The sequence below is a fragment of the Oryzias latipes genome, chromosome 20 (assembly GCF_002234675.1).
Source record: "Oryzias latipes chromosome 20, ASM223467v1".
Lineage (NCBI taxonomy): Eukaryota > Metazoa > Chordata > Actinopteri > Beloniformes > Adrianichthyidae > Oryzias > Oryzias latipes.
Window position 1 is genome coordinate 16520336 of NC_019878.2, and position 124455 is coordinate 16644790.

A 124455-nucleotide genomic window follows, 5' to 3' on the forward strand; every position below is an offset into this window, starting at 1 on the left:
TCCAAAGGGGTTGGCAGAGGGAACAACTGGTCTTCTCTCTCAGCCAGAACAAGGGGAGGAGATGTGGACTCCTGCATGCTCTGGATGGGACTTTGTTAGAAGTGGAAGGGCTTTACTGGCTGCTACCTCAACAAGATGCAAACCAGATTGGAAGCAAACAAATCATAGCGTGTGCCTCCAAATAAAACCTGTCAAGCCATAAAGACACTGGGCATGTGACGCGCGTTCAAGAACATGCTAAACACGTGTTTTTGAGCGCGAGTCTAGCCCATGGTCACAGTGCACAAGTAGAAAGGGCTTCTTCTTGTTTTCCTTTGCTACTGTTTACTAATGCATATCCACCACCTACAGTTAGAAGAGGCTTGGTACGGAACGTCAAAGCGGTGCAAACCCAGGCTCTTTCTTTCACTACTCTATTCCAGTATTTGATAGACTTGAGCCAAATCCTAATTCCTTTGCCATCCCTTCGGCTTCTCCCTACCCCTACATTTATCCCCCCAATCGGAGAGATATGGAAAAAAATGGTGTCTTCAAATTCGGACGTTTCTACCACCATGATGTCATCAATAGTCGCCGGTCTTCGTTAGTGCATAGCTGCCAGCACTCGGAAAATAAATAACATCTGTTTTATAACTTTAAAAACTCATGCAAAAACAAAAAACGTAATACTTACATTTAAGAGTATTGCTTCAGAGCACATCCACGGGAAAATACATGTTTCTCCTCAGCGGCAAAAGTGTGATGTGGATCACCCTACCAGCAGAGTGATAGCCAGCCCTAAGCTACCGTGGCTCCTCCTAAAAATAACTTTCGGGTGCCCTACCGCTGCACCACGGCCGCCCCGTGGTGCAGCGGTAAGGAGGTCAACCCATGATCGTAAGATTGCAGGTTTGATTCCTGCCTTGCACACCCATGAGTCGAAGTGTCCTTGGGCAAGACACTGAACCCCACCTTCCCTCTGGGGGGAGGTTGGCGCCAGTGTTCGGCAGCGGAGCCGCCACCAGTGTGTGTATGTGTGTGTGACTGGGTGAATGGGTCTGTGACTGTAAAGCACTTTGGGCCTTGTAGGTAGTAAAGCGCTATATAAGTATACGCCATTTACAATTGGAGCAATAGGGAGGAGCCAGAGGGGTAGGGAAGCAATTTGCCCTTGGTTTTAAATGATTCTGTACAGGCAAACATTCAAATTATTAAATTCTCCTCCAAGATCAGTATTCAGATGGGGACAATCCCCGTTCATTACAATCAAATCCGGGTCCCTGACTGGTCAAACTTCAAACTGGTTTTTCTGTGCTCAATGAACAGAGAAGTCAGAAACGCTAGTTTGTGCATAGACTTTTCATGGGAATTGGTGGTGTGAACACAGCTTAACCTCTCAACCTTAATTCTAATAGCTGCCAAAAACACGCTGCACCAGAATGCACATGAAGAAGCAGTTTTTATTTTGCCTCTGTGTCTAAACAAGATAAAGCAGGCACTGCTGCTAAAAATGATGTTTAAAAAGAAGATATGCCCAGGATTTCAAAAATTAGCTCTACTTTTTCAAAGTGTTGACATTACATTAAAATTGTCAGCTGAAAGGTAACTTTAAAAAACCCAAACAAAAGAAGATTATCCAAGAACTGCAGTTCTAGAAATAAACTCTACCGCCAAAAGCAGGTCAGTTGTAAAAGTTATGTTATGATGTTGATCTTTACAGTAAAAAAAGAGTGCATATGCTCTCTGCAGCCACCATGGCAACTGTACGGAGGTTCAATTTTATACAAGCCACTAAAGTTGTGTTATAGGGTTGAGAGCAGAAATCTGGGGTAGGAAAGTAAGTGTCAGAAGTGTGCTGTGGGCCCGACCCAGTTACATGTCCCATCTGCATCCGGATAGTCAAGACTGTGGGTGTAAAGTTCAATCTCAAAGCATCAGCACAGTAAACTTTACTCTTTAGAGCAATATCCAACATTAGCCCCGCCTTCTCTCCTTTCCACCCTCTCCACAATGGGCGAGCAGCTCCAGGGCGTGTTCAACAAGCAGGAGGATGATTCTGGAGTAAATCACTTGTGGAAAGGTGAAATGTGGCCAGCACAACTCGGCCTAATCCATGCCAGACATGTGCAGAACACTAGAGGAGCAGGTGCAAACAATTGGAGCAGCTGTCAGTGAGCTACCGTGATCTCTTTTGATATCTTAATTGTTAGTCAATCCAAGAGCAATTTTGGCAACATTGCTGTCAGCCCCGGGACTTGCCCCTCTCAGCTCCCATCTGTCAGGGGGTTCGCAGGCCCCTGGTGCTGCTCTTGCTCCGTGACTGAGGGCCCGTGTCTCTTGGATACATGTCCAGCCCGTCGAGCATCTCCAAGGGAAATCGGGCCTGATTGCTGCCATTTCCGCTCACTTTGGAGGTTTGGGTCTGGGGTGCAGGCTAATGCTGATAATTGCCACATTTCAAAACTACTGGAATTCGTCGGGCCTCCCGCTTAACTCCGTCCAGCCCCGTCCTAATCCCCCCCCCCCCCACACACACACACTCAGACTTGTCCGTTCAATACTCCCAAACATTATGATTAGCATAAATGCAGAGTGTGTGTCAGTACAGATTTTGCTCCTGGATGTGAAACTCTGCAGACACAGCAGCCATGGAGTCATTAGGACAGGGGTGAACGGGAACAACAAGGCTCCCACCGCACACGTGTGAAGTCATACAACCTGGCAGTACGCAGCTAACACAGCAGCTAAAAATATGAGCCAAATTTCAGAAGGAAAACTCCCCAAAATAAGGCGTCACAAATGAAGACCACATTCACAGACGTCCAGGAGGCGTCATTATGAAGAGATAACTCACAGCGCAGTGGCAGTGAGTGACCCGCCCCAGCTCAGTCAAAGCGCGGTGAGGTCTGACTCCCGGCTCGGCCTGACCCTCGCTGTGATTTATGTGGCCCCAGTAAGCCGGGTCTATTTGAGGGCCCTGCGAAGAATGAAAGTGCTAACAGTGGGTGTTGAGGAAGGTGCGTGTGGAGGAAAGAGTTATGAGTTTTCTCAGCTGAGCGGCCAGCTCTGGGTTTCTGACATTGTTTTGGAGCGGGGGGGGGGCAGTAAAAGGTAGGAGGGTAGGGGCTCAGGGGAGGGAGGGTGTCTGTGGAGCCCGCAGGCTTGAACTCCACAGCTGAACCACTGACCCCAACCATCCATCAGTGCTGGTGTGTGACAAGGCAGGGGTAGGGGCACGTGACAGGAGGGGGCATGAAGGAAGACTTGAGGGGGCTATAATGGGCTTACATGGTAGGGTCTGGTCACTGGAAAAGGAAGGGGGAGCAAAGAGGGGGGAGTCCAATGTAATGTAAAAGGATGGAGGAGTTTAAAAAATGTCAGATGAATGACTGAAACCTAAAAACTCATTACTTTGGAAATTTTGTGCATGCTTTGAGATTTGAATACGCATTTTGCCACATTATCTTGCTACACGATATTAGCAGAGATGTTCTGTCAAATGCAAAGTTTACTAACAACTAGACTGCAGCTAAGCTACATTTTTTCTGCACCTTTTTTTTTTTTTTTTGAGTTTTCAGCTGAGCTCAGAGTCAGACTGAACTCTCCCCCCACCCATTCGGACTCAAACCGCCTGCGTCTTTCAGCTGTTGCCCAGGACTCACTGTCACTTTGCTACACAAAAAATGCACAGCCTGGAGGATAGACCGGACCCTGCATCCATTCTCAAAGAGTTTTAGTCCAAAGCCTGAATACAGAGGGCCAGGGGGAGGCTTGCGGCAATGACAGACTAAAGAAACACTAATGGTTAACTTTGATTAAGCTGTCGGGAGTCTTAAAGACCCACTCCAATGAAAATTGGTATTTTTATATATTCTTGTAGCGTTTTTCTCAGGATGGAGGACAACAAAAGAAAATTAGGAATTAAAATTGAATATTTCTGTATTGAAATCGTGAATCAGGAGCAGACAAAAAATGCCGTTAGAAAAAGAGCTTATTTGTGACATAGAAAATACGCTGGACAAAGAACATGTTCCTGATGCATCCGCTTGTAGACAACTAGATGCGTGTATCTCTTCATCTTCCTCGCCATCTGGTTCGAAACTGTGTGGTTCGTCATTGTGGTTGCAACGGTAATGTTAGGTTGCGGGTGTGAGGGAATGTAAGCCAGCAGGACAGCGTGTAAACAGAGAGCTCTCAGCAACAGGGACATTGGGGCAAGGATACTCCGCCAATGGTCCCGCCTACAACTGAGAGGTGAGTTTCTAACAAACTACTGCCGCTCTGCAGAAACTATGTCCTAGAAAATGACACAAACTTTCTTTTTATTTTGGCTAAAAACAGCATGATTGGAGTGGGACTTTATGTTGGTTCCATTTTGGAGTTTAAAAACTTTTCTTTAGAGGGGGACCACATGCTGGTGGTAAAACGGGCATCAAGGTGTTTGTTTGCCTATAAAGTGTGTAAAAAACACAAAAAAGGCCCAGAAGATGAAACCAATAAGGGGAGGCAAGGGGGTCCGCCCATGGTTAGGGTTAGGGTGTGGCACTGCAGCGTGGATAAATCCATGAGCAAGCAAAACCAATGTTTTAAATAGTAGGTATCTGGTGTCAGCCTGTCCTGAAAGAGGCCCTCTCTCCATCAATATGTTCCTTTGCCCTTGCCTGCTCCTGATATCTTTATCTTGTCAGGAACTGTCCTGTATGTTCCACCTCGATGGCTTCCGTCTGTGCAGATGCATCCCTGCTGGTCGTGGGGCCCTAAAGCTGTGCGGGCGTGGGCGGGGGTTAGAGAGAGCCGTTTGGCTGAGCTGGAGGCAGCCTCACATCAACCTGTTGTCTGCAGGGGCCTCATTAAGCAGACGCCAATGGAGAAGCTTTTAGAGGGTAATTAGACCATTACAGATAGCCAGGGGGAATACACCAGCACTCACATCCTCTGAGTAAATGACTTGTTAAAATGTGCAGCTATTTTATTTAATTTGTGCATTTGGGGATATCACTGTCTTGTTAGGTTTTGTGTTTAAGAAAAACTTTCTTTTTTGTCCCAAATCCAACGTGTTAAAACCGACAGGAAGAAGCCTCGGCTGTTCCTTCCTGTAATTTCCAGCTTAGCCTGAGATGAAAATGGGAGTGGGATTCTGGGAAATGACAGATGCGGCTCGGGAGGGCCATTGAGGAGGTCATGTGTCATCACAGAGTCGCACATGCCCTTTAAGGATGCGGGGGGGGGGGGGGGGGGGGCTTCCCCACACTATACCTGGCAGGATGAAGGCCTGGGAATGCCGCTAACCTCATACCCCTGCATCATCCGCCACCTTTACGTTTGTCCAGACCCATCTTGGGGTCTCACGACATTTGGTTATCAGGTAATAGATCTGTGAATCATGTGTGTCCTCTGTTTGTGATGGATGAACTTTTATAAGTTTGCAGCAGTAACTTGCCGGACATGTGCGTTTGTGTGAGTGTGAGAAGACCTGTGTGATTTTTTTTTAATAGCCAACCGTTACCTGCTCACACACGATCCTCCTGAAGCCTGCACGGGCAGATGGCTATTAACTTTCCAGTTGTGAAAATCAAGCTTATATAAACACAGGCAAGACTGAGATGCACTGGACCAAGGGCAGTGTCGCTCTGATAGATGCTGCTGATGGTGTGTGTGTCTGATTCTCTGGCGTCTGTCATGCACTGCCTGTCCTGGGGAAATCATTAAGTAGGAGCATTAGGCCGTCACTTCCTGGCAAAGCATGCAAGCCAGATGAGCTTTATCACTTTCCAGGACAGGTGGGAACTTTATTGATGGCAGAACAGCATTAGTGTCAGGTTATAATTAAAAATTAGGCTTTTCATTTGAAAGTTTCCAACTGTTTTTAAACCAAATTTTATCATTTTATCATGTTCTAATTTACAGCCATTGTAACAAAAACATTTTTTCTCTTTAAAAAATAACAAATAAAAGGACTTTGAACAATAGAAGCAAACTAAAATGTAAAACGGATGGGAATTTTCCAGATTTTTTTTTTTAATTAATTGTTAGGTTTGAAACCTGACCTGTTCCAGAGTCCTGAAACTCTATATTCCTTTTAGTGTCGAGGTTGGTTCTTTCGTGTTTCTCTCTCATGGAATCCGCCATCATGCGACCTGAACCGCCGAGATTATTGATCACGCCTGGGACATTCGCCCGCACGCGCACGGGCCGCGCGGGGTTATCAGATCTTTTTTGTAGGCCGCAGCCAATCGATCAGACTGTGTTAAATAATTCACAACGTAATGCTCAATATTAATAATTATAGTAAATGCAACATTTTTAAAATTAAATGTTCATATTTATTGCACTTCATTTAAAAGATACTCAGTTCGTTCCAGATTAAACGAATTATTATTATGAACATCAATAAATAAATAAATAAATAAATAAATAAATAGTCTAAAAACTAAACCTTTCGTTTTTTTATTTCTGGTTTTATTTCAATCTCTTAACTAGTTTTTAGCGGAAGTGAAATTATATTTTCAGAATAAGTGCATTGATTGACAGATTATTGCTTGAAATTCTATTTTATTTATTTTTTATGTATTTATTGTATTGTATTATAAAAAAGTTACAGGAACGAGTGATAATTGCTTTTATGGGCTGATTTGTTTTTTAAAAAAATCCGAATTTAATAGGACATTCTTCTTAAAAAAATTAAAAAAAAGAATTAAGCATTAAAACCACATGACACCACATGTTTTCGTTTTTGATACCTTATTTGTTTGCTAGTTCTTAAATGTAAAAATATGTTCACGGAGAGTGTTTTGTGGGAGAAAAAAGTCTTCCGTTCTCTGCAGAGCTTTCATTTGTCTTTTACTTTTAAACAGGTCTTTGGGTGAAGAGCCGCTGGCTTCTCAGCGGAGATGCGGACACCGAGGCCCGTCAGGTGTCTCGCTTCCTTGTCGCCTCTGCACAGACGGGGACACGGCGGCTGAGAGCCGCGCGACACCGTGGGCCTCCACCTCAACACATTTGGGTGCGCGTGTACTGCCATCTAGTGGACAAAAGTTGTTTCACTGGTTTACAATTGAAGCGCCTGTGCTGTGAATTTGAGACTACAAAACTAGATTCCTATTGAGATCATAATAAAAAGCAAAATCCGACTAGTTTATCCAATAGAGTTTTTCTTATGGATGTGAAATTCATTGTTACTTCTCCCACAAACAGCTTTTACATAGACTTTTACATATGTGATCTGCACTGGAAGGCCTCCTTCACCCTCAGGGTCATGACAGCAGCAAAGGGACTTGGAGGCCAAACATATACATAAGCCAAGAATCCAAGGGAGGCCTTTATAAATATGCAGAAACTGTGAGCAGTTGTATGTTTGCAGGAAGAAGTCCCACATGTGCCTGCCTGAAGCTCAGAGCGCTATCTGAGCAGGAATTCAGTCTGGCCTATTGGACCCTTGGGTGGCATAAACCATCCTTTTCCTCCATAAAATGATCAAAAATAATTATGTCAAAAAATTAGAGCCCCAATGCTGAGATGCTGCTCCATTGCTCTGTGAAGAATAAGACGCTTAGTTCCCTTTTACACCAGCCGTTCACACTTTTCCACTCAAATTTAACCAATTTAATCCACACACTGATCTTCAGAAGCTCAAACAAAGTAACTGCTCAAACCTCAGTGGCAAACATGCTTGCATTCGCTTTTGCACGGGCAGGATGCAGAACAAACCACATGTCGTTGCAATACTTTGACTGTCTAACCCTCAGATTGTTATTTAGCTGGACCACTGCCTGGGGCATTGTGGTCGGAACCCAGTCAGTGTGAAGGAGACGGCACATTATCATTTCACTGCCCGCTACATTACACATGCTAATAAGAGAAGACCGCCGGGATGTTTTTTAGAAGAGACGGTGAAGTCATCAGCAAGCTTTATCTCGGTTAGGATCGGGGGGGGGTTCCTCAGGGGGCTCCAAAACTTTTGCCAGGGAGTCTCTCTGAGCACATGACTCAGTCACCACACCTTTGTTGCATTATGGGTCAGACCAAAAGACCCTGCGCTCTTGACACCATAGTGAGATGCTGTACTGATAGCTTTAAGAACATAAATGAAAACATTCACCATTTCTTCTTTTTTCTTTTTTTTTACCATCTCTTGGCTCAGTTCTGTCCTTTTGGCCTTAATCTTAAATTTATTTAACTAACGGTATGAAGAGCATGCATGGTAGGAGTTACTGTTATTAAGCATTCCAACACAAATTATGGGTCAGATACATTTTAAAAATGTCACTTTTTTTATTTTGTTGCTGAAAACAGTAAATAATTGTGTTATTTTACACAAAAAATACTCCCAGAATTCACAGTTTAGATGTAAACTTTTTTTCATATTGGCTGTCAGGAATATAAAGACACAAATCCATGAGGATGGAGGAACATCCCGAGTCTCTTCCCTTCTGATTTTATTGCTCAGTTAAATGTCCTCCAGGGTAACAACAGGCTCCCCTTTTCATGCTCACACTACAATGCCACTAAAAGAAACCAGATCACACATAGCAGTGTTTTTTTTTTGCTCCAGACCCAAAATGTGTTATATGGTCATTTCTCCCCTTCTGTGCGCTGCAGATGGGTTAAATATTACATCAAAGCGTCTTTAATGTTTCACCTCTCACATTTCTGCTCCATATCAAGTTCAAAACTAATGCAGGCTGCCTTTTTACAGTAGATTTAATGGATCTTTGTCCATAATCACATTAGCACTGGCTCAACGTATAACAAATTTCACCGTACCAGCATCAAAGACCTTACTTCTTGTCATAATCATGCGTAGCATCCTTCCCTGCTGTCGAGATCAATGGGCTTTCTGATTCTCTGTGGAATAGAATTTGTCATGAGCTGATAAGCTGTGTTGCGCACAGGTCAAGGATGGTTCCTCATGGCTTTGAGCGCCAAAATCTTTAATGTTTCTTAAATGGATGAACTTACAATCACCTATGAATCCCCAAAAAATGTGTATTTTTGAATCCAAAACCGCTTTGATTTGAAACAAAGAGTTGAAGGTTTGACATTTCTAACAAATCATGAGTTAAAAATACCACAGCAGTCATTAGACAGCGTTTCCTGTTCCGAGTTATCAATAGATGATCCTGATTAGGGAAGGATTCAAGCAGACAGACTGCAGACAAACTAAAATTAATGACTTCCACTGAGATCTCCTAGAACTGATCTGCAGAAGGAAATATGTTGATTATCAAGCTTACCACACAGAAAGACTTGCAAACTCATATGTATGTGAACGCTCTTTTGCACAAAGCAATCTTTTTTCATAGCTGATTGTATTTGCCGTATTTGGGTTGTATGCATGAGGTCTTTGCCCCAGTTCCTTCACCCTGTGCAGCATAAATAAACAGGAACACTTGATAATCCATCATCCTGTGGGCTGTGGGAGTGTGCCCAACGCTAACATGGCTTCTGTTTTCCATCTGTGTGTATGTGTGAGAGGCTCTGTGAGAGAACCAAGATAGGTAGCACCTTTATGTTAATGCTCCCTGATTGTCCATGACTGTGAGACGTAAACCTCCTGCACTAAATGAGGATTATACAAATGAGCTTCCGCTTTTCTCATTGTGGGTTCTGCTCGACTGGAAAAGATGCAGAGTATGGAGATTTTTTTTCTCCTCTGTGCTTGAAACTGCTCTGCTCCATGAGGTTCTTTACAGATGACTCACATCTGTTGCTTTCTGAGCTGAGAAGAACTTAATATATTATCCTGCTTAAAGTTGATAAACACAAACCTGTTTAAAAAATGATTGAAAGTATTCTACTATTCCCAGCTGGAAGTGATGAAACTTTTACAGTAGGTTTACTTGTTAATATTCACATGATGTTTTGACCATGAATGTGTTTAAAGACCCACTCTAAAAAAAAATTGTGTTTTGGTGAGTTTTTTTTAACATTTGTCTTGTGGCACTTTTCGAATAAATTTAAAGAAAATTTGGCTCAAAATTGGCTTTTTCAGTATTTCTTTATTCAAATCATTGCGAATCAGAAGTAGCAGAAATTCTATTTGAAAAAGATTGTATCGGTCACATGAAAAATAAGCTTCCTGCTTCGCTCCTTTCTGATACATCCACTTGCAGACGACTAGATCCGTGAACGTCTTTATTTGCCTCATCTGAGCTGGAATCTGGCTCAAAAGTGTGCGGCTGGATAGCTCCAATGTTGCTCGCTGTTTTTGTTGCACCGTAATGTTGGGTTGGGGATTGTTAGGGACTGTAAGCTATCGGGAGAGAGTGTAAACAGAAAGCTCTCAGTAAAGAGGAGGGGGTGGGGTGGCTTCATAGCCAATGGGCAGGCCCACAACTCAAGAGGTGAATTTCTAATGAACTCCTGGTGCTCTCCAGAAATTATTTCCTAGAAAACGACGCTTGATTTTGGCTAAAAACGGTAAAATCACAAATAAAAAAAACACTGGGAATGCTTTCGCAAAAGATCAAAAGATGATCGGAGTGGGACTTTTAGAAAAAGGTACAGAAAGATTATCATAAAATAAGGGGCTTATCTCCAAAAAGACTTTATTGGTTTGAAATCGAGGTGTATTCACCATTTAAACTCTTGTTTTCGGTTAAACACAGTGGTGGTGGTATTATTGTGTGATCCTGCTTTGGTAGCTATGAGTAACAACATTTATTTTATTAATTGCACTAAATACCAAGTTTCCTTGTGAAAAGCTTCAAGGACCAGACTACAGTTATGTGGAGTTTCTAGAACGAAATGGATCAAATTCATAGATCAGTTTGAGACCAAATTAAGCTCAGTGTATCTAAAACTCAAGTTAATTTTTTGATGCATTCCATCCACTGATCTCATTCGTTGTACTTTCTGTTGAAACTCAGACTGACTTCCTTGGTGCAGCTTTAGTTATGCAGCCACACCGGAGCCAAAAATCCAAATAATAACAATAGCTGGGGCATTTTAGCCAGCAAAACTCAATAATGTCCCTGTTCACGCCATGAGGACTTTATTTACAAAACCCTGTGGGTAACGCAATGCCACGCTCTGATCACACAGCAGCCTACTGCATGCAATTACCCTGAGCCCGCTCTCCAATCTGTCACTGCCCAAACTCATTTGTAAATGTGCATGTACAGTGATTAAAGAAATGTTGGTGCCACTGCTCAAAAGAAGCCAAAAAAGAATGAACTAAGGGTGGGGTTGGGGGCTGCGGTTGTGTATCATTCCTCATCTACTTTCTTCCATGGAGCAAAGCTGCCATGTCAGAAGGAGCCAAGAGAGCAATGATCAGATCACCAGCACTGCTAATGCATGTGAGGCGGTGGTGCAGCAGTCCAGCTATAATAATTAAAGACATACAGCATCTCGGGGCTTCATTAATCATGGTTTATATGGACTTTGAAGCTTTAATGGAAAACAGCCTGCCTGTGTGGGTTCATTGTGTCTATACAAATTGTGGGGACGGCGTGCGCCAGGAATGTCCCCCACCCCGGTTTCAGGATGTGGAGATGCAAAACAAAAAGATAAGATTTAGTGCAAAGCTGAGAGGCGGTTCGATTTTTGATCGAACTGCAGTCTAGTCGGATTAAACGTAGTCAGGTTTGCATTATTTTTGTGTTTTGTTGAACACAGGTCCCACTTTTACATATCAGGATCTTTGATTGGCGTTTCACTTCTCAAATTCTCACTGGGTTCTCCATACTTTTCTGCTGGAGGTTTTTTTCATTTATTTTTTTAGTGAGATCTGACTGAGAGATTACTGGGTATTACGCTCTCAGTGCCAAAAGTGGAAATTACAGCAAGGCTGTCAACGCCAGGGTTCTTTCTGCTTGTTTTCTCCCAAAGAGAGAGGAAGGTAATGTTTTACTCAACACATTTCATCCCAATGGCTTGTGACTGCTCCCTGGCAGAGCAACAAGTTGTGAGTCGCAGCCAAAAATGATGTGTGGTTCAACAAAAGCCAAGGACACCAAAAAAGGAAAGAAACTGACATTCTTGCAGTAAAAGGCCTTTTGGCAGATTTGTATTGCATTAGTTCTGTCAGTGTGAGCAAATATATGGATTAGGGAGGAGAAGGGATCTTCTTTTAATGCAAAAGGAGATTTGATTTTGTGTTTTTTTGTTTTCAACAGGAGGAACTGAGTCAGGCGGTCTATATTAGCTTCACATTAAAACAGGATTTTATGTGGTTACTGCCTGATGGTGATTTAGAGGTCCTCCGTTGAATTAGTCACTTTATGGAGTGTTTCTGACGGAGCACTACTGACAAGTGAAAGCTGAAGAAGTGACCTTCACGGGTAAACATGTCAGATAGCACTAAGCCTCTTAGAATTAAACTAAAAAAATTTAACTTTTCATCATTGCTTTGTAAATAAAGGAAGATCTTTGTGTGCAATGATTATTTGCCGCAGATTTTTTTCAGATAGACCAAAAAGTCCGCTTTGACAACAGTGCCATCCTGTGTTGAGAATATGCAGAGCAGAAAAAGCTCTAAAATCCTTTGACTTTGTCAGAAAATGTTAGTAAAATTTAAAAAAGAAAAGCAGTAGTCCCCATGCAATCTTGCTATAAAGATATATAATGTTGTTTATCAAACAATTAAAAAAAGCTAAATAGTAGTTTTCTTTGATTGCACCAAAAACTTTTCTTTCCGCCTGCATTTGAGTCTTGTTCCCCATCTTCAAGAAATATCAGAAGATGAAATCAGCTTTAATTTTGATATGAATAACCATCCATTTAGTTTTTAATCCTGCTTCCTGTCCTATATTTCTAACACCTCTGTTGAACACTGGAGCCTGTCCCAGCTACTTCAGGGCAAAAGCAAGTAAATCGCAGTGGCCACTCACATAATTGTGCTATCCTAGGCACTTTAACGTTGAGAGTTGGGTCATCTAGACCCACCAGACAGTGCTCTGAACCTTTTTTCTTCAATGATTTTTGATCTTCACTGGTGTCCATGGATTACATGATATCTTTCCACCTTTATCCACCTTTGTCATGGTAGGGAGAACACGTCAATGCAAGGGTGGGGTCATCTAAGATAGCACAAGGGGTAAGCCATCAAACCTATAATAATAATAATAATACATTTTATTTTTAAAATGCTTTAAATGGCACACAGAGACGCACTACAACACGTGAGTAAGAAACAGTCACTTAAAACAAGAGCTAATACAATAAAAATAAAATAAATAAAAATGACAGATTAAAGATTGAAAGCCATTTGAAAAAGATGAGTTTTTAGCGATTTTTTTCAACATTGGGAGCTCAGTGCAGTCTCTGAGGTGTTGGGGCAGGGTGTTCCGTAGGGTCAGGGCAGCAATGGAGAAGGCTCTGTCTCCCCTATGAAATGTGTTTTTGGGCTGTAAGAGCAAGCTAAAGAGAAAAACCCTGCATGCATGGGGACAACATGCACCAAACAGATTTAACAAAGAAAAACCCAGCCAGGATTTGAACCAAGGCCTTCTTGATGTGACAGGACAGTGCTTACCACCAGACCATGCACACAGCCCCAATAGACCAACATAAACTAATAATTATGTAGCGAAATTTTGAAAAAGGCTTTTTTTATTAACAAAGCATTTAAAAAAATATTTATTTTGTCATGTTTTGTACATTAATTTAAATGGTAACATAGTTAACCTCTTTACAACACTATCATATAGGTACAAAAAAATGTTACTTTCAGATACTAAAACAACGAGAACTTGTTTTGGAGTCTAGACTTCATTCTTCACTCAACTCTTCTCACTAAACTAAACTAAATATGATTTAAAAATGACTTTAATCAAGGTTGAAGAAAGCGCCTCATTCTCCTTGTTGCTTTTGCTTTTGTGTCCAAGCCATCAACCTCATCTGGCTCCCGTTGCATCCCTCTGGGATGCAGGTAGTAATAATACAAAATGAGGCACATGAACCCAAGGATTGTAGTTCCACCGATCACACATGTTATGCACAAAAACACGCGTGTCTGCAGTTCTGGCACTAAAAACATTGATAATATTGGAGCTATAATATTGATGATGGCATACAACATGTAATAGACAGTCATGGCTAATCCGGTGTCCTGCCCTTTCACGTTAAAAAATGTGAAAACGAGGATGAATCCCACTATTAAACGGTAAAAGAATTCAAGGCCTTTGGAAGTGCAAAAGTCGGTTTTGAGAAAGTGGACCCAAACTGTCATCAGCAGCCAGAGGACAGTTAAGGCTACCATGCTGTAGACGCTGAGAGTGAGGAGGAGGCTGTAGCTGAGGATGTGGCTGGTGATGGTGAAGAGCTTGTAGAAAAGGTAAACCAGTCTGGAAGGGATTGAGGGCTTTTGTCTGGCATGGGGGAGAGACCTGCGCAGGCAAACGCGGAAATCCATCAAAGTATAAGCCACATTGCTGACAGAAAAGGCAACGGACAACCCTGAAAGAGAAGGAGAAGTGGTCTGAATAAAGTCTGAAGAGGCATTCATCGAAATCAAATGTTTGCATGTTCTTACATTGATGGAAAAAGCCCTCATTCTGGTCATGGATTATGTAAAGCTGCAAGAGAATCTGAGGAACACTCTCAAGGAAAGCTTCAAACATTTTGAGCATGCACAGGTCTGTTGCCATGCCAAAGAGAAGATTGTGCTCCGTCCCTGTACGTTCTGCTGTGGGTGAATTGGCTGTGGTCCTATGTACTCTGCAGCTTTCTTTCAGCAGGTGATAGTACCTAGCAGCAGACAAAGCAGAAACACGTTGTCACCATTCCACACATTACATTCACAGCTGGAGACACAATGATGGATTTACAGGCGTTTCCCTTTTGTCACACAATTTAAACTACCTCATTCCAGTCTGCACTCAACATGAAACCAGTCTTGTGTACAATCTTGAGTCAGAGCTCACAGGGCGCTCCTCCTTAATAATTTGCAGGTACATTACATAAAATTCTACTTAAGATGTAATCATTTTATACAGTGTGTATGTTACCTGAAAATGGTGCCCAAGCCAAACAAGTGCACAGCAAGCCCAGCTTTAAGTGTCTTTGGCTCCTCATCATCATCCCTGTACCAGACATAGCTGAAGGGTTGGGTGGACAGCGTTCCAGTGACGACAAACATCATCGTCATTCCACCCCACAAGTACTGGCCGTTTTTGATGTAGTTCACAAACAGAGAGATGTCTGTCACTATGTCCATAATATATAAACAGAATCCAAAAAAATATAATACTGTGGACCACGGAATATTCATCTTCTGTAGGACGTTCTCTCTCGAAAAGGCACACATTTTCTTCTAGATCTGGGGTGGAATCTTGCGATTACACTTTTTAAAATGTATTTATTTTTTTGTTAATTCTTTCCAATAGGGTCCATCTGAAAAAACAAAACAGGAGAGAAAACTACTTTTTAAAAACAAGAGTAGATTTTTTTAGTGAACTTTCAACAGCTTTGAAGACACATTAAGCAGAAAAAAAACAACCTTTGCCTACGTCTGAAAAAACAGATAAGGCTTATTTGTTCTTTAGGACTTGTCACAATGAGTTAATCAATCTCTCATAAATGATAAAACTAACTTATATAATAAGAAATAGTCAGACAACATTGTAAACATGGAAAACACTAGGAAACCATGGGTATCACATAAGATGCACAATATTATTTCTTGCCACAAGGATGAAATAATATGATGTAATTTGTTCCCCTAAGTCAAAACGTCTAATTTATTTTCATTTCTAACTGTATTTATTATCAAGAACTTAATTTAAATAACCCCAAATAAAGAGCAATCTCCTTTCAAGAATATTTCTATATTTAAAAAATATGAAGTTGTCAATTAATAATTACAAAGTCCCATTTTTTCCACTCAAAAGTCTATAACAATAGTTCAAAAAAGGGTTCTTGACTTACTGGTGTGTCTTGTCCGATGCAGAAGAGATGTATGAAACAGTACCATTCTGCTTTTACACTTTTATTTCTCTGAAAGGATGTGATAAGTCCCACCTCTGTCAGGCTCTGAAGTCCACACAAATTGTGCAACACATCTTGTGACTGGCTTCATGTAGGTGTGTGAGCCTCGGTCATACATCTATGCCACTCCTGAGAACTTGGAGAACATGTGATTACCTCAGATTCCAGCAGTTCATTGATGCAATGCTATGGTTTTTGCTGACAGGTTATGTGAGTGAAACAGGAAACTCCTACCTTCTGATTGCCCTGTTGGTCAGAATAGTCCCACTTCCTTGAATTGCTTTACTTTAAATCAAGTGATTACAAGAAATGTCATTTTCTATGCCACAAAGTTTAAAAAAATGTGCAAAAAATTTGATCCAACTTTAAAATTAATGCTAAACTAAAACTTTACGGGTGAGTTGACATTTTTTATGATATGGTAGTGTCATATATTAAGAAATACGTTACAAGTAAAACTTATTATAGTAACTTAGTGTGAAGTTCCTCATTTTACAACTACAAAGGGATTGCATTTCCTATATTTTCAAATGCATTTGTTCTCAAACTTCTTTCAAGATGAATTTTTTACACTTGATACTTAAACATGTTATGGCAGCTGAATGGCACAGTTGGCTGCGGGCAGGACTGGGAAACCAGAGTTTTTTTTCCCAGGGGGTACCACAAGCTGAATGAATCTAGTGTGGGTCCTTAGGCAAGATCCTTCACACTGCAGTCTATGTAGCCACAAGGAGGCCTTGGTCTAGGTCTCCGTTTGTCAGACCCCAAACTTGATAAAAATACAGGGTTGGATCAGGAAGGCCATCCTGTGTAAAACTGTCTGCCTAACCATATGTGCGGATCACTGAAAGCTGTGGCGACCCCTGAGGGGATATGCCGAAAGGTGAACGACATACTAAAACATGTTATCTTATAAAATGAGATGGCTAAAATCAAGCACACTGCCACAAATAGGGATCTGATCATTTAGTCATCGGCTCATTTAAAAGAATGAAATGGTAAACATTTAATTTGTTTATGTTGTATCCCGCCTTTTCACAAATCAAACCTTTAGTAGGGCTCCAAGATGAAGTGAAACAGAAAGTACTGGGGTAAATTACAAAGTGCTTTTGCAGGAGGCGTGCTTGTCCTGACCCTCCTGGCCTCTAGGGGGCAGCAGAGAGCCCCAACTGTTTTGTCTGGAGAAAGTCGTAGAGCCTCCCACTAACAGAAGAGTGACACGCCATTCAATCGCCGCCTTTCCCTGCGACTAAAGGAAGCAGACGAAGCTTGGAGGTTTCTTCCAGAGAAGGTTTACCATCCTGTCTACTAGAAGAGAAAACTCGTGTGCACCTCGTACAATAAGAGTTTCGCGAACTGCGTCGACATGGGAATCCGAAAAAAGACGGCAAGCAAAAACCCTCCAGTGCTAAGCCACGAGTTTGTCATCCAGAACCATGCAGATATTGTTTCTTGCGTTGCTATGGTGTTCCTCCTCGGGCTGATGTTTGAGGTGAGTCTTCTACACGGTAAACGACTTTGTTTTTAATCCGCACGCGGAGAGTGCCGAATATTATTTCCCCATCTCTGTCTGTCTAATCTGACATGGCTGTCTGCCTGATCTAGTCTTTCACTACTTCCTCCCGTTAGCGAAACTTTTCTGTTCGGGTTGGCCTCGTGTTGTTTGCGTTTGTGCTAATATGCCTCTTTTTTTAGGATATTCTTATAGTTTTAGGCAATAAAGCAACGTAGAAAACCAGCGCCCGATTTCCATCTGGCTGCCTGCTTCAAATGTAAATATTTATATCCGTTAATCAAGTCCCGCCGTATGGTATTTTTAAAAAATACTTATTATTATTGTTTGCAAATGTATTATGACAATACTCGAGCAGCATTTCTGAAATACTTTGCTAATCCCAAAGGGTTGGAGTATTCTGCAATACTCTTCTTCATGCTTAGTTTGTGCGTAGAGATGTCTTACGTGGCAATCATACAACGGTTAGTTGGGCTGTCAATGAAGAAATCCGCTATCACAAATCCCTAAAGTTGTCTTTGTATCTAAATGGCGCTAAAAGTGCTGCGGGTTTACTACAGACAATAAACGTGCTTTGGTATTGGTTTTCCTAATACATCTGTAAGTACACGTATTCAATCTAACGCATTGTTGATCTACGGCGGAAGGCAACGCAGCCGGAGTCCAGTTTGCTACATTTAGAACTACTTCCTGTTTGTGGTTTTCAAATAAAATTATTCGTGAATTAAAGTCGGCCTTAAATTTTCTTTCTATGCCACCAAAGTAGTATAATAATTTCATATAAGTGTTAGATTTGTAGCAATTTAATGTTAATCGATACACCTATCGTCCAAAATGTATACGTTGCATGCAAAATAGTTTTGTTGTGAAAGTCTAATTCAGCAGTTCCGGTTTAACTGCGTAGACGCTATTACTTTTTTCTGATTTACCCATTAACTTGCCTCCAATTTTTTCACATCGTAATGTTGCGCCTCCCTCTTTTAAAATGCGTCTCAGGTTTAATCCTTAAAACCAATTTGCCGTTTTGCAAGCGCGTGTTCATAAGTGTTTCCCCATATTTAACTAAACAGTTGACAAACACACAAAGGTATTGCAGTATTTTCTTTTGCGTAATTCGCAAGTAGACTTTTGGCTGCAATTAAATAAAGACCATAAAAATGTTTTCTTCTCAATAGTGTGTTTTTACACCTTTTTATATTCTTCCTCTCTAGGGTATTTTCAAATATTACACTATTCTATCCTAGTTTAAAGCTTGCTTTTTAAATCTACTCTAAGCACATTTTCTAGTCTTGACTCTCAAGTTAAGTTAAAGATGTGAGTAAGATGTTTTTTTTAGTGATATTTATGATCCTATAAGTCTAAAACTATATTCCAGATCTTGTGTGAACAATTCTATCAAGATGTATAGATGTAGAATAAAATAATGTTGCACGGTCATGCCGTCAATCATTAACTTTTAAATGTATTTTCTTCACAGATCACTTCAAAGTTTGCAGTTATATTCATAACTGTCCAGTACAATGTTACCATATCAACAAATGGTAAGTGATTTTCATTTGAGAAAGAGCTTTTTTAAAGTTTTTAGGTGAAGTGATAAACCTATTTTTATTTCTCCAATCTGAAAGATTCTCATTTACATTCTGGAGCGGCGTTCCTATGACCTTACTAAAACTCATTTGAGTGCTCTTCTTCTTTCCTCCTTTGAAACTAAATATAGGCTGTCTGATTTATAAAATTCTCCTTTAGCAAGGTTGCACTGGGGATATTTCAATCCAAGTGAAATATAGGCCACACCATTCACAATCCTGCTCATTTAATGTTCGTTTGCCTCTTTGTCAGGCTCAAACACAGTGAAAAGCCTGTGTTGTGCAAGCTGTTAGCTAGTCATCTGTAAAATCTAACCATGCAACATATGCCCCACCTGAACCTAAGAAAACAAATAGTTGTGGCACTTAAATCTTGCCAGATAACTTTTTTTTGCTGAATCCCTAATTATCTCCTCTCTGTTTCTGTATACTCTCCAGAATTTAAAGACCCATTCTGATTGTTGGTGTTTTTATTAACATGCTCTTGTGGCATTTTTCTGATGATGGAGGACATGTACAAATAAAATTAAACTCAAAATGGCAGTTCTAAGTATTTCTTTAATCAAATTGTTGTGAGTCGAGAGCTTATTTGCAATTTCGAAAATAAGCTGGGTGGACCACAAACTCTGCTTTAACAGAGAGCTCTCACCAATGGTCTGGTAAAGGGGGGTGGGAATGCTCCACTCCAACTCAGAGGAGAATTTCTAATGAAATCCTGCCGCTTTGCAGAAACTATGTCCCATCAGATTTTTGGATTTTGTCTTAAAACGGCATAACCATTATCAAGATTACTGGGAACACTTGTAAACTTAAAACTTCTTTGGTCCTAAAAACTGTAATTACATGAGAAGAACCATGAATAAAAATCCTTTTTGTTGTTTTATTCCTTTGTGTAAATGCATTTCTGCATTATGGGGGAGTTTGAGTGTGCATGTCCTGTTTGTGCCACAGAAGGGTCAGAAGAGACCGCAGTGAACCACTTCCACCATGGCATCAAGGACCTAGCCACCATCTTCTTCTACATGCTGGTGGCCATCATCATGCACGCCATCATCCAGGAGTATGTGCTGGATGTAAGTCAGAACCTCTCTCACCTGGACATTATTGGAGTCTTAAAATATCAGACTTAACTAAACTCATTTGGTTTCTTTTTATTTTTTCAGAAACTAAACAGGAAAAAGCACTTCTCCAAAACCAAACACAGTAAATTCAACGAGTCAGGCCAGCTGAGCGCCTTCTACCTATTCTCTTTTTGTTGGGGCACGAGCATCCTGCTTTCTGTAAGCAAACTGTAAGCTAAGTTTCTCAGTTCATGTATGACAATGTATCTAAAAGCTTGCATGTTCTCAGGAAAACTTCCTGTCCAATCCTGTGTCTTTGTGGGAGGGCTACCCACATACCCTAATGCCGTGAGTTGTCTTTTTCTTTACAAAAATATATACAATTTAAACATTTACTTTATTTTTAAAAACAGACAGTAGTGTGCGGTTTTGTACCTTTTTAAAAATACGTTTTCTTCTAGATTCCAGATGAAATTCTACTACATCTGTCAGCTGGGATACTGGTTGCATGCCCTTCCAGAGCTGTATTTCCAAAAGACCAAGAAAGTATGTCAAACTTTTTTCCGTTTGACTTCTCTGCTGTGCATTTTGAAGACTTGTACTCGTGCTGCACGTACTTTGATCCCACTATTCAGCCTTTGGTTTGATTTTGCAGGAGGATATTCCACGGCAGCTTGTGTACATCTTCCTGTACCTGGTCCACATTGCTGGTGCCTATGTTCTAAAGTAAGCTGCCATTTTAGATGCCCATACATCAGAATTTTATCTGTAAACTCTTTTTGTTTGTTTGTCTTTCTTCATATAAAATTATTGGGTATTTTTGTATCTTCTAGTCTGAACCGTCTGGGTCTGGTCCTGCTTGTCCTGCACTACTTTGTTGAGTTCCTCTTTCACGTGTCCCGCCTGGTTTACTTCAGCAACGAAAACAGACAAATGGGGTGAGTCTCTATGCATTATACGGTCGGATTAAAAAAAGAACACTGGAATTCTACAGAACGTCTTTATTTCGTGTGTGTCTGACAGCTTCACCGTATGGGCCGTCTTGTTTGTTGTCGGACGGCTGCTCACCCTGTCCCTGTCCGTCCTCACTGTGGGCTTCGGCCTTGCCACGTCGGAGAGTCAAGGCTTTAACTGGGCTGCTGGGAACTTTAACATCCTGTTTGTTCGGTAAGTTAATCACACCTCTGGTTTGACTACTCTAAAGGTAAACTTGGTTGAAATGACTATAGAGGTCAAAACGTCTTCTCCTGGAATAGCACAAGAATTAAAACAGTTTTTTTTTTAGGCAGTGTGGTCCATGTTGCACAAATGTTCACCACTTCTACAGAAAGAATTCAAGCAGAGGAGGAAATGAACTCTGGTTTTGGTCAATTGGTTCAAAATGGAACCGACAGAGCATGTTTTTCTAACCACTGACCAAAGTCAGTGTGTGCACTGGATGGACTTCCTCGTGAGCTGCTTGAGCAAATCTTCTGTAAACCCTGTGATATTGCCGCACGCGAGGTGCATTCCAAATTAACCTCGTCCTTCTCCTCCTGTCTGCTAGGATAACCGTCCTTGCAGCCATCTGTCTCACCCAGGCCTTTATGATGTGGAAGTTTATCAATTTCCAGCTCCGCCGATGGAGAGAGCACAGCCAAGCTCAGACTTTGAAAAAGAAACCGGTTTCTACTAAGAGCAAATCAAAGAAAGACAAAGGTGAGAGGACACTTTTCTAGAAGCATCTTCGTTCCTCCAGCAAGCAAAAAGTGTCTAACTTTGACGGGTTTTTTGTTTTGTAGCCAATGGAGTAAATGGAGTGAATTCTCACGGAGCCGATTCACCAAAAGCAAGAAAAGAAAAGTCCTCATAAATGAAAGAAAAAGTCCCCCGTCGTCCGCTTTAGCAGCTGGAGTCGTCTTGCCAGCAGATTTTCCAGATCTTCAGCCCAGACGTTTTTTCCCGATCTCCACACCGGACAGAGGGCCCTTCAGCTTGGCCTGTCACCTGTCGTCCAGCACAGCTTCTGTTTCAGATATTTGCCCTTTTTTGTGCCATTTTGAATGAGAACGAATCCCTCAGAAATAAACAGAAAAACATGCTTTATTTAAAAAGTGCCTATTCATACAGGTTGTTTTGTACAGAGTGTTTAATTGTAAATGTTCAGGAAAAAAAAACGTCATTGCTTCATTCCCCCCCCCCCTCATTTTTCAGTTTTTTTTTAATCAAAAACTGCACATTCCTTTTACTTCTCTTTGTTCCTTGTATTTATAATTGCCTGTTCTTCTCTGTAGCAAACTTTTGTCCTTCTCTTTATGGAATTTTCCCAAATTTGTTCTTTTGTGTGTTTGTTGTAGCCTCAAACACTCACTTTTACAGATTCAGACATCCACTGAGAAAAAGTATGGTACTGTTCCAGCTTTTGAGTACATTTTAAGATGACTAAAAAGTAGAAGGCATCCTTTTAAGCTTTAGGGTCACCCATAATACAGGTGTGTGCAGAACTGCCTGCAAAGATGTGCCAACCTGATGTAGCATTTAGATTTTAAAGTCAACTCAATGTGTTGCCATTTATTGTAGTTGAAACCACATTATTTTTTTCCCCTCAAAACTTTATTTAACATGCGGTTCTACAGAGCAGTCACTTTAGGAAACAAAACAGTACGGCTTCTTTTAATTTGTAGGAGAAATGGTGTCACTGTCCCATTTTTAAGGTGATGTTAGATTTAAAAAATGTCTCTCCGAAGGTTTGATGAGAAAAGCATCGACTACAAATGAAACTACATCTGGTTTTACTGAACGCCCCTCCCACCCGACCATAGACGGTGCCAAACCATGTGGGTTGATTTGTCGACCCCTTTCACCTCCATGAAATGAAGCTATGGAGTACAGTAAGAGTTTTAAGAATTTGTCACTTATGACTGTACCGCCAAACGGTTCTAAAGAAATAAACAAATTAATTCATATTATGTGTTTTTCTTGTTTTAGACTACAGGTTTAAACTGTACAGAGATCTCAATTGTAAAAATGAAACTCTACAGGTCACTGCACCTTTCAAACTTAAACTGAAAAGATACTTAATGTATGTGAGATTTTTTTAAACTGTATGAAAGATGCTGACATCTTTTAAAATATATATATTTTTTTCTTAATAAAATGTCACTATGAAATGTCAAAGTAGCTTTCACCACAGGCAAAGACTTTCTCATATAATGGCCATAGCAACACCCTGTTGATTCAAATTTGCCTCAAACCAGTTCAAAGTCATGAGTGAGTTTTTTCATAGCTGGAAATAAAATATTGGTTCATTTTGAATGATCCGATCCACTGACCTAAAATCAATCCAGCTCATCTTTAACCAAAAATTCAACCAGTGTGACTCAGAGATAAATATCTGGGTACTGAACAGTGCATCTGAAGTTTTCCAGATTCCTTGTATTTATTGCAAGATATTCAAGTGTAAATTCTCTATGTGTACAAACAAACAAGAATGAATGGCAAATCCATTCACATTTTAGTTTAACCTTTGTGCTATCCTATGACCCCACCCTTACATTGATGTGTTCTTCCTACCATGACAAAGGAAAGATTTCATGTAATCCATGGACAGCAGTGAAGATCACAAATCATTGAAGAAAAATGGTTCAGCGGACTGTCTGGTGGGTCTAGATGACCCAACTCCCAATGTTAATGTGCCTAGGATAGCACAAGTGTTACTAACGTTCAGCCCATTGTTGTTTTCTACATAAAAAAATATACAAATATATTAGAACAGTCTACCACACTGTATGGTCACATGTCTTTTCTAAATTCGGTGTTTCCAAACATTGGACTGTAATTGGCTTGATAATCTTCTCCTGTCATCACTCATGTGTGTTGTCTACTGTGATGCACTTGGTCGTTTTTACATTAAAGTAAAATAAACCTATCATGTCGTAACCCTTGCGCTATCTTAGGCACTATACCATTGGAAGTTGGGTCATCTAGACCCACTAAACAGTGCGCTGAATCTTTTTTCTTCAATGATTTGTGATCTTCACTGGTGTCCATGGATTAAATTAAATCTTTCCACCTTAATCCACCTTTGTCATGGTAGGGAGAACACGTCAAGGCAAGGGTGGGGTCATCTAAGATAGCACAAGGGTTTTAATCCAAATGGTATTTTTCTAATACTATTTTTGTTTAATTTATGTCATTTTATTTTCATTTTATAATGGTCTTAAGAACTTGCCTCAGACAGATCGATCTGGTCAGATCGAAGGGTAAATAAACCGATTAATATATTAATCGTTTAATCTTTAATATATTGTATTTATTGGGTTTTATTTATTTTAGTATATAGGGAATGATTGTAAATACATAACAATCTTGCAAGTCTCATGTAAGCCCCTAGGTGTCACTGTTGCACATCTTAATCAGTCAGAAAACACCCGCTTGATTCACGGACAGTTGACCAGACTGTAAATGTTAAATAACTACAATAAATATGACTTTTTACATAAATACATTTTATAGGCTTGCAAAAAAATTCAGCGTTAGTTTGAATTTTTTTTAATTTTTTTTATAAAATTTGTTAATTAGTTATAAAGGAGCCATGACTACGATTAAAGAATAAGAAGTAAAGAGGTATTTAAGCTTTTAATATCAGCAACAACTACTTACCTTTAGGGGTCTAATAATCGTGAACAGATATAAACTTCAACATCTTTTTTGTGTTCAATCATCAAGTACATGTTTGTAACTAGGAATAGATCAAATAAATGTTTTTAATTTTAAATTTGAATATATTTTAGCCAACCTTGACCCCCCCTAAAAATGGTACATTTGAGGCATATATAAGCACTTACTGTTCTTGACAATAGCAAGAAATAGGGGGGGTTTATTTAACCTAATTTTATACTAGGGAGTTTACTTTAAAAAGGAAAATCTGATTAATTTGACCGGATGTCAGACTGAATGCTGACATTGGAACAAATGAATCAAATTCAAAGTGCGTTTTCCTAACAGGTAAACCACGGCAGGATTGCATTCAACCCCCCTCCGGCTGTAAGTGAGTTGATGCTGCCGGAGCCCCGTGATGTGGTTGGTGTGGGGGAGGATAGCGGCTACCAGCCAGATAAACACACAGCATTGGTTTGCAGAGCAGGAGTTAACATGGCGGCACAGTTAGCCAGCAGAAATGTTGTTTTACTACTGCGAAGGTCAGAGCTACTCGGGATAAACGGAATTTAACCAGCAGGACTCAGCCAGAACTATCAAACAGTAAGTATTTAGAGACGTTTGTGTTGAATTCAGAGAAGAGACTTTGTGTTTTGGCTGAAAAATATATATCTAGGATTCAGTGCAAAGAGGTGCTCAATCTCGGCTGAGAGTGTGTGTGTCTGGCAGGCAGAGGCGTTAGCTTATTTAGCAAGTGCTAGCTTTTTGGCTGAGTTTACTGCTTGTGACAACAGTGTTTTCTGCAGCAAACTCATCAAAGACAGCAGAATTGCAAATGACTTAATGCATAGCTCACGCGCCGTTTCTGAGGACGGCACGGACACGTGTATTTTAGGTAATAAGTCAAACGTGGCGTGCATAACACTTTAACGTGTCACTATTATTATTATTATTACTGCTATTATCACGTTGTGCTGAGTTGGCGAGTGACCGTACCCGCGACACCGGACGAAGTTCGACAGTTTAGCAGCAACGTAGTTAGCAAGCTAAGTGCTAACGCTGAAATGCTAGTGTCACTGACAGAAAAGGAGTCGAGACTGCTCATCATCATGAGTCTGAGCGGGCTGCTAATGTTGTTCGTCGTGGTCGATTCCCTTTTAATGTTGGCCGCGTTGCGTAGAATGAGGATGTTTTCCCACAGATTATTATTTATATGTTTTCTCCTCTCTCTTCTGCTGCCGAACTAAAGATTCTCCCGTGTTTGCTCGGCGTCACGATGCGCTGACGACGTGCCTAACCAAACATGGCAACTTGCACGGACTCTTTAATTCCAGCGCAGGGTCCACAATAGTTGGTTTAACTGATGTTTAGATCTAGAGGGGCATTTTGGGTGGGTTTTGATTTATTTATATTTTAAATATGACAGCAGGCACTTTCGTTAAAGTCGAACCTTGATTAAAAACAAACAGCAGACATGCTGGAGAGCTTCAATTTAAACATTTTCTAGATTAATGCACCTTAATCTGAACTGCTTAATCAATAAACCTCCGTTTAGACCACCAGATATTAAAGATGTTAAAAGGTCAACACAACATTAAGACAGTAGATATCTATTGTTTACTTTATTGACACACCTCCATATTTTTTGCAGTAGAAATGAACTCTTGTGGTAAATTGTAACAGAGAATTGTGTTCCAGTGCTTTTGCAATCATGCATGATCAATAGATGTTAGGGTATGACTGTAGAATATGTGTGGACTTTATCTCATATTACTTTTATATGTTATAATTAGTCATAGCAAAAAACAAAAGTTCCATGTACAAAGTTTGACATGTTCATGCTAATTTAGAATTGAACACTTTTCTGTTGCACATGCCGAGTGCTATCTGTGATATATATCACTGACCCTTTGTTCATGGTCAGCCAAAAGCAAAGGTGTCTAAAGATTTTGGCTCGTGTGATGATCCTCCTTTTGAGGTTTCCCCCCCTGTGTTACGTCTCCCCGTGTCTCAAGTGCAGTTCTCCCTTTCTTGAAGCATTCTTCTGCTTCGCTGCTTCAGTACAATGCAGGCAGACAGTTTGTGTCATTTCAATGAGTGAGCAATGCCAGAGGAACCTATCTTGTGGAACCAGTTGTGCAGCACTGTTGCATCACTCTGCCCACCTGATGGTGCACAGTACTTGTCTCATCCCTGATGCAGGATCCAACATGATGTTTTTTTGTGAATTTCATTGCTTGGGAGGAAATTTAATGCAACTCATTTTAGTGACCTAGGCCAGTTGCCAAGTGGAAGTGACTGCAAAGAAGTCTACGAGATGTAAAAATGTTTTGCCTCTTAACAAAAACATGCATCAGTGACTCTCAATTTATATGTTGTAGAAGATATAAGGGCGGCAGTTTAGCTTAGGCGGTGGAGCAGGTCGCCCAACAACGGATCAATCCCCGCTCTCCCCAGCCAGCTGTTGCCCCCCTAGCGCGGCCAGTCCGCAGCTCACCGCTCCCCCCAGGGGATATGTCAAAATGTGGAATAGAATTTCCCCATTGTGGGATAAATAAAGTATCAATTATTATTATTATTATTAGAAGGCAAAGGGAAGCTGGTTATATCTTTTGTAATTTTAGGTTCTGTTTCAATCTCAGGATCATGAATTTTGATTTTTGACAAAATCTGCACCTATACGAAAGCCCATTGAGACGACTGTTGTTGTGAATTTGGGCTATACAAATAAAATTGAATTGAATTGAAAATTGAATTGAATCTGTACATTTTTGTTCTAGATACTTTTAAGCCACAACTAGGGCTGCATGACATGAGGAAAACATGGGATTTGCGATATTAGTGATCAATATTGCGATGATGATATAACTTGCGATACATGAACAAAAATAGCAAGGCAAATAAATACATAATTACACTGCAACAGTTTCATTCAAATAGGAGTCAATATACCTTAAATTATACTCCAAATGACCCTTGTCTACATAGGAGGCGAGCATCTAACATAAAAGTGGTCATTCTGATTGGTCAATGATGTAAAGGGGTCCATCTGATTGGTCCAATGCATAAAGAGATTTATTAAATTCATTAAATATTTCAAGCTGCCACTTTTCACTTAAAGATTGTTTTAACACATTTAAACACATTTTTCCCAATTTTTGCAGTCTTTTGCGATATGCATATTGCGCAGCTTGATATCGCGATAACTATAAATTTTACAATTTACTGTGCAGGCCTAGCTACAACATACAATTCCTTTTTTGAACATCAAGATGTTTAATGATTTCAAGAAATCAATCTTTCCTCTCCCATCAAAAAACAATGAAAAACCTTTTCATTTTTGCACATTTATGTATTTTTGCTCTTAATTCAGCTTTGTCTAAAGCTCGCTAACCAGACTTGACTGTTTTTTCCACCTGCTCAAAGTTATTGACTTTAGTTTACAAAGAAACAAAACGTATTTACAAGTATTTCCTTTTGACAGTCATTCCCTTTGACTGAGTGGGTTTATATTTTATTATGTGGATTTATATCCACGGATAGGTTGCTGGACATTTTTCTCACACTGAGGTGGGACAGTTTGTGAAATGGGTGTTTCCTTCAAGTAATCCTGTGGCTCAGCAACTTCAGTTTTAGAACAGATGTGGAAGAAAATATTGTGTCATTGTTTGTGTACTGTCACTCTATTGCTTTGTAGTGACAGCTGGAAATGACTTCTTGAAACTGCCTTGGTTATCCATGACTTTTTTTAGCCGTTTAATAACTTCTCCGACACAACAAGTGAAGATTTTTGCCTTATTAACTAAAGCAATATCCTTCCACACACACTCAGCAGCAAAGTGGTCATCCTGTGTGCGCTGACTTCTGTCTTGTGATATTCTGGTTCGTTGTGTCAGTAGAGTGTCACGATAATCGTTTGACCCTTGTTCTGTTGGAGATTTTCAAGCTTGTGTTGTGCTACGGCATAAATATAAAATGAATCTTACATTTTTAAGCATAATTGTAGTTTAAAGATTTATTTTTTCCATGTAAACTCAAGGGGAAGGCACTTTGAGTGGAATAAATATTCAGTCTTTACTATTTAGTATTGGACAAAGCACAAAAATATGATGCTATCAAATGATCACGTTTTGCTGTGTTATAACATAATTCTGTATACTAAAAAATGTTTTTTAGCCACCAATTTCCCAAATTTGTAATATGAGTGTAAGAAAAGCTTTTTATGAAGAAAATGAAATAACCTTTGGCTTATTAAGTGAAGAATAATGACTTCCTAAATTTCCAGCTGTTGGTTTTCCTGCCGCTTGAATTTACTACTTTCAAGTTATTGCTGTCTTACCACTAAAGGTGTGCCATCTTCACACCCTTCACCTACAAAACAGGTCATTTTCTAGGAGATTGAATAAAGCTGCCAATCTATCTCTTCATGTCTTAAAATATTTTAGCTATTCTACCGAATTTAGAAACCACAGTAAAGCAGAGCCATAATTGGTTATTAGCCTTGTGAATGTCTCTGCACATGTAGGATTTATTGGTGCATCCTTTGCTTTCTCCATCAACATTAAACATTTAAATAAAGTTTGCACTTTAAAATGGACAAGAGCAGCACTGCCGCTAAGGCCAGTCATCTTACAAAAACTATCCTGTGGCTGTGTTAAAAGTTTGTGGGCTCAAAACTTCCATAATGTTAGAAAAGTACTAAAACTATCTATACAAATAAAATGAAAAAACACAACAATTTCATATTGTGGCTTTAGATTTAGCTGCTGTCGGACATAAATGCAAAGCTAAAATCTACATGAGTGAAGTTGTTAAAAATTAATGATGAAACACACTTATCGGTTGTTGTTGTTTTAAATCATGGCTAACAGTCACCTTTAATACAGACTTTACTTTTAAACTACTCTGTTGCATGTCTTAACAGTTTTTATATTCCCTCAGCATCAAGTTTAGGGCGGCTGGGTAGCTCGGTTGGTAAGGTGAGAGGCTACCATGCAGGAATCCAGGGTTCAATTCCCAGAGGGGGATAAACAATGGTACTGGGTCAATTACCGTCCCAATGGTGAGCAATAAACATCACCCAGTGAGGGTCCTTAGGCAAGACCCTTAACACTGCTGCCTCCCAAGCACAGTTAGGCTGCAGCTCACCGCTCCCCCAGGGGATGGGCCAAGTGCAGAGAAGAATTTCCCCATTGTGGGATGAATAAAGTACCTATTATTATTAAGTTGGCTTAATTTTAAATAATGTCAAAAGTGGCGCTTCATGTTTGTTTTTTAGTTGACTTGTGAATGGAAGCTTTTGCCGCTGTCTTTAACAAGCACATTCTTGTTATATTCATGCTTATAGAAAAAAAATTCTATGATCTTACGTAAAAAGACTTCCATCCATGGAAGAATGAGCCCACAAAACATTTGCCTCTGTCCATCTTATCTGTCCATCAAATGTGATAGAAGATCTACAGTGGATTGTTGACATGATGCACCCTTCCCCCACTTTTTTCTGTTTAGCTTGTCTCGCTGGGCATCTCACCCAACTTCTTTGCGTTTGTGTTGTCATGGAAACAGCAGTGTGACAGGTCTTGGGTGGGCGTAAGGGATGAGCTGTGGGGTAATGGCCAGGCTTTTACTGCTCAGGGAGAGGGAGAGGAGGGTGAATCAGTAGAAGAGAAATGTATTAAGCGAGGAAGAGATGGTTGATGGAAAGCCCAGAGAGCTTTGACACGGAAAAGGAGAAGTGGCTATGATTAACTTAGTCTCTGCTCCAAGACTTGTTATCTTTCTGTGTTATTAGCAGACCTCAAATCAGCCGCCCCATCTGTCTTTGCCTGAATAGGTCCTCTCCCTTGAACTGCAAAGTGAGGTTGTTTGATTCTAAAACAATTCAAGTTTGCTGTCTAATAGGTAGATTGCTGAACTTGTCTGCTGTGTTATTACTCTTTTCTCATAATACAATTGCTATATAAACTGTATCAAACCTAAACATGTGCTATAAAATATGTGCTGAGTCTAAACATATGCTATAAAAATTGTACCTTTAACTTATCCTGGCTTTGTTCAGTCGCTTATTGAACTGATACGGTAATCTGTTGAAAGAAAATCTGTCTGAAAATGAATGAATTGATTTATGTTAGTGCTTCTGGAAACTAAGATTGGTGTTTACTTGGTAACTGAAACGGTTCTCTTACAAATGTTTTGAAAATGTTTTGTTTTATATTGATAATTTACTGATTTTTAAAATTACGATATTGGTAAAATGCTGCTTTTTTGGGGATCGATTTTTTTACTAGATCCAAATTACTTTTTTGTTTTAACAACATCCCTTTAAGTAGAACCAAATATTCTTAGGAAACTGTTCTTGTTTTGTGTTTGAGGAATATGTTTTATAATTGAGAAATTACTTATTTTATTTTTTTTATCAGTTGTCTCTCTCGCTACGCCTCTCTCACATTACCGGTAGTTGGCAAAGTGACCATTGTAGCTTAACTGTAATGTAAAGCTGGGTATCAGTACCAAAATAGTATAGCAATTCTAACTTAATTACTTGGGAAAAATTGCTTTTTATAATAATATTAAATAATAATATAATTAGTGATACAATCTAAACAAATAGGAAAATTCAATTATTATACTCATAAATTCTTACACTATAAACCCACTTAAAGCATTTTTCCTGTACAATAATTCAAGGAACATCCATTCATAGATTTGGTGACTATTCATTGATCTGATATTGATTATTCATTTACTTTATCAGTTGTTTGAAAAAAAAAACAGTTAGAGCTTCCACACATACCATACCTCCATAGAGGCTCACGTGGGCTCTGAAGATCTTAAGGCATCCAAGAAATTTAATGTCGTCAATGCAGCCTACTTATGTAGGTCAGGCACAGAAAAAACGTATTGATGACTGAAACTAGAACGTAATGTGGGGTGTGTGTTCGTTTGCTACAGAAAGATGCCTGTAACCACATTGTTCTGAACATGGGAGACCTTAGCAATCATTTTACTTTGAGTCTGAAATGGACCTTTTAGTTGAATTACGGTAATGCCTAGTTAGTATTTTTATAATTGAGGAACATCTTTGTTTTTTTTAGAAAAAACTGAAGTTTTCCCCCCATAACACAAGTAAAATATAGTATTTAAAAGGTTTGTATATTTTAACAAATTGCTTAAGTTTAATATGAAATAGAAACTCAAAAAAACGAAGAATAAAGCAACAAAGCTGTGACGTATGTATGAGAATATGGTTCTTGTTAAACATTGGGGGAACGGTATCTTAATTTGTGTGTGGGTGAAATGCCTTTCCCTCTGCCTTAGTTTATAGCACAGGATTGCCAGCGTGTATCTGGCACTATCCCAAACGCTCAGGGTGGAATCCTTGGCGGAGAAGGAGGGAGCACAAACTTTGATTGAGCAAGCTGTCTGCTTCAGTGGGATGGGCAGTGCAGGAATCTACCCTGAGAAAAAACATAAGTGCCATCTTGTTTTGGGAAAAGGGTTTATGTACACATTCATAAACAAGCTGGACAGTTGCATGACATTACTCACACAGAGAAGCTTCCTTTTTCACCTTCATATCACATTTCAGGTTTTACTTTGGGCTCTTCCTATTTGTTTCGGCCTTTCTGCTGACTGAGTAGTTTCCCTTCATGGCCTCAAGTGTAGTTTTCCATACGTCACCCTCACAGAAATTGGAAGGGATTCCGGTTTCCTTTTTTCTATTTATGCTACATGTTGAAAGTTATAAATGGTAATTTTTAGTCAGTAGTCAGCATTTTTAGAAATAAACAGTTTAAATAATAAATTAGGTACAATTATTATTTAAAAAAAAATGGTGTTGCGACTGCAAATGTTTCCTCACAACACATAAAGTAGTTTTGGAAGTTTTGTAGTAACTTATTACTCATAGTAAAGTATTGAGTTACAAACCTTTTAAAGAGGTGACTTTCATGTAGTGGAGCAGCATGCAGGGCTCTGATTCAGCCTTTTGGCATTCTTGATCAGTTAACATTTATGTAGGAGAGGATAAATAAAGTATCCGAAAAAAAAAAATTCTAAATATTTTTTAAAAATTTCAATGAATAATATATACTTTATTTTTGAAAAATATTTCACTTTCTATTTCGCACCAGGGTTTGTTTATTTATTTATTTATTTATACAGTCGATTTTTAATTCTAGAAGACAACCACAAACGCAGTGATACTTTAGCTTAAAATATATTGTTCAAGTCAATTCAACTCAGTTTTGTTTATACAGCCCAATATTTATCTCAATGGGCTTCACTATTACAGATTCAACTTGGAATTGACCATTGAAAAATTGTTGGATGTCTAGCACATACACGCTACATAAATACGTTTTTATTATTTTGACGTGACCAAAGTAGTTTTGCACTGCTTGTGCCAGAATATTTCAACTGGAGCTGTCAACTTTATCACAGTGTAATGTGGAAACTCAAATGGCTCCTATCTCCAACATTTCTTTTTGCAAACAACACTTTTAAAATGCAAAAATCCATTTTTTTTGTATTTTGTCTGGATTTTAAAGTAAACAATGCTTACGATTGCCTTGTAAAATCACATTTTTATCCGTGGAATTTTGATTTTGTTCATATATCTGCGTAAAAGAATATGTTGACACGAGTGAACATAACAAGAATAAAGTTTTCCCATGTTGCAGAATACAAAGTCAGTTTGATTAAGTTGAGTCTCCATTTTTTTCTTCAAAACAAGCTCAAGTTTTGTTTCCACTCTCAAGGTGGCTCACCTGTAGCTTCCTCATCTCTTCTCATCTTCTAAATAATCCTGACAGATCTCAATTACGCAAAGTAATGCATCATCACAGAACAGGTGAATTGCCTTTTTCCCCCCTATAATAGCCTAGTTGTCTGCTATTTATGCATCAAAGAACCCCCTCCCATTGGTTAGTGCACTAGGAATGGGCCACGTGGGCGGGGCATTTACGCCTGAGCAGCCACTATGAATTGCCTATAAAGAGTTTGTGCCTACTTTCCACACCAGTACTATTGCAAGGATCTTAAAGACAGACCCTAGCGTAGTCACTACTCCTTTCTGTATCTTGTACTTTAAATATTCGATTTTATTTTATTACTTAAATAAAAGTTAATGGGGGCCGGTTTAGCTCGTGCTGGTTTGCAGCGCCTTCCGTCCGTGAAACCAGGGTTCAAATCCGGGCTGCTCCCTATTCCCTTCTCTGCTTCTGTGCCAGTCCCAAGCCCGGTTGGATTGAGAGGGTTGCGTCAGAAAAGGCATCCGGCGTAAAATCATTGCCAAATTAACCATGCAACTCATCCTCAAGGGAAGGTTGTTTCGCTGTGGCGACCCCTGATGGGAGAAGCCGAAAGTGAAAGAAGAAGACTTAAAAAAAAAGTTAATTTGAATATAATTTTATTTGAAATATCTGTGGTGCATTTAGACTGGCTGCCGTATACGAGAATGAGTAATTTACATAGATATGTGCACACAAAAACTAAAAATTTAAAATCGAAAGCAAGCGACACTTCTTGGCCAGTTGCTGTGTTGTGCCAACTACTTGGAAAATCTGATTCTTAGCTAATTAACTGGTGTACAGTGGTCCCACGATAGACAAAAGCTGCAAAGAAGTCATCTCTGTAGTAGACAACTACAATTAATATTAATGTTTTAATGCTGTAAAAACCTTTGCAACACACTTTATACACTTTTCTCAGACAGACATGAACATTTTCACTCTTTTTTTCAAAGGTCAAGCCTTCATGGAAAAATAAGTCCAGTGTTAGAGAATTAGACCAGAGATCTGGTCACAATCTAAGATTTATGTAAATTTGGCAAACTGAAGGCATTCTGTACTGCACAGAAGATACGGCGTGGAGGAGATTGACAGTGATCTACTGCCAATCTGGGTGGAGAACACAATGCGTTGTTTAAAAAGAAGGGGGCAAAATTGTATCTGTGAAACAGCAAGACTGTAAAAGGTGGACCGCATTCTAGCGAGGGACCTTTGCATTGCTTATTTGAAGTGTTGAATAAATGCTGTTTTGTCTAACTACACCATGGGGTGATAATCTCAGATGCCACCCAAAAATGAGAAAAATAGGAAATTGCTCAAGCCTTCAGTGGAGATTTACAGAACTGGGGCATTTGGTATTTCCGGGTTGAATCTGGAAATGGAACCTCTGCTGCTTTACAAGCACTGCAAGAATCAAGTTTGCTGTCTAAGATTTCCAAATATCTTCACAAAATCATGATTTTATGCTGATCCTTTTACTATGGAGTGACAGCTTTTACTGACATGAGCTGTTACTGTTGATTGCTAAACCGCCCCTGCTTCTTTAATGTGATTCACGGAGATCAAAGAGAAATATTACAGCACTAAATCACTGTAGTTTCACACTTGAAGCTGGGATCGCTGACTCAGTTGACTGACAGCAGCCCCATTGTGAAGAACGGGGTTTCTCCATTCCTGCTCGTGCATTCCCATGGTGCTTATTTTGCTCTTGTTACAACCCAGCAAGATGGTACAGAGGGCTAACAGAGGTGGGAATAAATACACTACTGCACTTCACACAGCACAGCAGAGGGAAAAAGAATTGCAGTGATGCTAAGAACAGGCCTTTTTTAGATGGGGATTTTAATGACAGATTTAAATTCAGGTGTCTTCATGCAGTTTTACCATTACAACATGCTGAATATGACGGTTAATATAACAATCAATAATTTGCATGCTGTGACAGCAGCTTACATGCTCTTTTGTCATATCTTAATAATAATGATGGATCACGAACATTGGCCCAGTTATAGCCTTTTTCAAAGATTACTTGCAAAACCAAGTTTTCCTTTGTATATTCCAATTTTCAACAAAGTTTAAATTGATTAAGAATGTTACAGAAGTGAACATGTCTTTTTAAGTCAAATCTGTTGTGCAGGAACACTTTTCCAGGCTAGACTACCAATTGCAATTTGAATAATTGTATATATAACAATGAATTGATATCTATTCCTATGATTCAACCAAATCGATTCATCTGATCGATTCTTACTAATTAAGTCACCTATAGCATTTATTAAATTGTTTCAAAATGAAATAAATTGAATACCATATATTGACATTGGAAAAAGATGCTTGGATTGAGGCTCATTCATTTGATTTTCGTAACATGTAGGAATGCACTGTGTTTTGAAGTTCAGCTAATTTAAGAAATCAGCTGAACTTCAAAAAACGGTTCATTTACAAGGAAATGTGCTTATCAATTTGTGGTGTGAATTTATAGAACAAATTGGACGAAGGTATAAAACAAAGCAAAAGTTTACATGCATTCAAAAAAACCTACAAGATCTCACTGATGGACCTATACAAGGCAAGAAATGATCAATAAAATCAAAAATGTGACTTCTGCATAGGTGCCATTCAGAATGTAATGTGAGTGTTTTGAAAAAAACTGACCAAGTGCAACATAGCAGACAATACACATGTGATTGCAGCAAAAAATGATCCTGCACGCATGACTACAGTCCAATGTGTGGAAACACTTTGAATTTTGAAAAACATGTAACCGTACAGTTTGCTGGAATGTTCTTCCGTTTGTATTATTGTGATGTGTAAAAGGCATTTATCTCCTAGTCACATTGGTTGAACCTTTGGCTAAAAATGCCCTGGATCAATTTTTAGGTCAGTGAATCGGATTGAATATTTACAAGCAGACAAATTAAAAAATCAAATCAGTCTGACTTGCATGCAGGATTTCTGTGTCTTGCATCCTGACTGACAGGTGACTCCAGAGAACAGAAGAATGCTAACGAGTTCTTGAAAAGCTAGGAAACAATGGTATTACATCCCATCATATGTGTCAGAAAGAAACACCACAGGTGTGCTTCAAATGTAGCTGTAACTTTTCACCAAATCTTGGTTATGCAGTGAGATAAAAAAAAAAAAAAGACGGTGCTTAAGTTGGCCCTTTGCTATGTCTTGTCCAATAACCTGTTCTCCTGTCTGAGCAGTAATAGTCTTAATCAGGTAAGGCTGGGGTTTAAGGTTAATACCATAAATGAACTCCAAACATTACAATGCTTGCACTTTAGTTTCAGTTTAGAAAAAAAAAGTGTTTTGCCCCTCCAATTTAATTAAATTAAAATTTTACTTGCATCGTGTGGGGTTTCGCAGATTTGTCCTATATGTGTATTTGCTATAAAACTAGTTTTTGTATGATGACACAGCTTTTGGGCTATCCCTCGTGAACCTTTTCTCTTTTTATAATTGTTCAGCCTTCTTGGCCTACTGCACTGCCTGGTGTCCAAAGGAAGCAACTTTTTTGATGAAATATGACGTCCAATAGAAAATCATGAATTAAAAAAACATTGTCAAGCACTGTAAATATACACTTGTAAAATGAGCTGCAAATCCTCTTTAAACATTTAATGTTCGACTGTACAAATTAAAGATTGTTCACATACTCGGTCTAATGCAACTTTTCATCTCTTGTTTGTGTTTCTGATTATGTAAATTTGGTTTTACTTGCTTTTGACTCATCTTTTACAACACAACTTACCAGTCTTGCAACTGCACTTACAATTGCATATTTGTGGACCGTTGAGATCAGATTAAAGAGCTGTCTGTTGTTACTTGGGCAATGCATTTTAAGTCACTTGGCAAGCCCAGCAATTACCTTTTCCACACACAAGTGTTTGTTGCACCAAAGTAGCATAAATCAAAGGTTGTCAAAGTTTCATCAAAGGAGGGCACACGTTAAAGGTATTACGGTAACATTAAAAAAAAGACAGCGGACAGAGGACTCAGACTGAACTGCTGTTGTTGTTTTGTGTTCTGGCTTTATGACATTCAAAAGTCCACCCAGTATTTTACATCTTTATTTAAACCCAAGTATAAGTAGAAGCCCCTCGGTGCAATGTGGAGACCGGGGCGTGCCTCAACGTGGGCTGAGTTAAACGAGTTGAGGCACACCCACTGTATGTGATTTTTCGTCACAGTAAAGGTTGGCATTCAGAAATACTAAGTGTCTCAGCTTTGTAAAGCTGATCTAGTTTCTTCGGTCAGTGATGATCCGCTCTGTTTAGGAGAAGATTCTCTCAGTTCTCAGGTGGAGGTTGATTGATGAGCCGGTTCTAGATAGAATTGTTTTCTTGCAGATTCTAAATTCTCTTTTCGCATTATCATTTAAAGAGAAGTGGTTGCGGATTTTGCTGCTTTTTCCAGTGTCACTCTTTCTGTACATTTTTGTGTAGATGTTGTCTCTTCTAGTCTTTTGTTGCACCTGGCGCTCTGTTCTGCTCTGCCCAGCACAAACATGTATTGACCAATTATGAGCAGCTTGAAGAGTAAAAGGCTCTTGTCGTTCGCTTTAAAGAGCCAAGCGATCGGTCATCGAACCAGTCGCATCCACAATCACGCAGTCTAGTTCGTATTAATATTAGGAATTACCTGGGATTGTCTGTGATTTACTTACTTCTGAGCACCGTTTATACTTTTCGAACAACATGATCGTCTCGAGAGTTAATATATCATGAATGACATCTGGATCATTGACTTGTGCGCGTCTGGGAATGCGCTGAAGAAAAGGAGGGTGGTGTGTTCGTCCACTGAGCAGAAGCAGGAAATGGAGAGGCGGAAAAAAATAAGTGAATTGCATTCTGTAGTCTAGTGCAAAATATGACATATATTTATAATAAGAGACGTTTCAATCACGACCAATACAGTTTTGTAAAGGCTGCCTTTCTTGTTCCTGTAGGCATAAATAAAAAGGGCTGTGTTTTTCTATCTAAAAAAAAAATCTTAAAGCAGGAGTGTAGTGTACATATCCTAAAGTCAAAATAAACAATCTTTTCCTGAATTAAAAAATAAATGGTCATGGCAAGCCTTAATTTAATCATCTCAGGATACACTCCTGAATCCTATTGGTGGCATTATTGCTCATGGAAACTTATAAAATGCAAAGAAAAATACTGCAATTGCGGTGACGAAGAAGAATCACATACAGTGGGAGGAGCGCAAGGTGTTTATCCCCTCCCACAATGAGCCACGCCTCGGTTTGCACACTGCAGCCAGGGGTAGTTGGGTAAAAGTGGGACAACAGTCTCAGCTGAGAGCTTCAAACCTCACTCTCCACAGCAACCATCCACAGTGCTTTTATGGGGCACCACTGCCTTTTTTATGGGGGTAGTTGAAGGCTCTTATGTGGCTCAGAAATTGTTTTCTGGATTTTACATGTTACACACAATTTTGTGTCCTTTAACAAACATAAAAGTGTTAAAGCCTATAGTTTTCAGACAATTAAACAACTGAATTTTTAAAATATTATAAAGCCAAGAGCATTATAATACACACTTCAATGTGTTTTAAGAACACATCCAGACTCCTCTGCACAAGTATACAAATTCTTGCCAATGCCCCCTGGCCTGTGTGTTGTGGGTATCACAATTGAGAAAGGAAAAAATGCTCCTCGTTGTTTGTAGTAACAGGCCAAGCATTTGATGTTAGTTAAAGACTGTAAACAAGCAAAAAAGCACTAGTTACAGAACTTAACGACCATGATTAGCATGATTGCATTCAGGCAAAGCCAAACAAATCTCTGTTTTAAGAGAAAAGGGTGCATTTACATCATATTTGTGGCATAGTGGGCTTTTATCAGCAAATAATCAGGAGTCTGATGCATCATCTTTCACAGAGGAGGATCTAGCTGTGGTTGTGCACATATAAAGTGAAGGGATAAATCGGTGCTTATCATGATTTAATCACTACTACTTAAGATTACATTTAACTGATTAGCATAATTGCATTTTTTTAAATCACAAATGAAGTAAATATAAAGTACAGACAGAATTGATGTCCACTCTGACAGATGGATAAAATTGATTTAAAAATGGTTCCATTTATCATGTACAGATGGTAAAGTTTGATAAAAATAATGAATATAAATAAAAAAAACTTTTCAACTTTTCTCTGTTTTTTGAAAATTTAAAGCAGAAAGTGGTAATACTAGTTTTTGTTGTCACATACACGGGGGAACACATTTGGGTACTAGTTAGCACAAAGTGATGCTTACTATCTTGTGTTGGGAAATTACCACATACAGAAATATAAACACATTGATTGAAGTTAAAGCTACCCTTTAAGCTATCATGCAACATGAGGATTTCAAAAGTATCCTATTTCAGATGTCCTGTTGAGGTAAATTACCCCTTGCTGTTTTGTGGACTGAAAAGGGCCATTTCCAGTAAGACGAAAATGCTAATTCAGGTCAAAGACATGAGTACTACAAGCAGAGGGAAATCCTAGAAAGCCAATTTGCTTTTGTTTACCTAAAACTTCAAGCACAAGAAGGGAATAAATAGTTAGAGCCGGTTCGATCACGGCCAACACATGACAGTTTTGTAAAGTCTGCCTTTCTCATTCCTAAAGCCATAAAAAGAAAAGGCTGTATATTTTTTCCTAAGAAAAATGTTAAACCAGGAGTGTACATATCCTAAAATCAAAATAACTAATCTTTTCCTGAATTAAAAAAATAAATGTTTATGGCGAGTCTTAATTTAATCATCTCAGGATGCATTCCTGGATCTGGTAGGTGGCATTTTTGCATGTGGAAACTTATAAGCTATCAGGCAATATGAGTATTTCATGAGTATCTTATTTTAGATGTCCTGTTGAGGTAAATTACCCCTTGCTGTTTTGTGGACTGAAAAGGGCCATTTTCAGGATGACGAAAATGATAATTCAGGTCAAAGACATGACTACTGTAAGCAGAGGGAAATCCTAGAAAGCCAATTGCTTTGGTTTACTTAAAACTTCAAGTACAAGAAGGGAATAAATAGTAAGACCCGTTTCGATTGCGGCTGACACATCACAGTTTTTTGTTCCTGTAGCTATAAATAAAAATGACTGTGCTTTGTTTAGTTAAATATATAAAGAAATGAACAATAATGTGGTTTGTTACGGTCATACATAGAATTATGTGGTTCTCACTTTGTTTTTTAAACTGTTTACAAGACCAATGCAGGAGAGAAATTGCCATAGTTTTAAAAATAACATTCAAGGTCTAAAGTGAAAGTATTGCTTGTAAAATAATGGAAATCCAATAAATCCATTATTATTTACAAAACTTTAAATTCAAAATTTTGAAATGTTTTCATTATTTTGGTTTGTATTGTTGTGTGCATGGAATTTCAGAAAAACCATGTTTTATCTATGATTGTATAAATCTTTACTTTTTGGAAATTTCCACACTTAAAAATCACAGTAACCTGTGAAAAACTTTTTACATCAATTCTAACTTTTGTTTTAGACTTTCTTTTTCTTTGAACAGACGGCATATGCAAAAGTTGTTAGAAAGCACAAGAAGATGTACCGCTTAACATCTTTTCTAAACGCACACAGACATACCTGTAGAACAAGCACAACAAAAACAGGGGCACTGATTCAGAAATGAAGGAAAGAGACCAGGATTGTTGATGGAACTGTGCGTTTTGTTTTTTTCTGTTTTAACATGCTTGCGCCAAAATGTAACTTCTTCAGTCTGTTACTTGTTATAAAAAGACTTTAGTCTTTCAAACAATACAAATTCTGCAATATTTGTACTTAAACAATACCAGTTGTCGTACATATATACTTTTAAACATAGTCTATATCATTTAGAGTATGCCAAAATGTTAAGCCGTTTTGTGCTTGTTTGTGGCATTTTTTCAAATGAATTTTCCAAATGCCACAAATGTTCACCAGTTGCACCTTTTTTTAACCTCCTCAGAATCTTGAGTAAATCTCAGTGGAAGTGGACCCTAAAAAGACTGGGTCTTTTCATTAGTGTCAACATCCGTCTAGATTCTTATTCAATTGACAACCATTAGTGGGCCATTTTAAAGGCACACAGTGAGGGGTCCATTGGTGCTTAGCCCCTTTGTGACCTCGTCAATATGGTCAATTTTTAGCACATGAACCATGTACCCCTTGTCCTTTTTCATGTGAACCTGATTAGCTAGCTCATTAGTATTGTTATTTCAACCTTGGTGTCAAAGTTCTTACACCCAGATGGAGCCCATACCGGTGGTAATTGTTTTAATTCTAATTACTCCCAAAGTTGAGCTTCAGGCTCAACAAATTGAGCCTGTATCTCATGATTACTCTGCTTGTATCTACAGAACTACTAATTGCCTGAATGTTCCACTCTCAACCTCATGTTTGATCTTCTTTGTTAACTTAAAAGAAATGTCTGATGTTATTAAGCATTCAGTTCAAAGTTTGAACATGTTTTTACATTTTATTTGAATTACTTTATTCAATCACAAAAAAATCTTGTTTTTAATTGGGACCTAATCTGAAATATAAATCTAGACCTACTAACCCATGGCTTGATCATCAACAGATGTTTAAACAATGTGTACTGGGGAAATCTGAGACTCTACGCTCAGGTGAAATGACTTGGTGAATATCTGTTCTGAACTGTTTTGTAAATACTGTCTGTATGTATAGATTAATGTATGTCTCAAAGAAAAAAAACTATTTAGTGCCAAATATTTATAAGAATATTTTTGCTATAAAATCTTTATTTTCATAGTTTTGAAGTAATCTTTTGCATTTAGTTTTTTTCTTTAGTAACACTATTTGAATGCATTCAGATTGTTTTCCTTTTCATCTAGTCCAAAGATCAGGGTTTGGACTAAGACTGAGCATGTGATGGTTTAAGCTCTGCTAAGAAAATCCTGCAGATGAATAAAGTTTTGAGCTTTGAGGCAGAAAGAAAATATAATACAATTGGATTTCCTTTTAGAAAGGGTAACGCAGTATGTTTTTTACATACACTTTCTAGTTTTTTCTAAACATTATTTTTTTAATCATGGGATTCTAAGTGTTCACAAAGGTCAAAAGCTCTGATATTTCTTGTATTTAGCTGAAGCTGAATGTCTTTTTTTTCGACCATTATAAATATTTAAAGCTACCAGTTTGCAGAAAAGACTGAAACCTTCATAAAATTCTGACAGTCCTAGATTGCCAGAAAGAAAAATCTGCCATTTACTGCATCAGCTAGGCTCAATTTATTGGTCCTTTTAACCCAGTCCAATGTCTTTCACAACGAAATGACATGTTTGCTAATTGGGGATCTTTGATGTGTAAGAAATGTTTTCAACCTCTGAATATATTAGGAGAATCACGTGCCTTTATTAATATCTTAAAACGGTTTTAAACAAAAAGGAGAGTATAGATCTTTTCTTATCTTGTAAGGATTTTAGGATTACCTATACTTTGTTGTGGCAATCCTTTTTTATTCTTCTCTGTGTCCTTGTTGAAGAGAGAGTCATAACCTTCAATATTTTTGGACGAAATAATTGTCCACCAGTGTAGCACATCTGTTGATTAACAAAACCGTCTCTAAATCCCAAATGCTAATTTTGTTTATTCTAGCAGAGAGAAGAGGAGGATGTCTGAAAGTTTCCCATCATTGTCATCTTGCAACAATGGCCTGAGGGCCTCTCTGGACTAAAGCCAAGGTGAGATCCATAACCACGCTAAACTCTATTCGCACAACTCCATCACACAATGTGACAGAACTTGAAATCATGAATAGTCTTGATCGTTTGTGCATCTAACAAAAATGTATCTATATAATATATTGTAGTTTAATAAAAACTTCCTCAGAGCAACTATCTCATCTTTTTAAGTTATAGATTTATGTTTTAATTATATTTGTTTCTGAAATTTCATCATATGTTCCCATCAAAATGGACATCTCTATTGATTCACATTTTTACTGATTTACATCATTGACTAAAGATCATCACAAATCCTTTGTCCTCCTGTTGCTCCTTTAGCAATACCTGTACGTCTGGTATTTATGCATTATTTTTGCCACAAAGTGTTTCCCAGTCCATCAGAGCATATTTGATTGATAATCTGAAAAACAAAAAAAGGACACTTGGTTTTTGCTGTTTAAGACCAGACAGCAACTGCTTTGCTTCTATGTTCTCTTGTGTTTGAACATCTCTGCTTCTTGTTTGATGACTGTAGTAACGTATTTGCCAAGAAAACCTTTTTTTTTGGTCATCATTAAAGACCCACTCAAATAAAAAATTGTTTTTTTTAGTGTTTTTAACATTCTTGTAGCATTCTTCTTGTGGGTGAGCTTGTGAACAAAGGGAATGATGGGAAGGCTTACTCCTCGCCAACTGTCCAGCCCACAACTCTGTAGTGGATTTCTAAAGAACTCCAGCTGCTCTGTAGAAACTATATCCTAGAAAACTATGTAGTTTTTCCCCCCTTAAAAATGGCATAATCAAAATTAAAAGATCTCTGGGAATGCTTTTAAAATGGATCAAAAGATGATCTGAGTGGGACTCTAAGGCCAATCTCTTAAGATTAAGTGGTTTAACTATTTCTGTACAGAAAAAAAAATTAAGTCATATGTTGCCTAATAAAGACAAAATCCATGCTTCAGTTTAAGATGTTCATATTTGTCCAAATCAACCTGCACAAATTTCATGGTTTGACAGAGTTGAAGCTAAAACTCTATAATACAGTGGTGGACAAAATTGTTGGTACCCCTCAGTTAAAGAAACAAAGTCCAAAATACTCACTGAAATGACTTGAAACGTTCAAAAGTAACAATAAATTAAAATTTCTTGAAAATTAAAAATCAAAATCAGCCATTACTTTTGGGTTGCTGATCAACAGAATTATTTTGGTTATTATTATTGGTTTGGAATATATACATAATAGCCAACAAATGTTTTTAGAGGTTACCAATTGCTAATGCTTATAAATTGTCCCCAAAAAGGCTGGTTTTTGGGCACAAACACACACTGCAACACGTCAGTAGCCGCGGTTACATGCGCTAAATATCTTGATCGGATCAATGGTGGGATTATAATCCAACTGTGTACATGGGATCAGAAAAACTTTTCCCGATTAGAACAAACGTTCACATGGTCACACTTTCAGTCGGAATTAATCATTTGGGCATGCGCAGTAGTGTTGAAAATACCGGAAGAGGAAATGAGTCCCGTTGTAAACAAACTGAGTTGCCATATACATTTAGGCAGCAGCTCGGTAATATAGGAAATGATCTTCTAAACATGCTTTTATTAATGTTATAAATATTATGAAGCACCTCTTCGCTCATCATTTTAATTTTAATCCGTTTGGTCAGTGCTTTTTTTGTGGAAGAATGGAGCTGGAAGAAGCCAGTGTTAGGAGAGGCTAACACGCGCTAACAACATTAGCCTTGTTTGATGAACACAAAATCCATGCGGGAAATGCCGCAATCTGCATCTTGGCTGCATGTAAATATATGGGTATAACATCAGCCTTTATTTTGTAGGGACACGACTGGAAACACAAATCCAAGTGATTGTTTGAACGGTTTCTAAAGACTGAGCGGCATTTCTGCTTTGAAAAGCTCATACACCGCCCCAAAGCCGCTGTGTGAACTGGAGGCCCGAGCTCTGGTCGGACACACAGTTCTCCTGAGTCTGGCAGCCACTAACCCAGAGCGGCGGGACGGATCGCAGTCCGCAGTCTCACACGCATAACAAACGCGCACGTAACAAAGCATCCTCCCCTCCCCTCAAACACAAAGTTTGAAATCCGGCTGCTCTGCCCAGAGACACAGTTCGCTCGGTCCACCGGCACCCGAGCCCGGACCGCGCTGGGTCCAGACGTCACGGGGCACGAAGCGCTCCTCCCCCGCACCCTCCTTGTGAGGGGTGTAAGAAAGGGGAGAGGCGAAGAGCCAGCAGGGCGAGGGCGGCGCTTCCGCAGAGCAGCCGGTCGGTCTTGTTTGAGCTCCAAAGCTTTCTCTGGAGCGAAACACCGTCTATGCATGACGTTAAACCAGAGCAGTAGTGACACACAATCGGAATGAACCGTTTTACATGAACAACGATCAGATAAACAATCGGCATACGGCTTACATCTCCTGTAAGTTTTCTCGATCGGAAAGAAATTTTGATCCGAAGGAGTCTGATCGGGGCAGAGTATTATAGTATATTATAGTATAGTATACGGCGTGTTTACATGGCACATTTTTCTTCCAATCAGGCGTTCTTTCCGATTACTTTTGTCCATGTAGACGCAGCTATTGTCTTCATGTTGGTGCAGGGATGAGCAGGCACCTGTTCTGAGATGGGTGTGTATGTGTTGACTAAAATGCTCAATGACAATGGTCAATGGGCCTGGAGGGTTCCCCACTGGAGCCCATAGAAGGGGAGGGCCCAGAAGTATGTAGAGTGCAAGCCCTAGCTTAGACTCTGCCCCCACTACAAGGTCTAGTACAAGGCCCCACTTATCCAAAAGCCCCACTACCCCAAAATGAGGACCCTACCACTGCTGAGGAGTCTTCAGCATTCCCCCCTCATTATTGGACAAACCGCTGCCCTCCAGTAGGTGCCTACATGATACACCAGACAGATCACCAGCAGGCCCCTCAGGAAGTCCAGTGCAAAGTAGTGGCAATGACAAGCTTACTCTGAAGTCGGGCACAATCGAGAGGCAAAGGTCTCCAAAAGGGAACAAAAAAAAAAAAATCACAAAAACAATCATTAGCCAGTCGTGACCATGGTTTAGTCCCCCCTCTAGGGGCCCTCTTTTTCATTTTTTCAAGCGAGGGCAACCAAGCCCAGGGAGGCAAAACCCAAGGAGCACCTTTTACAAGATGTGTGTGTGTGTGAGGGTGTATCATGTATTGGCATAAGGGTTAATGTTCTAAAAGGTATAATTAAAATTTAGTAACAATTGACAACCAGCAGTCTGTGTATTCTGCCAAAGGCCCCCTGGCCTCTGCCTTTCCGCCTGCAACATTCAGAAATAACAGCCTGTGTTAAAGATTGATGAGTGTGATCAGCTTTCAGTAAATGGGGAGCCTGTTACTGGGTTGCACTCTGACACTTAAGAGCCATAACCTTGTAGTGATTCTAAAGTGGACAAACTTGAGTGGAACTTGTTTACATACTTATCAGTTTACCCAATCAAAAGAAAATCTGGTTTTATTTGGATTTTCATAAACGAATCCAAATAAAACTTGTTCAGATGGCACACTGGGCTAAAACTTAAATGTGAATTTATGATGAACTTTTATTTTAAGAATCACCAATGTCTAGATACTTAAATTGACAGTTACAAAGTTGAACCATTGATTTGAACACCAAAATAAATGTCCTCACCAAAGTTGACTTTTACTTTTCGCTGTCTATGTCTTGTCCTTTGCTCAGTTAAATTTCATTTTCAGCAAATATCACCGTTCACAGTTGAAGTGTTGTTAAACACTCTCAAGGTTCAGATTTCCAGTGCCATAAACTGTTTGCGTCCATCACAACGTTCTCCCATCTCCTTCTGCCTCCCCTTTTGACCCTCAAACCTGATATCACTTCTGGTTCAAGATGACAGCAGCTGTCAGCAAGGCCAGATTTCACTTCTGAACCTACCTACATAATATTTGGACGAAGCTCATTTCCTTAATATTCAGTGGTGTAATACTTGGCTCAACAAACCATTTTTTGGGGCTCCTGTCAATCAGGCAAATACTTGCAATAACTCCTCTGGACCCTTCTGTCATGTTTTTGCTTTTTAGATTATGGGAAATAAGTGGCCTGTGTCATAGCTTTCCAGAAGCTGTTTTTATTCAGACATTCTTGTTTATTGGTCTCTTAGGTCCATTTGTACTGAGATGCCATGCGAGGACAGAATACACTCCTCTAACTCATTGTTTCGTGCCTATTTTTAGTTTCTAGAGCTTTGTTATTATAGTCCTGGATGCTTCAAACAGGTCTCCTGTAAGTTTGGATGTTCTTTAATAGTAGTCATGGTAAGCACTGTCTAACCTCCTGAAACCACTGGGTGTGTCTCTATAATCAGAGCCCAGTTAACCCACATGATAACAGGAATGGTACACTGGCACATGCCCTCAGCTTTTAGAAGTTTGACCTCCCCACCTATCTCATTGTATATTTTCTCCTCATTATAGCGTGACTCAAATAGATGTGTCTGTGATTCTCTTTCTTTAAACCTTCCCTCTTTTGTTCTCAACCTTTTAACAGACATTTGTCAAGTGAATCCTTTTGTAATAGTGATGGGGTTTTTACAAATATATGGATTATTGCCAGCAGTGCAGTGTGGGTAAACATTTATCCAGCTGATCTAATTTTCCAGGAAAGGCTTACCTGCACTAAATTACCGTATAACTGGTCAATACCTATATACATTTTTTGAAGTCGGATAATGGAACCAGTTGGTAATAGTGTTCCACCAACTTTTTCTCTGCCTGCTCCTTGCATCCCTCTATTATTTGTGGGACTCTGGGATGTCTTTGGACAGCCTGCACCTGGGGTTTTGTCCTCTGATTGCCTTTGTTCTGCAGTAAGTCACTGCCTCTGTGTTGCTTATATGTCAGACAACCTCATTTTAGGAACTTGTTGGACCCCTTAGTATCCTCTACAAGTTAAGTTTGATGGCTTTGCACTTTAAAGGGAAGCTTGTGTTTTGTTCAACAATCGTTAGTCTTAGAGAAAAAAACAAATGCAAAATGGTTAAGTTTACCATGAAAATACAAGTTGTATGAGAAATGTAAAATACAATAAAAACATTTCTCTGTTCGATTTGCAGATTAGACATAAACAGTGGGATGCATTTTTAGTTTAGCCCAAATTTAAGAACACATTGCAACCAAATGTCTTTTGTTTTCTGCTGGTTGTAATATGTTTTGCATTATATGCAGTTATGTGTTAAGAGTATTCGGATAATACACATCAGCTGCAGGTTCCACCAGCTAAGGTTAACAGAAGGAAGCATGTTTTCCTGCAGCTCCTCAGGCGTCGACGGCCTTTTGTTGTCTCTGCATTTTTTTACCTTGCTAGACTGGTTGGCTCCAGTTAAGTCCTAGAGAGTCTGCTTTTGTGACACCTAATATATAAGCAATGACACAAACACCCACACCTATAATCGCCTTTGCTGAAGTCCGCTTTGCACTGTCAAAGTTGAATTTTCTCAATTTTTAGTAAATTATTTTTGCTTTTCTTCAGATTATGTGAATTGTTTTGGCATTTTTGAAACCCAGTGTTGTTCGACACTGTTTGTATTTTATAAGATTAAAACAATCAATTTGTGATCAGACCAACTAATTGTTTAATCTTATTATTCATTATAGTACAGATTTAATGGGGTTTATGTAAAAAGTAAATGGGAAGTAACCATTAAGGTTATAGCAGAGGTCTCAATTAATTTATTTTACAACAATTTTAATATTGTGCATGTTCTTGTTTTCAAAATAATCCTTGCGTTTTGAAAAAAATTAGATTGAAGTTGCCCCACCATGTAAACATTTGTTTATTTTAAAGCACCAGTGCAGATATCTTGAGAAAAATGTTTTGGATTTTTTGGCTGAGACTAGCTAAAAAAAACATTCCAGATAAAGTTTTATGTTTAAAATTATGTCTTGTTCTCTTGCTAAAAAAAGAAGAAGAAAAAAACTAGACAGCTGAAAAAACATTTGTTTGCTCTGATATTTCAGAGAAGTTTTGGATTTGGAATCCCCTCTTTTCATTTGAATCAACAATCTCCCTACCATCAGCCTTGCACTGATTTCCCACTCCCCATGATTAAGGTCCCAGGTCATGACTGAAGACCAAATGTCTGTTCTTACTGCACTAATGAGTTAGATGAGATGGCAGCTTGACTAGCTGTCAATTTAATATACTTGGTCTAAAATATGCCAATCATTCATGTACATATTGAGGTATCTTGCCCATCCTCTTTTCACTTACTGTAGCAATACTCTGAGAGATGCCGCAAAGGTATACTAGAGATTCGACTTCCAGTACTGTCATTGGTCTGCAGTATACTTTTGACTAATGTTTTTTTGTGGGTCAATTACACATTTAAGATAAACTAAAAGGAGACTGTGTAGTTCAGAAACCCTTTTTTTAAGCAAACATTCATGTTCATGTGATTGCTTACCTCTAAGAGCTCCCTAATACCAATAGTCAAGTGTGTGTCAATACTTGTGTATCACAGCATCTCAACTGCCAACATTTTTTATGACACATATGCCCTTAAGCTGCAGTAAGCTGATGACACCAGATACCAATAGCAAATGTTATCATTCACTAGTAGTCCTATGATGTCCACAAAGAATAATGCTTAGAGAGGAACCCAACACCAGTTGCCACTGTTCTCACTGACAATTACAAGTTACAATTAAAGCAACAATGGAGTATATACTTTATTTTAAGTGCTCAAAGGATACATTCCAAGTCTACCATTTTATAGAATGCTTATAAATATCCTATTTTTTAATAACTTTTAATAACGCTTATGATGTGATTGGAAGTTTAAATGGGGCAACTGGACAGAAAGATGATACCAAAACTTGGTTAATGCAGGACCACTAGTGTTAAGGCTGATAACAGGAACAGGTAGAGTGGAAACTGGAGGTGTGACAAAACCAGTTACTCATAGTAGCTTTATGCCATATTTCTTACCCTGGAACATCCACATTACAATACGCTAGTTGTAAAAATGTCAAACACATGCCTTCCTACTTGACATCTGATTGCCTAAAAGACTTCTAAACAAAAGCAAAATGGCATCAAAACTTAAGATAATATATATGTTATCACACACTCAGTACAAACCAAAAGTTTGGAAAGGGAAAACTTTGAAAGTGTCAGTAAAATAAAGAAAACTCTTTGAATGAGAAGGTGTGTCCAAACTTTTGGTCTGTACTGTGTGTGTGTGTGTGTGTGTGTGTGTGTGTGTGTGTATATTTATTTATTTATTTATTTCAAATCAACATCAGCTTTGTTCTTTGGCTCATCCTGAATACACATTCAGATGTGTGGGCAGAAGAAATCAACTTTGAAAGAAAACATCAATATAAATTTTGCACATCACCTGTTATTTTCACTAATATTTAGCATAATATTTTATATAGTGATGTGAGGTTTATGTCAAAGCATTACCCCAAGAGTCATGCTGCAGTCACAGGAAGTTGCACAGATAGTCTGTGTAACTTCCTGTAAATGGATGCCTTGTACAAACATTTCCCTGGTATCATTTGATGTAAAGATTTTAGAGTTCTCCCTTGCAGTCAGAGCCGCCATAAATTTGTTGTGCCTATTAGAAATATTGATCGACAGAACTGATTACACAAGACACCTGCTGCTCGTGGCTGTCACATAACAGCCCTTTCTAAATTGCAAAGGAAAACCTTTACAGGATTAAATCGCCACCCTGTCCCACACTCTGGTAACAGAAAAGGCACAACAGCCAAGCCGTCTGTGTTGGAGTCATTGAGACGTGCCTGGTACGTCCAGTATCTTATTTGTCTCAATGTACGCTGACCCATTATTACTGCTAAGTCAAGGGGATGGAGGCAACCAATTACAAAAGGCCCAGCAGGAAAGCCACAAACCAATCAGGTCTTAAATCTCCATGGTAACTCATGCTTGAAAGCCCCTGCAGAGCCAATAGGAGCACAGAGTGACACTGGGCTATTAGAGTTTAATGGCCTGTCTCTGTTATTAATAAAAACCGATAGCCTCTGCTATATAGTTGCTTGTCATTTTCAGTGGACAGCATAGTGCCACACCATAATGACATCCCGATGCCTTTTAAAGGGCAAAACACAAGGACGCATGCACATTTATGTTTGTGTATCGTTGTCCATCTATTCATTGCACAGGTCAACAATAGTATTAAAGCCACTTGTCAACATGTTTTACCCTTCAAAGTCTCCTTTGCCTCTATGGCCAATCACATTTGCTTTGAGTTCATCCATTTGAGCATAGCCACTGCCATTAGCCTAAAGTAGGTCATTTCAGAGTAGGAGGGAGCCAGATTCAAGTTTGCATGGTCACTACCTCTCTTTTTACATTAGCCTGCTTCTGCCAGGCTATGCAGTTCCTCTTTGAGCTGTTCTCCCCTCTTTCCTTATGCAACTGGGGAGCAACAAGCAGTGTGTGCCTTTTTTTTTCTTTTTTAAACCTGGGTTAGAGAATCCAAGAATGCATCACAACAAACTATACCCCAAACCTAGGAAACTGTTGTGCAGTTTGCTTGGATAAGATAGGTTTTATTCATTGTCACCGTATATTTTGAAAGACAAGTGTTAGTTTATTATGTATTAGATCTTATATATTTAAACTCAAGTCCATTAGTCCCTATCAGATTTTCAGAGGATGGTGGTGGATAATAAGACATTAAAGCACTTTGATCAATAATTTATTGTATTTCATAATGTGACATGAAATGCAGCCTGCAGTCACTTTCAGGGCAAGAGCAGGGAAAACTCTTATTTGATATAGTGCAACTCAAGAAAGCTTGAATCTGCATTAGTCAGATTCATACCTGTCCTCTATAGCCATCTTTTTTTTTTTTTAAATTCATTTTTTAGGTTTTGACCAATGTATCAAATGGAAATCACAAATCTCCTGGCAAGAGAAGTCTTGTTTGAATGGTTTTGAAGGCACATCCAGTACAGTTTTTGGACTGTTTCTGAAAAACCTTATTATAGGCAGTGGCATCAAAGTACACTTACATTTTCACAACAGGTTAAAAGTTGTTTGTCTTGAAAAACTGTTTTCTCTTGCAATTATGCCATTTACTTAAAAACAGAGACGTCATAGATTAACATTGCTTTCGACAATAAAACTCATCCCAAATCGGTACATCTGCATGTGTTTGGATTTTTTTATGACAGTATTGCTAGATTAAGGGAAAAATAGTTTTAATTAAAAACACCAGGAAATAATGTAAAACAGCTGAAATATATTGAACCAGTTTATTTATTTATTTATTTGTTTATTTATTTGGAGCCCCATTAGCTTCCACAAAGTGGTCGCTAGTCTTCCTGGGGTCCATACACAAAAAATACATACATTTTACCAATTTCACAAAAACCAAAACTGATTTCAGAAAATACAGTGACTAATTCATCATATTTACCTTAATAGCTTCACATGTTAAAGTCAAAACATTTGTTGTGGCTTTACAAACACTGAAGATTGCAGTCTGTTGTACCTTTGCAAACCAAGATTCTGAATCGCCATCAACAGGTAGGCCTAGTCGCTTGCTGCTTCCACCTAACCATGGCTGTTTATTACAGTGGGGGACGAAGGTTAGAATTCCTATAATCAGTGCGGTGCAACCATTTAAAGTTGGAATCTTTCTGTGATGAAAGTGCAAATTCACAGTTAAATCCCATGAGATTCTTGAATCTGCAAAGCACAGATCAGGCCATTTTCAAACTGCTTTCCTTGTTTACCATGTTCAACCCTCATCGTGCTGAAAACTTCCTATATTCTAGTATTATATTTGCAGTTCTATCATATACTAGTGGGATTTTATTTCAGTTTTAGTCAAATTTACAAATCCACACACGACTCCTGAGTTCTGTTTTTTTTTCTTTCTAATTTGTGTGCAGCAAGTGAATGCTTTTGGACCTTTTGCTCACCATTCCTGTTTTTAAACATGGTAACTTTTGTCAGAATCACTTATCAACTTATAATGTAATTGTTTTGATGGAATTTTATGCCTCAGCAATCAATAAGTCCTTTTAAGATTTGAATGAAATTTTGTTATCAAGCTGTAATTGAGGCTCAGCCAAAATGGAAAGTTGCTGAAATTGGGATTATATGCTTTGCTATGCTAAATACTGTGGTTCTTTGGTTTTAAAATATTGGTTGAAATAAAGAAACGCCCATTGCTTACTTCTTCCTAAAAGCTCTACTTTTATGATGGTGCATCTCATTTGCATTCAGTTTTACATATTTTTCCATAGTTTTACCCCAAAGTTGAAAATGTTAAACTTTTTGTGAGTCGTTTTTTTTTCCATTTCTGTCATTGAACTTCAAAATGGCCTTAAAAAATAACATATTTTAAAGAAAAACTGTGCCAATATATAATTTAATGTCTACTTAAGCGTGTTGTTACTGTTTGTAACTGAAGAAGTCACAACTTGTCAGAGACAGTAACACAGATATGTCTTGTCATTGTGAACCCACTTTGCCTTTATTCTGAGGCGCCTTCATGCAAAAAACAGTTCCTTCTTGGCGTGTGACGCTGTAGGCAAAGCGCTGTGCTCTCATTTCGATCTCTCAGGGGAGAACTGCACCATCTGAGAAAATGATTGAATCTCTATCTCTGCTCCATTTTCACTCATTTCTCTTGGAGTGGATCAACCTGTGCCCTACAGCACAGGTTTGCGTCTGCTACATGCAGATACCTATATGGGCATGTGCACAGTTTGCATAATTGCTTTTCACAGACTTTGTAACTTTCATAGTTTGAAGCACTGCGAAATATCTGACGGAACTTTGTCTTTTTGTGTATGTTTTTCAGACACTGATATGCATTGATCATGAGTGGAGTTGGTGAAAACTCATCTGACCCTGCCAGGGCAGAGTCAAGAAAACGCAAAGAATGTTCTGTTGACCTCATAGGTCCCAGGTAAGGCATCTTGTTAAGTACTGTAAATTTTAAGTTCCCATTAGCCTGCTGTTTAAGTACGATCGTCTGTACAAGACCCCCATTACTTCCTTGTAGGTGGAATAATGTAATATTCATACACCATCTTGGAGTATTTGTAAACCCAGTGAAGGAATGTTAAATAAAATATAATAAAAATGACTATTGTGCAGACAAACTGATGGATTTAGACGTAGCACTTGTCTTTTGTTGGCTCAAAAATGTAGGTCTATAAATAATTGATTCATTTCTCAATTGACTCATAAATGACAAAGAATGATTCTTGGCTCTCTAAAGTTGAGTCTGTCTTATTGCCCATTTATGTTCTTGTTTGAGTAGAAATGCAGATACAACTATGTCTGTTTATATCTTCAATGCTTGCTGTTGCTTCTCCTTAAATTGCATATCTTCTCCACTGTCTTTGTAGTCCCAAGCGGAGCAATGAGAAGCGCAATCGTGAGCATGAGAACAAGTACATCGAAGAGCTCGCCGAGCTGATCTTTGCCAACTTCAACGATATCGACAATTTCAATGTCAAGCCAGACAAATGTGCAATCCTGAAGGAAACTGTGAAACAAATCCGACAAATAAAAGAGCAAGGTATGAATGAATGCATTTGTCTAATGAGAAAAAAGTGATTTTATGTTGCAGGCTACTCTTTCTGAAGTCAAATTTTGAGATTTGGTGGTGTTTCTGTTAGCCTTTTCTGTCTTTTATTCACAATATCCATACATGTTAGTTGTGTGCTGTAAATGATGTTTTCAGATATCAGTTTGTGGCTGATTTTTAAGTATGCCATCATAACTTTGTGTCGGTTTGCGTCACTGCATAAATGTTGCCTTTTGATTATATTCATATTATAGTTTGGGATTAGTTCCACTTAGTCATTTATAGTGATGTCAAAAATGCAATGCGTTGTTCTCTCAGTCATGAATCAGAGCAATTTTTGTTAGTTGCCACGGTTTCCCAGGGTGGCTTATTTATTTAGAGGCAGCCTGAGAAAATAAAATAAAAGAAGGTGGCCCTCTAGAGGTGCATGAATCAGACAGGTGACGTCATCTGGTTTGTAGTGACTCATAGAGCCAAGTGTTATGTAAAAGTGAGTTGTGTGATGCAAAATTGCACTCTATCTCCAGCTGTACTGTATACTGTATACCCATCCTCTGCTATTGCTATCATATTCCATGTTCTCTTTCCCCTTATGCCTGACACTTCCCCTTCCCCCTCTCCATTTTCAGTCTTTAAATGCAACGCTTGTGCGGAGCAGTGAGAAGAGATGGTAAAATAGAAATAATGTTTTCTCCTCTATGCATCCATGGTTTTGCCAAGTATAGTTAAAACAAAGATGTCTTTCTTCAACATGTTAGTTATGAAAGGTTGCAGTGGCTGTGCATTTGATATTTCACCTATAAACACAGCAGCTCTGATGATCTCCTGCTGCCACAAACATCTGATTAAGGGCAGAACACCATGTAAGGCGGCTACACACCTGGACCAATGGGTGTCAAACAAAAGATTTAAAGATAAATAACAAAAATTATCAGGGCTTTTAGTGTCTTGTTTTGAAGCAATGGTGCCATTTTAAAACTAGATTATTGTTACACTTGTTAAGCATCAGAGTAGGAGCATTTGCATTAAAAATATGCGATTTAAAGTGAGAATTTTAACAGCAATATAAATACAAGAAAATAAATGTGTCAGTAAATACCAGTTGCTTAATGTTTCACAGCTGTTTTAATTGATCAATTGCTTTCTTCATCCCATGGCACGGTGCCACAGATTTACAGGCAGACAGAAAGCAGGTGAAGGCCACCATGACACTGGCTGATGGAACACTGATTTGTGGCAGATGTGCTGGTCTTCAGGGCACCTGCTGGGCTATGAGACTTCCCACTGATGCATGCAACATTAATGCTGCAAAAAATACATTTTTTTTCTGTGGGGTGTTGCACAATTTGTGCCAGCGTTCATGCATCCATATTCCTAATGATGAAAGGATTGTGCTCACATGCAACTTTTTTTTTCTCCATATGGACAGCCCTGCTTTTGGCCTGGTGTTCCCTTTAAATGTGTCCCCCTACCATCACCACCCCCCTCCAGAGCCCACTCTTTTTCTCATTATTGGCTCTAAAAGTAGGACAACCAAAGCTCTGAACATAAGGCCTCTCTGTTGTTATTAGCTCAATCACACGGACAAATGCATAGCTGAGTAATGTATGTGCAGAACCTTGTGGGTCCCAGTTTCATATTTAAATGTAGTCAGAATTCATTAATCCAGATCATTTTAGATTTGATATAAAATTTTATGTCTTCTTGTCCTTCATGCACATCTTCAAGATTTACTATTTTGCTACAGATTTATAGATTTTATCTACAATAATTTACTATGAAGGACATATGAGAAATGGTTATGTATTTTCAAAATGTAAACATTTATGTTTTCACATGTGGATGGTAGAAATTTGGTTGTAAGAGCAAACCAAGTTACTTGTTAGTCTATGTACTACTCACTTGTGTTGCAAACCTTTAAAAGAGGATCTTTAATTATTTACCAAATATTTTTGCATTAATATTGATAAGCTTTGGCTCCATCGCAATCTACCAAGATTAGTAATGCTTTGGAAGAGTACCTGTGACTCTACAGGCAGATTGAGATCAAGGACAACTGCTAATCCTTTCATATTGTAAACAAAAATAAAGCTGAATAAAGTTGTTTTTTTGTGTCAAAAGAAGTCTAAATATATGGATGAGTTCTAGACTAAACAGAAAAACATAATCGGAGTCCCTGATTTGGTTAAAAGTTTGACCTACTTTAACCTGGAGCACTTGTTCAATGGCCACGTGTTTTGTACTAAGAGCCCAAAAATGTGCACGGCTACGCATGAATGTAAGGGTGTATTCAGACTGGACACGTGGTTCGCTTAAAGTGAACCAGAGTTGATTTCCCCCGATAATCTGGAACAAATTTTCAGTCTTAATTGCACCCAAGCGGACCCTGGTCCGGGACCAGGAACCGCTCTCTGACCAATCTTCCAAAGGGGTCTTGGTTCGTTTCCAATCGGACTGGGCTTCAGTTCACTCTGAGTTTTCCTCAGTCTGAATTGGCTCCGTGCTCAGAACGGAACAACTGAACCAAAATGGCCACCGTAGCCAGTCGTCATGTGATGTGAACATATTAAGAAGGAAGGAACAAATGAGCCACGGACAAATATAAATTATTATTAAACAGTAAAAAAGGTCCAACTGTTTATTTGTTTGAACGTTTACTTCAACACAGCTGAAAACGCTTTTTACATGCTTCGCTGCATCTGGTTACGCGGCACGCGCCCGGTGCTGCTGTAACACCATCGTAAAAGCTACCTTGTAGTTACTGAACACAATTCTCGTAAAAGCAACATTATAACATCACAGCGATGAGACACAGCAACTCATTGAAATTTGGTCAGATGAATGCAGGCTCATCAAAACTACTTTTAACGTGATCTACATTGCTTCTCACTGTTTTCCCGACAATCTAAATGTCATAAACAGTTATGAGCGTACCTTCATAGCTGACGTCTCCTTGGCAACCGCCCAGCAGCATGACTTTGTCATACTAACGTAGCAGTAAAAAGTGTTGTACCTGACATTGATACAGACGTTTAAATGGGTCAGTCAAAGATAAATTGGTGAACTATCCCAACAAGGATCGCAAAGCACAGGACTTCCTTTATTTCTCTCTGGTTTTTGCTTCAACCTCTTAAATCCTGGCCAATGACAGAAGAGATCTTTAGTCATGTGGTTTTGTCCAAAACTTTGGTTCGAAACAGAAAAGTTTCCTTGACAGCAGTCTGAATACAGACCAAATGCATGGTTCAGGAGTCTGTCCAGACAAAATGATTTTTCCAGCCTGAATGAACCAAGAGTTTTGAACGCAGAAGCCTGAAATATACGTTCACCACGTTTACATAGACTCTTCATTGAAAGTGTCCGCTTGAATTCATGTTGTTGGGGGGTGGTGTGAATGTAGCTCACTTAAGTCTAGAGTTCTCATCTTTCTTAAGTTATTTAAAACAGCTGGTTCTGTTTAGTGGAAGACCTGTTTACACTTACTTTCACTTTCCATTATGTCGCTTTTTTTGCATATGACGGTGTAATCCATCCCGTGGCTGTCACCAGCCGGGCGGCCGTGTGCCTTTACACACTCATTTGCAACAACCTTTCACTCCTTGCTGGAGTCGGAGCAGTGGCCACATGTTTTTACAAAGGGACCAAATGTGTTTGTCTTGTTACCAGCTGGATTCTTGTTAAAATCTGTGTCGACAAGTGACCTCTTCAAAGCATGTGGGGCACTTTCAGGGGGTGGAATTAAAATGTGTTTGCTGCTTGCCTTCCTCTGTGACCACCCGTCTGTTGACCATTGACCGCTTTTATGAATATTTTTAATTGAATTCCTTGCTTAGGTTTTTAATTCATTCTACATTTTATGCTAACAGAAAAAGCTGCTGCAGCAAATGAAGAAGAAGTGCAAAAGGCGGACGTCTCATCAACAGGCCAAAGTGTAATCGACAAAGATGCCCTGGGACCAATGATGCTGGAGGTGGGTGGAAGACTCAGTTGTTTGTTGTCTTAGTGACTCATCCTTAAGGACAATGGAAGACGATACTGAACCCCTTTAGTTTTCACATAGTATGCCCTCTCCTCCTTAAATGCTTGTTTTTATGTAATGGAGTGTCATCCACTGAGAGCGATCACAGATGAGGCAACGGCAGTTATGCCTTACTGTAGTGGTTTGTTCAACAAGCTGCCAGCATCTTGTATTTGCCCCTGATTGGCTGTAAATTACCAAGCACAGCAATGGCCTTGTTGTGCTGCAGAGGGCTGCTGAAGTACTTTCATATAATGGGAAGGAAAGCAACAGCCTGACGGATGAATTAGTCCATTGAGGCTGTTCCCTCACCCATTCCTCCCTCTCTTTCACTCTCCCTTGTTTTTCCAGATCTTTTTTTTTTCCCTCCCCATCTTCTCTTCATTTGCCTCTAGATCTGTCCTGTCATGGAATATTTATAGCACTCTGGTCCAGCGTCACTGAATCGACATGTTAACTCATGGCTAAATATAGCCCAGTGCAGTCTGCAAGCTTTCCCATCTGTCGGCAGCCCCAAAACCCAGCAATAAGCCATTCACACCCGCTCCATTCTGGTCATGTCCACTCCTGAGAGCCTGGTCTGTGTAAAGCTTGGTCAAGGGAGAATGGCTGATTGCAGGAAATGCACCCACGCGCCTCATGAACCTTCTCCAAGGCCGTCTTCCGGCCACCCTCATGCACGTTGAAAGAAACTGTAAAGTCTGAGGGGAAGCATTAATGTGCTGTTGCTTTAGCGTGTTGGAAGCAGCTGTGTTCTCATGCATAATTGTTGTGACATACTGTTTTCATTAGTTGCAGAAATCTCCATATGGTTGTTTTTTTTCCATTAAAGCCCAGTTAACTGTGGTTTTAAAACAACAAGGCAAGATGATGCTGTTTTTCTGATTCAAGTGCAGCTATAAATTATCAAATAAGTCATAGAAAGCAAAAGCTCTCAGTGTTGAATAGTTTTTAAATAATAATAATAATAAAAAATAATTAACACTTTATTTATCTTACAATGGGGAAATTCTTCTCCGCATTTTGACCCAAACCCTGGGGGGCGGTGAGCTGCAGACTAGCCGCGCTCGGGGTCGACAGCTGGTTGGGGAGAGCGGGGATCGAGCCACCAACCCTTTGGTTGTTGAACGACCTGCTCCACCGTCTGAGCTAAACTGGTATTTGGTCTGTGCAAACAAACTATTCATATAATAGCACCACCAGTAAAACTTTTAAGGAATGGTTGTTCAAAGAAAATTTGTTGCCAAATAAAAATATGTGTCTCTATATAACATGCATATGTTATTGTTGCTGCCTTGTATTCATCGCGATTCTGCTGGTTTTGAAAGAAGCTCTGCCCGTGTTTAAGGTGCTACCAAAAAACTCAAAAGTTTGATCCTGTTTCTCTTCAGACACTTTTGTCCGTCTTCTCCAAACTGAGAAGCAACAGGTTGCATTGTTCGTTTTACTTGTTGTTGGTGATTTGACAGTCTTCAATAAATCATAACCATTGACTATATATGAGAACTGGACCAAGTGAGTGTGATGTCACCCATAGAAAATGACTTGCATCCAGCTCCAACCAAATGAAGCCCAGTGATGATTGGACAAATGATGTCCAATCGCCATTTGGTGATAAGGACATCACCATGTTGGAACTAGAAATTGTCAGTAAGCAGTGATTGTGTCAGAGTCAGAGTTTCTGTTGCAGCCACTCTCTCTGATCAGTAGTGAACACACTCCTATAGCGGGCTACACAAAATCTGTCAAATGTTTGACATGAGTCTGCTTACGGTTCTTTTATTGAGGCATGTGATTGGTCAATGTAGCTTAACTAACTTGCACTATAAAAAAGATCATATCAGCAAGAAGATAAAAAAAAACAATAGCAGAGCAAGAATGGTCATTCTGAGACATATGACTTAGTAATAACTGATTATTTCTCAACATAAGTCGATTGGATTTTGGCTTCTTGATGCCAGCAGGTACTTCCTGTTTGGAACGTGGAGGGGTGTCACTCAATCCTGTTCCCATATACAGTCAATGTTTACAACAGAAACATTAAATGTGTTTGCAAGAATGCATTTTTCTTCACATGGATCACTATAGAAAGCCAAAGTATCGCAAATCAGGGGTTTGGTAACATTTTAAGAACAAAAAATTGGAACAGCTAGCTGCCAAAACTCTTTCTTAGATGCTGCCACTTTTCAACCAAGTGAAAAACAACACAGCTACTTAATCCAAACTGTAGAAACTTCTTGAGACAGCCAGTGGGTCTATTCCTCTCTTTGCTTAAGGCTCATGGAGTTAGACCTCCCACTTGTGCACAACTGTAATTACCAAGCAAATGTTGCAGCTCAGTGCACAATGTGTTCAATAGCACAACAAAGAGCAGTTTAAAACCTTACAAGGATATGAATCCAAGGGAAATTGAGACATTTCCCTGCTTGAAATGTGATGTAAATAGTGAGAATATTTCAATGGAAAGAAATCACTTAGCAGTGTGCTAGCATAAGCTCCAGTCCCCCCACCCCCAGTGCTAACAGGGTTATGCAACTGTGTCTGTATAAAGAGTTGGCAATAAAGCATATTTGTTCTGTCCAGTCTGCTGTGTTGCCTCATACAGGATGAGCTTGTGCAACCAGGTTACATTTTGGAACAGCCATGGTTTGTGAGCTAAAAAAAAGAGCGAATGCATAGCTGAATCCACAAAAATCAGTGCAGAACTTAAGTGCACACGTTTGATCTCAAGCGTTTGTGGTTTATAGAGGTTCATTATTCCTGTTGATGGAATGCAGATGACTTGACAGCATAATTTACACCATATTTAGGATAATAACTGACCCGGAGCTGGATTTCTTTCTTTTTGTTTTATTTATTATAATAAATAATTATTGCTCTTATCCCAGCTTTTCTGTTTCTTCAGGCCGATTTCTATCGGCTTCACTGATGTTTGGCCTCTGCAGAGGGCTTCATGTTTTTTAGCACCAAGACCATTGCCTTTGTCTCTGTAGGTCTATGTAATATACTGCACGGTTTCCTTGGATGCAATTTCAGAAATGCTCATACATTCTGGCAGAAATTATTCAGATATGACAAAATTCCAAAAGATGTCAGACTTAATAAAGGGAAATCTGCAGAATTTACATCGAGTGCAGCATAAATATAACATGTTTTGTTGGTTAAAAACTGAGCTTAAACTGTGCTCAAAGTCCCACTCAGATCATCTTTTTATTGTAAAAGTCTTCCCAATAGTCTTTTAATTATGACTAGGCTGTTTTTGACCAAAATCATAAAACATGTAATTTTCTAGCACATAGTTAGCGAAGAGCGGCATTAGTTCATTTGAAATTCGCCTGAGTTGTTGGTGAGACCGTTGGTGCCAAGTAAGCTTGCTCTAACTTTTCTTTTTCTTTCGCTTTTGCTAGCTTACAGCACTCACTCTCCCAACCTAGCATTAAGAAAAATGGCGAGCAGTACTGGAACAATCCAGTTTTGAGCCAGATGCCAGTTTAGATGAGGAAAACTAAGATGTACGTGGATCTATTTGTCTACAAGTGCATCAGAATGGAGCAGAGCAGGGAGCTTGTGGCCTGCCTGCTGTAATCAAATGGCATTTTTTCATCTGTTCCTACTTCACCACAATTTAAATAAATACTCAGAAATGCAATTTTAAGCTTATTTTTCTTTTCTTTTTTTTTGCATATGTTTTTTATCATGAGAAAAATGAAATGAGCGTGTTAAAAACACCAAAGACCCTTATTATCATAGAACTGGGTCTTTAAAAACTTAAGAGAAAGCTTTTGAAGCAAGAAGGTGCTAGTAAGAACATTTGTTTATCTTTGCCAAAGATTTGTTTTTCATGTATGTTAATGAATGCAGAAAACAAACTACACCCTCCCGTTTCCCCCCAGGCTCTGGATGGCTTCTTCTTTGTGGTGAACATGGAGGGCAACATCGTGTTTGTGTCTGAGAATGTGACCCAGTATCTGCGCTACAACCAGGAGGAGCTGATGAACACCAGTGTCTACAGCGTGCTGCATGTCGGGGATCACGCCGAGTTCATCAAGAACCTGCTGCCTAAATCCCTCGGTTAGCCATAAGCTTTTTTCTGCTCACAGATTTTTACCATGTTTTTTTTTTTACCTGTCAGTCGCTGCGTCTTTGTGTCACATTAGACCCATTTCCTATTTCCTGACTCTACAAACAAACCCTTTTTGTTTAATCTCCTGCACACAATGTTATTTTACGTTGTGTGTTTTTAAATGGCCACATAAAAGTAACATTACTTAAAGATGCTAAGGAAGTGCAGGATGTCCCAAAGATTAAAGACAATTAAGACACAGCTATAAAGCTATGTATTTTTGTTATTTTCAGCTAATTAACCTCCTTTTTTGGCATCGCCACTCCGTCATTCTCTGCCTATATCCTCCTTTTTTATGCATTCTCTTCCCCATCTCTGTTATCTTCCTTTTCTCTTGCCGCACACTCTGAGAGGACCCTTTTTTTTTTTTTACTTATATTTATCTTAGTCTTTACTAAAAAAAAATTCTTTCTGCCAACATTTAAGGCCCCGTTTGTTGGTCTCATACTCTCATTCGTTTCAAGATAGTTGTGATCCATATATCACTGGAGCTTTAAGCCCCCCTCTCCTTCTCTGCTGGTGCTCCGGATTGAGGTCTGATCACCCAACCATCTGGGTGGGAGCGCAGCACAGAGCCGGGCACCCTGGAAACCATCGGTGGACTGTGTCCCAGATACTGGGAGATTATCAATGCATTGAATGAGATCACAAACCAGATGGAGTGTGATGGAAGTTAGCTCGACTGTTCGTGTGTCTGTGTTGTTGTTTTTCGCGCTTGTGTTGGAGAGAAGAGAAAAGATTGGCAGTGATGACGCTGTTGAGGACATGCATATGGAAGCTTGGCTGTGATGCATGTCTGTGGATAGATGGCTCAGGTTCCAACTGCTTATTGTGACTTTTCTCTACCCAGCAACAGCTCTTCTTTTTACACTTTGGTCTTTCTTCTTCCTCTCTTGCTCTCATTATGTCTTTCACAAGCAGCATGCTAGCCTCCCTTGGCTGCCTCACGTTTTCTCCCACTGTCCAATTTAAGTTGTTGTTATGCCATGGAAATTTCTCAAGCAAAATCCCCGGTCTAAGTTTCCTACTGCTTCTTCTGCAGTGAATGGCGTCCCGTGGTCGAGTGAAGGTCCAAGGAGGAACAGCCACACATTCAACTGCAGAATGCTGGTCAACCCGCGCAGCGAGAGTCAGGACGAGACGCACGAGCATGAACCCCAACAGCAGAAATATGAAACCATGCAGTGTTTTGCAGTTTCAGAACCCAAGTCCATCAAGGAGGAGGGAGACGGTAAGGACCGTCAACGAAAGGCACCCAGTAAACTATTTCTTAAATGGTCAAATTCTTATTAGTGCTTTTATCCAGCTTCAATCAAGCATTTTAAAATAGTTTGTCATCAATATTCCTTTAAAATTACATTTGAGTTCTTGTAAAATCAGAGTTTAATGACTAATTCTAAAAAGGATAGAGCTTTAACCTCTTTACACCTATTGATGTAAATATGCATCAAACAACTGGCTCCAAATTTGCCTTAATTTAGTGGAAATCAGATACATAGGTGAATATTTTTTCCATTGCGGAACATAAATTCTTAAAATATTATTAGTTTTCTACATACACATTTTAGAGAAATTAAGATAAATAATTATTTAAATAAATGTATAAAATGTAGTAATAACTAGTGTGATGTTTATTATATACAATTGGTAAATAGTATATTTTTGGGATGAGTTTTTTTCACTTCAAGGTAAACTTTGGTCTTGAATGAGTGGAGCTAGTGGAACAGTGAGGTTACAGGGGGTCAGTACAAAAGGTGGGGGAGGGTTTAGATAGGTGTGAACAAGCAGGTGAAGGAGTTTAAAAGGATGCTAAGGGCAGCAATGTTTTATGTTTAAGAGACGATTGCGCTGAAGAGAAAACTGGAGACAGAAGTTAGATGTCAAGTCCTCTTTCAGGGGAACAAAAATGGCTGAGAGCAGGAATGAGTACATCTGAGGGACGGCTTATGTTAGATGTTTTGGAGGTTAAGTCAGGGAAGTCAGATTACGGTGCATTCAGAGGAGGGATAATAAATATCACTAAAAGGATGCTGAGAGGAGACCGCCAGGCAAGAGGCCTCAAGGGAGATCAGAGAGGAGATTTATGGATGTATTTAAAGAAGACACAAAGAACAGTTATCAGAGAATAGGGTTAGATGGAGGAAGATGATTTCAGATAAAGGAAGCAGCTCTAAGTAAATAATGTTAGGGAATTAAAAAGAAAGTATACAACTTGTTACAGATTATTGTAACATTTTTTTTTGGTAATTTATTCCACATTTCTGATTAAAAAATATGCTGAACTTAAAAAAAGAAAGCGAACAAGCAAAGAAGCTTAAACCCTTGTGCTATCCTCGGCACTTTAACATTGGGAGTTGGGTCATCTAGACCCACTAGACAGTCCTCTGAACCTTTTTTCTTCAATGATTTGTGATCTTCACTGGTGTCCATGGATTACATGAAATCTTTCCACCTTTATCCACCTTTGTCATGGTAGGAATAACACGTCAAAGTAAGGGTGGGGTCATCTAAGATAGCACAAGGGTTAAGTACCTCTGTACCTCAGATCATATAAATTGCGTTACCCTTTACATTTTTTATTTTGATCTTCTGTCTTGAATGTTTTGTTTTTTTATCCATTGTATTTTTGACTAATTTCCTGCTGTTCTATTAAAGTGCTATATTGCTCCTGCATGAAAAAAATCCCCCACCTTCTTTCCTGTCACCTTTTTTATTTTAACAGGAAGCAAACTTAGCAGATAATTGACTTTTCATATAAAATCAATTACACTGACGGTTGTTTCAGGCAGTAGCATTAAAAACATTAAAGGTAAAGTTGAAGAAAGGTTGTATATGTGAAAACTAAAGATCTGCGGCAGAAATGATCATCTCCCCTCTTTGTGCATTTTTATGCTGAGTAGTTAAACTCATAGTTTTTTTTTTTTTTCAAGAAAACAAAAATGAGAGAAAAGACGAGCCTAATTTTCTACGGCCCCCGCCTTGCTCTTCCCTATTCGGTGTGGGATTGTGGGTATTATTAGCACAGGAAAGTCGGATGGCAGAGTTTTTGGGGTCACCCCAGTTCTGGATGTCACTTTTGGGTGTGTTGGAGGCAACTGTCATGATTGAGCGATGTTGAGCCAGGGGAGGTGTCATCAGTGTGAGATGGCAATTGAGGTGAAACCAGCATGCTCATCTGCACACCGACACACACACACACCCATACATACATACATGCACACACCTTCAAAGGTCACACTACATCATTTCCCTTGCCAGCTATAGTTGCTCCTCTTGGAAAGAGCTCAACCCTGATCCCCACGCTCATTAATAACTGTATTAATTAAGCTGCCTGGCAACAACATGCATTTCGTTTTCTTCTCCTCTTGATTTTGTCACTCCCCTCTTCTCTTCCTTTAAGCTCCTTGTTCATCTTTTTTGTTGCTCTTTGTTAAATCTTCTCTTTTTGCCGTTTTTCCCTCCTTACCGTTCTTCTCTCTACAGACTTCCAGTCTTGCCTGATCTGCGTAGCTCGAAGGGTGCCCACAAAAGAGCGGCCGTTGCCTCCCACGCACGAGAGCTTCACGACACGCCAGGACCTGCAAGGTATACGAACCGGTCACACCGCCTAATACCAATAACAGTGCAGATCTAACTTACTCCGCAGCTTCCTAAGACCAGGTTTCTCAAAAATGTCTGGCTAAATGAAGCTTTGTGTAGAAATATTCTCCTCAGACTACAAGCAGGAATTGATTCATCATCTTTGGTGTAATAAATTAGGCTTAAACAAGGTCTCTGCCCGAACTTCCTATTTGTCTACTCTCTGGGAGGTAGAGTCTGATCACCTGGTGCACAAATAAAGACAGTTATCTGCATTTCAGCTGCTCTTTGATGCTCTTATTCTGCTTGTGTGGCATATGCACCACCATTATTCAAACACACTCTTGGCCTTTTAACAACTTACACTGAGCTTCCACCCTGGAGCTTTATGTGTGTTGGTGCTTATTTGGCTGGCTGATAATGCAACACAGGTTGAAATAATTACAGGGTGGCAGAGAAATTATTGATACTTGGATGCATCAAAAACCATTGCACTTAAACATGTTAAATCTATGCTAAAATGTAAAACTGAGTTATAATTGCTCATGAGAAAAATCTGTTAAAATGCATGAAAAGTGCATCCCTTCCCTCAAAAATGTTTATATAAACACATGAATATTCCTTGTCCTTTAAAACCTTATTGATTATTCAAATCAATAAATGTCTGAAGATTCTTTGTGTGTTATTTATCTGTTGTTTGAGAAAATGTGTTTGAATTTTTTCTCCTCAAGCCTGTTTTAGTTCCTTATTTTTTTAACTCCTTGAGCGCAGCAGTGTGGTGTGACGCTGTGAATGACTTCTGTTTGATGTTAGCATGACAAGTCCATTCCTGCAGCTGTCACTCACACAGAACTGTGACTGTCAGCACTTCAAAAGAACCGCTGCCACTCTTTAAAATGCAGAGACGAGTAGCTCTTCTATGTATTCCAGCACACGTCTGCTCACACATGCATCTCAGATGGAGTTAAACCCGCTTTGCTCTGCTAAAATTAAAATAGATTTTGATAAATTGATAGCTCTTATTTACATCACTAGATAAAATAGTTTTAAAAACCCACTCCAATAAAAAAAAACATTGTTTTTGGTGTTTTGAATCATGGTCTTGTGGGATTTATTTATTTATGGAGGACGTATACAAAGAAAATTAAGCTCAATGCAGACAGACTTTAGAAAAAAACACTATTTCCCAGCTGTAAAGCAACCTTTGCATGAATGGAAAAATGTACTTTTTTTTTTTCTTTGTGGTTTAGGTAAGATAACATCCTTGGATACTAGTCTGCTGAGAGCATCAATGAAGCCCGGCTGGGAAGATCTGGTTCGGCGCTGCATTCAGAAGTTTCACCTCCAGAGCGACGGAGAGATGTCCTTTGCAAAGAGACACCAGCAGGAAGGTCAGACTGTTGATTAACAGACGACGCTGCTTCAATCTTGACTTCTTGCTTTGCTTTCATTTGATCTCCTTTTAATAATTAAAACAAAGTGATAAAAAGTGTAACTTCCTTAAATACATATTAAATGTTAAATTTACTGAGAAAAGAATTGTGTCTGCAGTGCTTCGCCACGGCCAAGCGTTCAGTCCCATTTATCGGTTCTCGCTCTCGGATGGAACCATGGTCTCGGCCCACACCAAGAGCAAACTGATGCGCTCCCCCGGCACCAACGAGCCTCAGCTCTACATGTCCCTGCACATCCTGCAGAGGTACGTTTCACCATACACTATCAAAAACAGACTCATTCAAAGAGCAGACCGTTTTGATGTTGTTTTTGTGGGTCTCTTTTATTGGCAACAATATTTGCAAGAACAGTGTTTTTTTGTAGAGGCAGTTTGTTACATAGATGACAAGGGTTCCAGTTTTTACAGTAATGTCAGGCTTTGCCAGAACTGTATGACAGTGTTTCTTTGGTATATCGTGGTCCACATTTCGGGGTATCGCTGATTCGCTGATTATTTTTCAGTGCAGTTTTGGATGCGTTTGGTTTTTTTCTCTCTTTACAGCACACTATGTTCTGTGTCCTGATTGACTGTTGACTTTGTCAATCAATCTCCTCCGTGCCATGTCTGCTGCAGTGTTTCCAGATTGGGTTGTTTCCCACCCAGTTGGGTGGTTTTGATTTCTAATCTGCAAGCTTTGTGTGGGTGGACATAATTTGGGCATGTTTGGAGCCGATTTGGCGGTTTTTAGTTAAACTAGCTTATTGGGTGTATTTTTTTGTGGGGTCTGGCGGTTTTTAGATTACTTTTGGGCCGAAAAACCATGACTATCTGGCAACGCTGGTCCTCTAGAATGCGCTCAGCTTTCCAGAGTGACAAGTATTTGATCGCGAGCAGATCTTTGTTTTCATTCTCTAATACTAGGCTTATTTTTCTATAAAGGTTTGAAATTTGAGAGTTTAAACAAGAAAAAAAGGTTTGAACATATCAATGTCTGTTTGAGGAAAGTGTATAAAGTGTGTAGTAAGGGGTTTTACAGCCTTAAACATCAGTAATCCTAGTTTGCGGATTTCACCCATGGCGAGATATTTAAGATTTATCTCAAGGTTTCCCTTATTTTTGATGGAGAAATGTTTGCTGCATTTGCAGGCAGCAACTGTCTGTCCAAGTTCTAATTATTAAATGATAGTTGTGACGTAAACAATTAAGTTTAACTAAAAAAAAAAACTTATTATGGTCACTCTTATCTTCACCTTTTCTGACAGGAATCTAGTAAAACAAAGTTACGATCATTTCTTTGTTTAAACTTTTAAAAGATTTGAGAAACGATTGAATTAATAAGGTTGATTAAAAAAATGATTGGAGCCTGACAAACCACCATTTGCCATTTCTTGAAATTGGGAAAATTGTGGATGGCTCTTATTGACAAAACCAGATGTTATTTGTTATCACTTCCAGTATTAAAGAAATCTGCTACATTCATTACTACATTCTAATGGCTAAACTTTGTATCCATTCCTCTAGGGAGCCGGCAGTTTGTGGAATGGGTCAGGACATGGGGCCTGGCATGCAGGCCACTGGGATGGCTCCAAAGCCAATGAACTCCTCCACTCCCTCCATGACTCCACCAACCCCAGGCAGTTTGCCAGGTTTGGGGCCTCAGGGCCAAGACACTACTATCAGCAGCAACAGCACGCCTTTCTCCCCTCCGGGCCCAGCTGGTCCCAGAGAACCGGCCGCCATGGGGGGTCATATGCAGAGTTACCGCTTTGGCTGTCCACTTCCACACAACCACACTGGAGGCATGCAACCGCCACAGCAGGGCCCCAACTGGAGGATGAACAGCCCCTCTCGGGCCAGCCCCAGCCCGGCTGGGGGACCACATCCACCTCAGCAGAACTCTATGCTGTCGCCCCGGCACCGGGGAAGTCCTGGGGGGGCCAGCAGCCCTCGCGTAGCAGGAGGCCTGCACTCGCCCTCACCGGTGGGAATGTGTGGAGGTGCAGGTAATGGCACGAATAGCGCCCATCCGAACAGCTACACCAGCAGCTCTCTGTCAGCTCTGCAGGCCCTGAGCGAGTGTCACGGGGTGGGCCATGGACACGTGCCCCCTCACGCTCACACATTAGGCTCTCCCGACAGGAAAATTGGCTCCCCTTCTGGGGTTACACCGGGGTCGGGGGTCAACACACATATGATGTCAAAACTTGGAGGTTCTACTAGCTCTTCAGGAGAATTTGGACCTTTTCCAGACGGAAGTCAGGGTCCTCAGGCTCAGACTGACGGCAGTCAAACCGATCCCAAGGATGAGAGTCACATACAAGAAAACAAGTGTCATACAAAGTTACTGCAACTACTTACCACCAAGCCAGAACCTCTGGAGACACCCTTGTCCCCTGGTGCAGACGGGGAGTGCAAGGACCAGGCTGGTTCAGGGGTTCGGGCTGGCCACACAGGAGGTAGTACTCATGCCACATCCCTCAAAGAAAAACACAAAATCCTCCACCAACTGCTTCAGAATAGTACATCTCCTGTAGATCTTGCCAAACTCACAGCCAAGGCTACAGGGAAAGAACTGGGCCAAGACACAACTCAGAGTGCTGGCAGCACAGCTTCAGGGGCGGAAATCACTCCTAAGCAGGAACCATTGAGCCCCAAGAAGAAAGACAATGCATTGTTGCGCTATCTACTGGACAAAGACGACACTGTAATGAAGGATAAAGTTCCCAAGCTGGAGCCAGGGGAGGTGAAAATTGAAGATTGCAAACAGCCACAGGTCAAGATAGAGAAACAAGACGCAGGATACGACCGCGCTGAGCAGGTCAGTGTTTAAGCATTTTATTTGTGTGATCAGTGAAACTTTTGGCAATTTAGTTTTTTTTAAACAAAAATTTGCTAATATCTTTATTAAACTAGAAGAACTGCAATTGCCTCAAAACTGCTATTGTGCAAGGTAGAGCTGTCGCTTTTGTTCAATTTTTTTTGCTGCTCCACTTGTGTTTTTGGGGTTTGGATGTTGGCTCCTTGCTGCTCAAATGCACACATATGCTAAGCAGAGAAGAAAGCTTTTAATGCATCTGTACATTCAGATTTACAGTCTCGTCACTTGAAGCTGCACTAAGGTGTATAAACACACCTGTTCTCTTCATAGATTTTGTGTTGGCAACATAAACCAAGGGAATCTGTCTGCCAGCTTTAAACAGCTGTGACATTTGGAGGGTGTCCCTGTGGGTCTTCAGCCATTTTATCCCAGTTTCATTTGGCTAGAACCCTCAGGTTTGGCGCTGAGCTCCAGCAGGCTTGGCTCAAAAAGTGAGAGAGGAGTCAGAAGAGGGTTACTGATGAAACTTGCGCTCTTTTTAGCAGATGTTTTCAGCAGGCCAGTTTTCAGAGCGCACTGCTTGTGGCCGGGTGAAGGACAAAAAACGTATACAAGAAGCCAAAAAATAAATTCCCTCAAATACAGAACATACAGTACAGGTCTTTCCTTCTCCTGCTATTAACCGCACAAGAAAAACGCCAGAATACATAAATTATGTTAGACAGAATGCATAATTACTATATGTCTGGAGTCACGTCGGAGTATAAGTCGCACTGGAGTATAAGTCGCAGGAGCCAAAAAAGCAAAATAAAGAAGAACATACATATATATGTCGTACTTTTGGGAAAAAAGGGCAACGCTTCTGAACAAATCCGCCAAGTCTGGCATCAAATTCACGTACGCTGCCCCTTTTAAATGCATGCTAAATTTGTGTCTGCTGCCTCTTATTTGACATGCGTCAAATACAGTGCTCAATGCTTGTCCAAAAATGTGTTCATAAACTAGACTAGACGCTTGTGAGACAAACTAACATTAAGTTTTTTGCCCTATCACTACACGGAAGCATTGACTTTATATCACAATACAAGACAAGGCTGACGTTGAGTGATCAGGTTTATTTATTTTGAAAAGCTCTACAAAACTTCAAACCTTATTTATTTCTAAAGCCCCTTTTATTCCAGATGAAAACAGAAAGTGCTATCCATTAAAGCAAATAAAAGTAATAAAATATAAAAATGAATTAAAACAGAAAACACAGGACTATCACATACAGTTGGCACCACTCCCTAACCAGATTCCTCTTTCCAGAGTTGAAGAGTACCCCCAGGTTTCTCACACATTTAGAAGGTTTAAAATTCCTGAGTTGGGATAAAATCATCTCTCTCTTGTCTTCAGGACCGATGATTATAATTTCAGTTTTGTCCTGGTTGAGCTGTAAGGAGTTTTCTGCCATCCACAACTTTATATATAAAATACAATTTAAAAGAATGTCAATAGGTTTAAGGTCATCAGGAAACACAGCTATGTAAAGCTATGTGTCATCAGCGTAGCTGTGAACGTGTATCTTGATGACATTCCCAAGAGGCAACATATATCAATTAAAAAGTATTGGACCCAGAATTGACCCTTGGGGAACCCCATAGCTTATTTCGTGGATTCTTGAGGACCAATTATCCATACTTGCAAAAAAGTGTCACTCTTTGAGATAGGAATTTAAGAACAGTACCTGAGAGGTCAACCCGACTCTTAAGTCTGTCTTATAAAATCTAGTGATCTACTGTATAAAAGGCGGCACTAAGATCCAGTAGCACCAGAACAGAAAGTTTCTGCGTGTCAGAATTATCTCTGAGATCATTTCAAATTTTTCAAAGGGCCGTCTCAGTACTGTGATTCTTCCTAAAAGCAGATTGACATTTTTCTAAAGTATTTTGTTCATTTAGGAAATCAAAGTATTTGTGTAAAAGCATTTTTTCAATAATTTTAAATATTATGGACATGAGATGTCCATAATATTTGGATCCAATTTACTCTTCTTTTGAAGGGGCCTCACCACCACCGTCTTACAGGCAGAGGGGAAGACACCCGACTGAAGAGAGCAGTTAAAAGCTCTGACTCAAAGAATCCATCAAATGTTTTAAAAAGAGAAATGGGAATTGGGTCTTAAAGGCATATTGTAATGTTTGTTGGGAAAAAGCTTGACCAAGCATCAACCAGAACAAAACTCTTCAGTGTTTCCTCAGGTAAAGACAATGTCACTGTCCTGCTAGGATTAGTGTTATGTACCAGTTGAAGGTTAGATCAAATAGCATTGATTTACTCTTGAAGTCCTTAACTGCCATTTGTGACTGAGGCATAACGGATTTTTTAAAACTTTGTTTAATAAAAAATGAATTGTCTTAAAAATAAATGGGGGGTTGTGTTTAGTGTCTGATGCCTTTTGAATAGTAAAGTGTCCTTGCCTAATTTTTACCTGATCCTGCAAAAAAGTCATAGTTGACTGTTAAATTTGTTTTTCAGAATCCTCCTGCAAATTCTCTTTAGATTTAAAATAGTTCTGTTTCTCCAAGGTGTCTTTGAATCCAGGTTCAGGATTTTTGTTTTCAGCTGAGCTACTGAATCGATGGCAGACTTCAGTCTGTCGTTAAAATTATCAATCAAAGAATTGCAGGACAAAGGTCAAATCTGAGCAGGAGTTTGTTTTTAAAATGTCAATAAAATTTTCTGCCACTTCAGGAGTTATATATTGTTCCGTCACAGTTCTCACTGAGGCCTGCTGATGGATCCAGTCACCTTAAAAAACACACAATAATGATCTGAAACAGCCAAGTCGACAACAGAGGACACACCAGCAGACAGGCAGGTGATGGCCAAGTCCAGGGTGTGTCCTCTGTTGTGCGTAGGCTGTACCACATGCTGGGGAAAATCCATGCAATTTAAAAGATTTAAAAACTCAGAAGCAAAAGGATCATCGAGGTTGTCAACATGAAGATTAAGTTATTAGAATCCTATTATGCTTTAGGAGAATGAAAGATAAAAACTCAAAATAATCTTGTAAAAAATCATGAGGGAGGATTTGGTGTTCTGTAAACAGTGACTGCTAAAATAGGTGGGTTGCTGAACAGGAATGAATGATGCTCAAATGAAGAATGATCAGTTAATGTGAGGGTTTTAGTTTTTATATCTTGTTAAGCAATTGATGCTGTTCCACCACCTCTCTTACCTTCCCTGACAGGAAATGCAACATTAACATTAGGTGGAGAGGCCTCAGTGAGAATAGCTGGGGCATCAGTACCAACCAAGCCAGGTTTCAGTTAAAAACAAACTATTAAAATCACAGTCAACATTCAGATCATTAATTATAAAGACTTACTTAAAAGAGATCTGATGTTTAACAGAGACATGTTAAGTGTTGCAGGTGAATCCAATGATGATTTTGCATTTTTGTTTCTGTATTTGATGCCATGTGTCTAGAATGAAGACATCTAACAGAAGGAATGTGTGACTTTGAATGTAGACATTTGCGATCTCTGCTAGTGAAGTGTACTGGAATAAAGGATGTTGATATAGAAGGAATGTTTGCTTTGGTTGAACCGTCAGCTGGAAGGAGCAGTGAAGGAGTGGAGGGTAGGTTCTGTGTTCATCCTGAGGAGATGAGAACCTGTATGGTTTAGATCAGTGTTTTTCAACCTTTTTTGAGCCACGGCACACTTTAACCTTGACAAAAATCCCGCGGCACACCAGCATCCCAAAAAAAAAAAAAAAAAAAAAAAAGCAGAAACTCATAGTCTGTTTTGATCTACAGCCCCCCCCCCCGGCAATCTGACTTGCATTTTTGTGATAATTGTGGCAGAAAAAGCAGGAAGTTGCAGATGTTTTTCTAAAAGATGTAATAAAAGTTAAGTTACATACAAGCTGTATGTTCGTTGTGTTTTCCTTTAAGCCAATGCATCATGGGAGATGTAGTGTGAAAACTGCGAGATAACGGCAGAAAGACTCGCGTCTCTGAGCTTCATGGTTTTGTTCACTTGTTCCACGGTCTGATACCGGATTCTGTGGAAAGCTACACCGCTAAAGACTGGCTTTAGCTGGTGTTTTTGTCGGAACTGACTGAGTTATGAGCTAATTTGGAACAAGGAAGTGGAGACTTTAACCACTTCTGATTGGTCAGACTGATGACATGTGATTAAGCCTTCAAGAATGATTGGTGGAGTCGTGGAGACAGTAAAAGCTGCGGGACTTTTCCTTACACAGTTATAGCTGCAGCTATTTCGCGTTACCGTCATTCTTATCAAAATGTCTTTAATAGAATCAAATAAACATAAAGAAAAAAGTATTTTATGATCGTTTATATTCCTAACTACTCAGTGTTTTATCAGGACCTGTTTGGATGAACAAAGAGCTGATTTCCTGGAGATGGGAAATGCTTTTAGATCAGTTAATGAGGGCAATTTTCCACGGCACACTTGACCATCTCCCACGGCACACTAGTGTGCCGCGGCACACTGGTTGAAAAACACTGGTTTAGATGTAAGCCATCTGCTTTGAAAAGGTTAGGTCTGTTATAAAATGTAGTGAAATTGTCACTGTAGTGGATATTTAGGGAGTGGCGATAACTTTTTAACCAGAAGTGGAGCCGACTGATTCGAGAGGATTTTATGTCTGTAACAGCGTTCAGGTAGCGCTCCAGATATGATGAATTGTAAGTTTAACTGTTGGATGTGATGAATGTCGTGTATCACATAATTTTTCAAAGTCTTAGACTGCTGGAACTTAATGTCATTGGTACCTGCGTGGATTAAGACGGTTTAGGCAGAGAGGTGTTCTCTGGTGAGATTGTTGTAGATGTCCTTGACTGATGCTGAGTGGAGGAGCAGCTACCAGGACGTCTTCAGATGTTGGACCTGATGGAACATCAAGGCCATTGAGGAGAATAAGGCCATTGCGGTCCAAGGCTTTTTTTCTTGCTGCACACCTCCTCAGACCAAAGCGGTATGGGTGTGGAGCTCAAGGAAGGCTGTGGTGAGGTGTCATGGCCCCAATGAACAGTGTCGCTTTCAGAGAGGCAATGTGCATCAACTGTTGATGCGCCTGGTCCAGCAAAAGAATTCAACAGATCGTTCTTTGACCTTAACTCGTCAAAATGTCTGAATGTCCTTTTTGAGGTTAGTGATCTTTATGTAGGCGTTTGTTGATGCAGTCACGGCAGGTTTGGGAGACACACCAGCAGCAGCCATCTTGGTTCTTTTTCTTGCTATGAAAAGCAACAGTAAGCGCGTCTCCATATCTGGCTTCATGATATCCATTACTCCTTTTTCTTAAGAATGGTCTTTTACCTTCTACTACAGGAGCTGCATCTGAATGACGGCGCTTTCAGCGGTACTTCCTTGTCTCTGTAACCCAGTTTGACTTGCTGCCCTGCAACAGTCGACGGAAAAATAAAAACGTTAACAATATTGTCTCAATGCAAGTGTGAAAAATATCAAGTTCAGGAGAACGATCAAATTATCCTCCAAGTTTGTTTGAGACCATAGACATGTTTGGGATGCTTCTTCTTCTGCATTGCTGTCATTAGCAGGTACTAAGACACATGCCCTACAGTGCCCTCTAGTGGTTGTTAGTGGAAAACAACTACTAAAGGGCCAGCGGTTAGTGGGAAAATGGCGAATAGAAGAGCCTATTTATGTTAAAGGAAATCCCATATAAGTCATTCCTGAGTGTAAGTCACACCCCTGATCAAACTATGCAACATTTTATACTCCGAAAAATATGGTATGTTTTTTTTTTTTTTACACAAGACATGATGATATTATAGCTCAGACTTAGATTTTAGCGAAGACTGTTCCTATAAAAACTGAGCTTGTAGACGAGTGGTGCATTTGTGCGTCTTCTCCAAGAAGCCTCATTGTCTAAGACTAAATGAGGAAGACAATAATGTGATTGGATGGATAATAAGAGACTGTTGAAGTGAACAAAGGAGAGATGAGAGGTGTAGATACCCCCCAGGAGAGCCCAGCCTCGGCACGCAGAGTGAAAATGATGAGCCATATGCTCCTGCATGTCCTCTCTGCTGCCATGGAGATAGCAGCGAGAGGGAGTGGTGTGTTTATAGAGCACCCTCAAAACACAGAGAAATTAAAATGGAGGTTTAACGTGGGCATCTTTCAAACAGAAGATTCTCATTTTTTTCACCTGGTTTTTCTTTTTAGAGGAAGACGTGACACAGAGCTTTTAACAACGCACGTTTGGTATGAGCTGCGAAGTTTGACATCAGATGAAATCACTCATGGGTCATTCCAGTCTAACAGATTTCACTAATGAGTAAAAAAGACATTTGGCAGATGCACACGAAGCTGTGACTTCATTACAGCTATTTCATGTGTGCGAGTGGGTTTCTGTTACTTTCTGGTGATTACTGCTTGGCCATGTGTGAAAGCTCGACTGTATTAGTTAAAGAGAGTCCACTCATCCTCCTCTCCACACGCCTCACCCACTGCTTTTCCTGCTGCCTCCCTCCGTCCCTCCCATTTGCTGCTCCTCGTGATTGTTGGAAGGCTGAATTATTGATGGCTGGGCAGAGCTAAACCAGAAATCAGAGCAGTATATCTGAGTGCAGCCATGGCACAGGTTTGTGCCAGACTCACAGAAAGATGAGCATCTTGAAGTGATTTGACTCAACAGTCGCTGTTTAGTTTTTTCTTGTTTTTTCTTTTCTTCTTTGGACCGTGTCAGGATTGAAAAACATGGACGATGGTGGCTCTTATCAGCATAAATGACTGCTGCTTGTTTGAAGCACCACAGTTTCTATCCTTTTGCCATCTGCCAGTCCTGACGAGTTAACTAGCCAATTTGCCATAAGTGGGTATCTTCATTCTGCTCATGGCGGCCCACCAAAGCCACAACGGCCTCAGCATCCGACTGCTTCACATTTCAGCTCTGTCCCACCTGCCAGAGCGGCTCTGCTGCCAGCTTAGCCGGGGTCACCGTGACTCCGGGGGGACTAAATACACGTTCAGGCCGCCACCAACTCTCAAGTCCAGTTCTGCTTTTCTGCATCTGTGCAGCTGATTTTTGGTAAATTTCCAGAAGCCCTGATGTGTATAACCCCACTGTAAAAAAAAACAAAAAAAGGTTTAACCGCCCGCCTGTCTTTATGAGTCTTCATTTATCTGTTTTTATTTAAAAGGTGAAAAATGACAAATATATATAGAGTAAAAGCAGGACTCTATGGAACACATATGATAAACTGTCATGCATAAAAATTTCTTGGAAAGACTCTCAGCTGCATATCCATGGGAATAGTCACTCTAACCAAAGAGTTTGTCCCTTATACAACAGAAATATTGCCAGCCAAGAGTTATATCAGATAAAACATGTTTTTAAAACATGAAAAAATATATTATGGGAGAAAAAGGAGAAAAAGGCATTTAGTCAAACAAAAAATAGGTCATTATTGACCTTGTTGAATGTTTTTGTCAATAAAACCGAACATATTTATAAAAATTAATTACATTTTAAATACTTTTATTTATAATATGCATTTCAGTTACTACTTCTGGTCAAGTCATAGTTTTTCCCTACTGGTTCTCACTTTTTATTTTTTTATTTTTTATTGAATGTCATTGCCAAATATTTAATTTCTTTCTTCAAGATTGAAATAAAGTAAGATAAGCTAAGCAAAAACAACTTGGGTGGAATGTTTTGTATATTTGACCAACCCTAACCCTAACCCTACTATTTGTCAAAAAAAGTTTAAAGATGTTTTTTATTGTATACAAATAGATTTTGCACAGAAGTACTCTCATTATTTTCTGCAAAGCAAGTTTTGTTGAAAAGAAAAGACTTGGCTTTTCTTCTTCTGTGTGGAAATGCAATTGAGGCTTTTTCAGTATTAAGCCCATTTAGGCAGCTATAAGGTTTGTTGTTTCATTTTCTTTGTTTAACAGCAGCACGTTAGCTTCACTCACCCTTTTTCTCAGTTCCTCTTCTTGTGAAATGTTCTGGTTTAGGGAAAAAAAAGTGGTTTCAGTTTCCTCAGGTTTTATGCAAAAGAAAGGATTCCAACAGGTGTCATTAAGGTTTCATTCATCAGGTGTGACTTGTGTGTTTAATTATGGTTTCATTTTGCTTGATGTACACATTCTCACTGAAGGCTATTAGCTGTAATAATCCAAACCAAATGGGACAGAACAGTGGAAGACTTTAATCCCATCGCATAGCAGTTTTTATGTTTGCTTAACCTAATTTTCCCTTCTTTATCATCAAAATTTGGCACTGCCATGAGTCTTACATATTTTAGCGTGATTTAGGACCCTACATGTTTTCAGCTATTTTATTGAGAAATTCTTATAATACCCATCTCCTCAGTTTATTTATTTATTATTTTAACTAAAAAATAAACAGGCAACAACAACTAATTGAGGGAGTTAATTAGTAAAAAATAAAAAACTAGAAATTAAAAGTGGGAGGGAGTGAGTATTGGAAAGGAGGAGAGAGCCGAAGCATTACATCACTGCTGACCTCATTAGGGTTTGACTCTCCCACCACCTCCTCCTCCCCGCCCCTCCTTCTGTGTCTCTAGCTCCATTGCTCGTCTGCTCCTCATATTCTTACACTTGAATATCCAGTGCCATAAAAACAGAAATAAATCTAGCATTTTATTTAAGAGGAGGTAAAGGTCAGATCAATCAGTGTTTTTAATGCATTTTCTGAATATGAATGTTTCATCAGATGTTTAGTAGCTTTTGTGGTTTTTATTTTAGCTCTATGGTATTTTTTTAAACAAATAAATGCAACTAAAGTGTTGCATTGAAGAATGTTTCTGTTCAGGAGGTCACACCTGTCAGTCATTTTAGACAGGCTGTCCTCTAGTGGAGAGTTTCAGGTAATGCAACACATTTATCTGCACTCCCACAGGTTTCCTAAAGGAATTTCAAAGATATTCAAAATGATGTGGTCATTTAAAGTAGTCAATTTTCATGCCTCATTGTCTGTCAAATTAAAATATTTTCAGAGAAACAGCTGTTGATGTAAAAACAGTTTTGTTTAAAGTTTCATGTCACTTCAAAGTTAAATGGGTCTTGAGCAAATAAAATCAGGTAGCAGCAGATAATGTATGCAAATGGATTTTGTGGGTTTTGCTAGCTACTATACAAGAGAATTTCTGAACAAAAGCCTAAATGGCTAATCATCATCTTCTTCCTTTATGCATTTCTCTTTTTTCTGTCCTCCAGCCTTCAGAGCTTGATGACATCCTGAACGCTCTCCAGAACACTCAGCCGCAGCTCTTTGTCGAGTCGCGTCCCGTTTCCCTGCCCAGCCCCATGGACAAGCAGAACATCATCAACGACATCCTGCAGATGTCCGACAACAATCCCTCCATGGCACCGCAGCAGCAACACAGATGCCTCGGACCTGGCATGGGCCCCTCTAGTGAGTCCTCCTTTTATAACAAGGAAGGTGGACTCAAGGTAGATCAGAAACCTTCAAACCAAACCTTTGATTTTTGTCCTTAGACTTCCGACCAGGCCAGCCAGGCAGGGGACTTCCTGTCAGGAGCGTCTCTGTAGAACTGAATGTGTCTCCTCAGCAGCCTTCATTACAGTATCCCATAAGGACAACAAGCCCATACACCCTTATGCAGCAGCAGCAGCAGCAGCAAGGCATGATGGGAGGTCAAGGCATGATGGCTAACCAAGCTGGTATGGTCAGTGGAGGTAACTATTTTATTTAGGGTTTTTTTTTGTTAGTTTTTTGTTGTTGGCGCTCAGCAGTTGAAATGGAGTTTTGAGGCTTACAGTGAAGAGTGCTTTGATTTAGGACAAAATACCATGTAGGTGCTTCCAGTTTCTAAAGGAAAGCCATCTTTCCTTCTGTTTCTCACCCGTGATATCACATCGTGACACAATGACTCACTTCCTGTGACAGGAAGCAGTCACCCACACAGGCGCAAACTGTCTCTCACTGTCTCTCCCACATATCAGTAGTCCTCAAGCATCCTCCCGCACTGCATAGATGGCTGTGCCCCCTCTGTTGCAGCATCATTGGCGGGGGCTCAGAGCATCGACTGAAGTCTGCCCCGGCGCATTCCTCACAGATCGTTCTCCTCTCCTGTCTGCTCGCTCTCGTAGGAATGATGGGTGTGAGCGGTCCACAGCCGGGCATGCAGCAGCAGGAGAGCTGGGGGGGCTCAGCCTCCGCGCCTCCGCTGGGAGCGCCCGGACAGCAGAGCGCCATGCAGGGCAGGATGGGTCCCGGCAGTGCTCCCATGAGGCCGAGCAGTCAACCGGGGCCTCGACCGATAATGCAGTCTGCAATGATGGCTGGGGGTGAGTGGGCCGTGAAACCCCGTTTGCACAACAGAAAATAGAATGCAAAGCATTATAAACATGAAACAAATGTTCTGATGTCTGCACCATACCTGTAAAAACGTTTGAGTTTCTATTCTGCGTCATTTATAAATCAAAATGTCAGTCGTTTATAACAAACGTTTTATCTTGAGAAGGAAAGTTGAGGCCTGAGCTTTTGTGCACTGAATGTCCCATTTCTTTCTGTAAAGGACGCCACCTTGTGGTTAAGATACTGCATTTGTCGATCGGACTAATCTGCTTGACAAATGACTGAATTGCTATAAAACTGTATACATTTTGTGCCCTATTTCAATTTTTCTGACTTTTTAGCTCAACCTGATCTGGACATTGGTATGGTTGGTCCCCATTTCTCACAACAACAAGCTCCACCCAACCAGACCGCCCCTTGGCCAGAAAGCATGATACCCATCGACCAGACATCGTTCATAAACCAGAACAGGTATGTTTAAAAAAAAGTGTGTTTGTTCTGTCAGTTTCCAGAAATCACTGAAAGATTAATGTAGTTTTCTTGTTGCTAATACATTTTTATTTAGATTTACTTGTTACCCATAGAGTTTCCCAAAGTTAGAATTGTACATATCGACTCTTTGTTGTGGACTTTATTGAAAGCTTAAGCGCTTATGTTGAAATGAGCCGTAAAGCAGTTATTTCGTGATTATATTTGAATAACATAACTCAACTATAAAGATATCCAAACTAAATTTCCTATCATCAATGCTTCTCAATTTTCCATTTTCATCTCAAATCATCACATTTCCCAAATAATTCAAATCTTTAATTATTTTTTTTTTCTATAATTCTGTTCATAAAAATTCAATCATCATTGAGTTTATATCAGTAGTTATGTAAAATCTGTTTTAACAACCCAAATTTAGTTTTATTATAAAATCAACTCGGTCATTTAAAAATATTAGTGTAATAAATCAGTGTTTGTTTTGTTTTTAAGAGCGAAGGAGGTCAGAGAAATAGTGTGGAAAAGTCATTTTAATGTTCTAGAAACAAACACCAAAGTCCTCCTGGTTCCACTCAACAGTTATGTTTTGACCCTAACTGTAAACCCCCCCCGTGTTTGTGTCCAGGCCTGCACCCCAGGAGGACTTGCTGCCGACTGCAGGTGACGGCAGCACAGTGGATGAGGGGGCGTTGATGTCGCAGCTCTACACTGCGCTGAAGGACTTTGATGGTCTGGAGGAGATCGACCGCGCTCTCGGGATCCCCGCTTTGGTAGAACAGGTGAGTTCTATCAATGTTCATCAGAAAATTCGGACTGAATTTAACTGCCTGTTTCATTTTAAATGATCTCATTTTTGTTTCAGAGCCAGTCCCTGGAGCCGGACCACTTCCAGCAGGACCCGTCTCTGATGATGGACCAGAAGCCTCCGATGTACGCTCACATCGGCCCGCCTTCAGCTCACATGGCTCAGAGGGGCTACGCCGGTACGCCCATGCAAGAGCCCGGCTTTCACCCCATGCCTGGCCAGATGGGTCCTCGGCCTGGTTACCCAATAATGAGAATGCAGCCCCGACCTGGAATCAGGGCCCCCGGGCTCGTTCCCAACCAGCCCAACACACTACGACTGCAGCTGCAGCACCGGCTCCAGTCCCAGCAGGTGAACCTGCACTACCGCTCATAGATATTTGATGCTGTAACTCTGTCAGCTGAATATTTGTTGATTGTCTACGTTTTGTGGCAGATTTTGCGCTAAAATAAAATGTAATCAAACCCCATTTGGGTTTTATTCTGGTTTTTTTTATTTTTCTTTTACCTAAACTCTGTAGCTAAAAGTTCAGCCCTTTAGGTTTCATCATTTATTTACTTAAAGGCAAACTAGATAAACCCGTGCATGCAAAACTCAAACGTTTGACTTCTGTCCCGGCAGAACCGGCAGCCGATGATGACTCAGATGAGTAGCGTGTCAAACGTGAACCTACCTCCTAGAGCCAACGCTCCAAACCAGGTACCTCAGATTCATGATGTTCGAGTGTTCAGTGGCTTATGACCTTCAGCTCCTGCACATGTGGATTTTGAAGCAAAACTAGTTATAAAAATCTTTTATAGTGATTGTAATGTGGTAACTGTGTTTACATTCTTTCATCTGCCCTAAGTCTTCAACCGTTTACACACTTACCTTCATTCCAGTGGATTCTGAAGCGGAGAAAAGCAGCCTTGCACTAATATGCAATACTTTCAAATGCTCCCACAATCCACGTAAATCAGTAAAAAAAAAAAAAAAAAAACAGCAGCCAGAAAGGAGGAGCTTCTTCTGCGAGGCGGGGGGGGGGTATATATATATATATATATATATATAAATAAATAGATAAGTACACGCGCTGCAGAAGCCCACCCCCACCCCTGTCACTTCTGCTAGTTCCCTCCGTGCTGCCTTCAGTTTAAGCAGATGAAGCAGTGGAATGTGAGGATTTTTAACAGGATCCAGAAAGAACCGGAGGATTAACCGGTTGGACTCACAGCAGCAACAGAAAGTTGAATAAAAAGTGTTGATTTGGAGAAATCAGAGTCGTTGCTCACTGATGCTACGATGCTATCATGCTATGCTAATGAGCTATTCTGTGCGTCTCCTACATATAATCAGTCAATGGCAAGAATCCAAACCGTGATGTTTTTAGGCGGTTTTGTTATGATTTCATTTTTTCATTCATTCATTCATTTTCTATTCCGTTTTATCCCTTTCGGGGTCACGGGGCTGCCGGAGCCTATCCCGGCCACTTATGGGCAAAGGCAGGGGGACACCCTGGGCAGGTCGCCAGTCTGTCACAGGGTAGAATGTCCACAATCACACACCCATTCACTCTCACACTCACACCTATGGACAATTTAGAGTTGCCAATTAACCTATGAAGCATGTTTTTGGACGGTGGGAGGAAGCCGGAGACCCCAGAGAGAACCCACGCATGCACGGGGAGAACATGCAAACTCCACACAGAAAGGTCCCCCATTGATGTTGTGGTTCAGGTCCCCCAGCCGGGACTTGAACCAGGGGCCTTCTTGCTGTGAGGCAAGAGCGCTAACCACTGCGCCACCGTGTTATGAGTTTATGTAAAAATGAATCAACTGGAGGCAGAATTTGGAGCAGAGCGTTTTTCAGCAGGAAAACAGAAACAACTGAAACTGAGCGAAAACAAAACATTTTATAGACGGTGTGCAAAGATTGAATAGAGGCGTTCCTAAAAAAGGCGTTCCTTAGAAAAAAAACTGTTTTTATCTGATGTGTTCATGATGTTGGGATTTCCTCTCTGTTTGCATTTAACGCATTATCATTTTTTTAAATAGTACCTAAAGGGCCGACACATAATGGAATAACTTTGTTGAAAGATCTTTTTTTTATCTACCGACTAACTTTTGCTGGTGAGTCAAATAGGAGATTTTGGTCACTGTGGTTGTCACTTCAAACTTAGAGCATCAAACCACTTCCAGCAAAATCTGTTTCAAGGTTTTTACTACCAAAAAAACAAAACAAACAAAAAATGCTCAGCCGAGTGCGTTCTAGTATTTCTTTTTATGAGACGCTCAAGCTAGCGGTAGCTCCCAAAACATCAGCTGCAGTGATCCGCAAAGATTTTAACAGCTAGTCTTTAGTTGGACGTTGTGTTAGAGCCAATCTCCAAAAGAGATGTTAAAATAAAATAGTTTTTGTTAAATATATTCCATCATTTGTAATTATGTCAAGGAAAGTAAAAGCAGAAAGAAAAAATTGATTAAAATCGAATTTAGAATGAAAAAATCTGAGATTTTAATTTTTGCCCCAATCGCCCAGCTCCAACCGTTTGACACTTAATGACACTTAAACTTTGTGCAATGGAGATCAAGGCAATCGAATCCCACGCGCAGAGCAAGAAACAGCAGACTCCGGGTGTTTGTTTCATTTTCTTTGTACATTCGGTCATAACTTTGATTTCAAGTGTTCTTTAAAAGGTCTTAACTTGTGTAAATCAGTAGAGACTGTGTAAAGGGTCAAACGGCTCTGAAAGGAGTCAATAAACAATACTCTCGTCACAGAAACTCACCCCTTAGTTTCTAAATGTTTACCTCTTTCTTTTGCTTTCAGGGAACCATCAATGCTCAGATGGTGGCACAACGCCAGCGGGAGATGCTTAGCAACCACCTGCGGCAGAAGCAGCAGCAGCAGGTGCAGCAGGCCCAGCAGCAGCGGAGCATGGCCCTGAGGGCCCAGGGCCTCAGCATGGCCCCCAACATGACCGCCAGGAATCCTCAGGCAGGGCCGCAGCAGTTCCCCTACCCGCCCAACTACGGTACCAGTACAGGCCTGGCCTCGTCACCTCCCCCCACCAGCCCCTTCTCCTCCCCTCTGTCCCCCAGCTTGCCCTCTCTCCCTCCCGGCTCTCAGCTCCACATGCATGGCACCTCCTCCTCCTCCACCTCCTCCTCCTCACAGATGATGATGGGCGGACAGTACGGGGCCGTACTCAGCCCCCAAATGCAGCACAGTGCCTTTCAGTTTTCCAACTCAGGTACAGCCCCCCACTCCCCCGACCCAACGCCATGCTGTGTGTGTGTGATGTGGCTCCCGCCGCGCTTTAGCAAACACTCCTCACATGTAGGGATGATCGGCAGACTTGTTTTAATCCTAATGCTACGTACACACCAGGTATGTAATGCCCCTTCAAGAGCGGACACCGTGTGCTGAACGTGGGTTCCTGAGGAAAATATTAGCATCCGGCGTTCACACTGGACTGTCACTACCTGATACTAGCGCATGTACTCTAAAAGTTGGAAGAGGCTTGGTGCAAAATGTTGAAACTGAACAAATCTTTCACAGTTCTATTGCAATAAATGACAGACTTTGTGTCGTGGAGTTCTGGTCAAGCACAAACCACCATTATTATTTTCTTCTCTTTTATCAATTTTCAAACAGTTGGCACTTCCATGTTTTGAAAAGGACGCTACCTATATGTCACTCCCAAATCCAAGTCCCTGATTGGTCAAAGTTTGACCTGGTTTAACTCGCAACCTTTTGTTCTATGGCCACACGTTTTGTATGTAGAACCCGAACATGAACTTAAAAACTTGCCTAGCGGTGGGTGAAATGTGAGTTTTGAACACGGATGTCCAAAAACTGCTTGTTTACATAGACTTTTTATTGGAAGCGGTTGCTTGAACACGAGTGTTCTTGTTAAGCCCGGTGTGAACGTAGCATGAGCTTTTCTCTGTGATCTTACATACTTTCTCCACTAGAGGGCAACATGAGCTCAATCATTCCACCAACTGCCCCCAAAAAATGGCCGTACCCACCATCCTAGTCAAGAGTATCTGTGTGTCATCTAGACTCTAACCCAATTTATTGTTTGGAATGTTTGATTTATCTCTGCTTTTATTTGTCTGGCATTTTCCAGAAAAGACTCCTCTTCATCATCTGTCTTCTTAGTTCATTACTAACAAGCATGTTTAGAGGATGGACTGCCTGACAGACAGACAAAAATGATTTATTATTCACATTATTTTCCCTCTTTGTCCTTGACATTCAAATGTCTGAGTTCATTTCTGACTTGATGTTTTTAGTTTAGCTTTGCAGGCCAGTTTTTCTTACCCGCTTTAATCTTTCCATCACAGGTATGAGCCAACAGGCAGATGGGAGTTTTGGAGGTCCTGGAACCCCGCAGAGCCCCCTGATTTCTCCTCGCATGGCCCACACGCAGTCCCCGATGATGCAGCAAACCCAGCAAAACACCGCTTTCCAGGGCTCCCCGGACATGAACGGCTGGCCACAGGGCAACATGGGAGCCAACAGGTAAAGATGACGACAAAGAGAGTCGACAAACACTAGACAAATTCAAACTTTCTTCGTTCAGACGTTTCTATTTTAAAGACAAATCTTGTGATCCATCGGAATGTTAAGCGTTCCTTTTCGTTTCTACTCCTTCCAGCATGTTCTCACAGCAGCAGGCATCGCCGCAGTTCAGCCAGCAGAACAACATCTACAATGGCAATGGCATGAGCCTCAACAGTGTCCCCATGACGACCAACATGGCAACCAGCAGTATGAGCAGCATGGGCCAGATCGCTGGTCAAATGAGCTCCTCATCCATGCGGTCAGGGCCGTCGCCCGGCCTGCCTCCCATTGGGCAGGAGCAGGTGATTTCTCACACTTGGTTCATGGAAGCAGGAGTTGGATGATCTTTTAGGTTACAAAGCTGATCCTGAGAAAAAGCTACACAACAGTCTGTTACATCATGGCATAATATGCACACAGATTATTGCTAGCATTAGCATATGGGGGCTTCTGTGAGTGGGCTGGATTGTTGGATTCCATTTTATTGGATTAGAGGCTGAAACGCAGTTGAAGTCCCACTGTCTGATCCTCTTTGGATCAATTTGGAAAAATGTTCCCAGTGGTCTTTTAATTTTGGTTATGCCGTCTTAAGGCCCGCAATGTAACATAACCGGTGCACCAGAAATGGCGACTAATATTGGAGCTGTCCATCCGTACAGTTTTCAGCCAGATGCCAGCTCAGACGAGGAACACAAAGACATACGTGGAGTGGATGCATCAGCAGAGCAGGGAGCTTTGGCTTGCCGTAGGAGCGTCTACATCACAACTAGAAGCTTTTTCAAACTCAGAAATGTATTTTTGAGCTTAATTTTCTTTATATATGTCGTCCATCATGAGAAAAATGCCAGAAGAAAACCATCAAAAACACGATTTTCCTCTGAGTGGGCCCTAAAGCATTCAGTAAACTCGATTAACAAAAACTTTATGGCAACAAATTATGATACTTCTTTTATTTTGACACTTTCCTCGTTGGATAAATCCTTTTGACAGTTAATGTGTTTTGGCTGAGTTTGGAATCTCGTTTTCTCTTCTCTTAATCCCCGTCTCACTGGAATCATTAGCTCCTAGAATGTTTTATTGTGGATTTTAAAGCCTTTAAGCCTGTAAAGACCATGAATATCTAAGCAGCGCCTCCTCCTGATTTACACACTGCTGTAGTGTCTCATGGTGTGGGGTTGAAGCTCTGATGGTTCACTCGTGTTCTTCATCTCTCTGACCCGCGTTTTTTCTTCTCTGCAGAAATACTGTTGACCCTCGTGAAGCCTCCTAACCTGAACCTCAGTGATCCGCTGGTACACGGGGCGTGTCGGCCCTTTAAGAATCAAGACACTCAAAAAGCGGCTGCCCCTTGGACCAGCCAGGCTGCGCCCTGACCTCTTGCACCCCCTCATCCCGGCCCAGGTTGTAGCCTGTCCGGCTGGGCCTCAGACAGACACAGGAGTGTGCAGAAGGCCAAAGGATCTTCGTCCTACACCCTCCTGGAGGAGACCCGTCTGCCTGAAAGCTGCATTCACCACAGTGTGACTTATGCCGGCCCCCTGGTGGTTCACTGACTTTGGAGGGGGCGGCGGCGGTGGGTGTGGAATCGTATTCTGATGAATGTATCCCTTTCAATAGACAGCAGACATTACCGATCTCATCTCAAGAATGCCGTACACCGATCCTCCTCCTTCACGCATTCATTCACCATCGCGTCAGCCGGCCCACAGCGGCAGCAGAGACTCCTCATTCGGACATTTTTGGAAGGAGTTCCAACTCGTTACCGGTTTTGCCTTTTTGGTTTTGCTGTTCTTTATCTTACAGTTGTTCTTTTACTTGTTTATTTTTTTTTCCTGTTGTGAAACGTCAGACGTGAAGTGAAGGTTTGCTGGGAAAAACTGATCCTGACAAACACTGCAGAACGGTCTGAGTGAAATTCTATGGTTAGAATAATTTAGTTAAGAGGTTTATATAGTTTATTAAATTAAGTTTTATTTTCTGTATAGATTAATTTTAACTATTGTAGATGATTCTTTATTCTAGTAGCCAGAAGAGTATTTCTCAAAGTGTGAAAGAGGCACTTTTCTCATGTTGAAAATAACTGTTATATTCTAAGATTCTTCTATTAACCTGAATGACAGATGAAACTCTGGTTGCGAAATTTCAGAAGATGTCGATATCAAATGTGGTTTCATGAATTGCAGAGATTGTACATACCGATAAGTAAAACCATTTTCTTCTTATTTATTTGACTTCTTAGGGGTTTCCGTTCTCCTAGCCTGGTCACAGCTGCCTCTGGAAGTGGGCGGCGGCGTTCTTGTCCGTTTTCAGGAACGTTCTGGTACGAGGGTGGGGCGGGGTGTGCTGTGTATACAGTGTACATATTATCGCTTGCTTCTCTGCCTTTAGTATAGCACACACACAAAAAAAGAAAGAGTCGACACAGCCATATGGTAACTCAAAAAAAAAAAGTTTAAAAAGCGAGCTATGTTTTCTGAAGTGAGAAGCGCTTCATACAAGCTGCTAGGTGCAAACTGTTCTGGTGTTATGTAAACGAGCAATAACAACTTCAGAATTTTTTTTTTTGTTTTTCTAATTTTTTGTACAGTGTTCTGACTAAAAAGAGGACACGTTTGTTCTGCTTTTGGATGCAGTATTAAAACACAGTTTTCTATGGCAGTTTGTACCAAGGAAATCCACATGCAGCGTTCCTAATAGATTATGCAGATCTGGGGGGGGGGAGGTAGTTCATCCCTTCCCCCTCCCCTTTTGTTCCAGCCATCTTTCTATTGGAGAGGTCACAGAGTTGGGACTGCACACTTCACAGGACCTGCTCTTACAGCCATGTTTTCTGACCTCAGGCGTATCCTAATCGGTGATGGCGAGCCGCTCTTGTGGTTCAACCGCCACAAGATCCAAAGCGAGTCGATCTCCCTAACCTCAGAGGCAGGAAAAACAAACAAAAAAACTTTTTATATACACTATTTTAACCCAGGAAGAACTTTGAGCAAGCCAAATAATTCTCACCTTTCAATTGGATTTTTTACTTTTCCTCAGCTCTTGGTTAGCAAGCCCATCCAAATCCATGAAAGTCACGATCCGGTTACAAGTAGAGAAACAATCTGAATGTACGGTCGTTAAAGTTATACCGATGTGGTACTTTCCTCAGTGATCTTCATCTATGCCAGAGGAAATTTGAAGTCTTCATCATCAATTTCCTGCAAGTGTTTTGTTGAGGCTCTGCAAGACACGTTTTTAAAATTCTACTTTTCTTTATTCCAACCGTCGCTGTTTTGATTGTAAGAAACAGTCGTGCAGAATAAAACCTTTCTAGCTCAAAATGATTTTTAAAGAAGGGATTCTCAGCCCATTGCAAAATTTCCAAAGATTTTCAGTGTTTAATATGACTAAAAGCCATGTGGTAGCATCCTTTTATTTTTATTTATAATGGCAAAAGATGCAAAAATATATCTTTTTGTCCTTATTACATAAAAAGGAAATCTAGACTTTTGGACCCAGTAAACAAAAGTATTGTTTATTTTCCTCCTTAATTTATGTCTTTAGAGTTCTTTAAGCGCCCTTTTGTAATGTCTGCCAGTTTTTTTAGAGCTATGATGCAACTTTAAATGCTAAAAAACCAGAGCATAATGCCTTAGATTTCATCCGCTTCTGTTCCTGTACATTACACTGCTGTCTGTGAATCCTGTATTATATTGAATGGATGCAACATTCTTTTACTCTTTTCTCAGCTGCTAGAAACTGAGTCGCAGCTTCGGGTGACCCCTCCCCCCCATGTACCCCCCCCCCCCCCTCACTGATGATGTATGGAAACCATATGTAGGGAAGCTGAAGCAATATGTAATATATTGTAGGGACTTTGTGCCGTTTTCACCTTCTCTTTCTTTTTGGGCTTCGTTCACAGGAGTGGCAGTGCGTTCTCTCATGGGTCTTTGTGGATGTGTGTGCGTGCATGTGTGACTGTTTTATGCAAAATTAGACATTTGTGAGAATTTAAAAACCCCAGTTATGCAAGTTGTGACCTAATATGGCTTTGCTGATGCTTTTTGCCTTGTAAATAAAGAATTCTGTTATTGCATTATTGTAGCCCTTCATCCTAAATGTAAGATGTTTGCAGCTTTTATTGCTTTTTTTTTAAGTTTTGCAGATTATGAAACTGTTTCTGGATTTTGATTGATTTTGCTCACCAGCACACAAAAAAGCAACCATTAAATGTAAAATCCATAGTGTAAAATATAGAATATTGCAATGAATATGTTCTTCCTTTGGTAACCAAAACAGTTTTCTAACATTTTTTTTTTGAAAACTCAAGCTTCATTTAAATCTGTAAAGAAAGGAAGAAATTGCATCTCAGATTTAAAAAAAAAAGTAAAAATGAATCTAAGCCCTTAAGAAATGACAGAAATGATCATTTAAAAGAACCGTTTCTAACTTTTTTTCACTAATTAAAATTTTCGATTGAAATGTTTAATCAGTGAAAAAAAACTAGCAACACTTTAAATTTACTAGTAAATATTAATTTCACAACCTGGAAAACCTCAATCGTGTTTTTACCAATGTTGAATTTTATTTTGTCATTCTTGGCGCCCGTATGCCACTAGAGGGCAGCAGCGACACACTATTGTCAAAAATAATGTATATTTGTATTTTATTCTTTTTTTTTTCTCTTCAAAACTCACACATTTGCCACTGTGCTAGTCTGCAACATTAAAGAATCCCAACTCTTAACTAGAAAGTACATGTTTGAATAATTTATTACAATTGCTAAGTGAAATTCTAAGATACCTGAAGAAAATGTAGACGTAAACAAAGGAAGAGCTTAGCTTCTAAGGTTAAAAGAGCTTTCATAAATGCTAGAACCATTAAATTAAATAGCTATGTCGGAGTAAGAACATTTATAATCCTGATGACTCAAACTGCTCAAACTACCACATTAAATTGGCTAGATAGAGATCATATAAAGGGTGCTGACTTAAAAATACAAAGAAGCAAAAAGGTCAATTTGAACTGTTGAAATAAAAATAATTAACTTCAAAAATTAGCTGAAGAAAACATTTCTTTAAAAGTAAATATTGCAAGAAAAGCAATTGATTCTGTTTTACCAGTTTGAGTTATTTCCTGCTTTAAAAAATTGTCTTCAGGGCCATCATGGAATAATTAAAAGCTCCACACAAAGTAGTTTAAACATTATAAACATTTCTTCTAGCAAAGGAATCAACTAGTTATATATTAGAAAACGCTAATAGTATTTATTTGTCACAAAATGTGGAATAATCTAATTCTAACACAAGGTAAAACACACATCAGCCTAATTTAATATAAAAAAAAGTCTTAAATTTTCTCTCTTGGAACAATAACAATAGTATTTTTTTTTCTGGTTTAACACTTTAGCAGTGACGGCAATGTCTAACAAACTTTCACACACAATTAAAGCAAACAAAACACATCAATTAAGATGGGAATATATTATGTTTATAGAATATGTACATAACCATGGTGATTATTTTGACTTTTTTTCCACGCAGGACATTTTTTTTCCTGTTCTGATTTGCCTTCCAGAACTCAAAGGTTTCTGGCACATTTTGGCAAATCTTTGATGCAATTCACATTTCAAAGTCCCTCTTCCGTAGATTTGAGTGAAACTTTTGAAAAGTAAAATCAATTGTTCTCCTCTTGAAGGCCCTCACACTTCAGACTTGAAGCAAATATTCATCAGATTTGTGGGACTGCAGTTAAATTATCTTCTGGGTTTCTTCTTTTGTGGTCTTTTTATCTCAGCAGAAGATAATAACCAACACCCTCTGGAAAATGGCAGCCTATTAAAACACAGCAAACCTTTTTTCTTTAATTAGCTTTTGAAGATCTTCTATTTGAAGATGTTCTAAAGATCTCCTTGTAGTGTTTCATTAAGTCCACACATCTCACACCGGTGCATTGCTTCACCATAATATGCAGGCACATCGGGATTTTCTCTTACCTGGTAAAAAATGGTTAAAACAGTCCGGTTTTTCTTTTTGAGTGTACTCAGTAAACACAACTTCCTCACATAGAAGATTTTTAATGAATGACCAACTTTCTGCTCATTACCACCTAAGGAGAAACCTCATGACTTCCTGTTTGAAGGCAGTTTAAAAACCAAACTGATTTTAAGTCAATTCAAAAAGTAACCACTGGAAGTCTTATTATCCGATCAAGATAATACCCATTATGTCCAATATAAAAATAAATCTGCATAATTATAGTTTAGTTTATTCAGATTTATGGATATAATTGTCAATATCATGATAACTTTTTATGTGTCTTATTTTATATTTGGGGGTTTAAAACACTTAAAGGTAATTGCATAGACTTCTCTAAAATTACCCTTTTAAGCATTTATTAACTACAGTAAAACTCGCATCAATTTGCTCAATTGCACAAAGTTTAGGTTTGTTGACATTACGGTTGATTAAAATTATGCTGAAAATCTTTCAAATTGAGTTTGTGCCCCCACTTTACTCCTCTTTTATACATTACATTTAGGCAGGAAAATGTTTTCCTTGTGGTTTTCAGACCTCTGGCAGACAGCATACAGACTTCAAACTCCAGCTGCATAGTTGAATTAAATGACTAAAAAGCCAACAATGCCTTATTTTAAGTCATTTTATGAAACTTCTACTTCTTCTTCTGAACACTTGTACAATGTACAGATTGGTATAAAAATACATGCTATTCTTTTTGTAATATCACAGGTTTGTGACTGCTCTCAACTTAGAATAGGGTTAGTAATTCCTTACGTCTCACTCCAGTTATCGTTTTAACTGTTTTTAAAAGCGTTCCCAGTGGTCATATAATTATGATTATCCTATTTATAGCCAAAATCCAAAAAATCTGTGTTGTTTTCCAGGACATAGTTTCTGCAGAGCGGCAGGAATTCATCAGAAATTCACCTCTGAGTTCCGGTTATCTCCTTCCCAATCCATCATCAGAAAAATACCACAAGAGCATGTTGAAAACAGCAAAAACAGGATTTTCATCTCTAGTGGGTTTCTAAAAGAGTTGTGCCCCCTCACCTGAGGCTTGATGAATTAAATAAGACGCACAAAATCTTGTTTATCCTTTAAAACACTTTCTGAACACATCAATCAGATGAGGATCATGGTCCATCACTCATTGATTCTATGGAAAACCTGAAAATGTTTCCTCATTCTCGTGATTCCTCCCTCATTTAATCTGAACCAAGTTAATCCACCCTCTGTTGTCTCAGTGGCATCATTAGCCTCTGGAATATGTTATTGTGCACCGTAATGCTTTCAAGCCATTAAATGACCATGAATATTTAACCACGGTGCTGCTGTTTGATCAACGGCACTCCAGACAGTTGTAAGACACCAGCGGACCTGTCACCTGCATGACCTCACTCGTTTCATAGGCAAAAATTGGTGCTTATTGCTGTTATTTACTAGTAGACTCCCATGCATTAGGTATATGAGGCTTTGATTGTGCAAGAGTTGATTTTGTGAAGACTGTAAATCTTTCCTGTTGTAGTTCAGGATGACCAGAGTTGTCCTGGTGGCCCCCAAACCCCCCTTCGGCCCTCACTGATAAAAGATAATAACATCAATAAATAAAAAAATGTTGTTTTTCATTATTTGGATTTAAAAATGGGAACGATAAACAGTTTCAATTCACAAAAACTGCTTGTTTTTAAGTGTTTCTCTTCATTTCTAGGATTAGAACTATACAGCTGAGGGAAACTCATGTTGAAAAAGTTCAGGATGGCAGACAGTGTTGTTATAATGAGCCAAACAACCAGTTTTTGCACCTTTGAAGGGTATATTAAGTGGGATCAGTCAGCAACACAATAATGTGGAAGATTGAAGACTTTAAAGTTGTCCAGAAGATTCTACAGAAAGTAGGATTTGACAAAAGGAGGTTCATAGATAAAGCAGCAGGTTGTTCACAGAGTGCTTTGCTTTATGCAAGCATTAAAAACAAAGATGACGGACGGCATCTTTGAGAGAATTTGACATATTTTTCAGTTGAGACACAACTATATGAGGCGTTTTGGGATCTTCTTTCACTGCTTTCAGGCCAGGCATGAGACGTACGTTTAGCAGTCGGTGTTCACACTGGACCGTCACAACCCGATACCAGCGCATGTCGGAAGAGGCTCGGTGCGAAATTTCACAGCGCTCCAAATCTGGTGAATATTTTCTCCAGGTTTTTTCTTTCACAGTTCCATTCCGAGATAAAGATTTGGTGTCATATAGTTCCGGCCGAGCACAAATTGCAATTATTAATTTCTCCTACACGAACAATTTTCAAACAGTTGGCACTTCTGTGACTTAAAGGGGACGCCATCCGTACGTCACTACCAAATCCATGTCCCTGGTTGGTAAAAGTTCAACCTGGTTTAACTTTCAACACACATTCAATGGATGCCTGTTTTGTATGTAGAGCCTGAAAATAGTCGTAGAAACTTCCATTGTGACTTGTGAAAGTTTTAATCGTGGAAGCCTGAAGTGTGCATTTACTTGCTTTTTCATTGAAGGTGGCGCTTGAATGTGCATTGCCAAGCCCAGTGTAGATGTACTGTAGCTTTAGAGTGATTCGTTAAATGATTTTGGAAATCGTGGTCCCACAGTCTGGAAAAAGAGGCAAAAGTCTGGTGAGGATCCATGTCATTTGCTGTGTTAACGCATACATTCTCTGTAAACTCACAGTACAGAAACAGCTAATAATAAAGATGAAGACACTGTTAACCTGTTTCTCTGCAACAGCAGAAGCTTAACACCTCTACAAGATTGCAATGTAAACAAATGTACGGATAAATAGCCATTTCTGATACTTTAAAATTAGAAAAGCGTTCAACTCCTAAATACAAATATTATGCTGAGTCAGCTTTGTATCCCTGATTGGGCATCAATAACTCACCACCATCGTCTTCTGTCCTGGGTGATCCTTTCCAGCCTCCTCCAGGTGTGACGGGTCTGCTTCACGTCAACCTCCAGCTCCTAACTCCATGTGTTCAATGGTCTTCCTCACTTTCTCTTCCCTTGAGGATTTCAGGTCAGGACCTGATGGATGATGCAGATGTTGGTTTCTTTTCTTTTGGTTTCTCCTTCTTATCTCTTCTTTCACTGCCACATGGTTTGTTCTTTCCTAAAGCTCTTTGTTGCTGATGGATGATTTTAAGGATTCTTCTAAGACAGGAAATAATAAAAGTCTGTTATATCTGTATTTGTTGTTCTCCGTGTTTCAGTTGCATACAGCGGCTCAGACTTGACGTTTGAAATGACCAGATGATTCTTGGTGCACATTGTGATGAGGTTGGATCTCCAGATATGCTTGAGGGTGGTGTAGGGTGCCCTGGCATTGAAGTGCAGGTTTTTACCCCCATGTCCGATCCTCCCTGTTCGGTCATCACACTACCCAGAAAACATGAAGGTCTCCACTTCTTCCAAGTTGTTGCCAGCAAGTTCCACAGGCTTTGTACTGGTAGGATCTTGTTCTTTTTGGGGTGGATGAGTTCATGTAATTATAGGAGTTTCACTTTTTAAACAGAATAAACTGAATAATTTTGTTTGGGTTTATTTTCAGTAAACTGAAGCAACAAGTGCCAAATGATATTTTTTGTGCAGATCGGATCACTTTTTTTCTTTTTTACTTGTGTTTTTTACAAATAAAACAATGTTGATAACCATCAGTCAGAAACTGCACAAAATTCAACTTTAATGTGAAGCGACTACTTTTATGTTTTCTCTTTATTGCAGGATGTTTGCAGCTTTCAACAAAAGTTAGTCTTTTAGAAAACCTGTAGACACATTCAAGTTCTGCTTTCATAAAATGTCTTAAAATGTAAGCACATCACATCTGTTTGAAACGACTGATTTTATTTCTTTTTCCACGTGTAGGTGTATGAAAACGACTCGAAACATGAGACTCATCTGAGTCTCATGTCTGGTTCTGGACATCCACAGCTGCATCTTCACAGACTTCCTGGTTGTTTTAGGAAATTAACTGGCATACATGCAAATATTTTTTGACTTACTTTTTCACTTCTTATTTTAATTTTGGATAGATGCAGGCATATTTGTAAGACCATTGGAGGGATGGAGAGCTCATGAAAGCATCCAGGGAGCATTGTTCCTCTTTTACATGAAACTGAGACGGAATGATCTGATCAAACTGGAGCTTTGCTTCTTTTATTTTATGGGGCAACAGCATCTGCCCCCTCCTGGTTTAGGGAGTCCCTTGGAGTCAGCAGAGTGTGTTGTGGAGCTGTGAACGCGTGGGTTGTCCTTAAAAAAACATGTATCCTGCAGGGGGATGGGGGGGTGGCAGCATTGAGATGCATGAGGGGTTATCTGTTTCCAGACCAGTAGGAGGACGGACAAGTCTTGAGAAGCATCTCCAGCACACTGCATGGTGTCCTCATAACCAAAACTGACCAGCAGACTGAAGAAGCCGCTCCTGCATGGAGATACATTTGGATGAAATCTTTTCTCATGAGGATATGAAAGAAAATACAACTTCAGTTTAAAATCTGAGGCTTTAAAAGGTACGCTTGTTTTAATAGTTGTTAAACGTTTCTGGTTTGAGAGATTTCTTTAAAAGAACAAAGAAAATGAAATTTTGTGGCGTGTGACGCAGTCCATCTCAGGGCCTGAAATTCTTGGATTAGGATTGTAAAAGTCTATAAAATGCTTCATTAATGTTGACCTCTGCTTTGACCGGCTGTTGTGTAATTGGTGTCATGACCTGCTTGTCTGTTTACTGGCTGCTTGGTGAGCGGTTCCTTGGAGCGCGCGCCGGGTGGGATGCTGCTGTGGGAGCTTTCAGCTGGAAATAGTGCAAAGTCGGCCGCGCAGTTTTACTGCCTCAGATGGGGCTTTGTTTACACTGTCAGACCCTCAAAAATTCAAGATGTTGTTGTCATCTCCGGATGCGCAAAACTTAATTTACAGAACAGCTTTCCAAATGTCTTTATTTTAAAATGTAATTTTCGTTTTTTTAGAATTCACAACTTTTTTTTTTATCTACTTCCTCTTGCAGTGAAGGATCCATCATCCCCATTTGAACCCCTGCGTCCATCCATGCCGTCATGTCGGTGTCCCTCTCCTGCTTCCCTGTAGTGCTGAACGAGAAAAGCTACCAAGAAAACATGCTCAAGAGCAGTCCCGTTCGGGGTTTCTACCCTGCTCCTCATCACTACATGGACTTCCTCCCGCGCACGCACAACCTCCTGGACCCGCTCAAATCTCTCGGCCGGCTGGTGTCGGACACCCGCGCATCCCTGCCTCTCAACATGAATAACCCGTTCGTACTGCAGAGCAGCCACACCGCCTCGGTCCTGCACGAGCTGTGCGTCCCCGGCGCGCCGTACCTGAGCCACATGATGCCCATGTGGTCAAAAGCGGAGGAGCTGGCCGCTGTGGTGACGGAGCACGCGGCCGACCCGCTGTCCACAGACTTCAGCAGCAAGTCCGGTGAGAGGTCCACCACCTCCTCAGCCTCTACTCCGCCCAAGGAGGCGCTGCTCCGCGCCCTTTGCGCAGATCAGTCACCTCAAAAGAAGACAGCCACTTATGATTTCAGCGAGGAGGACTTGTTCATGGTGCTTTATGGGTACTCCAGCAGCCAGGAGCGCAGCGGGGGTCACGCCATCTCAGGGGTGGTCCTGCCGGAAAATTCAGGTGGGACTTTAAGAACTTTTACATTGAGTAATCTGGAATTTTACCAAAGTATAAACTGTTTTGTTTCTTTTACTTTAGAGTCCCACACACCTTCACTACACAAAGAAACTCTTGAACTTCCAGAAGGTAAATACAAGTTAAAAAAACAAACAGGATTCTCCTTTTTTTGTTGTTGTCTTAATTGAATTAAATAATTAAATTGGACTTTGTGCTGCAGGTTTGGTCATCCTCCACGCAGTGTGGGGAAACGTGTCCCATTGTGGGGTTTTTGCGGAAAAGAGCTGCGTGCCGAAAGGCGCGCGCTTCGGGCCTTTCCAAGGAAAACTGGTGAACACCAGCGAGATCAAAACATACGACGACAACACTCTAATGTGGGAGGTAACAGTTTTGAACCCCATCGGTTTGATTTATCCACCTTGCTCCCCTTTGACGCCTCGTTTCGCGCCTCCTCCCGCAGGTGTTTGAGAACGGCCGCCTGAGTCACTTCGTGGACGGCAGAGGCGCGTCGGGAAACTGGATGTCTCTTGTGAAGTGCGCTCGTTTCCCAGAGGAGCAGAACCTGGTGGCGGTTCAGGTCCAGGGTCAGATCTTCTACGAGGTCTGCAAGGAGATCGGTCCAGGCCAAGAGCTCCTGGTGTGGTACGGGGACTGCTACACGCAGTTCCTCGGGATCCCACTCACGCTGAAAAACCCGAGAGAGGACACAACAAGCGAGCTTCCCTTCACAGAAGGTTCCATTCCAACATTCTCTAGATTTATTAGTTTTATTTACCACGATGTTAAAAGCAGATTTCGGTTTCCAGATGCAGGCGAAGGCTACAAGTGTGACAGGTGCGGGAAGGTGTTTGCCTACAGATACTACAGAGACAAACACCTGAAGTACACGCGCTGCGTGGACCAGGGAGACCGGAAGTTCCCCTGTCACCTGTGCAACAGATCCTTTGAGAAGAGGGACAGGTTACGGATCCACGTCCTCCACGTGCACGAGAAGCACAGACCTCACAAGGTATGAAGCGGCGCGTGCACGAGCGTTTAATCTGAGAGACAGGTGGTGCTGAAAGGACAGCTCCCAAAAGTCTCATTACGCGATTATCTAACATATACATCATACAGTAAAACACAAAATTACATAAATAAAATGATAAATATTGTTTTTGTTTTTTATTACTAAAACAATTATTTTCTAACAAAGAGGTGATTTTTCTCGCATTTGGGTGAAAATGTACAGAAATGTCACCGCACATTTATGTTAACCCGCAGTGCTCCGTGTGCGGGAAGAGCTTCTCTCAGTCCTCCAGCCTGAACAAGCACATGCGCGTGCACTCCGGGGAGCGGCCTTACAAGTGCGTGTACTGCAACAAGGTGAGAGAAGTGCTTTTATTCATTTATTCTTTATTATTGTTATTTGTTTTAGACCAGTTGAAGTGAAATCCCGTCATTTAATTGTTCAATAAAGTGTTACACAATTAAAATATTTCATTTATTTTAATATAGATAATTATATATTTATATAAATAAATCAAAAGTTCAAATCTCCCCTTCACGGTCCATCGTTTACTTATTTTTTATACATAAACGACTGAATAAAATGACTGTATGGTATTTGGTGTTGTCAGATTTGAACCTAAATTTGTTGTTTTTTTTGTTGTTAAGTTAATGTTTAACAAATAACCAAATAAACACGTAAAAACGCGCTTGATTCATGGTGAATCGGGTGCGAGCCCCTCATTATCGCTCCTCGTGGCAGACACACTTACACGCTCATTATCGCCAGATGTGGGCCCTTCGCTTTTGTTTTCCGACACTAAACGTTCGTTTACGGCTCTGCGGAGAGAACAGTGGCTTTGTTCTTTGTTTGAGACATTCTAATGTTTTTTTTTCGTTTTTTTTCCCTCTTAGGTGTGTGTGTGTGTTTTAAAAAAAACCTTTCCGGGGTATTTACGGAACATTTTTGACGAATTATTTTGAGGAACAGTTTTACTGCCAAATCTTGTGATTGTTGCAAAAATAAAATGAACAGAAAACAGAAAAAAATGTGCCAATGTACCTTTGAGTTTGTGACATGGTTAATGTATACAGAAAATATTATCTATTAAAAATAATTGACGTTTCCAAATAAAATCAGGGGACATTTATTTAAATATGTAAAACACATACAATTACAGCAAAAATAAAATAAACAGTAAATATAAAAACATTTAAAACAACATAACGTGTGTGTTAAAATGCTCGTTCAGGCCTTCACCGCCTCCAGTATCCTGAGAACCCACATCCGCCAGCACTCCGGAGAGAGGCCCTTCAAGTGCAAGCACTGCGGGAAGGCCTTCGCCTCCCACGCGGCCCACGACAGCCACGTCCGACGGACCCACGCCAGAGAGCAGCCGCACCTGTGTGAGCTGTGCGGAGCCTCCTTTCAAAAGGAGCAGGAGCTCAGGCTCCACACGAAGAGCCACAAGAGTAAGAAGCAGTTTGAAGCAAGATCTGAAAGTTTGGATAGACTTTTCTGCAGTTTAAAATCATATCAAATCCAATTTTAAATTTTATTAGAAATATATTAAAAAAATTTTTATAACACTTAGAAATAAATTATTAGTAGTTTACAAAAGATCTAGGCCAAAATAAAACCTAAACTTTTATTGGTTTATATATTCTTTTTTTTTATTTAAAAAAATCCTTATTATGTTACAATAATGTACAAGTTTTTATTTTTAATTTAATTTAACATTTTGTTATCTTTTCTGTCTTTATTTAGTCATTTCTTTTTTTCTTTGCATGCAGAGAGGCAAATCCCAGACAGCATCTCTGTCTCATCTTCCTCAGTGGCCGGGCTGCCGGAGGACTCTTTACAGGAGGATCACTCAGAAATTCTGAAGAACAAGGACCTGAGCATCTTTCCTTACACAGCATTAAATTCTGAATATCGACCCTGGAATTAAACCTTTACATTTCTGTGACGTATCATAAAAAAAGGCAAAAACAGAAATGGCTTCTTTTAATCTGAGGTTTTCTTTCTTTCGCTGCTGCTTGGTGATGTGGCCGTTTCCTGCTTCATTTGAAAAGACAATTAATGATCTAAATTATATGGAATTTTATTTATGTGTCAATGTTCAATTTTGTTCTGTGGCTAAAAGCTGACGACCTTCAAGTTATTTTTATTGTTAGCTTCAAAAAGCAAAATATTCCGTTTCAGATGTGAATCTTATTGTGTTTCTTTTGTGTTTCTTTTTACATTGATCCCTTCCTCCATCACTGCAAATAAAGACTAAGTGCATGGTGAGACAGTGTTTTAGATTTGATTTGAAGGGAAACTCGTCTTGTCCTCTATTAAAATGATTGGTGTGGGTGAGAAGCAGCAAATAGAGCTTTTAAAACAGGAACATGTATGTTGCACTGCAGTTAAAACAGCTAAATAATTCAGAGAAGGCCCCAAGTCCTGTTCCCTGTGTGCTGTTCCTTTTTCAGCATCCACCTCTCCTCTCTGCCCTGTGATGATGGAGGTTAATGAAAATGAGGGAACCCTCCTAGTGGATGAATGACAATAAAGTGAAGCTGTAAAGTGGCCTATTGGCTCCAAAACAAAGGAGCTCTGTGTGACTGACATCTGCCCTCACACTGTCACCATGTGTCTTCCTGGAGATGGATAGATGGATAAGGAAAACAGCCCTATCTGATGGTAGTCTCCAGGGTCAGAGGTCACCTCCGCCCTGAATGTTTAACAGTCCTCCTCCCCCGTCAAATAGGCAAAATATGGATGCTTGAACAAGTGTAGATCAACCTCCAATGGACCTGTTCTTTTCAACAACCTCAGAGGCACCATTGCTCATGGCGACACTCCCCTTGGTGGGTTTGCAGGAGCAAAAGAGGCGGAGGAGAAGGCTGAGGAAACAAAAGGAGAAGGGAGAGAATGAGCTGCCAGAGCTGAAATACTGAGATTGTTAGCGTGCCGTGCCAAAAGAACGGTTTTACTAGCGCCTCCTCTGATTGGCTGATTTAGGGTGGATGCTCCTGGATGAAAGAATTTTTATCTGGGTCGTTTATGGGGATTGATTCCACACTTAACCTCCTGGCAGGTTAACAGGGTCTCTAAAGGACCATCAATCAGATTCACTCCTAGATTAATGTGATATTAATGATAAAAGGGGCAGAGCTTTATGGTTTAATTCCCTCCCAGATTCAAACAAGGAAGCATAACTCCTGTCCAAACAAGAACACCACCTTGTTACTCAAAAGCTCTCACATGCACTCCACAAATGTGGTCACCAGTAAATGCACTAGTGTGATTAATTAATAATGCTTATTGATACAAGGAGGAGAGCTGTTGGTGAAATATTTTTACAGTTCTCTTCCTCTCTGTACTCAACAGCTCTCATGTATTTGCTTCCATTGATTGCCTAGGAGCTGTGTTTGTGTATAATACGTATTTGAGTTTAGGTTGACGTCAAAGGGGTTTTTTTTTAGAGAGCTGCATTGTGGGTAGTTGTCGACACAAGGTTTGGTTCTAACAAGGAAAGTTGAACTTTAGTCTGAATTTTGCTTAAATCCTGCACGATATTTTAAAATCTGTGTGTGAATGTTGGCAAAAAAATTACATAGCATTTCTTTATTAGTATAAACAAAAGTTTAAACTTTTTGGTTTTCTAAGAGTGAAAAACTTCTAATACACTTTCAAATCATGAATTAAACTTTGCAGTCCTGTTTCATCCAACAGGTTTAGATTATTGTACTAATAAAAGAAGATTTCTCCATCTTAAAATTATTTTACATTTTCACAATTTAAAAGCAATTGTACAGGGACATATCAGATTTTATGAATTTTCCTATAGATACATTTTTTTTTACAAATAAAGTTGGATTTGATTTAAGGTAGAGTTCATGTTAACTCGAATTTGGTAATAAAAAAATTAATGTATTAAAATATCTTAAAAGTCTAAAACATTTCCATAAATGGCTCAGTATCACCACTCCAATGAAAATGCAGTTTTTAACATGTTCTTGTGGCATTTTTCTCATCGTGGAAGACAGATGTGAAGAAAACTGAGCTCAAAATTGCATTTCGGAGTATTTCTTCATTCAAACTGTTGTCAATCGGGGGCAGACAAATTGATGTTGGGAAAAGATTGCATTTGTGATGTAGAAGCTATTGGCAAGCCACAACCACTGTGGCAACTAGTAGACAACAAGATCCATGTACATCTTTGTTGTCCTCGTCCGAGCGGGCATCTGTCTCCAAATGGTACTTTTCCTAGCTCCATAACTGGCTATACTGTCGAGCAAAGGCTGGGTACACTGGACAGATTGCCAGTCTGTAGCAGGGTCTGTGCTTTCATATTGCTAATTATAATTTAGGTTTCTTAACAATTCATATATTTTATACATCTCTGAGTCCCGAAATAAATGATTTTTCCAAATGAAGCTTTTTTTATTTCAGGTATTTTGAAAGGATCTTACTTGATTTTATCTGCTCCTGAAAAGCACAAGTGTGATGCTCAGTTTGAGGGAAATCTTCAGGTGGATTAACTGCAAAGCCTTGTTTTCTTAATCTTTACTTCATTGTGAAGGTAAATCAATGAGGTGTTCTCTGAATCGTCCACCTTGAATGAAAGCCGTGAGTGAACTCATTTAAGTTTGAATGGATCCACTGATCTGTTGTTCCCCCCTCCTGCTCAAACTTAAGAGGTGACTGATCAAGTCTCATCCTGCCATTCACGCCTCAGCTCGGAGGTGCTGTTAGCGGCCGGCAGTGACCACAGGGATGGCGGTCAGAGAGCCGGAGACTCACAGAGATTGAGCAGCTTGTGCGCTGCTGTCTGAAAGAAAGCCAGATCAAACACTGTCCGCAAAGCCTCTCCATATTGCTCCTGAGTGTGCGGATCTTCTAGGTGGGATTGATGTGTGAAGTGGGCAGATGGCCTTATCCTCCTCTGTGGGGGCTGGTATGAGGTTGCACAGAGGTCCCATAGGGTAACATATTTGCAGACACATGCACACACCCCCCTAAAGTCCTACTGTATGCTTACATCCTTATGAGGTTTGATCTGTGATGTTTTTAAAACCAATCATTTGCTTATTTTTGTGGTTCTTTGCTTTCTCCCCGGAAAATAGCAAAACACTAAATTAGAAAACAGCATAGATAAAATAAAATAAACACATTTGAAATGTAGTCCATTCTTCCTGTAATGCAAACGTTTGCATCCAAAATTAAACCAGGTTTGCTGGAAGAAGAGGCAGCATAAGAGAGTTTTAAATATATGAATGTTTTATCTAATTCTAACATTTGATTCCTAAAAAAAAGCAATAAACTCAAATAACTTTTTAGATTTTAAGAAAAATCTAACTACAAAGATGCTTAAATCATCTTTGCATTTGCTTTTCACTTCATTGATGTTTAAAAAATACAAAATAAATGCAGCACGAGAGCAGAAAAGATAAGAGCTATATTTATGTGTTTGAAGCTGAAGCTGATTGACCTTTGGAGTCGTGGTTAGCTCCACCACTTCTTTGAAATATGGTTCAAATCCCAGTTTTTCAGGTTTTTTTGTGCATGCATATGTTTTTATTTTCCTTCCACTCTTTCAGAACTTGTTTCACAGGTTTTTGATGATGTAATCTCTCCTTAGGAAGGCCAAATTCTGATTGTCTCTCAGTGTGATTCAACGATGGACTAAGGATCCGTTCTCGGTGCACCCTGCCTTTAACCTATGATGGCGGCAGTGGGTTCCAGCTGCACCATGTGACCCTAATCGATAATGTTATATAAGGTATTGTTACATCTTGTGACATGATATTTTCTCCCACTCTATTTTTTCTTTTTACCTTTTTATATCCTCTGTGTGTGCGTGTGTGTGTTTTTAGCAAGAATGCAGAAATGTATAAAGCTGTAATAAATAATTAACAATCAAATTACTTACAAAGCTGTTGTCTTTTTGGGTGGATCTCCAAAGCAAATATAGAATAATTATTATGTAAACCCTTTAAAGTCATTTAAAAAAATTCTGACACCTTGCATTCCATAATAAAATGATCAGATTTTTATAAACCACCATGGCAAAAATGTATACAAAGATATATGTGTATATATATGTATAAATATATGTATAGGGGTTTTAGTACATCCAATGTTTTGACGTTAAAGGTTTAAAACAAGTGAATGAATTCATTTAAATTATAAAAATGCTATGAGAGCCTGTAAAAACATCACCACATTCCTGCTGCTTAAGATTTTCACTGGGCTGCTCCTGTTGGAACTCGATTCAGAATTTTACCTCCTCCAAGTGATCCATGTGCAGCTGGGCTGCAGTAGTAAATCTGCTTGTAGGCTGACATCCTCTCATTGTCATTCGGGATGTTAGAAAGTGTTATAGGGTTTTTTTCCCCTCATGCATTACGCTTCACAATGGATCTCTGTGTGCTATTTGCCTGTCTTTATGCGCAAGTCTTTTGTTTTTTGCCCAACTGTTATTCCTGTAGGTGGTGCAGGGATGTAAGGAGAGGAGGTGTTGTTACAGTACCACCAACTACCGCCCCTTTCTGTTTGTTCCAAAAGCTCCTGCCTTTTCATTTATCTAAATTTGAGAGACCCTTTTGACTGTTTCCTTCTAAAGTTGTGAACATTTCGCAACAGAATTTTCAGAATGGGCTTTTCTACCACAGTTGCTCCTCCTTTGGAATAGAAAAACCAGAAAAGCTACAAATATATAGAAATAGGTAAATGAATTCATGTGAAACTCTGACTTTTGCTCCTTAGGGAAGAATCTCTACCATATGGACACTGACTGTACTCCTGCACCACTTGCATCCGTTCAAAGACGAGCTGACCTCTCAGCCTCTAATGATGTTTGCTGTTAGTCCAGCTAATCCTGACTAAGCTGTCCATTTAGATGAACACTGAGGGCAGCACTGCTGTCCCATCAAAAATCTGAGAAGTTTCTTGTTACATCACTCCAATGAATTTTTGTTATAATTCCTAATGATTTTAAAAACGTCTTTTGGAAAGAATGATGAATAACAATCTTCACCTTTCATTGGAAATAGTTTCTCATTTGCTGAACATTAACCCTTTTATTTAGTGTCAAAAGCACAATGTCGTCTGAAGTTAAATAGATTAAACGAGAGTAAAAAACTAATGTTCTAATTTCCACTTTGTATGTTTAGGTTTTTACTGTTTTTTTCTGTATTTTCTTTTACAAAAAAAAAATTTATGTGTTTGATTTGAAACAGATGCTCCCTCCTTGCTAAACAGTAACAACAAAACAAACTTTTTTTATTGGTCAGAAACGCAAATATGTTTTAAAAATAACAGGACTTACAAAAGAAGAGTTAAATCTTTACAATAACCACATCTATCTGCTATATGTGGTGGAGATGCAAAATAATTCACCTTTTAGCCTCATTAGAATGCTGTGAGGTCACAGGCCCAAATAATGTTTACATGGATAAAAAAAAAGAAGTTGTTATACAAAGTATAGAGGAGGCTGAAGCTTTAAAATGGAACAAAGTAGCTGCAGTTTTGACCAAGCATGTGACAGACAGGCATGAGACTGTATCTGATCTCACTAAAGGTTCAGCTAATTCTTTGCTTTTCCTTTACGAGGATGAGAAGTGGCCATGACACATGCTAGCCAGTTACGGTGTTTCAAGGCTACAAGTCTGTGACTTGTGATCAATGTTTTGCAGATCACTTAAAGTATTTCCTTGCTTTACAATATTATTGTTGCAAAACGGAAATGTCTTGATTGTGACATTTCTTTTTTTAATGCTCTGAACAATTACTTTTGGAGTGCTTGATACACATAAGTTACCGAACATGTAATAAGTAAAACATTATTCAGAATTCATTAGTAACACCTTATGCTACTCCATTACTGAAAAAAGCAAGCTATAACTGTCTTACAATACTATTCTATTGAGTTACTCCCAACACTGTTTGTGATGCGAGAAGCAGAAAGAGGAAGAAGAGCACATGCATTGTCATATGTGAGTTCTATAAAGAGTCTGTTAAAAACCCCATTACTCGCTCAGAATAACCTGAGATAAAACACCAAGAATCTGAAGGACAACTGCCTGATCAACCATGTAACATATGCATTTTTATCAATCTTCTTCTTTTCCCTTCAGGAGTCGCCACAGAGAATCAGCTTCCTCCATCTCACCCTGTCTTCTGCATCCTCTTCTCTAACACCAGCTGCCTTCATGTCTTCGTTCACCACCTCCTCTGTGGTCTTCTAGAGACTCTAGAGATTTGCTTGTTATTTGATATTTTCTTCTTCCTTAATCTGTTAAACGTACAGGTATATGTCTGACACATGTAATCTAATTGCTTGATGCTGGCTATTAATCATTAACGTGACCTTTTTTTTTGTATCTCTTTTGTGTCTCATCTCTAAAAATATATATTCAGTTTGTGCTGCAATTACAAATTCATGTCTATTGTTGATGTGACAATTGAACCTGACCCCAGGCAGCTCCCAAAGGTCTGAGGTCAAAGGGGAGAAGAGGCTGAAAGGCCTCAGGGTGTTCAGCAGAAATACCTCTAGAGTGGAAAGACTGTTTAAGCACTTGCTGCTCCGTGACGACGGCCGGACATTAGTGAAGCTAAAAGACACGGCCATGTGGGCAATGAGTGTGCAACCACAGATGAAAGTGCACGTGCTTCTGTGATGTGCATGTGCCTACAAACAGGATCTCCTGAACTTGCTGTCAATTGTCATCTGAACCATTACTTAAGCTAAACCGTGACATTTTAAGAAAAAACTCACTTGAAAAACTGTAATATTATTATGTCTACCTATATTTAAGCATGTAAATGTAACTGCATCTGATGTTAGTCTGACGTCAGAAGCTGGAAGTTTGACTGTTCAGAATGACATTTCAAAATAAAACATATGCTGACAAATTCCCTAAGATATTTGCCACAAATTTGACTCCAAAGACTTCAGCCACTCAGAAAACACCATTTTACGGTCTGTGAAGTATAGATTTGTAGCTTGGCCACATTAGTACTCTTGTTTTGGGTGCATACAAACAACAAAGAATAATTTATTTCCATGAACTACTCACTGCGAATAAGAATGAGTCAAAGTTATTAAAATGACAGGAGGGGGAAGACAAAATGTTTTTCAAAATACACCAGTTTTTTGCTATGAAATGGGAGCCATTTTGGTATTACCTTTTCTAAATATAATATTTATAAAAAATGTTCGAGCTGTGGGAAAAAGAAAATTCCAAGCTTAGCTTGTTCAAAAGAAGCCAATTTTTGTTTAAACTCGTCCAATCTGACAACACAGAAAATACACTGTCATTCCACCCCCATCACAAAGCTTTTTGACAGTTAAGCTGGAAGACAAATGCCCCTGTCCTGCTGAAACATTCATGAGGTCTTATGACCCTCTTCTCCACCTAATGTATCCTAACAGGCCTTTATGGCTTTTGTAGCTTAGCTCCTTCCCAGCATCTAAGTTCCTAACACCCCGCCACCACTGTCCTTTGTGTGCTTTCAGCAGTTTCTTCGCCGTGGTAAATCAGAGCAAATGAGACAAATGGACACAGATTAACTGATGAAACTGGAATGTGCATCAAACACAGGTGTGTAAGCTTCAGTGATTGCATAAAGAAATGTTCAAAGCCAGTTCTTTGGGGCTATTTTAAAGCTGGGTATCATTGGGTTGTCTGGAAATAAGCCATAAACTTTTTAACCCACTTCATGCTTTTTTTTTCCTAAGTTAAAACAACCCAAAAAAAGTTAGGCCCTTTTTGACCTCTGAGTTAGGTTAAAACCAACCCAACTTGAGTTTTTAAATGTGTGGGACAAACAAGTCTGAAACCTGATGGAGCATGTTCTGTAAGGTTATTCTCGAGCTAGAATTAGACGATGATCTCATTAGTTCGTCAAAAATGTCAAAAATGCTACAAACGAAAGAAAGGTTTAAAATGTGACTGGTTTAAATTTTAAAAATCAAACCAAATTCTCATTTTTTATTTACCCCAGTAAAGTTCGTGTTAATGTTTAATTCGGCAATGGGAAAAAAATGCATTTGTGATTTGTCAATTTTACATCGCAGCACAGAAGAACGTTACCAAGGCTAGGTGGTGTACCACTCGGTCCCGCCTTCTTTTAAAAAGTCTCACATCACTGGATGCTCCTTGGTTTAGCTCCCATCCTCTCTTCCTCCTTCTGATCCAATCTTTGTAAGCTGATGCCTTTGGGAGGACATTGATCTGCTAAGATTGTCACTTTGAAGAAAAAAAAAAAAAAAGCCCCATTAGGGTTTAAGGTTTGACAGCTGATATCAACATCCTTAAGAGTTGTGACAGGCTTAAAATGACCCACAGAGAAGTGAGGAAGACAACAAAAAGGACAAAATGAATACATGAGAGACTGTTTCTGTTTTGACAAACTTTGTTAAAAAAAAAAAAAAAAGTTGTGACTGGAGCTGAATGACCTCAGCTTGTCATCAGACCATGTCTTCTGAGTGCAAGTCCACAGGGAGATCTGTCCTGAGCAGTGTGTTTTACTACTTTCCTGGCCTCCCCACTGTGTTTACCTCTCCATGGTAAAAATGCCATATGCTAAATGGGCTTGTGTTACGGCTCCAGGCGGACCAGAGGCCCACACACACACTTCAACAACAGTCAGGACAAATTCTTATCTAAGCTTATAAAGTGGGTCCCCATTGATCTGTTTATGCTTTTCTAACAATCTGCTACACATGAGATTCATATTAGCCGCTGACAATCTTCTGATGGTCATTGATTCATCTGGTAACACCGAATCAATTAATTAGGCGGCAGATAGCCTGAATGAAGAGTTACACAAGACTTCAGTAATTTAGTTTGGTAAGATAGACTCGTTTGTTTTGACTATACATTCAGAGAGATGCAAAGTATATATCCCAGACTATTGATCACGCTTTCATTGACCCGCTTAAAAGAAGGCAGAGGAAAAAAAAGCAGCAGATACGGTAATAGTCAGTCTATATGTCTGATAATGTGCTTTCATCGTAGTAGAAATGCAAAGTACTGCAATTTTTTCACCTTAGGAAATGTCTGCTGAGTTGCAGGTTTTGCATAAATAAATCTCTTAGTTTGAACATCCGTAATTTTGATGGTAAAACCATGATTCTGAAAACATATGTTAAAAATGTCCTGATTGTTTTTAAAGTCCCCCTCTGATCACATTTTAATTTATTTTAAAAGCGTTCCCAGTGGTCTTTTATTTATGATTATTCCATTTTTAGCCCAAATCTAAAGAAACTGTTGTCTTCTACGACATTGTTTCTGCAGAGCGGCAGCAGTTCATTAGAAATTTGCCTCTGAGTTGTGGGTGGGACCATTGGTGAGGACTAAGCCCGTCCCCACATCCCGTCATCCATCAGTTTATACTCTCCCCGCTAGCTTAGAGCTTGGTGAGCAACACTGGAGCTATCCAGCTATCTGAAGTAAACGTGTATTATTTTATCAATAGTTCTGTGATGCAAACACCAAATTAAAACTGTGACAGATGTTCTTTTGTTTACTACAAGCTGACATTAAATGCGGCTAATTTTTCCTAACATTTTTTTAAATACCGGTATGTGAAAATTGACGTTGACTCTTTAGAGTCCACATCTGATGAAAATCATGTTTTTTGAGTTTTAAACATGTATTTGTGGCATTTTTAGTGTGCAAGAGAACAAATGTAATAAGAAATCATTTCATTTTTGCATTTTTTAGTATTTCTCCTTTAAACAGCTGTCAATCAAACTCTTGTAAAGACACTCGGTTTGAATTACAGAGCCGCCTGGGCTGTTGTGATGTCACAACGTCCCAGGAGCGCATGCGCACTGCACAAGCTCCCTGATTTGCCCCGTCCGGCCTGAACAAGCTCAGGTGCGGGAGGAGAAAAGGTGGCTAAAAGGAAAACAAGAATAAAACAAGAATAAAGTCTGGGAACCTTTTTCTTTATTGCCTCGATGAAAATAAGAAAAATATCATAAAGTTAAGGTGGTCCGAACAGGCTGGCTCCCCATCCAGCAGCTGGTCTGTCTGGCCGCCAGCTCTCCTCCCGGGAGCCGGTACAGTTATGGTGATCGCTCCAGCACTATGGGCCCTGCGATAGACTGTCCAGGGTGTATCCGCCTTTGTCCAACAATGGCCAGGACGGGCTCTGGAAACCCCACTGCCCCGAAAAGGAAACACAGAGTCAAAAAAAATGGACGGAATAATATCAGGAGGAGAACTGTTGGATTGATCCACCATGTTGGATGTGTTTTCTACCCGCTGTCACTGGGACCGCATTTGGAAAGTTACATGCCAATAGTCACTGTCTTTCTCTGGCATTTCATTTTATTTGCTGTGCAAGTGAATTCAACAATCTGCACGTGCTAGAATCAAATCAGTTCTGAGCCACAGCCAGTGTTGCTTGCTGCAATGTAGCCAACATTATATTGTAATTTAAAGCCTTTTTCATGGACTTATCAAAGATGTTTTTCGTGTTTTTCTAAACAGCAGGGTCTGGTACACACATGCATGTTGCTTGTCATGCCCCCCCCCCCCCCCCCTTAGGTTAAGTTCTTCACTCGTGCAAAACACAGCTATCGTCATCAGAAAGGGGGGATCAAAGGCCGGGCTACTCAGCTCAGCACCAATGGCCACGCCCACGTAGATGAGATTCAGGGGGACTTAAGGAACAGCTCCTTTTATTAAGACTAATTTTAAAAAATAAACACATTTGTGTTATCTAAATGACTGTAAGAAAAATATCAAGTAGATTCAGGCCATATTTTCTTTGAAAGCTTTTATGTTGGTATGATTTCACAGTTGTATTTTTGCAATGTTGATCATACAGCAGAATAATTTTATTTTAAGCAACTAAAAAAAACACAAAAAAATCAAAGAAGACAAACAAATTAAATACATACATAGAATAAATCCAACTTATCTGTTGTCAGCATAAGTAGTCATGATATGTTATAAAATAAAAAAAAGAAAGTAAAAGACAGTTAAAAAAAATATACATACACATCTGCACATAAGTCCACACATGTAAATGATGCGATTACAGTTACATCTAACTGAAGAAAGGCAAAAAAAATAAACAGCTTGTAAAAAAATGAGGATTTTAGTAAAAATTATTTGAACTAGAAGCTCCGAAATTCAAACCTTCACAAGGTTTTTTTTTTTGGTATGGAACAGTCTAATTAGTTCTTCGTCTTTTCTGTTGATTTACTGCATCCTCATGAAAGCAACCCCTCCCAGAGATAACAGTAGATTAGTGCATGACATCAGGCACCCTCATCCGGGCCCTGCAGCCTCTCTCTGGCTTTGACTCAGCTCTCATCCTACATTGCTCTGCAGCCTCCACCAGATCAATGGAGCCGAGCCACACTCACATTAATGGTGCTCACATCATCTTAAACGGCTCTTCCCAGAAGACTGTCCCGCTCACACTCAAACGGCCCAAACCCAGCAGAGAGGAGGTGGAGGTGAAGCCTGCCCCATGTCCGGGCTGCTAACAGCTAGCAGCTAACATTACAAAATAAATACCCTAACAAAACCAGAGAGGGTTCTGAGGCTTGGCGGTGCATGGATGGGGTGTCATTTGGTAAGCATCAACAGGAAGCTTGTGTTTTTTAAGACCTGGAAAACAAAAATGATACCCTTTGGTCCTGTTGTCTGTGCTTGTGGGCTTTCTTTCTGTACCATTAACCGCAACACATCGATACTCTAATGGTCTTTTTACCATTAAAGACCAACTCTTCAGCCCAAAAGATGATCAACGTTAAAATGTAATAACAGCATTTATATATTTTTATTTTGTTACCCCAAAGCAGCCAAAATGAGTCATTATGACATCAAAACCAAGGTGCCAAACAGATTCTTCTTCCCACCTAACCTGCCTTAAAGAAACTCACACCTCCATGAAGATCAAATAAGCTATGATATATGTCACACTTTTTTAAGGCACTGCACAGTTGAGAAAACCTCCATTGGAAATCGGTCTGCTTGTGACACAACCTTTCTTTGGTACACAAGAATGTTCTGTGTGGCTCAGCAGCATCAGCTCAGAAAGTTTTAATGACCTGTACCACATTTTTTTTATTAATTTCCAGGCATGGGGGGAAATTTGGGAAGGAGTTGGTTGATTTAGACTCCGCCGATTCCTCCCCCTTGTCTCGGCCAGGCTTACCACCTTCCAGGCGAGCAACTTTTAGCTCAGAAAAGTCAGAAAAACAGCAGCATATCCAGAGTTACAACATTTAACCATCACAGTCTCAACATGCAACGTCTGCTACTGATATAATCTGTTTTATTGACAGCTGTTTCCTGTGGATTATGTCTTTTTTGGCCTCTGAGTGTTTCACCCCCGTTCATTAAGAAATCTTGCATTTGCAATTTTAGCAACTTAAGCTATTTGTGCCCATATATTCTTTGCTAATTTACCTTAATTATTTATGTGAAATAATGATTACATACTGCAGCCGTGGTGCAGAGGTAGAGCAGTGTGTGGTTCTGGTCCTGACCGCCCATGTGTCGAAGTGTCCTTGGGCAAGACACTGATCCCCACATTGTATCTGATGGTTATAGGTTGGTGCCACTGTTAGGACTCTGACTGTAAAGTACTTTGGGCCTTGTCAGAAGGGTGTAAAGTGCTATAAAAATATACGCCTTTTACTATTTTACTTTTGCAACCACACTTTAATTTTAAAATGTTCTTTAATTAAGTCTTATTTAAACTTCTAAAAAAGATCCAGTTGTTTGTAAACTTAAAAAGTTGATGTAGCGGAGAAAAAAAAATCCCATCCTCAGTAGTTGTGATTGGTTCTGTAAATCAATGCGGAGAATCATTGGTTAAATCATCTTTGGTGATTTCATCCCTGTTGGCAGCGTGCAGGCCGGTTGCGCAGCAGATCCTTCCCCTCTGTCAGAACTGCGTTCGGGCCCAACGCCTTATTGATCAGAGCGAGTAAGTTAATAAGCTTTAGACTCATTTATCAGCAGGGTAGAGACTGGAACTGCACACGGCAGGCTTAATCAAGTCATCTGTGCCCGCCAAGCATGAACACAGTAATTAAAGGAAGAGGGAACGTGGAGAGGAGGAGAGGAGGCGAGCGAGGGTCTGCTCCGGAAAGAGATAGAGAACCTCAGTGCTCCATTTATAAAGGCCAGATTTATGGGGACAGTCTCTGAGGGATGTCGCCGTTACAGTAATCACTCTGTCTTCACATTAATCTGGCCTCGGTTAATCAACAGCTGAAATACAATCAGCAACACAATCCAAACAGTAAGGAAAGGTGATTCATCCTGCCTTTGAGCAGGCTCTGAGCATTCCCTCCACATAAACACGGTGAACAATGCCCCCCCTGCAATCACATGCACACATAAGAGGATAACCACCATTATTACCAACATTTTTTACATTTTTGTAACAGAATTTACCTCTTGAGGCCAAAAAATAATGGTTTCATTTGGTTTCTTGGTGGACAGTCGAGGTCGATCAGATTTACAGCCGCATCTGTGAGTGATGAAGGTTTTCTACCAACAAAAGCCATCAGCTTTGTCTACAGCAGAAGTGCAGGATGAGGAATGGAAAAAACTCTAATGGATCATCAGTATTTCCACAGGACTTTGTGAGGTAAACAGACTGGAGCTCTTATTGTCTTTGCAATACACTTTTGGAGGCAAATTTAAAGAGCAGCTTCTCATTAGTTGTTGCCAGTCACTGAGAATATACCTGTTGTACAGCTGACTGATGCCATTGCAAGAGAGAAAACATTCATTCCAGTTGAGTAACTGAGAATCTTTCTACAAAAGCCTGAAACTGTGATGTTTTAGCATCTCAAATCAGTCAAACGGGAAATCTGAAGCTGTTTTCTGGGAGAAATGCACACCCAGTTGCACTTTTTGAAATGTGGACTTCTATCCTGATAAAACAGATAAGCATCAAATTCTGGTTATTAAAACCCACTCATTACAGTCTTTGTGTTGTGATTCAAGAATCACACAACTCTATATGCAACAAACAACTATTTACCGTACAGTAAATTAAAGCAAAACAATCATTTTGACCATATCACATTCCAAAACCTGTGATTTGAAATACAATAACTGCATTTTACTTTACAACAGATTAAATCAAAATATACAAAAATTTCTTAGTTTTTTTAACTAGAAACTTTCAGAAAAAATACACATTTAAGTTAGTTCAAATAGCAATTCAAAGCATTTACATACAAAAAGATTTTGTGTTTCTTCTTATGTTGATGTTGATGTATGTATGCCAACGTAGACAGAAAACATTTACTCATCTTCTTCTAGACTGTTTAACTTTTTTTCTTGTTCATTTGCAAGTAAATACTGAGGATTTATTTCAAAGCTTAATTGTTTGATCCGAATGGTACAGGAAATAATTGTTGTTACTACATTTTTATGCGTATTTTATTGATATTATTTATTATCCATCCGTTCATCAAGCTATGGTAACAAGGTAATTGCCCCTTTGTGGGATCAATAAAGTTTTATTCTATTCTATTCCATTTATTCTGCATGCATCCTTCTTCTCCAGACAAATACTTATTCAGATTTAGATGAAAATAATTAAATGTAGATAGTTTTCACTGCGTCGTTTATGCTTTAATAAACAAAAGTCAGATCACAAAATTTCTTTTCATTTGTTTTTAGCTGTGAAAGCTCTCAGTTTTTGTTTTGTTTGTCTCTATACACATGTGAGAAGTGTCTCTCACGCACAGTGGACCGTAGTCCGGCGCTCCTATCCCCCTGTGCCCTGTTAGCTTTAAACCTGACCATTAGACTGCCTCTCTAGCTCACGCTGCACACATCTAATGAAGGCAGCTGCCAGACTGAATGTCAGTTAATTGAGACTGTTATCATGGTGTAACCTGTCCATGGCTGGATGAAAAGTGTGTGAGATAATCTGCATGGTTTGAGAGGGTGGTGAGGTAAAGGACAATACAGGTTTGTAGAATGTCAGAAAACTGAGGAAAAGTATGATAAAAGTTTGAATCTATCAATTATTATATCTATTTGAAAGTTACAGTTTATAAATGAAAGGCTTAATGACCACAAAACATAAAGTATTTTCTTTTCTTAAATGGTGAAGTGGAACTTTCTGGCTCCCTCTGGGTTTTATTTAAGAAACTAGCCCAAGCAGCTGTTTTAGCATTAAAGATTGCAGACCCATGTCTTAGACCATTTATTCTCCATAATTTGACAACGAGATTTTTTTTCCAATATATAAAACTTTATTCTACATGTAATCAGAGTCAAGTTGTTGCTTTTCAAAGAGATTCAGTTGAAAATTGTCAGGATTTGAGGGTAAAATAGTAGAAAGGAGTCAAAAACAGTTTAGTAGTTTCCATTTTTTTTGTCAGCATATGTTCAAGAATCATTTTTGTCACTCAGTCTTCATGATTCAGATTATTAAAAATTTGGGATTGAGCTTTTCTGACTTTAATTAATAGATTTGAGAGGCCTTGCTCTTTTCCTTTCTCAAAGAAACTATACAGAAACTATACGGATACAGAAGGATTCTAGATGTTGTCTTTGTATTAATTAGTTCAACACCTCTGTGTAAACTTCCCTGGCCTCCCTGGTCTTCTTTAATCACACAGAGCAGTGGACAGACTGAATGCTGATCCCCCTCTGGGACCCAAACCAACAACCACAATCACGACCTGCTTTGCAACTCATAATTAGCACAGGGAGCACATTTCCCATTTGGGTTGACACAATGAAAGACACACACACCAAAAAAAATGCAGCATGGGAGGACACTGTAAGCGCGTGTTCAAACTCCCTCTGACAAACTCAATTACAGCAAGACTCCTGCGTGGATCTGTTAGCTTATCTGAGGCCAGATCACCTGATCGATCCCAAACGGGTTTTGTCTAAGCCTGCTGATCATTAGTGTTGGTCCATCGTGCACAGATGCATTTCTGGTGCAAACCTGTTGTGGACAACTGGATGAAATATGGAGCTGGAGGAACTCATCACACTTAGATTTAAAAATCTCTGAATCTTCTTTTCAGTACCATGTGCCTTCTGTGTATTGATCCCTATATAATCATTGACAGGGCAGTCTCTGAAGGACTAGCAAGGGATTCTCACTGATGATTTCTTTTTTTCAACCACCTTGTATAACAACATCAGTGCCTCAATAGTGACACAGTTTCCCAGATTAATAGGTAACTAATAAATGACGTGAATGAGCACTTGTTTCTCTCTCACAAAAGCTTGTGATTAGCGTGGATCTGGTCACGAGGCAGCACACGCCGATGTTTGTATTTGGAGCATCCTGTAAAACTTTTTGTCCGGGGCCTGCTGCCTGGCCCACAATGGTGCGTTCTTCTGTTGCCTTTTGTGGTGCAGCACACTTCTCTTGTTTGTGTGGGAGAAAGGCACAGCCTCTTGGAGAGATTTAGGGGCTGGTTGAAAAGACGGTGAAGAGGATGAGCAATGGCAATAATGAAGGAGGAGGCATGTGTGACCAACAATGAGACCCCTCAGATTATGGTAAAGACAAAGAGTGTCCCAGCAATTACAGACCAAACACTGCCGCGTTTGTGTGTGTGGGTGTGTGTGTGTGTGTGTGTGTGTGTGGGTGTGTGGTGAAGGAGCAGAGGGTGATGCTCTGTTAGCAGCTGTGTCTTTGAGGACCTGATCACTGTAAGGACAGAAAGTCTGTGTGGTCTTCAGAGCAATAAAAAAGGGACAATTGAAATTGAAGGTGTGTGAATTTTGTTTTGTCTGCTTGAATTTAAGTGGCTGATGTAAAATTGGGACATTACATTTGAAATATTTTTTTTATTGCTATGTTCCAATAAAATGCATAAAACTACCAAAACTCTAAGTTAAAAATTAAGGCTTCGAACTTTGATGACACCACTCTTGGCAGCGCGACCACTTCCAATGAAAAGTCAATGCAAACGCACAGAAATGTGCGTTTTCTTCCAAGTTTTTACGACTGTTTTCAGGCTCTGCGTACAAAAATGCTCAGCCATCAAAGTTAAACCAGGTTGAACCTTGACCAACAGGGACTCAGATTTGTTAGAGGCCTGTAGAAGTGCCAACTGGTCGAAAATTGATCATGAAGGTGAAATTAATAACCAAGGTTTGTTCCTTGTCAGGAATTATGTGATACCAAGTCTTTCATATATCTTAATAAAGCTGTGAAAGAAAAAATCCTGGAGCAAGATTTGCACTGCTTCAACATTTCGCACCAAACCTCTTCCAGCTGTGCTAGTGAACAGTAGAAAACGAAAAAGAAGAAGCCCCTCCCTGCTTGTCCTGTGTGAACACCATGAGCGTGGTAAGGATGTTCTTGAACAAAGAAAGGACAAATTCCAAACCTTTTACATTTGTTACACGAGGATGAAAGAAATTAGGATAAGATAGTTTAAAAAAAGGTAAAAATGACAGAATGAAGCCAACGTTGACTAAAAAAAAACAAATGAATAAAACTAACAGGACCAACAATAACACAAAACGAGGCAAGAAATTTCACTATATAGAACAAAAAACACCCCAAAAATGTAAAAACACAAATACAAAAACTAAAACAACTATAACTGTATTCATCACTTTCTCTGGAATGAACTCCGAAAATTTAATCAGTGATTTCTGTCTTGTTAATTATATTTTATGTGAAGTCTAAAAAAAGTCCACCATTATTTACTGTTGACAATTGTTCATTTAGTTTTCAGGTTTTTTGTAAAAGAATATCAAAGAATCTTTCAAAAGAATCTCAGTATGTGCATAATTAATGTCTTTACAGGAATAACAGATGCAGGGAGCCGGTTTAGCTCGTGCTGGTTTGCGGCACCTTCCATCCGTGAAACCCAGGTTCGAATCCAGGCTGCTACCTGTTCCCTTCTCTACCTCTGTACCGGTCCCAAGCCCGGTTGCTTTGAGAAGGTTGCGTCAGGAAGGGCATCCGGCGTAAAACATTGCCAAGTTTTCCATGCGACTTGTTCACTGTGGCAACCCCTGATGGGAAAAAGCCAAAAGAGAAACAACACAGGAATAACAGATGCAGCATCCTTCCTGTAGAGACAACACAACTAAAAACAGAAAAAGTATTTGAATTGTTTGGAACAAGCAGAAACCAGGAATGTCTTCTTCCTTTTCTACTGCTCCTACTAAATGTTAATGTGCTGAATCACATAGACTATAAGTGCTGACTAAAAACAGACTCGTATACAGTGGAACAATCCCCAAAACTGTTTTTAAATGTTGTTGAACCCAACACCAACACAAACTGAATGCTTTAATTGAAATACCATCACCCAGATCTTTCTGCCCCTACCCTTCTATCCTCTCTGCTCAGGCTGATTAAAAGAAGTGGCCTTTTTACAGTACGGCTAAGGGGTAATTAGTGAGATGAGCTGGGCAGAAGGACCCTCTTCAGGGGTTTAGAAGGCTCAAACACCTTTTAGGCCTCTGAAGACCTGGGGGGGGGGGGGGGGGGGGTGTTTTGACAACAGGAAGAGACAGGACCCACCACGTTCAGATGAGGAAATGGGACACTCATCATGTGTGCCTTAACCTAAATCATAAAAATATACAGCATTCAAAACGATATATATATATTAGTACTTTTATTTAAGTCACGCATGTCCAAAGTCCGGAAAACTGTGAAGGTTACAGGCATCTCCATGTATTTTATTGGGATTTATAGGGGAAACCTGAGGTAGTGCCTGTTTAAACACAATTTTTTGAGTCTCTGGAGAAATAAAAAAAAGACTATTTTTATTTCTAGCTGTTTAGCTTCATCCATCAGGTGTTAAACCTTGTGCTATCTTAGATGACCCCACCCTTACTTTGACGTGTTATTCCTACCATGACAAAGGTGGAAAGATTTCATGTAATCTATGGACACCAGTGAAGATTACAAATCATTGAAGAAAAAAGGTTTAGCGCACTGTCTAGTGGGTCTAGATGACCCAACTCCCAGTGACAAAGTGCCTAGGATAGCACAAGGGTTAAATTAGTGTAAAAAAATCACTTTTACCTGTTTTAAACCCATTCATCCATTCATTCATCTTCTAATCCGTTAAATCCCTTTCGGGGTAAGATGCTGCCGGAGCCCATGTTCAAACCCTGTTTTCTATATATTATTTGAATTACTTTTGATGTATATAAAACCTGAGACTTGATCTTAGTTTTGGATGCCTCAAGATAGGTGAGCCGCGTGTCTTTTTAAAAAAAAGGATTATCATTCAGCAATTTGATTTGTTTGTGCGATATATTGATGGTGTCTTTGCCAATCTATGTATCTTTGATTTGTTAGGAAAGGATCACTCCTAAGCTTTTGTCATGAAGAGATCTGAAATAGCGACCAGGCTTTTTGGAGGATGGGTTACCTCATAGGCAGCTGATGGCTGAGATCTTTAGCATAAGCATAGGAGCCAATCTGCCAGGATTGCTCTGCACAGTAAGGGGGCCTCTGAGGATTAAACTAGGGGTCTTTATTTTGGGTTCTTTGCACTTTTCGCTACAATTACTACATCATCCCTTCTGTCCTGGTCTCCACGCTTATTCACATGCATTAGTGCTGCTCCGGGTTGCAAAGTTACAAGCCCCCCCACCTGAATGCTTAATGTAATTTGGGTTGGTGTCCCTGCTACAGACTGGGGACTCTGTCCACGACACAAGAATGTTGACTTTAAGAAGTGCAGAGTGGATGACCATTTAAAGGGATGCTTTTCCTACAAGCGGAAAGTGATAAAACGGTACCACAGAGGCTTGCAGCTCAGACATAGATGTCTCTTATATCTTTGAGTGCTGTTGTGAACCCATTAGCTGATGAAGTCATTCAACTGTCGGACAAAACTGAACCACATTTTTAAAGTCGCTTGAAGCTTAAAATCCATTAAAAAAAATGTAAACTAAGGAACCAGATTTCTACAGATGTCCAGGAATCCTCAGCAGCAGCCCAGATTTCCAGTTACAAACCTAAATGCCTCCTCACCTGCTATTATTGCCTTTTCCAACATGACAGATTTAACAGTCAAGGCTACATGCAGGGAAACCTTGCTATGTGAACCGTGGGGGAAGGGGATGTTTGTCCAAACACAGATCTGTGCGAGTTTTTGCTCACAAACAGACGGAGCTTCATTACTGATTCCTGTAATGTCGATAAAGTTGAGACGGTTGACAGGAAGAGAGCAGCATGAGGCGGGAACGGCGGGAAAAACCCAAGGCCGTGGGAATTGTTGCACCAGACAGGTGTATGACAAATTAGGAGACCATTTATTGGCTGACAGACTGGCATACTTGACTTAGTAAGAGTGATTTTAAATTTCATGTGTGATTTTTTTAAACACATCAAAATGGTCTGATCATATGAGCCCAAAACCCCATTCATTTTAGCTGTAAATGCATGTAAATGGATGCAATAGCAGATAAATCACCTTCAAACTTAACGTTTTGATGGAAACTACAAGCATACCCATATGCTATGGTAGATATATAGCAAGGCCAAGTTGTCGTTCTATCCCATTAATGCTTCCAATTAACATCACTTTTCATAGTTGACCTGATGACATCAGCATTCTTACACAGAGATGCCACTATAGACCCCAAGTCCTATTCTTTCTTGGAGCTCTTGGAGCTGCTAACAGGGTCGGAGCATATCTGTCACTTTAGAAAGAGAAATATACAAACATGCACGCCTAGGTCAAAAAGGAAATAAAATCTATAATCACAAAACCCCATGCATGACTGAAGTTCTCCAGGCTAATTTCAGAATAAACTATAAGACATATGAACCAATGTTCACACGTAGAAAACCAAAGTAAAGTTTTTAAAAATCAAATCAAGTCAAATCAAACAAAATGAAATAAAGACAAAGTATAAATAAAATAAAAACTTTTTTGCAATGAAATATTAACTGTAAAGTTTTAGAATAAACTACCCCTCCTCCAATGTTAAGCGCAGAGGTGGTGCTATAATTAACTGTTTCTTTTGCAGTCTTTGTCAGAAAGTCAAACACTATGCTATACATTTTGTGTGTTTTTTCCTCTGCTATTTGCAGCAAATAAAAATGACAGATTAAAATCAGTACAAAAATACCGACACATCTGCATTTTTGATAAATCAGGGTATATTTGAAAGGAAATGTTTCAATATGATGGGTTTTCTCACGCTTTCGCACATCTGGAGATTCCCATTGACGAGGATGCAGCGCCACCTGCTGGTCTGTCTTTATACTCATACATTTGATGCAGGCTTTGGCTTCGCTGCGTGTCGCTGAGCAGCAGAGGGTAGTGTTGAGTTTAAACAATTCAGTTCACACTTTATGTTTCTCTGTGAGTGATCCTCTTGTGTTTACCATTGTTCCCAATACGTTTAAAATCACCTGAAAAAAATGTTGTGATCGTTAAGTCTTTGCTTTATTTTGTCCTAAAATGGACATTTCAAGAAACTGGGTTGTTGATCAGCAATATTTACTAGTAAAATGCTTTGATTTCATACTGCAAAAGTGCAACAACATTGCATAGTTTCTCAAACCATGAGTTTTGCATTTTAATGTGAAAACTCATTGCAGCCATATTGTCTGTTTTTACCTATAGTAAATGTTTTGACATAATAGAGATTTTTGCAAGAAATCCAATACTATATCTGCAAATGTGCATTTCGTTTTGAGCTAAAAAGCTGAAAAAAGGGTGAATTTGTTATTTGGAAACTCTTTTCTTTGTCTAAATTTGATCGTCTAAATGGACCTAATTGGTGTTTTCAAATTTTTAATATTTTATTTTTTCATTCATATGCGTAACTTCTATAATGTGGGAGATTGCAGGGACCTTATCGCAGCAGACGAAGGATCCATACAGCTGTGAAGACAATCCATCACTGGAGCATAGCATAAAAAGGCAATAATGCACTCTCAAATTCACACCTACAATCAATTTAAGAAGAGCAGTAAGGGTGTAGAGCAGCTGTAAATCCTAACAGCTGAAACACTCCGATCTAGCAGTGTCTCTGTTTCATGGCGCCTTGATTTTGAATGGTAGCTGATGTCCTGAACAATTTGCAGAAATTGAATTAGAGGGTTTTTTCCAAAGTCTCTTCTCCGCCCGCAGCTGTTATGGTGGTGTTGGTAAAACCACAAGAACACTTGATCAAAAACTAGAATCACGCACATCCCTGGATGCTCTGATGTATTTATGACTGCTTGAAGTATTGACCAAAGAGCCACAAGATGACAACCTGCTGAATAGAGGAGACGGAGGCCTGATTTGTTGTGATTGATGGAGGCTGGAATAATTTTGTGTCCTTGCAGAAGTATGAGTTTTCACATTAAAATGCAAAAGTCACTGTTAGATAGACTATGCAATGTTGTTGCACTTTTGCAGTATGAAATCAAAGCATTTTACTGATAAATATTGCTTATCAACAACCCAATTTATTGAAATGTCCATTTTAGGACAAAATAAAGCAAAGACTTAACGATCAGAATATGTATCTTTTGAAGATGTAAAAAAAAAAAAGAAAAAAAAAGAAAATTAGGTTACAGAAAGAAAAGGAGGCTGCATTTTCTCACAAAGAAACAAAAATGCTTTAGAATGAGACAAAATGATGGATCATCCAGCCTTTAGGCCAGGAAATGAATTAATGACCTTTGGGAAAGCGATTCATTTATCCTTTTGACAGGCAGCGGGAGTCCCTAAAAAGTTGCCTCCCCAGTCTCTGATACACAAAATGTACTCTTGATGTCCAGGTTAACAGAATAAGAACAAGTTAGTATTTACGGTAATTGTGTTAAACAATTTCAAAATTTACTTCAAAGGTACAAGTAATTTTGAAAACAATTATTAAAAAAGAAGAGTTCAAACTTTTCTAGCCAAACCAGTTGAATCCATGAAGG

The 124455-nt window shown here is 39.6% G+C and overlaps 4 protein-coding genes across 6 annotated transcripts; 3 read left to right on the forward strand and 1 right to left on the reverse strand.

Moving 5' to 3' along the window:
- Positions 1-13033: 13033 nt before the first annotated feature.
- xkr9 (XK related 9) lies at positions 13034-16409 on the reverse strand. Its single transcript, XM_004081253.4, has 4 exons — positions 15850-16409; positions 14931-15315; positions 14456-14670; positions 13034-14379 (listed from the first exon to the last, which is right to left on the reverse strand). The coding sequence occupies exons 2-4, from the start codon at positions 15227-15229 to the stop codon at positions 13754-13756; spliced, it is 1140 nt and encodes a 379-aa protein (XP_004081301.1). The 5' UTR covers positions 15230-15315; positions 15850-16409; the 3' UTR covers positions 13034-13753.
- Positions 16410-17090: 681 nt separating this feature from the next.
- On the forward strand, positions 17091-23014 carry tram1 (translocation associated membrane protein 1). The gene is made up of 11 exons (XM_004081029.3): positions 17091-17401; positions 18900-18963; positions 19960-20081; positions 20172-20288; positions 20359-20417; positions 20531-20615; positions 20725-20795; positions 20903-21007; positions 21093-21236; positions 21616-21767; positions 21851-23014. Exons 1-11 carry the CDS (start codon positions 17276-17278, stop codon positions 21919-21921), a joined length of 1116 nt encoding a protein of 371 aa, XP_004081077.1. The 5' UTR covers positions 17091-17275; the 3' UTR covers positions 21922-23014.
- A 2113-nt stretch (positions 23015-25127) lies between these two features.
- ncoa2 (nuclear receptor coactivator 2) lies at positions 25128-90994 on the forward strand. 3 transcript variants are annotated; one of them, XM_004081254.4, is made up of 22 exons: positions 25128-25310; positions 43112-43197; positions 54035-54142; positions 54588-54760; positions 58636-58739; positions 62681-62858; positions 63953-64141; positions 66394-66495; positions 67740-67880; positions 68041-68188; positions 69446-70742; positions 79973-80171; positions 80255-80455; positions 80870-81067; positions 81419-81548; positions 82189-82342; positions 82426-82719; positions 82990-83067; positions 85177-85600; positions 86700-86877; positions 87014-87221; positions 88159-90994. In XM_004081254.4, the coding sequence occupies exons 3-22, from the start codon at positions 54054-54056 to the stop codon at positions 88168-88170; spliced, it is 4497 nt and encodes a 1498-aa protein (XP_004081302.2). In that variant the 5' UTR covers positions 25128-25310; positions 43112-43197; positions 54035-54053; the 3' UTR covers positions 88171-90994. The 3 variants fall into 3 exon arrangements, with proteins under 3 accessions (XP_004081302.2, XP_023805679.1, XP_011487191.1); XM_023949911.1 differs by having other exon boundaries at positions 43115-43197; XM_011488889.3 differs by having other exon boundaries at positions 25130-25310; positions 85177-85381.
- A 5908-nt stretch (positions 90995-96902) lies between these two features.
- prdm14 (PR/SET domain 14) lies at positions 96903-102627 on the forward strand. The gene is made up of 9 exons (XM_011488890.3): positions 96903-97459; positions 97954-98594; positions 98673-98720; positions 98812-98972; positions 99052-99325; positions 99398-99600; positions 99855-99956; positions 100832-101051; positions 101373-102627. The coding sequence occupies exons 2-9, from the start codon at positions 98003-98005 to the stop codon at positions 101528-101530; spliced, it is 1758 nt and encodes a 585-aa protein (XP_011487192.1). The 5' UTR covers positions 96903-97459; positions 97954-98002; the 3' UTR covers positions 101531-102627.
- The last annotated feature ends 21828 nt before the right edge of the window (positions 102628-124455 follow it).

Bases quoted from the DNA above. Each gene is read 5' to 3' on its own strand.
- xkr9 (XM_004081253.4), bottom strand. From the start codon at position 15,229: ATGTGTGCCTTTTCGAGAGAGAACGTCCTACAGAAGATGAATATTCCG. The intron at 14,671-14,930 runs GTAACATACACA...GTCTGCTGCTAG, and splicing joins GGCTTGGGCACCATTTTCAG to GTACTATCACCTGCTGAAAG. The intron at 14,380-14,455 runs GTAAGAACATGC...CTTCTCTTTCAG, and splicing joins TGAGGGCTTTTTCCATCAAT to GGTTGTCCGTTGCCTTTTCT.
- tram1 (XM_004081029.3), top strand. From the start codon at position 17,276: ATGGGAATCCGAAAAAAGACGGCAAGCAAAAACCCTCCAGTGCTAAGC. The intron at 18,964-19,959 runs GTAAGTGATTTT...TTTGTGCCACAG, and splicing joins TGTTACCATATCAACAAATG to AAGGGTCAGAAGAGACCGCA. The intron at 20,616-20,724 runs GTATGTCAAACT...TTGATTTTGCAG, and splicing joins ATTTCCAAAAGACCAAGAAA to GAGGATATTCCACGGCAGCT.
- ncoa2 (XM_004081254.4), top strand. From the start codon at position 54,054: ATGAGTGGAGTTGGTGAAAACTCATCTGACCCTGCCAGGGCAGAGTCA. The intron at 54,761-58,635 runs GTATGAATGAAT...TTATGCTAACAG, and splicing joins CCGACAAATAAAAGAGCAAG to AAAAAGCTGCTGCAGCAAAT. The intron at 64,142-66,393 runs GTAAGGACCGTC...TTCTCTCTACAG, and splicing joins CATCAAGGAGGAGGGAGACG to ACTTCCAGTCTTGCCTGATC.
- prdm14 (XM_011488890.3), top strand. From the start codon at position 98,003: ATGTCGGTGTCCCTCTCCTGCTTCCCTGTAGTGCTGAACGAGAAAAGC. The intron at 98,721-98,811 runs GTAAATACAAGT...TTTGTGCTGCAG, and splicing joins AACTCTTGAACTTCCAGAAG to GTTTGGTCATCCTCCACGCA. The intron at 99,601-99,854 runs GTATGAAGCGGC...GTTAACCCGCAG, and splicing joins AGAAGCACAGACCTCACAAG to TGCTCCGTGTGCGGGAAGAG.